At 43.3% G+C, this 144179-nt stretch overlaps 1 long non-coding RNA gene across 1 annotated transcript; it reads left to right on the top strand.

Annotated features, from left to right (window-relative positions):
• Positions 1–64226: 64226 nt before the first annotated feature.
• LOC109284028 (uncharacterized) lies at positions 64227–110547 on the top strand. Its single transcript, XR_002091338.2, has 3 exons — positions 64227–64411; positions 82529–82625; positions 108348–110547. It is a non-coding gene; the product is annotated as an uncharacterized LOC109284028 (long non-coding RNA).
• Positions 110548–144179: the final 33632 nt, after the last annotated feature.

The raw sequence follows: 144179 nt of genomic DNA, 5'->3' as shown, positions 1-144179 counted from the left end.
AGATACTTGTATAATCAACACACCTGGTTTTAGTACATAGAGGATGTGTCTACATGCTCATTAATGTGAAGTGGTTACGTCACATTTAATTTAGTACTTGTACAATCAAGTACTAAATAAATGTGCAGTAACCAGAGTTACTGCATAGTAGCACCAGAGAACACCTTTTAAGTGACACTACTGCACAGTAGCCTAATAATACTGTTCAGTAGCCTATTAGAACTGTTTGTGCTGTGACATACTACTGCTTAGTATTATTAGACTACTGCACTGTTAGTGTCTCATGTAGACATGTCTAGAAAGTAACAAGGATGCAGAAAAAGTAAAGGAGTATCAGTGCAGAAAGATGGACAATAAACAGAAAGGACTAAGATGGATGAGATCAATAAGCAATATGATCAGTGAATGGACTGTGCATAATCCAAATCGAGAACTGGGTATTTCAGTAAGAAATAACTGAAATATTTGTTTATCATTGACAGAAGTCCAGGCAACAGGAACTAGAACTACTGGTGCAAGACATAAAAAAGGAAATTAAAGGGATAAAAGAAACAGGGAAGAATAGCAATCACAACTGGAACACAAGAATCAGAAGGAAAAGATAGAAAGAAAGGTAAAGGTGATGAAGAAACATGATATGTTATGGATTTAATAGCTGATTTTTTCCCCATCAAATAGCCACTGAACCAAGAAGTAGTTTTGCTATTTTAGACTGAATTTGATAAGTAAGGAAGACATCGTAGATCAGATAGCTGCAGAAAAAAATCTATGATCAAGAAAGCAGTTTAATATAAGTTGAAGGATAAACAGAAGAACATCTGTAACCTAAGGTACTCAATTTCAAAAGCAAATCATTGATAAACTAAGGGAATGACTTGGTGAAGACTGCAGGGCTAAGGAGCTGAGGGACTGGAATATGGAGGAGCCCTGGAATTTCTGGAAGTCCTGGATGGCAATGTTATCAGGAATCTATGTCTGAAGCATGGGTTAAAAAACATGAATGAAATACCTAACTGGAAATGTCACCTTAAGAAAAATATTAAGAATAAACAGAGGGCATACAAGAAATAATAAAAAGGACTAGCTTGGAAAGAAAGCTGTCTTACAGTTTGACCCTACAGACATTTTTAAAATGGTGCATCTACACATGCAGTTCGCATGTGGCAATAAACTACAGTGCAGTTCACACCAGAGTCAGCTGCTCCTGGGTGCAGTGTATATGTGTATGCCCAGGACTGTTGCTGTTTGGGCCAGAGTGGAGCAGCTCTGGGCAGGCAGGAGGGCCAAGGCAGGCAGCCCCAGGCTCTGGGTGGTGGCATTGGGTGGTGGAGGGTCTGGCTAGGGGCACAAGAGTGCTATAATGCAAGGCCAGCTGGCAGGTAGCCCTCACACTATAGGATCATGCCTCAGCCAGCCTCAGTCACCATCTACACATATGTGCTAAATGACTCTGCCATAGAAGAGTCTATCCTAGAGCAGAGTTAATTAATTTACTGTGCCCTAATACAGACACACATGTATGCTTTACTGCAGAGCTAATTAGTCAGCTCCACAGTAAAGTGCATGTGTAGATGCACCCAACAAGTAGCAGTTAAATAAATTAGGAGACAGACATCCATGATCCTTACTCAGAAGGGGTTTGAACCTGCATCTCCTGCTTTCTAGCAACGGGCTTTAACCACCTGGCTCCTCCCACTTTGGAGAGCAGTGACCAACTCATTAAGACACAATAAAACTTGCTTGCCTCCTGGAAATTAATTATCAAACGCTGCTTAGTAGATAGATCAAGATAATTGAATACTACATTTTATAAGTTTAAATAACCGGCAGGGGGTCATCATTCTCTATATATAAAGGGCTAGTCCATCTGTCTGTGTGTCTGTCTGCTGCCTATAACACTCTTGAAGCACTCTGATTGGTTGTCTCAGCATCCAGTCACAATGCTTACTGAAACAACCAATCAGAGTGAGCACTGCTTGAGCTGACAGCCCCGGGAGAAGCTGTAGGGACTGGGGGTAATGATTGGGGAACTGGAAGAATTATCGGGGGGGAGGGGATGAACAGGAGCTTTCCTTCCAGCTCTCGGTTCAGTCCCCCAGGTTCTGATTCAATTCCCCAGCTCCTAGTTCGATCTCCCAGCTCCCCAATAATTCCCCTGAGTTCCCAATCATTCCTCCGAGCCCCCATGGCTTTTTCCAGGGCTGCCAGCTCAAGCTGCAACTCATCCAGCTACTCCCCCAATGTCCTCTTGCCCAGGCAAAGCAGGCAGTGCTGGCAGCCCCAGGAGAAGCTGTGGAGGCTAGGATGAATGATCTGGGATCTGGGGGAGTGAACTGGGAGCTGTGGGGAATGATCAGGGGCTGGGGGAATGAACAGGGGCTTCCCCCAGGCTCCCAGTTCAATTTCTCAGCTCCTGGTTTGATCCCCCAGCTCTCAATCATTCCCCCCCAGCTCCCGTGGCTTCTCCTGGGACTGCCAGCACTGCCTGCCTCGCCTGAGGTGAGGGGAAGCCAGGGGAGCAGCCAGACAAGCCGTGGCTTCTCCTGGGGCTGCTGGCTGTTCCCCAGAGCTGTCTGCCTGTATAGTCTATGGCCAAATAAGATTCAGTGCTTAATATCTTTGGATTTGAATTAGGCTCAATTGAATCGGGACAGTGATTTGAATCACCAGTTTGAATCACTGTCCCTCCAAATCACCGAATACGAATCCAAAGCAAATACTTTCCACTTCGCACAGGCCTACCAATTATACTCATTCATGCATGGCTAAATGTGCTTAGCCTTTGAAGGTGAACAAGGCGACAATAAATCAAGACGCTCTTCTTCAGTGTATATGCACAATCCCTGTATTCTCATATCTACAAGCAAATTATCTTTACAAATGAGGAGGGAACATGTAGAGGTAATTTGCAAAGTAAAAATGGCAGGGAACTATTCATGCAGTTCCTACAGCAAAGGGTGAGTTTTATCCAAGAATGTTCCCAGCCTACTTGGCTCCCATTTTTGCCTGAGTACAGCAGCACAGTGATAGAACAGATCCTGGGGGACAATTTCCTTTACAGAAGATCAGGTAAGATCAGTGTAGGCAACTGAGAAAGCCAGGGGAGGGAGATATGAGTGTGTGTTGTGTTGTAAGAATTTGCAAGTGTCCTGTGGACAAATGTGTGTGAGCTGAGATTCAGTTGCAACAATTGAGGAGGGATTTGAGGATTATTGATTTGTAGAGAGAGATGAGTGCGCCATGAGAAGGAACAGTGGGAAGGGGAACCAAAGAACATCAGGAGAGATAAAGGCAAGTGAAAAAGTGTAGAGAAGGCAGTACATAGGAAAAACAAGATGGATCAGAAAGCTACAGCAAGCCAGATAGAAACTGGAGAACAGGAAAAAGAAAAGAAAAGAAAGTATGTTGAACTAAAGAAGTAACGTTACTTGCAAAATGAAGAGAGATTGAAAGAAGAATGCTGTTGGGAAAGTAATGTGACCAGTCATAAAATTATAGCTATTTTTATTCTTTTGTACATGGATAAATTAAAAGATTTGAAATTCCAGGAAACCCTCACTATTCGCGCGTTCAGCATTCATGGTTTCAAATATTCGCAAATGCCAAACCCGCTTCTTAAATACACTTAAAGGAGCTCCTTGGAAGCTCTGTGCTTTCCACCGCTGGGCTCCTGCCACCACCACTGGGCTCTTGCCACTGTTGCTGTCACCAGAGCAGCTATGCTTCCTGCACCCCACAGCCAGCAGCCTCACTGAGTTCATGAATGCAGACGGCGGTCATGAACGCCATGCCTTATTCATGGATTTCACCATTCGTGGGGGATATGAGAACATATCCCCCACAAATGACGAGGGTTGCCTGTACACTGTTGTCCCTTTCTTGGGAAGAACACCTCCTTCAGCTTAATGGAAGCAATATCTATTTAACATTTTCATAAGTATATATTGATTAATCTGACACAGGTGTTAGTGGCCTGATCCATATTTTTGTTGGAAGGGGATTCTTCTTTTGCTTTTATTTCTCACAGGTAAGAGGGGGTGGGTGAAGTTTCAGCCATACCAGAATTCCCCATAGTGTGGATGAAGAGAGGAGAAAAATGGATATTCAGAAGCTTTAGACTCCTCCCGTTTCATGGGACTGCTACAAGTAATGTAATTTTTATAGCAACCTCAGGGATACTTATGATTATGTACATGTGTAATGATTCCCCAGTCAGCCAATCTACAAGTTACATCTTGTCATGACTTTTTCTTACCCCCAGTATTTTTCTAGCATGCCCCATATACTGGAGATCCAACAAAGATTTATGCTGGTGCTTAGCACATTTTGAGTAGTTTTTTTTGGCTTCAGTGGGATTATCTAGAGCACATAAAGTAAAGCATGTGGACATTTTTTGTAGGATTGACCTGTACCTTAACTCAAAGAAATTTTGTATTTTATTGGGAGAAAAGATAGTTTTGTGGTTAAACCACAGAATATGGATTTAGGAGTTTAGAATTCTGGTTTTGACTCCGACACTGGCCTTCCATGTGATTTTGGGCAAATCTATTAATCCTTGAACATTGTTTTCTTTTGTTCTAAAATGGGCCTTATAATAACTTCTTCCTGTGTGAATTTTGAGCCATGAGTTGTCTGCAAAGCTGTTTCTGATGTATAGCTGACAACTGCTACTGAAATTAAAATAATTATTTTAGATATACTCTATGCTATGTTGTGTATATTTTAAAGAATCTGTGTCTTTTGCTCAGACAGGTATGGCTTACTATTGTGGCTCACTATATTGTTTAAACTGATAATGTTGAAACATGATCTTAAAGCTAGATCCAGTGGTTCACTAGGTCTATGAAGGCCAAAGTTTAATAGAGAGAGATGTTTAGCTTATAAGTTTTCAGGATTCATTATATTTGTAGATAATGTTAATTTAATTAGCTTTAGAACAGTCATACATAATGCGACCACCCAGTGTAAAAGTATCTTGGGGGAAACTGGTACCATGAAGTTACTGCAAAGGCATTTTTCTTTTGTTCTTTCTTTTCACTTGGGCAGAGTTTAAACAGAGACAAAAATGTCAAAAAGGCTTTAAAGGAATGCAGACATGAAAGGTATCACTCAACTTCTGGTGCAATTACATTTTGGAAATTGTTCTCCTACCATTGATGTCTGTTTAAAGATTTTGATTCTAAGGCTATGAATAGGTGACTCTGACACATACTGTGTGGAAGTACACTGACAGAGGTGGCTTCCATATACCAGTTGCACAAATTCCACTGTTATGTTCTTTGCTATTAGTACAGGTAACTAGGATCCAGTCTTTATATAAGTTTCCATATATTACCATAATAGCAGCTTTATGCCCAGTAGTTACTTGCTTTGTTTTTCATTCCCATTTTATAACAGCATGCCTAAACCCCATCAATATTCAAGTTAGCGCTTTAAAATGAAACTATAAATTTCAATTTGGAGAAAATAAGCCCTTATTCGGGCTCATAAGTTTTAAATAACACATTACCATTGGCTACATTAAGTTTGCATTTCTAATGTTATTTTATGCATTTGACAATAGATGTTCCACTCTGCTCAGGAGTGGAGAGCAAATGCATGTGAAATGTAAGTCTGCTTAAAATGTAGGAATTTATTAGAGCTGTCAGTCAGCACTGACATGAAAGTTAAATTATTTCTGAAGATATTTGAGTTGATTTTTGCACTTTTCATTGTCTTCATCGTCTGAAGTTTGAGTATAAATAACTCTCTAAAAGGTTTTCTTCTCAAAATAAGTAAATAAATAAATAGATCAGAAAATAGAGGACGATACATATGTCTGTTATGAAAATAGATAAAAATTGTGCTGGAGATAAGTTTGATTATTTCATTCTGGTCCACTTCATAAACTGCCTTAAAGATTTTTGGTGAGGGGTGAGGAGTTTTTTGTGGGGAGGAGGGGAACGGGGGGACTGCCAGATCCCATTTAAATGAGTATCTCCATTCTTTGCTCTCTTATATGCAGGGGAAAGTATGTACTGATGGGTAGAGCAGTAGGTTCTGCCACTGTCTGAATATTCACTGGCCTTTAAATTAATATAAAAACCTTTTGTGACACAATCTTATCAGCCAAAGAATGAGCAATGCAGGAGGCAGTCTTCTCCCAATCTACCGTAAAAGCAAGAGCACCCATTAGTGTCTATGGCATGAGTGATTCTCTTTCCTGCCCTCCTAGTTTCCTCAATTGTGCTTGGGCATGCTGTGGCCTCACCAATGCCAAATAGAGAGGGAGAAGCACCTCCTTGGATCTATTGGTAACACATCATTTGATGCATGCCAGAGTTCCATTTGCCCTTCTGGCAACCTCATCTGTTGGCTCATGTTCAGCTTGCAGTCAACCGTGACCCCCAGGTCTCATTCAGATGCTGTGCCAACCAGTGGACTACCACCCATCATATAGTTATGGTGAGGTTTCCTCCTATCCAGATGAAGAATCCTGCACTTCTCCCTCTTAAACTTCATCCGATTCCATTTTGCCCATGTAGCAAACCTGTCAAGGTCATCCTGGATCTTTACCCTATCCTCTGATATGCCCGTGTTTCCCCACAGCTTGGTATTATCTGCAAACTTAATCATTGAGGTTTCCATCCCCTCATACAAGTCATTAATAAATATGTTAAAGAACATTGGTCCAAGCACTGATCCCACTGGAGATGGTCCTCTAGGATGAGGCCATCACATCAATTACAGCTCCCTGGGATAGGCCTCTAAGCCAGTTGTTCACCCACCTCACTGTAGGCTGGTCCAGTCCTGTACCCTCAAGTTGGGGTGAGAGAATCACATGGGAAACAGAATCAAAGGCTTTACTGAAATCTGAGTAAGTGACATCAACCACACGTCCCTCATCCAGATGGTTAGTTACCTGGTTGTAGAAGAACACCGGGTTTGTCAGGCATGATCTACCCTCAACAAAACCATGCTGGTTGCTTCTTAATACCCCTTCAGTTCCCAGCTTGTGACTGATCACCTCCTTAACAATTTTTTTAAAAGTTTTACCCAGGACCAAAGTCAGACTGACTAGTTTGTAGTTTGCTGGGTCATCCCTCTTTCCTTTCTTAAAAATAGGTACCATGTTGGCCCTTTTCCAGTAGTCCAGGACCACTACTGAGTTCCATGACTCTATGAACAACTTTGCCAGTGGTGCTGCTATAATCTCAGCCAGTTTTTTCTTGACTCTCAGATGCAGAGTCTGATATAAGTTAAGTCTGATACTACAAATAAGTTAAGTCTGACATTAGATTCAAACAGGTTTATCTTAAACCAATTTCAGCCATTTTGAAACTGGTTTATGTGCACTGAATTTCTGTTCTGTTACAGGTTTAAACCAGTTTCTGATTACTTAAACTGGTAAATGTGTAACTTCTGTCCCTAGACAATGTGAACATGATGGTCCCATGCTACTGTGCAAGAGAAGCACAGAGTGTGTGGGCTATGGAATTGATTCAGCACACTAAGTACCTTTCCTTACTCTTTCTGAATCAAGGCTCTCATAAGAAAATCTCCTCCCTGCCCTCAAAATTTTCCTTGAGTCATCTTGGTTAATAGAGAAATAATTGAAATGTATCCAAACTATGACCAGTTATACTGGATCAATGTTGAGTTGGTTAACATACCATCAGACATAGTTAATTGCCTTATTCTGAAATAAAAAATATAAAAATAGGTGTTCACTGTTAAGGAAAATGGATTTCTTGGGCTTTTGGTATTTGGTAATACAAAGGCCACTGGTGTATCAGTTTGAATATAGCCCTTTTCAGCAGAACTTTTTCTAGTGGTTGCTATTTGGTCTATCTGATCCAAGGTAATAGCTCTATTCCAGTTCTCACTGGATAGAAATCAACATAGCCTAACTGCTATTTGGTCTGACAGTCCTGATGTCACTGACTGACGGGCTGCAAAGGTCTGAAGTGGCATGCAACATGTTCTCTGAAAAATCCAAATGAAGAATGTTGCTAAGCAAGGAATGAAATTCACACTGTTATTATCCATTCTGTACCTATTTGGTGGATAAATGTATGAATCCAACTGGCAGGACTGTCTGTCCAGCACTTTCCCTCATGCTAGAGAAAAGGGGGGTGGTATTTGTGGGAGAAATACCTGTGGAGGAATATTACATTCATATCATAAAGCAATCTTACAAGCAGCAGTGTTATTTTGACTTTATTATGTTTTCCGTTTCAACTTTGCCATGCCTCACTACTTTATTAGCAATGTAAAGATATGAATACAGAAGTTCCCATTTTATCATGACAATATTCAGTTTTGAAACTAATCTAAAATAAAACCCAGGGTATGCAGAGAAAACTCAATTATGAAACAAAAGGCATCCAGTATGAAATTAAGGTAGTACATTACATGTTTTATGTTCTGGTATTGTAGATTGTTACAGAGTTTTCTGCTGATAAACCTCAAAAAGCTCACATAGCCAAGAGCAGCTCTAATGGACTGAAGCTAAAATTACTCACTTTCATCTGCTGAAACAAATTGGTTTAATATACAGTCGTTTGTTGTCAACTACATTAAAAAGCATTGCTGCCAAACAAAATTATATACTGTGTTTTTTTGCTGTTTGGCTGGTGTTTTGGGAAGAGGCGGAAAGAAAGTAGGTGGAGTTCTTTCCTACTCTTGTTGATATCAGCCTAGATAGCAATAAGATGCAACACAGACAATATGTATGGAAATGTGTTTGAGTTACACAGGCTTAAAGCTGTTTTTTCTTCCATTTTTTAATGTTTGACCATGTGTAGCTAAAAAGTTCTAACCTGTTGGGCATTGCAAGATAGTATGCAAATAAGCCAACTATTGACAAAGGACTACAGTAATTCACTTTTTTGTTAATCAGGGTGTGATTATCATTCCATTCTTTTGAACTCCATCCAGCTTGCTATTCTGTCTCAACTTCAAGCAGGTGTTTTGTTGTTGCCAGGCCATGAACACAGCCTTGTGCCTGAGTCTTTCAAGTGTGCTGGCTGTGCAGATGAATTTTGCCTGCAAACTTTCCTCAGGCAATGAACTGACTAGTGCAACATGCTCACAGCAATGCTAATCTAGCTCAGGGACATGCACTGTACATGAAAGACTATTTTTACCATAATTTTTAATTGATATATTTTGCCCACTGCAGGTTTCCTCTCAGGTTTTTTTTCTGGGGTTTGTTTTTTTTTTGGAGGCAGCAGCAAATGGATGGGAGTGAAATGAAAATGCAGTAGCTGGAAAACACAGAGTAGAAACAAGAGTGAAGTTTAATAATATATAAGAGGATGGATGCTCAGTAAAGAATTCACCTTTGATTTAAAAGATTAGATAAATTGGAAAAGTAACACTCAGTAAATTGAAAAGGGGCAATATTATGCATTAACATAGTGCCAAGCATGACAAATAACTTATTTATTTATGCTTTCAGAAAGATTCAATATTTCATTATATACAATAGCTTTAAATGTCTTTTGGAAAAGGGTCAAGATAAAAAAAAATAACTCTGTAATCCTAGTGAGAAATATTTGTACAGTAATATTATTTGGTGATATTCAGCATAAATACTGTTCAATTTATGAGTCTTGCCTACTCATACTAAGCATATATCGCAAGTGTAGCTTGTCATAATGGGTATATTTTTAGATATTATTCTCACTTCTGGTTTTAAATTTGCTGGTTACCATGGACTGTTGTTAACCTTTATTTATGAACTTTGGATTTTTTTTTTATGTAGTCACTATTAAACTTTATTAGAAACCATTTTCTAACACACAGATGTAGGAACCTATGAACTGAATGAAGCACTTATTTTAAATTTGTGATAATCCTGAATTGCTATAAATCAAATGTGAAAAAAATTGGCTAGGTAAAATTACTAGAAAATACTGAGCAACAGAGGTAACACTGTGCATTTGCTCCAGATTTTTTGTCCGTCCTGAAGATCTGTGAGAAGAACATCACTGAACAGGGATTTAACTTCTTTGGACTAGCTGTACTTCTTCACTCCATTGCCTCATGGGGGAAGACAACCCATCCTTTTGTTCCTTGTGTAAAGATCATCTTCCTCTGCATTATGGTAGATCAATGTCTTTTTTTTTTTTTTTTGCCTTCTCTCCCTCTGGCTAGGACAGGGATGTGAAGAAACCCCAGGATGATCCTCACCCTTCCTTAGGTTCACTCAGTACCAGCCTGGGAAGCAGGAAGAGGAACAACAAGATGAAACTGAGTCTCAATGCTAAAGGAAGCAGCAGCAATAGAAAAGGAATCCATACACACAGGCATGTGAATGCATATGTGTGCATGAACAATGGATTTTAATTGAATTCTGGTCTCTCAAAAAGATATACCGGAATTAGGTAAAATACAGAAAAGGGCAACAAAGGATGATCAGTGGTATGGAGCAGCTTCTGAAAAAAGCTACTTCTTTTCAGTTTCAAAAGGAGAAGGGTATGGGGTAATACATGTCTATAATATGTATAATACATGTCTACAAAATCACAAAGGTGTAGAAGAAATGAATAGGGAACAGTCATTGGTACAACCCAGATATGAGAAGTCAAGGTTCAGGAGCTGAGGGTCTACAATACCATAATTCCATGAGCTGAAGCTCAAGTTGAGGCCACACCAGCGGTTAGCACACAATAGAGTAGATGGGAGCAAGGTACTGGCATCCAAGGCAGGGGTGATGCAAAAACAAGGCTAAGGCAAGGCTGGAGCAAGACATGAAGCAGAACAGAAAGGTCTGAGGCAGAAGCAAGACAGAAACAAGGTAGGAAACTCCCAAATAACCAGGCTACCAAAACAAGGCCCCAGGACAAGTGGGAGGTTTTTATAGCCTTCCTATTCAGGGTTTGTACCTTCCATTGTTTCCCCTGGATAACATGCTTCCTCATGGGAGCCACGCTGACTGCTCCTTGGTGGTACTGAAGGGTACAACCCTTTGCCTAGACAACGTGGGTTTGAGCCCCAAGGGGTCCTGACAGGGACCTGTTATTCACCAAATCCCAGAATAAAACAACTAGGGGAAGGCCACTGAAATTAACAGCAGCTAGGTTTAAATAGCAAGAGGAAGTACTTTTTATACTGCATGTTGCTAAGCAGTGGTGCTCATTGCGAAAGGAGATTGTAGAGGCAGAATATATAACCAAGATCAAAAAGGGATTAGACAAATGTATGGAGGGCGGGCCCTTTGATAGCTATGAAGTAGAACAGTCAGAGATGTTTCCTCTAACATCCCTAAACTAATGACAGGTAATGCCAGGGAAAGTATGACCAAGAGTAGACCACTGTACATATGCTCTATTTATATACTCTCTGTCTAAGGTACCTACTACTTGCCACTATCTGAGACAAGATACTAGGTTAAATATTGGTTTGACCAGGTATAACACTTCTTACAAGTATTAAAAGAATACTGATAGGTCTGTGGGGGTAGCAGAATTAATATTAAGTGATATTTGGGAAGGAGAGTAGAACTTAATTGGGCGAAAGAAAGAAAAAGATTTTAAATTGCAGAGGTATAACTAGCAAGTTTGTGCCTTAGGTGGGGCAAAACCCTGCAGGGGGCACAGAAGTATGCCAAGCACTGGAGAGCAGGGGGGAAGAGGGGACTCAAAGTTCCTAGCTGCTACTGACACAGAGCGCCTGTTGCCTCTGCTGCTGCTACATCAGTGGTGTTGAGTCCCTGCACCCAGCTGCTCGTGCTGTAGCCATGGCATGGGGTTGCTGCTGCTGTAGCACCACAGTCTCCCTGGGGAGTTGCCATTCTGACCCCTGCTCTAGGTGGGAACCCAGGGCTAGTGCCCTTCTCACTCACCCATTCTTACGCTCTTGTGAAATGTGGTAGGTAGAGAGAAAAATCAATGGCACTTAAACAGCTTCTTAAAGTTAAGAAAGATGGATGGAGCATCTGTAACCTAATGATGAAGACATTCTCCTGTCAGAGCCGTTTGTTCATTTCACATTGGGCAGTCATAGAATCATAGAAAGTTAGGGTTGGATGAGACCTCAGGAGGTCATCTAGTCCAACCCCCTGCTGAAAGCAGGACCATGCCCAACTAGATCAAATATAGACACAACTAGATGTGTTGCCCAAATAGATCAAATATATACACAAGAGAAGGCTGAGGGGGGGATCTAGTGACCAGTTACAAACTAGTCAAAGGGGACCAGCAGGCATTGGGGGAGTCCCTGTTCCCCTGAGCACTACCAGGAGTGACTAGAAATAATGGTCACAAGCTGGCAGAGGGTAGATTCGGGCTAGACATCAGGAGGCGCTACTTCACTGTCAGGGCGACTAGGAGCTGGAACCAACTTCCAAGCGAAGTGGTGCTGGCTCCAACCCTGGGGGTCTTTAAGAGGAGGCTAGATGAACACCTTGCTGGGGTCGTTTGACCCCAGTACTTTTTCCTGCCATGGCAGGGGGTCAGACTTGATGATCTGCTCAGGTCCCTGCTGACCCTACCTACTATGAAACGATGAAACATTCTGTGTGATATCTAACCTAAACTTCCCTTGCTGCAATTTGAGACTGTTGTTCCTTATTCTGTCATCTGCTACCACTAAGAACAGTCTAGCTCCATCCTCTTTTGAACCCTGCTTCAGGTAGTTGAAGACTGCTATTACGTCATTTGTTTTCAACCAGGAACAAGTTTGGCATCAATGTCAGAAGGCAGGACGCTCTCCCCCAAATGTATTGCCCCCATTACTGGGCCACAGAGGCATGCTCCTCCCTCTTTCTCACTGCCCTTCTGGTTCCATGTCCTCTTAGCTTCCTGGTGCCCCAGCTTCAGCAATAGGGATGATAGGTCCCCCCACCTATATAGTTTAGTTGTTCCTACTGGGAGGTAAGAGATTTATTTGGGTTTGAGTATTCTCAGGCTGGAGCGGGATTAAAACCTAATTTTCAACTTCCCGTGTGATTGATGTAACCAATTATCAATTCTGTAAAGGGTGGGCACCACCACCACTGGCAGTATGACAGTCTTGATAGATTATAGGTAGGCTCAGGTGGGGGACAGTAAATAGGAGAGTATGCAGTTTAATGAGATGCATGCTGTCCTTCCTAACCTGTGGCCTGCTGGTTAGAGTACTTCACTAGGAAGCAAATGAGACAGCCAGGTTCAAATTCTCTCTGGGTAAGAAAAAAGTGGAACTGGGATCTTCTGCTGTCTGGGTAAATGCCCTAACATTAAGGCATTTGAGCTAACAGGTGGAAGGATTATTTTCCCCCATTGCACTTCCTGCAGGGGTGCATTCCTTGGTGATCCTCTTCTATTTCCACAGGTGGAAATAGAATTCAATCTGTGTGTAAATGCCCAAAATTGCTTTTGTGCAGAGTGGTGCAATGAGATGCATCTCATGCTATGTAGCTGTATTTGAAATAAGCACATGCCTGTTGTGCTTGATCTCATGGAACAGAAACTTCAGATTCAGACCATTTTCATTCACAGATGCATAGCAGCATGATGTAGATGCCTTATACTTAATACTTCATAATAAATATATACTGGCTGCATCTACACATGTGGGGACTGTGCAGTTGTTACTGCACAGTCATATAGTACTTGCATAAGCAAGTACTAAAAGATTGCACAGTAACTGGCACTACTGCTCACTACCATTGCCGCCACACGGTTTTTTCCCAATACTGCACCATAGCAATGAGCTATGGCACAGTAGCTCATTGCTACTGTGCCATAGTATCTTGTTTAGATGCGCCCACAATAGACTCCCAGCACCCTCTCCAAAACCATATTTGACCAGTCTCTAAGGGCACTGGGATGTGGTGCTGGGCACTTTAATAAGCAAACTGTGGTAATTAAAAGCACCCATGTATCATGTTTATCATCATTGCCACGCATCACTGTGCTGAAAAAATGGTTGTGGGGCTCATCTGATGTGTTTTATTTCAAAACACTCTGCGGCCATGTCAGCACAGAAATGTACAGTGATCCTGATACACGTGATGCACACCAATTTCCGTGCTTCAGGAAATCCAGCATGATGCATAGGATTTCCAGTGTGTTGGAGCAGGCTCCCCGCATTTGTATAGGATCCCAAAGAGTCAGAATTTAAAACCAGGTCTCCAGAGGGATTCCAGTCTATGCACAGAACTCTAAGGATCTATTTCTGTTGATCGCTAATAAATTCTTCAGTGTTACAACTGCAGTTTATTTTTGAGGCAAACACAATGTTTTTAGAGCTTTTGGTATAAAGATAAAACTATCCATTTGACAAGAGTTGTGCAAGTCATTACTAAAACTCTGGAGGATTTAAAAAAGAAAGATTCAATGAGGGATATTTTTCTACTGTGATGGTGTGATTCACTGTTTTGTAGGTCATTTTTCAACATTTTGCACAGAACAAAGTTAAATAAAACTCAGACTGTTGCATTTCACTTGAATTGCATTAATATTCATTATGTATTAGTGTCTGGGGTGTTGAGATACAGCATATCTATACAGTATATCTGTACTGTCATTAAGTGACTGAATTAAGAAAATTCACTTGGTGTATAGTAGTGTTCATGTACATTTCTTCCCAACTGAAACACACTTTTAAAAATAATTTGTCTTTAGGCCTTATTTAAAAACCTGAAATTCAGTTTGTAGGCTCTAATGGATGTTCTTTGGGGAATCCGTATGTTCAAATGATTTTAAAAAGTTAAAATATCCTTCATAAAATGAAAGTTAGCAAACAAGCATTAAGAGTATCAGAAAAATCACAACATAACTGACACAGTCAGGGAGCAACCAGTTTTCTACAGCACAAACAAATGAAAACATCAGTGCATTCAGGCTGGTAGGATGATACACACATCTGTGAAGATGCATTGAATTGTGAAGCATACACAGGCTTTACTCTCACCGTCTGTCATGGCCTTGTCCCAATAACTTATTATACTTCAGTGTAACAGCACATGTAGCTGGTCTCACAATGGCTTTGTTATCTGCTGTCCACTATGTCCTAACATATTGAATGAGCCAAATAACATCTACTTTAGATTACATAGTATTCTAATGGTTATGCAGAAGAGCCATGTGACTGCCTGAAAGAGACCATGGGTATGTTCAGTAAGCTCTGGCTTATAAAGTAGATTCAAAATGGATGTTAGGGCTGTGGTGTAGATGTTTAGACATTAGTATACAGCAAAGGTGTGTAAACTATTTTGATATTGGTAATATTTGCTAATACTGGTAGGAATCTGGGATATGTAAAACTTTATTCCATTAAGTTTAAAATCCTGAGAGTTCATTGTATTTCTGGCACTTACAAAAAAACATATCAGGTATAAATTTCTAGATTATTTTTAAGATACTAAATAAACACATCCTTCTACCATCAGCTTTTGTCAAGCTGTACAAGGAGGGTGTCCAGTTGTAAATCATTCCAGACTTCAACAAATACATTCAGGCCTTCCCAATAGGTAAATGTCATGTCCCACTTTGTGCAAGTGACTGTGGTTTAAACCCTCAGTTCATACAGATAGAATCATGCAATCATAGAAAAATATAGACTGGTTCAATATGAGGTTTCACTCAACTGACCTCTCAGTTCAATGAAGTGAAAGAAAAAAAGAGTTGTTATGTGGAAGCATTTCTCATATCGTGTCTTATCTATAGTCCGGGTCCAGATGAGCGTGGTTGTGCGGTATGTGGCACTGCCAGCTGGTCTATGGCACCACACACTGCACATTCAGGCATTCCCTGTGCTGCTGTCTTGTAGCCCATGGTTTTTTTTGACCCCAGGTGATCCCAGGGTCAAAAAAACCCACACAGAACAAAAGCAGAGCAGCACACATGGCTGCAGTGTGCGCTGCTCAAAACCAAAGCCTGGCCAGCCAGAGCCAAATTCTGGCTACTGGCCAGGCTCCCAGCTGCAGGAGCACCATGGCTGCAGCTTCTCTAACCCCCAAGGCACCAGGTAAGGCTTCAGGGGACAGCACAAGTACTGGCCCCAGCCTTCCATGCCCCACCTGCGGTAACCTGCTGCACACCAGAGGGCATGTGGCATGGGTGTTCCCCTGGGACAAGTAGCAGCAGCACAATGGTTCTTGTCCCCAGGAGGGAAACAAGCATCTGCACTCAGGTGGATGTGGCCATATAGGCTAAGTTTCTATTTGCACTATTTATGTGAAAGGTATATTTTACAAAATCTTGAAAAAAAGTTAAAAAAAACTAAACAAAAACAAAAAAAACCCCAGCTCTGTAAAAGATGCATGGAGAATAAATATAACATAAGATATACCCTCTTACATCCTCTAGCTATTGAGAGAGGGATTTGGCCCACCTCAGTTCCCATTTATGTTGATAACTGACATTTCTGAGTGTAAATTTAGACTAACACTGAAGATTTGAAAAATCCAACTCTAGGATCATGTAAAGTCTCCCTTTAGATTCCTGAGACAGAATCCAAGTTTGACTGGTATCCTATTTATTGTTTATTCAGCAACAACTTTGGACACCGCCTGGGGAAAGAATGAATATAAATGAGTGATTAAGTCCCATTCTGATAGGATTACGGAAATAGCAAACAGTTTTAGAGTTTTGTTAGGCATTTTTCATTTTAAAATTGTGATATTAGCAAATTATCCATTGTGTTCTCATGTTGAGTCCCTGGTTCAGCTATTTTAGATTCTAGGTCAATTAATAAGCAAGTGGGACAAAAGTATGACATTAAAAATGATCTGGCAACTTTAGCTCATAAAAGAATCAACTAATCTCTGGATGTTTAAAACTAATGTTGTCCACATGTTCAACAAAAAGCCCGTTTTTAAGTGCTGCTTTATTAATGGCCTTCCCTAAAAATGGCCCCTAGCTTCTCCTACAGCTGTTCCCTCCCTCTTACAGCAAATCACAGTCCACCAGGTGCCAAGGTGAGCTGGGGCACTAGTGAGGAAAAGGTTAAAGTGGGACATTATATTGGAGCAAATGAGGAGGGGGCATAGCTGGGAAGGGGGCTAGGGCAGGATGGGGACTTTTTGCCCAAGAACTAAAGAGTTTTGCAAGCTGAGGTAACTGCGTGTGACAGGGGGATGTCCCAAGGCTGAAGCACAAAGCCAGCCTGCCCACCTGTCTAGGGCAGTGTGTTCTGTATCTACAAGATGTCAAGTGAGAAACAGCTCCAACTGGATGATGCTCCTCCTCTGGCTGCTTGCAGCAAACTGCTGGCCCTACTACTCAGGGCCTGCTCTTATATCAGGCAGCAGGTCCCACTTCCCAATCACGCAGCCTCCTGCTGGCCATGTGACTCCTGATTAGGAGTGCAGCCACCTGCAGACTGCTCTGCTGCTTGTTCTAGCTTCTCTGCTGCTTGTCAAGTGGCAGGCACCAAAAATGCCCTGCTACACTGTGACAGTGCATTGAATGTGTTGGTAACTTTAATCCACAATGACCTGGAAATGATTGAAGTTGAAGCGTTTTTAACAGGCACGGGTTATACAGTACACAGCCCAACCAATAATGCAAATTAAAATAATGGTGGAATTTGTGTGTGTGGGCAGGTGTATTTTAGAATTGTGCTAGAAAAAGCATGTGTTAATCACAACACATTTCTCTTGCATGGACTGTGGACTAAATAAAATATTACTTCATTCCATTTATATTGGTCTTAATCCATGGGTTTAAACAGGGCTTACCCAGTAGGCTTCTGTTACATGTTTGGGATCCCTAAGCACTGCAGTAGTAGCAATAAAAAAAAAAAAAAAATCATCCTCACACACAGACTTTTAAGTTTATTACTACAATAAAATGGAAAAAAAAAAGCAGAGAGAGTTTTCTTTTTTTTATCTGCAGATTTAAACGTATCTATAGTAGATTTCCCATTCTCTCATAAACTATTCCCTACACCTAAATAGAAAATCTATTGAAAACCACTCTCAAATTAAGGGAATCACCCAGGTCAGTAGCCAAAAGTGGTCTTCTCTCAGGGTAATGCACGTTACATGAAGCCTTGTTAGCCCTGACTGAAGTTGTATATGTAGGCCCATATCTTCACTGCTAAAGTGAGCAGGCACAGGGAGAGATTTTATTTAAGTTGTACAAATGCATAGTAGAGGCTCACGGACCTCTAAAGGTTCAGTCTGCTTATCCCTGCATAACTGTAGGGTGCTTCCATTTTCTTCAATATGCAATATTTAGGAACCTTCAGAAACTGATTGTGTCTTACCCAGGAGGCATGAAGATCTCTATTAAATATGTCCCAGTAGCCAAACCATGTTCAACCTAGCTAAGTGCATACTTAGCCCTACTGAAGATGACCCATGATATAATAAAGAGGGAAACTGTCATGGGGTTAGAAGAACAAGCAAAAGGAAACCTCACTCTTAAGGAAACAGTTCCTCTGGGAGGTGGGAAGTAGCCTGGCAGGGAGTCCTGAGTTTTGGTCCCTGCTCCTAAGGCCATTTGTGCATTTTAGCCAATGCACCACTTGAACTGATGCAAATCTGGAGTAATGCCATTATACAGCATTACCTTGTGCAAGCCTCAGGGGAGTATGGATTAATAAAACCGTTGATCAATGCGTACAAAAATCACGCAGAAACCCTACTGACACCATGAGCTAAAGTAGGCCAGAATAAATACAAAACTAGGCATACCATTTATGGCTTGTAGAGAAGTTCTGGAAAAGTAAGTTTAGAGGTGCCTCCAAGGGCAACAGATAGAGAATGAATTGATAAAGCCAGGACAGAACACCAAAACAACATGACTTGCCAGACAGGTGCCCCTGTCTGATGAAAAGGGTGCACTAATTGGTGAGTACTAGGGTGTGTATGTTATAAACATGAAGTTTTGATTGGTGTATAAAAGGGGGCATGGGAACCCTTAATACTTTGTACAGGGTTCAGAGGCTATGATTATGCCTGTACCATGCCTGCAGATGACCTGGCTAGCACCAGCTGGTCATGGATGTTAGTGTCTAGGCTTGTCTGGAGACAATAAACCTGGCCAGGCTTTTTGTCACTAAAACTAAAGCCTGGGGTCTCTTTCTTGTAACAATGAGTTTATCTACCCTGACAACACTGGTGATTCCTTGGAAACCTACGTCATGCACTTCATTTCAGAAACAGAGGCCTAAAGGAGATTTGGCCTAAAGGAGATGCATCGGTATAAATGAAAGGGGGTTCTGGCATTTGGTAAACAGACCTGAGAAAGAATGCCCACTCCATCCTTCCATGTAAAATGGATTTGTGGTGAGAGGTGTCATGAGAGAAGTATGATTTCAGAAGAGGACTGACAGTGGGAAGAGTCAGCAGGTGTCCGATAAGGAGGTTTGGGTCAGTAACAGAGAGCTGGAGAATACTCACTATTGTACAAAGCTTTCATTTTTCTAAAGAGAGAGAGTCCGAGACCAGAGATTTGCTAATAAGAATCGACTAGGTTTTAGTTTCTCTCCAAACAGAGGCAGGCTTTCTGTCCTTTTAAGGATTTGGGGCCATGTCTGCCAACAAGCTTTTCCTGCAAGTATTTTAATGATGACTGCCACTAGAAAGCTTTCTATAAAATAATGGGCATCTAGTGCATACCTTCTTCATAGGAGTTTCCAGCAGGTAAAGCATGGTGTTAAGAAACCTGGTTTCTTCTCCCAAGATTTATTTTCCCCAATGACTATTTAGTGCAAAATGCAATAACTGTGTTGCAACTTCTATTATATGACTTTTTCAGACATGTATAGCTGGGCAGCATACAGCATGCAAACACCTTTTTTATATGTCTCAAAAAATTAGATAGGTGTTTGTTTTAAAATATTTGTTAATTATTATTATGGCCAATTGTATTCATTCTTACTAAACTAGCTGACACAAATTTACCTGGCAAAATTAAGAAATAACATCATATTAATATTCAATATCTATTAATAAGAATGATATTTTTTGTGGGAAAACAAGTATTAGCATATCAAGACTGAATACATCTTCTAGGCTCCCTGGTGTGCAATGCTTCTATTGCCAAGGATTACTCACACCATATACAATAAAAATTTCCTACAAAGCTGATTCTTTTATACTGCACATAAATATAGCAGTATGCAAAGTCCTTTTAAGAAATATTCACATACATTCTCTTTATTGAAGATAATACATCCCTTGCAGGCCAGGCAAAACTAGGAAGTTTTATTTTATCAGTAAATGTCTGAAAGCCAAATTTGGTATATGGTTTGACCTTTTTGATTGTATTTTGAGGTTGTTATTGTACTTTGCTGTCGGCTGTTTAATTAATCTTGCGAAGACTATAATATCATTGGGGCAGGAATAATTGCTGAAATATAAAAGGACCTGTTAAAACAGCCACATGGGAAACAGTGAAGTGGTGAAAGAGTGCATTTCTAAGATTTCCTTATTAACTGTTTAGTAAATAAATCATATGTTTTAATTGCTGTGTCAGAAGGATCCTTCACTGAGCCAAAGGTGACGGGAGCTGAATATGGGAACACCACAGGACAGCTGTTTGGTCTGGCAAAGGGCTCTGTGCACTTGTACTATATATCCAGAGCGACCTTTCAGATTCCATGTACATAGTAACAATTAAAAGTACACAATGACTTGACAATGTTCACTGTGACAGACTGCAGGTTGGCTGCTTCCCATAACAGCCTCCCAGGCAGAGAGGAACAAAGAGCCAGGGCCCATCTGTACGACACTCTGAATGCCTCATGTTCCAAAGAGCGCTCTTTGTTTCTCCGAACGCCCCAGGAAGCTCTTCAACAAACAAAACTCAGAGGTCCAGAGGAGCCCAGTCATGACATTAATATGATAATGAATTCCGGATTACACTGACAGACGTGACAAAGAAATAGATTCTTTTGATAATAAGTTATTGGGTTGATTAGACAGAATTTGTTTGACTCTCTCCTGATTGTTGTGGATATTTCAACAAAGTCAACAAACCCATACATGATTCCCATTCCTCTTATCCTCTTATCCTTCGCTTGTCACCCTTCAACAAATCTAACCTATATCAGAGGTTTAATTCCTCTTCAGTGATACTGAAAATTCCACTTTCTGGCTGGGAAGTTACAGTAAGCCAGAAATGCAGTAGCACTTACTGTACAGTGCGGAATAAAGGAAAACAGCTGGGAGTCCCAGAAAATTCCAAAGTAAAATAGCAGTAAATTCAGAGTTATGGCTTTTCTTTTCATTTAATATTCCTAACCAAAAAGTGACTCTGTAGTGTTTGCAAAATTTGCTTCTAGCCAGTCTGACCAACAGAGTAAAACACTTTTCTTTCAGGACAATTAGAGGAAATCAGCTTCTGATTAAAACTAAATGTACTATTGAATATTGCTAACGTGAGGCTAGATCACTTTGTCTTTCATATAGAATAATGGCATACAGGAAGTTCCACTGAAGTAAACTGTATAGTAAGTGCACAACTGCAAGCACTTCCAACTTCCTTGGATTTCATTTAGGTATATAGTAACTTAGGACTTTTGAACATCAGGCCATTTAGGTACATGTTCTTTTTATTATTATGAATTTCACTGTGAATATTTTGTCCATTTTCCCCAGTTCCTTTAAAGACACTAAAATAAAGTTTTTGGTAAGCCACAACATTTTGATTTTGCTGACAAAAAAAAAAAGATATGCACAGTGACCACAGCCCAGTACACAACTGAGGTCAGTTCCATGTCACACAAAGTACCAAAATAGGGTGGCACCAGCCATCTATAGTTAACAAGTATTATATAAACATAATGGAATGTGCCTTATGTTCTGAGTGATGGAAAAAAATTGGTCATTAGCCACCAGGGAATGCCTGATTCCCCCCACAGCTTTCCAGCTGGGATCCCAGTGTGTTTAAATAAAAACTTAGCACACTTAACAAGGAGTTTGATAGAGTGTTAACAATCTTCAGCTTCACGTTGAGCTGTTAACCAACAAAGTAGTCATTAACTGCTGGTAATGACTGCGTTTCTTGAGATTATTGCTTAATTATAAACTTGATAGAGTGGGTCCCGCCTTCTGATTTGGGGAAAACATTTTCCATTGCAGTGTTTTGAATACAATCCTCTTTTCTTAAGTACACCAATTCAGTTACAAACCACTGAATATGAATTCCTGAAGGAATACTACCTTTAAAAGCAGTTATTTGCACACTTCATGATTATATTTGAGCCATAACTAGTCTTGGATTCCCCTCAGACAGTTAACTAACAAAGTAGAACTGCTGGTAGCAAATGATTTCTAAGGGAATATTGCTTTCTTGTAAAATAAAATAGCAGCTCTGCAAAGGTAATTCTGCATTCTGATTGACTGAAAATAGTCCAGAATGTAGGGTATCACTTCATTGCAAAACTCCAATTGTAATATTGTAATATCACAATTCTAAACCAGAACCATTATGGAAGTGATATAAAAATACTATAAATGTTTATTTCCTTTTTTTTGGAAGAGACAAAATACTTTTTATGATGTACAAGAATTTCTCTCAGTAGCCAGGGCCTTCAAAGTTACCTACCGATTGACAGATACTGTCTTTTAAATATCATAATAAGTACTCCCTAATATTTCTACAAGCCATGGCTACATATACATAGTCATTAAAAAAGCATGCCTTGTGCTAATATTTGAACATGGGAAATCTCTCTCTGTATTTTATCCTTCCTCATGAACAAAAAGAGTCTGTAAATTGTCATAGTTCTATTGACTTCAAAGACCCAATAAATAAGAGGCCCATACATGGGTGTCTGGAGGGGGCAGGGGAAGGGTTGTTCTTATTTCTTCTAACACCCCTGCTTACATACATAATAGAAGTCACAGTCAGGTACAATCTACCCCTTAATGAATAAAATTTCCATGATATAAATCACTAAGTAGGTTGTTTGGGTACACTAAATTTCTCCCTTTGTCCATAAGAACTAATCCATGATGCACAAACCATTTTGTACTTAAAAGTCCATCTTCACTGGCACACTCTTAATATTTTAGACAGAGAAAAAAATTGAAAAAAACCCCAACCCTTTATTCTTCAAGACGATAACGATATGATAACTTTTGGGGGGTTCACTCATCTCCAACCAGGTGATCAAAAAGAATGTAAGGAATAAATCATCAGAACATTAACTAAACTGTCTAATGAGAAATAGATAAGCTACTAATTGATTTCCATTTTAAGTTTGTGGGGTTTTTTTATTTTTGGGTCGCTTTTTATATTAAGCAGGGAAAAATCTGAAAACCTTATTACATTCAGTGATGCCATTATAGCAAGCCATCTTTGGAAAGAGTTATGGGTAAAATATATTTATTTGTATATATATAAAACAATTACATACACAGACATATATATGGTTGTGTTTGTATATGTGTGTGCATGATTACCTAATTAATTTTATATACACACAAAGTACTTGCAATGTTAACATTAGCACCTGTGCAATGAAAAGGCATTTTAGTTTGCATGAATAATTAGCCAGGCAAAATTGCAGAACTTCTGTAAATAAATACCTATTAAAAGACTGTGGAAATAATGAATTTATTATATTCATTTCAAATTCTTGCTTGTAAATGAAAATAGAATCTAGTGGTAGGGAACCTTATTTTTCATCTGATGGAGGACAGACAAATATTTCTGCATTTATAAATCCTCTCCTCTCTCCATTCAGAAACTCAGACTGGAGACCATGATGGCTTGTTGGCTGAGTTCAGCAGAAAGCCTGCAGCTATTCCCTAAGCTCTCATTTGTAGACATCACTTTGGCAATGGAACAATGCAGCAGATTCTCATTCTAGGGATTACAATACTACATATAAAGAAAACATAAACAGATTTACATATATTCCATATACTTTTCCTCACTATGGAACACACTTTTTTTTATAATTCTGTTATATGAATGTGTGACGACATACTTAAAAAGATGGCTTAATTTGTGTCACAAAATTTTTCTTCAAAACATAAGAGTGTGCTGTTTTCATCATAGTAGATAAGCCCCCTGGCATTCTTGGTGAAACTATTTATTGAGGGCCAGATGAATAAATACCTTACCTAGCCAAGCAGGGGAGTAAACATATCTTTCCAACTCCAACCCACTGTGTGGCCAAAATGCATGCTGTAACTGGCAGCATTACTGGGGGCCTGACTGTGAAGATGAGTGCAATCCCTGCTCCTTGATACACCCACTCTACAAATGATAGAAAAGGGAAAATGTGGAACCTTGTCTCTGCCACACTGCTTTCTGACTGGTGGTAGAATTGTGCTTCAGAAGTATATCTTTAAAAAGCAATGCCTTCCAATGCTGCTCCTGGGATCATACAGCTTACATACCTCTTATTGAAGACTGTGCCTAGAAACACAATTTATCCCTTAGAAAAATATTGGTACATGAGAAAATTTCCAAGAGAAAGTATGATCGCAGGGCCTTTGAGTTCAATGGAAAGACTTCCATTGACTTAAGGGGATTTGGAGCAACCTCAGAACAAGAAAAGAACAAAGAACAGAAAGAAACAAAATGGCATAAAGTTGAGCTTTTTACTATTACACAGTTTGAAACAAGTAGCCGGATCCATAGCAAAAGTGTACATAGACATGAGATGGATTTTGGCCCTGACACTCCTACCTCCAGTTCTCAAAACTCACGCACCCTGAATGGCACTAGGGAGCTCAAGGGCTAATCTCTCTCTTGTATTTCATCAACTGTCCTTGAATTTTGATGACAGCTGAGAAGATCTTGACTCATAAAAGAAAACACTGCTGTAAGTATGTTCACGATGATCCTAATGCAATGTTCATTCTATTTAAATGGGAGTCTAGTTCAGTTAGTGTTTTGATGATTTTTTCCTTGTCAGTCTTTTTGATCATTTTGATTGGAAATGAATGAATCCCCCACCCCCACCCCAAAAGTTACCATAAACTTATTTCGAAAAATAAATTATTTTTCTTTCCATTTTTTCCCCTCTGATTTCAGTAGCCATTGTATCAGACTTCTTGTGAAAATACACAAAGGTTCTTATTTCCTATATATGTTTCTTCAGGAAAGATTTTTTTAAAAATCTAGGTCATGTTCTTGAATACACAAGAAGAATTAGATAACTAAAAAAATGTATTATTATACCAAGCAAATAATGGAGTTTTTCACATCTGATACTCTTTTTGGTTCAGAAATATCATGTAAGATGTATCTTCTATGATCACTTTGTACAGTTGATTTTTCTTTGCTCTGTGCCAGTACAAACAATTTATCATTCAGTGAGATTTGTTTTGTGACCCTAAGTTCCAAAAATAATTGGAAGTAATGGAGAGCTAATACAAAATAGCATTTTAAAATGACTTCTAGCATTACTTCTAGCAGCACATGCAATGCAAATTAAAAATATTGTGGTCATACTGATACTACTAATTATAGTAATGGTAAAGAGAAACAAATTAAAAGAATCAAATGTTTTCAAATGATAAAACATTTTAAAAATATCTGCCTGCTTTAATTGATTGTACTTGCATTTCATATACCCAAATTTAGTAGAATTAAAAAACCCTCCAATTTTATATTTTATACATACTCTAGATTTGTCTACTGAAAGACTAACTGAAATCCACCATGGAGTGCATAACACTGATTTTTTTTTTTTTTTGGGGGGGGGGGGTTAAGAACAACTCTTAGGCTTACCATATTATCACATTAACAATAAATGCTGTGTTTTCCTAGGACATTCTAGGAGTAGGTTAAGGAGGATAGAAAGGAAAGGAATAGCATTGTTTATCACCTGTGCATTTAGATCTTTGTGAAAGGGACTCCTACAGTTGCTCCTTCTCCCTGCACTGTAATGATGTTGTACAGTGCCTTGTGGCTCTAGCACAATGTGTTATGCATCAGTGTTTAAGAGCATATTGTGCACCGTTATTGCTCTCTCTCTAGAGGACTACAAACTGCATTAGTTTGAATTACCAAATCAAAACTTTATGTGCAGCAGTTCCCCCACAAGGGCTTTAGCATTTTTATGTCATAATCCCTCTATTATCCCCCTCCTCACATGCTTTATAACCATTAAGTTATTGAAAAATTCTCAACAGATGTCATCTTAAGATGAATGTTGCTGTGCCGATTGGTATCAAGGCTGGAATCTGGATATTGCTCAACTTTACTAAAAATGTCAGGGAGAGAATAGTCAGCTGTTAAAATACAAGATATGCCAGCAATGGTTGTTTTCATGTCAACTGCAACATGACTTGTAGTGTTCGCAATTTTAGCTTTTAGAAGCTGCAGTTTTTATTTGATAGGTTGGCAGTAATGGCTTGAGATATGTAGCAGAAGAAAGAAGAGGAATTCAAGGCTTTCCCCATTCCTTTTATGATAAAATACAGATTAGTGATTTAATCTGATTTAAGCCTCAAGTCTTACCTTTTTAGCATATCTTGTTCACATTAAGAATCTTGCAAATATACAGTAACTTTTCACATAGTTTCTGTAGACATTAAAAGTGTCTGACAGTAATGTTTTCTCTTGGTATCCATGGCACTGAAATGATGGACAGAATAATAATAATAATTTATCTATAAACATTTCCTTTGCCACATTGAGGCACTCTCAGGTCTTTGCAGCATCTAAACAGACCAATGCCCACTTTTCCCATAATTAAAAATTGCCTTAAAATTCAAACCAATATATATAAAAATACTTTCCTTTGTAGGAGACAAATGTGAGATATTTAAACAATGAGTGCTGTGATGTATACTTATAACAATATGGTTCAATAACAAAGCCAGGGCCTACACTATTAAGTTGTTCTAAAAAAAAACAATGCCAGTTAATAATAAATCTGAAGCAGCGAGTGTAAGGAATTGAGGACAGGCATAATGTACTCAGCCTTGATCAGACTAGCAAGGCATGAGGCTGTTTCATCCTGAAGTGATGTGAAACCTCTGTTCTGAGTCTTTCTAAGAGAAAGTTACAATAATCATGTCTCACAATCACACAAACATATATTATTGTCACGGGGTGAACTAGCAAACTGAATGATTGGAAAAGGCATTTTTCTATCATATTTTACACCTGAAGAAACTTGGTCATAAGTGATGCTAGGATTACTAACATGGTGATCTTTTGCTAAAACAATTCCTTAAACCCGTGAGCAGACAAAAGACAAACAAGCCTCCTGAAATCAAAAACCTCTCTTCAGCAACAAAGTCTCTTTTTCCTCAGCTATGGATGATGGCCTCCATGCATCAAAATCCAAAATCTCACTGAAACATGTCTTTAGGGATGAGGCCTCAGTCTGATCCTCCATGGCTTTGAACGTCATGTAGTCACATGTATCAACATGCAGAAGAGATGAAAACACTGCCATCACTCTCTCAAGCTGGTAGCATTCTGCCTCGAGTTGACAAAAATGTAAACAATTGTGTAAGTTATAAATCAATAGGAAATCAGCTCTAGAATTTATAGAGTCCATAGCCAAGTTGTTCAAGGGCAATGAGCACCTCCTTTTATACCTGTGCCTAGTGCTCAACACCATAAAGGCCCGTGGCCAGAAACTGAGCTATTGTACCCATGATACATGTCACAAATTAATTGCTGTGATCAATATATGGAACTACTAGTCAGGGCAGTCCTACTAGTCAGACTGCACATGGCCAGACAAGTTCAGTTGAAGTTTTTCACAAGGTCTATGACTGGGACAATTAATGTATTTTTGATTCAGGTACCTCTCTTCTAGGTACCTGTCTAAAAACCCTGTATCAAAGAATCTCAGACCTCAGGCAGCTTCCCCTTTATCTGCTTCCCATTCTGCCCCCCAGAGACTTTTTAATCTCAGAGGTAACTATTAGGCCACAGTTGCCTCTGGGCCTAAGAAACAACCAGGGAATGGCAAGAGCCAAGGAGCTGAGTGCCCCATCCCAGAGCTAATAATAGCTGTCATGGTCAACAGGATGATCAGTGCCCTGGTTGGGAGGGCATAAAGCGACTTCTCCAAATCACACTTTTAGGGAAGACAATGCAGGTCTATCTCATCACTGCACAAATGGGGTTTTAGTTAAAGAATATGCTGTAAAGGCCAGGTTTAAGAAAAAAAGAGTCAAGTTTTAGACTAGCTCAGCAACCAGCCATTCCCATTGCTTTCAAACTTAGATACTGGTTACTGAGAACTACTGGCCATCTGGTGGGAAATATCTGGAGAATTTGTACAGAGGAATTCTTTAAATAAAGGATATAAGAATTATGGAATAGAAACAAACTACTTAACCCCAAAAGTTTCTCCTCAGCTTTCAGCTTCTTTTTGTAATGCTTTCCTTTACATTTACTCCTCCCTGAAAATTGTTCCTGCTTTTCTCTGTTAGAAAAATACTCTACTTCCTCTCATTAATCCATGTATGCCATTTTTATTCTGTAGTCTTATATTGAAACCTTTTCCATGTAAACATTTCCTGCCCTTTAACATATGATACTTCTACTTGAATGTTACCCACAGTTTATAAATTGAGTTTGTTCATATGTTCATTTGTATCTAATGACTGGACGCTTTTCAGCTCAAAGCTTTAATATTTCATAGCAGTGTTAGTATCTCATCTGGAAAAAAAATACATTTCTTTGTTTTGCAAATCAAGGTCCTTACACATTTTCCCACTTCATGGTTTTCCCCCAAACTCACTATAAGTTTATAGAACTGGTATGGGTCTATTCCCCACCTGATTTAGTATTGCAAATAAATCCATTATCAGCAAGAGTAATTCATATTATTTTATCTGATGAAAACCCAAGCTGGTCACAAACAAGTGAAACGGTCATAACATTTATCTAAGTGTCCCAAAAACATGGCAGACTTTTTCATGTAATGTATCTAATCTCTTTGTATCATTTAGAGAAGGCCTTTGACTCCCTAACTATTTTTCTTCAGCTTGTGTGTCCTTGAACACTTCTATCCTTATCCACTAATTAAGAGCCACAGCTACTCTTTCTATATCCCTGCAACTTCTATTAGGTATCTTGCCAACTTTCCTACATCTCTGGCTTAACTTGTTCTACCACCTGGAGGTCAAATATTCTAAAAAAAAATGGTTGGGGGGGTGGGGGTGCTTCCTAACTTTTGTGCTTCCATTATTTACCATGATAGGAAGTTTCCAGTCAGTTCAGATGTTCTTTCTATTAAATTTAATTAATGGTTTCAAATATTACCTCCCCTATATGTTAAGCTAACTGCTTTATAACAGTACATTACAATATATTGTGGGGTATATTAATATTTTTACTATTTCTCAGCCCTTAGAGTGATGACGTGTTATAATCTGCACAATAATTTATGTTTGTAAATTTACACTAATAATATTGCATTAGCCATACAAGGTGATTTTCCTGAGGCAACAGAAAAAACTCCTTGAAAACAATCTGCACACCCTAGAATACTATTTATGAACTTGGTGTTTGAAACCAAGACAGCCATTTCCTTGCTCCACCTTAACACCTCTCAGGCCAATAAAATGCTAATTGTAGAGAGTTTTGTGGAACTGAAATAATGCATGAAAAACACCCTGTGTACCTTAGAGTCATTCTAGACTGAACTCTCAGTTACCATCAGCACCTCAACATTACTGGCAAAAAGACAGCAATGAAGGTAAATGCTAGAGAGAAGCTCACTGCAACATTCTGGGGAAGCATTGCTCCTACCCTCCATAGATTGACCCAGGTCCTGCTATTCTCTACAGCTGAATGCTGAACTCCCATTTGGTGCCAAAGCCCTCATACCCATCACGCCAACACACAGGTGAACACTGCTATGAGAGTAGTTAGTGATGCTGTAAAATCCATGCCGCTTCCATGAGTGCTGGTGTTATCGAATATCCCTCCCTCCACGGTGAGAAGGGATTCAGCCATACTTCAAGATTATGAAAAGGTCATGGCTGACCCTGAACTCCTAATGTATGAAGATATCACTAACCCACCAAGATGTAGGCTTAAGTCAAGGAAACCTTTCTGGTTACATGTGCTCCAACTTTCAAGCAGCCTGGGCTCTGAAAGCTGCTGGCATGAAATCTGGTCTGCAGCAACAGTATGCAACAAAAATTTGGTCATAGATCTGACCATCGAGCTTCCAGGTTTCTGCCTGCAACATAAATATTGGACTGCACTGGACCACATTCGTACAGCACATGGAAGGTGTGTCTATTAATTGAATAAACAGGGCATCAGGGACTCACTAAACTTTGTGTATGCAATGAAGTGCAGTCAGTGTTTCACACTGCAAACTCCTGCCCTGAACTTGCATATCATGGAGGGACTGAAGCTATCTACTGATTCAGCTTGGATGTCATCAACAGCTATCAAACCTCAACATGCAACTTTAATCTGCACCTTCTCTGCTGTTGCTTGCTTTAGCCATATGAAAGAAGGAGGAGAAGAGGAGTTGTAAGGTAGTCTAAAGAAAAAACAAGTCAGACAGGTTTTAATTATGGAGCTAAAAGGTTTAAAGGATGCTCTTTGCTTTCTCAGTTGGAGTAAAGAGAATCAGTAGCTCTTGCAAACTTCAATTAGATCATCTTTAATTTTGCCTGCATGCAGTTCTCAGTTAGTGTTCTATTTTTGGAAACTACATGGAATGAATATTGTGTATCACTGTGTTTATGAAGGTAAATTACAATTGCAAAATTAATAAGTAGTGGACTCTGATTGGCTTAGGAGCTCATATTCAACAAATGGACTCAAAGGGCTGTGGTTCAAAAGATTAAAATCACTGACTCTTGTCCAGGAGACTGCTTTACTCTGGATTTCCTGAGGACTCCTTTTTATCTATGGTTTGGGAAGGAGCACCTGATAATATGAGAGCAGTTTAAATTTTAGATTCCTAAAACCTGCAAATGGATAAATATTTGGTGGTGGTGCTGGTGGGCTCAAACCAATCACTTATTTGTCTTAAATGGAATCTGTAAATATCATCTGGACCTGTCCATTCCTACTGCTAATTAGACCTGACATTAGACCTTATGTATCTATAAAATGATAAATGGCAGACATGAATAAGTCAAAAGCTCATTATTTTATACTCTAATTTCTATTAGAACAATGGAATTTATCATTCATATTAGTTTCCAGTAATATCCAGTGGGATCTACCCATTAGCCCCAGAGATGCAGTTCTTCTCCCAAGCAGCTTTTCCATCTTCTTCCTCAGCTGTAATAACAGAAGCTGAATAATGTTTAACAAATCTGCCATTTCCTTGTGCTCTGTCTCCAATCCTCCATCATTGTTTTTAAATGGGACAATTTCAACTTTGAACTTTTGTCTCCATTGCAGATATTGTTGAAGAGCCCTTAATTGAAATATTTCATGCAGCTTGACATTCAATATTATTTTTTTGCCCCTCTAATTATCCTTTTTAACTTTCTTTTGCTTATTTGTATAAAGCCTCCTCAATCTGTCTCTTTACAAGATTGTTTATATATATTTTTAACAGTCTTCCACTTATTTGCTCATTCTGCTCTTTACATACTGCATAACTACACTGACCTCTGTAACCCACCTCTCTGTTTAGATTTAGCCGAAATGAATTTCAGTCTCAGACTCAGCAACCATTTCTCAAATATTTCCCTGTGTTCAGAAGTAAATTATCTCTGCTTTTTGGATTCCCCACACACTCTCCATTTGGAAATGTCACACAGTGGGTCAGATTCTATTCTATCTATTGGGAGTCTAAGTAGACTTAAATACTGAAGTATGATTCTATTCCACCCTGCTCAAGTCCTGAAAATCCATTAATGTATCTACTTTTGTAACACACTAAAATCTGACCTTCAAGATTAAGTGAGAAGTAAAGATTTCCTAGGGTTACATCTTTTATTGGCTCAACTATAATAAAGTTAGACAAACTTTTGAATGCAAGACATTCTTCCATCCTGTTGAAGAATATCTTGCATTTAAAATCTATTCTAATTTTAACCTAACTACATAGTTGGGCCTATAAAAGACATCATCCTAAGAAATCCTTGTCTTTTGTATAATTTCTGGACCATCACAGCTACAATATCACTCTTACATTACCTTGTCTCAAAAACCAGCAAGGAGGAATAGAACCCGTTGACCTTTTCTAATGAAGCATGTTTTCATGGACTCAGAAATGGTGAAACAGAATCACACATAGACTCCTAAGTCTACTTACACTGGGCCCCATTACATTCCAGTCTGTCATGCCAGAGCCCGACCTGGATCCCTCCTAGTCAGGTGGCCTAACCTCCATGGTCATGCATCAAGCTCTCTAGACCCCTTTCCCTCTCGGCAGTGGACCCCTCAGGGACCTTTTGCCTCGTAGGCCCTGGCCTTACCTCTTGGCCAGTCAAAACTCCAGGCCTCTGGCCATCCCTTGTGGTAGGCATCCTTGCCCTTTGACTGTTCTGGTCCTGGCCCCAGCTTTGACTAGTTGAGGGTTTCCTGGCTAGGTTCTTGAGCAGCTAGCCCTCTCCCTCTAATATGGGTCCACCTTCCTGGGCCCCTCCAAACACAGCTCACTCAATTTCTAAGGCTGCCCCATGCACAGTCCTTCAGGCCCGCGCATGCAGACCCTACTCTATGCAGCCTCCTACTCACATGCTCCCTCACGGGGGCCACTACACCACCCCCTTACTGGGACTATTAGGCCTTATACCCCTTGGGCCCAAGGCCTCTGATGACAAGCCTAGACCCCTCACCTGTCTCCTCTACAAGGTAACCCACCAGCTTTTGGAGGCTGAGGCTATACAGTGCCCCATTCTCACCTTTCACTAGAGAGGCACTGGTGTGGCATTTTCTGGAGACCACCCTGCCACAGGCAGCCCTACCATACCATCCAACCCTGGCAGGGTGTAGTTTTAGGTCATTTCCCAGGACCAGGAACTTCCTCCATCCCCATATTTCCTATCCTTGACCTCTACATTTTCTGAGAGAAGCAGATTTCTGGCTGGGTGATGTTAATTCAGTGACATCCCTACAGCAACTGCCAGCTCAGTTTTGAGGGCCTGGGTTTATAGTGAGGCTGCCCAGCCCCATCCTTCAATCCAGGAGCCCTCTTGCAGTCATGTGACCACCTGGTTAAGCCACACCACACCTGCTGGTTGCTCCACAGCATGCTTAAGCCTCTTAAAGTGGCAGGCACCAAAGGTGCCCTGCCACAATGCCTAATAGGTGAAATGGGACCTGGCCCTCTGCCAGCATTTTAAATGACAGAATGAACATGTCACCCAAGAAAAAAATGAAATATGCAGAATTTAGTTAGAATAGGCTTTGACTAATTAAACCTGTAAGCTTTGTTCCAGTACTTTTGAAATCTCCACTTTTCCTTTAAGTTTCAGATCCACAATGACCCCCAAACAAAAATCAGGTGCAAGTTATGTCAACCCTTTTCAGCAAATTAGCAAAAACTACCAGAACTTTCCCTCTTTGTAAATAGTTTGCCCTTCTTCCCCAGACCTCTCTTCCTTGCAGTAGGGTATACCTTCTCCTTCCTTCCAACAATTTGGCCTGCCTCAGTGTTTAGGCAGTGGCACATGAGAACACTGAACTGGAATGGATCATAGTTCATTGAATCCTGATCCCTCCCACTACAGTCAACTGTGTGGTAGAAATGAAGGCCTAATCCTATTTCACTCTGCCTGCCTAAGTGGCAGGTACATAGCTGCAAAACTGTAGTTTTGGGCAAATACAGGCAGAAAAAGGGCACATGCAGAAAGAAAACAAATGCAGAAGGAGAAGTGTCTTCAAGGAGTGGACTGCTCAGCTGCCTACTTTCTGTTCAGTAGCTTTGGAGCAGGAGCCTTTCTACGTTGTGTGAAGCCACAGGTCAGCAAACAACAGATTCCTTTAATATGTAACCAGGGTTCATCCTCTGAGAAGTCCTAGCCTCTGCTCTGAGTAAGGGAAGGATCCTGTGCAAAATTATTGTCATTAGACAATTAAAGATTGATTCATAAAATATATGCACGAGTGGGCATTATTACAGAGGTAGCATTAATTCTGGCATTTCCTAAGTTCTGAATGCTTGGCTTTGCACCAATGTTCTTTGGGTAGATGTGATATCTAGACCGACTAAATAGTTGGAAAAAAAAGTTCTTTTCAAACTTTTGGGCACAAACACCCTGCATTGGGAGACCCTGCTGTTGTTCTGAGTTCTTCAAGGTAGAAAAGAAGCTAAAAGTGTGACAAGAAGTCTGTGAAACTGTAAATAGGTAGAAGTTTGGAAGACAATGGGTAGAGATAGGAGGGAAGGGGTGAAGGAATGAGAATGGTAGACTTCACGCAGGTATGTGATGCCTATGAACTTCACTACATAAATCTACTGCATACAAAAAATCATGGACTTAATATAGATGTTGGATTACAACCTGCCTATTCCAATGGCTCTTTCAAAAGTATGATCTTTCTTTCTGGAGGAGTGTCCTTGTAGGGTGAAAGCCTTTTTGAGATTTGTGAGGTGATGACTGTTGGTATTTTCCTCAGCACAAATGTGGTGGTATTGGAGAGCATGGCTGTAAATTAAGGGTGATTGCTGGTTCTGTGTAGATATGTATGCTGGTTCATGGGTTTCTTATATATGGTGGTCTGTATTTTACAATTTTGGATATTGAGCATGGTGTTCAAAAAGGAAATATTGGTGTTGGAGTGTTCAAGAGGTAGTCTGATGGAGTGGTGATGATTGTTGATTTTGTGATGGAAATCAATCAGAGATTGCAGGTTTTCAGTTCAAATGATGACGGCATCTATATATCTCAGGAATAGCATGGGTTTGATGGTGCAGTTCTTGAGGAATTCTTCTTCTAGGTGGGCCATAAAAAGGTTGTCATTTTGTGGGGCCATTTTAGTGCCCATAGCTGTGCCAATGGTCTGGAGGAATTTTGGCTGTTGAGACTGAAGTTATTGTGTATGAGTATAAAGTATATAAATTCAGTAATAGATTGAGGTCTGTACTCTGAGTTGTAATCTTGCTCTTGTAGATATGTGAGGCAGGCTCGGATGCCACCCGGATGTGGGATGTTGGTGTATAAGCTGTTGACATCCATGGTAGCTAGGAGGGTATTGCTGGGAAGGTGGTTTATGTTTTTGAGTTTTTGCAGAAAGTCTGTTGTGTCTCGGATAAAACTCGGTGTCGCAGGGCACCTTAGTGCCTGCTCCTAAGAGAGGAGAAACTGCCAGGGAGAGAGCCCTGGCAGAACCAAGTGAGCACAGCTGTGGGTTGCCGGAGCAACCAAGCGGAGCCAGCTGCCTGTAGGGGGCAGGGCCTGGCCCTTATAAAGCTCAGGGCTGAGGCCAGGCTGGCAGTTCTCTGCCAGCAGCCGGAGAGGCAGGAGTTCCCTTGGCTGAGATATGGGAAGGAGCCCAAGTCGCAAGTACAGCTCATGATAGCCCTGGAGGCTTGAGCTAGGATGATGGGTTATGGCCATGCGGCTTGCATTTGTGTTACAGCCTAGGGGCTTGTGGTTTTGCTTTGTGTTTGTGTTATTACACCCGGAGGCTTGGGCGAGGCTGTAGGGGTTGGAGGAGGCCTCAATTACTCGCACGCCAGTGCGTGAGCAACTGGCGGCGAGGAGCGCGGCCAGTGGGTCGTGGGCGCAACCCGTAGGTTGCAGACAGGGACCTAGACCCCGGATTGCGTGTGGGGGAACATAGACCCCGAAGGCGCAGCTCGCACGCCACTGCGTGAGCAGCTGGTGGCGAGGAGCGCGGCCAGTGGGTCGCGGGCGCAACCCGTAGGTTGCGGACGGGGACCAAGACCCCGGATTGCGTGTGGGGGGAACATAGCCCCCCGGCCCCAGGAAAGGGGCGGTATTACTGAGTAACCCAGTGTGGGCACGGCGAGCCCCAGAGAAGGGGGAAGCGCCATACTGAGCAGCCCTAGAGAGCGGGGCCATACTGAATAGCCCAGTGTGGGCGTGGCGAGCCCCCAGAGAGGGGGAACGCCATTGTGTTTTATTGAGTAGCCCAGTGTGGGCGCGGCGAGCCCCCCAGAGAGGGGGAACGCCCTTGTGTATTATTGAGTAGCCTAGTGTGGGCGCACGGGCATAGTGAGCCCGGCCGCAGGCTAGTGCGGCAATCCCCCTCAGACCAAGGCAGGGCGCTGTGGTTGCCCCTGAGAAGATAGGGAGTAGCAGCGCGGGGAGCCAGAGTCAGGGAGGGTATCCGTGCGGTTGGCCCATAGGACCGGAGGCCCGCTAGAGAGTCCCGAAGCGGAACCACACCGGCAGGGGAGGCCCAGAGTGGGCCAGACGAGAGTCCCAGCAAGAGGCTGGGCATGAGAGAGGGAGCCCAGGGTGGGCCACAGTAGAGAGAGAGACCGGACAACGTCCTTTACATCTGCGAGGCTTGGGGCGTGGTATTAGGGGCTGGTAGGAGCCACGCATAGCCCATAAGGCTAGGGCGCTTGGGTAGCGCCCATTGTACGGGGAGACCCACGAGGGGTCCAGGAGCTGACAGGCCTGAGGAAACACAAGGCAGCCTCCCTACTACATATTCGATCAAGACGTGGCGGGCGAGAATGGAGGGTGCCCTCGGGCCGGAGTAGCGCGGTGAGACGGCCTAAAGGAGATCACGGCCCACCATGAGGACCCCGCCGTGACACTCGGTCTTTGGGTGACAAGAAGTTTTAGATGGATTTGACGAAACCTGATATTTCTTCCATTAGGGTTCCATGGTTGGAAAAGATAGGTCTGCTAGGAGTCTCTTGTTTGTGGATTTTAGGGAGCATGTAAAATGTCCCTGGATTGGATAGTGGGTGGATCAGAGTCTTAAGTTTTTCTTGCATTTCAGATAGAAATGGTGTGATGGTGGTTTTGAGTTTTGAGATAAGAGGGAGTTGGATCTTCCTTTAGTTTTTCATAATGGGTAGTCTTAGAGAGTTGTCTATTGGCTTCCTTTATGTAGTCTTCATGGTTAAGGATAACTATAGCTCCTCCTTTATCTGCTAGTTTTATTATTATTGAATGGTTGGATCTTAGAGATTCTGTGGCCCTTCTTTCTGAGAGGGAAAGGTTGTTATAGTGGTGTTTGTTATTGAGTATTTCATTGTTGATTCTTTCTCTGAAGTAGTCAATATAGCAGTTGAGGTTTTAATTTCAACCACTGTTAGGTGTCCAATCTAAGGTTTGCACCATGTTCTTTTAATGAAGTTTGTCATGCTTTCATAAGTTAAAAAAAAACCAAAACAAATCAGATAAGCTTAAGTTCCATCATATGGCCTCACACTTAAAACCTTCATGAAATATCAGCAGTATTAGAACTGTTATATCTACCACATAGATCACCAGAACTTTAGTGAATAGCGTAACTAATAGCAGTAGTATGTTGTCGTGCAGCACAAATGGGAATAAGACATTTTGCCTTTGGCTTCACTATCTGCTAACAGCACAGCAATGGTGAGACTCAGGGATCATGGGTTCAATTTCAGGTTCTGAAAGAAAGCATGCTCCAGTGGGGACAGACTCTTCTTCCCACTTCTTGCGTGTTTGACTCCTTCTATCTTATCCCTGCCAATGTGTCCCAGTCCTATTTTCTCACTGTCATTGGCTCCTTATCCATACTCCTTAGCTAGCCAGTCCCAGGCTCCACTCCCCATTTCAGTTCACGTAGCTCCCAATTCCCAGATTCATTGTCCAGTCAGTTGCAGCCTACCTAAGTCCACTGGTTATGAGTCCATTTCCTTGCTTACCCTACTGTCATTTCTCCCATCAACTACAAGCCCTATCATCCAAAGGTCCAAAACTTTTCTATTCTATATTTGAATGAGTCAGCTTCTTCTTCAGTCCTCCACTATACCTGGGACTATCTGGGAAGGAAGGGGAGAGTGGTGGTAAGGAAAGTAGGTCAGGGAGGAAAGGAGAGGGCATTGAGGATAGGGACAGACATTATACATAAACCAGTTTAAGTGATCAGAAACTGGTTTAAACCGGTAACAGAACATTATTTTAGTGCACATAAACCAGTTTCAAAATGGCTGAAACTGGTTTAAGATAAACCTGGTTGAATGTAGTATCAGACTTAACTGATTTGGGTCAAACTGGTTTATGCAATGTCTAAGTTAAAACAGAGTCCCCCAGTATCCCAGATGCTTTGCAGCCCTAGGCTGGGCTGGGCTGTCTGCTCCAGAGAACAAGGCTGGCCTTGCCCCTCTATTCCCTAGCCAGGGCTATGGAAGAGACTGGATGAACAGGAGGGACTGCCTGGCTCCCCTTGCCCCTCCCCGCCTTGCTGCTCACTACTCAAGCAGGGATCCCTCACTCCCATCTCCCACAGCACAAACCTTAGCCCCATGGACATTAGGCATGTGGTATGCTAGCTAATACTGAGAGGTGTGTGTGTGTATGTGTATCTCCAGTTTCACTAGGACAGGCAGACAGAACACAGCCAGACAGAACAGTGTCTGCTTAGGGCTTTTTGGAGCTAATCAACAAGTCAGCTGGTAATGTCCCTCCCTTCCTTCCTTGGGAAAAGCTGTTTAAGGAGTGCTTGAATTAATGAGAGAGGCTTTTGTTTTGTTGATAAACACTGTTTTCAGCCTCCTGTTGGCTTCCTTGCCTCTCAGGTTTGCAGACAGTAATGAAGAAGGAGGGAGAGGGAGATTGAAAAGCTCAATATCATCAACTGATGCATGCACTGCACCCCCCCCCCCTCCTTTGCCTCAGAGTGCTGGCCTGGGGCTGGGGGCTGGCAGCACTCCTGCCCCTTGAGCAGTGAGCAGGGGAAAGTCTGGGATAGTGCAGGCAGGGTGGGGGTTTACATCCCTCCCTAATCAGAGCACCCTGCTGGGGCCTGGCCACACCCCTGCCCTCAGCTCTATGGAATGGAAGGGAGGGCTGCTCTAGTGCCCCCCAGCATGAGCCACTGAAGGTATGTGCTGGCATTTCTTCAGTCCAGAGGGAATGTCTGTGCCATTGCACACTGGTTCCATTTAGGCAGGTTAGACTAAGCTGCAAAGATTGAATCAATTCAGGCTCAGGATTTTCAAATGTCTGTCCCTAGCCTGAGAGGGCACTGAGAACATTCTCTTATTTTTTTTCTGTCCTGCTTGAACCTGACACAGTTCACAGTAGTTCAAAGCTACAATTTCAGGGAAACTGCTGATCAGCTCTATGCTGCTTAATGCTCTTTGTGGACAGAATCGTTGGAGAATCTGGCTGCTAAAATATGAAAAGTCTTTACTGGCAACATGCAGAAGGCAGTGTTTCAGTTGCAGTAGTTTTGATGCATTTTCACAGGAATGGAAAAAAGGCACAATTTTCCTACAAAGACCACCCCAACCCAATTTCAAGTGACTACTTAAAGCTAGAATTTTACAGTGGAAAGGTTTGCACAGCTTTCAGCTTTATTAATAAGTTTCTTTAGCATCATTCTTGGAAATAGCCAAATAATTTTGGCTGAAAAAACACCCCTCAGTGAGTTATTGCACACAGAATTTTTTTGCCCAAACTGTTGAATTTTTGGAAGTCACAAGTAAATGAAAATAACGCCTCATAATTGGAAGTGTCAAGCAACCTTCATAACATGGGATGCTGCTCACCTCTACCCAAGGTTTGTATTTAGTTTGTTTTCTGGGATTATGCATGCAATCACTTCTGAACTTGTGAACTGTTCAACAAACTTTTTAGAGATCAATCTTGCACTCAAGTGTCATACTACCCTCCTTATTTTTTGCATAACTGTTATCCCAGTCAATAACTGTGTCATTAAAATCCCCCATTATCATAGTGCCTGGCCTGGTTACAGGCCTCTCTTTCATGTGTAAAATCATTTTCTAATCTACTTTCTCTAGCTGCCCTCGAGGTTTACATCAACTCCTCGGTATCATCTGACTTCTTTTATAGTCCTTAACCTCTCTCCAAACTGTCTCTGCTGTGTCAGCCAAAATATTTATATCATTTGTCTTTCCAGTCTCAATAACATCCTTCCCCATTACTTCCATGCTAGCTATCTGTTTTATCCATCTTTTCAGTGAATTCGGCTGCAGTATTTTGATTTTCTTTTTTTTTTTTTTGTTACTCATTAAAATGATATTATAGTTCTGTGCAAAAGCCTGTGTGATTTCTCTACGTAGAACCAATTTTACCTCTAAATCTGTGTTTTGTTTTTTTTAACTAAATGAGAGATTTTCATTAAGTACCTGCTTTCTGCAGAAAACTTAGGATGGCTTTGTTGAAAAAGCAAACCCCAAAAACTGAAAAATTGAAAATGTCTATATGGCTATCCCAGCTTGCCTTATTGGAGTGTAAGTTCTGTTGTCTGAAGTCCCTGTTCTACTGGCTGGGCAGCCCAACTGGACTTCATCTTCCGTGAAGCACCACCTCCAGCAGGCTGTTGTACCTGGGGACATAATAGACCCAAATGACAACTCCTATTCAGAATCATAAGAGCATTTCTAGAACAGAAATACTGAATTTTTCATTTTTCTCCTTCTGAAAAACTAAAATTTTCCAAAGAAAGTGAAACCATGTTTTGATCAGCTCTAAGGCCACATTCAGACAAGTGGAGATGTTTGGTTCCTTGGAGACAACTAGCAGCGGCACAGCTTGTGCCGCTGCTAGTTGTCACCAGGGAATCCTGTGCCACGCACTCTCAGGTGCACAGTAGGTTACCCAGGTCGGGTAAGAGAGGCTGGAGCCAGCAACTGTACTGGTCCCTTCAGCCTTACCTGGGGTTCTGGGGACCAGGGAAACTGTAGCCACATTGCTCCTGCAGCTGGGAGCCCGGATGGCAATGGGAGCATGGCTCCAGCTGCCCAGGCTTCAGTTTTGGGTGGTGCATGCTGATGCCATGTGCGCTACTCTGCTTTTTTTCATGTGGGACCTGAAATCTTCATGGCTAGTGGTAATTTTGGCTCTAGATTTCTGAGGGGTGTTTTGGAAAAGGAAAGCCTCTGTCTTAAAGCATTCTGCATCAGACAGCAAAGATGGCCAGAGGCAGGGAAAAGGGGGTGGATTGTGCAAACTTTCTACCTGTGCTCAGCAAAGCTCTGAAAATCACTGTATCCAGATGGCATGGAATATCAGCACTGTTGAAACCTTTTTACCTACCACACAGATCACCAGCACTTTAGTTAATAATGTAACTAATGGCAGTAGTATGCAATGCCTTCCGTATCTTTCCCTGTGGTAGTGCACCTCTGTATCATCTTCAGTATGGGGTACTGACCGCATGCCAAAAATCATTACCTGTTTTCAATCAAGCATTTAAAAAACTCTAGAAAACAGGTACTAAGGGAGATCAGGGCCCTGCCACCAGCTCATTCTGCAGATTCCCCACCTGTACATTCCAGTGGCCCAGAATCCAGGCAAGGTTTTCTACCCAGATTTGAGAACAGGAATCCATTTACACAGTTTTGGCACATGACCTGTAAGCAAAAATCCTCCTTTCTGAGAGAGGCTGTACTAGTAAAATAGTCTTAAATGTTAAAATATACTTATGTGAGGAGGATGTTATTAATATAATCTGGGGAACATGCTTCATTTTACTGTAATATAAACACAGTTTTGATGTTCATTTTCAAAGAAAGCATTTGTGTATAATATACTTAATGCACATTATACTTTGCAGCTTTACAGGTTCCATAGTCAGTTTGATGGAAACAGGTTATTTTCATTTGTATTATTTAGATTGTAAAAAATATCTTTATCCTTATTATTCTTACCTGTTGAAAACATCTTTGTTTTTTTATGTTGCATGAGTATTTTGGGGAGTCATCTGAGAGAACTTATTTGGAAATTATGAAATATTTCTTGTTTTCATGTAAGTTGACCACTAAGGTAGTACACAAATGTTTGTGCAATTGGGTCTAAAATTTATATGGTTTAGTAACATGAAAAAAACACTTGTTATAAGGTAGATTAAAAAGAACATTCTGACTACAGCCTTATCAGTACTACTTTTAGACACATTTAATTTTCTTTTGCAGTGATTGTTGTCACAACAACTATTGTTTCCAGTAAGCCTCATATCACCCAGCAGCAATAATGCAGTTTTAATCTTGTACTGATGTGTCTTCTGTAGCTGAATTAATAAGGAAACTAACTAAAAGATAATTTGGGATATCTCTGAAATATGTGCTAATACAAAGACTGATCAGTTCCATTACATGTTGTTCCTAGTAATATTATGCTAATAACAGTAAATAATAATCTTTTATTTATGCCCTTCTTCCTCTTCTTTATATAAAAAAAACCCAAATATTGGTGAATTTGCATGAAACAATACTAAGAACCAAATTCCTTCCTGGTACAGATCAGCACAACTCGACTGAAGTGAATGGTATTTCTCCTGTTTCTACCAGCTGATTATTAGGGGTGTGCAAAGCTTCGGTCCCTGATTCAATTTGGCGGAGATTCAGCCCGATTTGGTGGCCAAATCTCTGAATCCGAATCGAATCCCCTTTAATCTCACTGAATTAAATCGGAACCCTCCAAATTGATTTGGAGAGATTCAGAAAGATTTGGAGATTCAGACATAGACACAACCTTAAATGTTTTTTTTTTTCTACATACCTCTAGGTAGCAGGGGCTCATGAGTGCTGCAATGCTGGGCTGCATGGAGTGTCCCACAGAAACATGGTGGGCTCCCCAGTGCACTCAGCAGCAGACCTGGAAGTGGACCAGAAGTACTTCCACTCCACTTCCATGTTCACCGCTGAGCATGTGAAGCCCCCGCCCCCCCACCCCCACACTCCTGTGGGTCGCTCCATGTGCCCCAGCATCGCAGTGATCATGAGTCGTGCCTGGTACCTCAAGGCCTTGTTAGCTGGTATCACCTTGGTAGCTGGGGCCTTGTTAGCTGGTATCACCCTTATCTTGTGTTATAGAACAGTATGGTACATACTCCCAGTTTCTCAGACTGTGTGTATATCATTGGCCTTGTTGTGTTAGACAGCCTGTCTACTTCAAAGGCTGTCTGAAACTCTGTATGTGAAACCCAGGCTTTTTAGAAATCACTTAACCCCTGCTGTCCATCCTGAACCATTCTAATGCATATACATATATCTATAAACGAATTCCCAAAAACAAACCTTTAAATACCATTCTTATTCTTAAGCCAACATACATGACCAGCCATTCGTCTGTATGATATACAATTATACTATTATCTTATTAAACATTATGCATCTGAAATATTGTATAACTTTATAGAGCAGCTCATTTTATTTACTGCATACTAAACTCTTCTCCTATTCATAGTCCAAAGCAGTGGGCTTTTCTCTGAGGAGGACTAGGTGATACAGAACTACTCAGTGACCCGCAATTAGCAAAGCTACAATGACATTCACAGGCCATTCCTCCCCTGTCCAATCAGAACAGCCAATAACGGTCAGATATATCAGACCTATTTTCTACTTTACACCAAATTTCTCATATGTAGGATTGGAGCTCTGGTCCATTGCATGCTGTAGCTTGTCCAGAAATCCTGCGTGACCATCTGAATACTGCCTCTTTCCTCCTCCCTCCCTCAGAACATGTCACTCCACAGGTTTTTTCCCTAAAAAACAAGTGATCTTCTTGATCTTCTACATACAATGTATTGAGACAGATAGACAGACATATAACTAGGGAGAGAATATAGATATAGATATTCTCTCTACTCACACACAAGTATACAAACATAGTGTTAGAACCTGACAGCCTTACTCACCTTGGATAGAATATGACTTATGGCATTCTTTCATCTGTGAGAGACAGTGGAAAGAGAAGAGAATATGACTACACATAGAGTAAGATACTACTCAACATGAGAAAGGATGGCAGAATGTAACCATTAGTTTGTAGAGTTTAAAATGTTTATAGCAGTGGTCTTTAAGTACTGCAATGAAAAAGGTCTTTGTAAAGTTAGAGATCTTTCCTTTCCTTCCTGAATTAGTTGTTTTGCTGCTATAGACGCTGTCCCAGGGACAACGGGACTAGAGGGATTCCCTGGCCCAAGGCCAGGGGAAACACTTAGGTATGCTCCGCAGGAGAGGGGAGCAGCGGCGGCGTGCAGGCCGGGGAACCACCTGCGCGGCTCGTTAGCCGTGCTTTCATACGGCTGAGGCGGAGCGACGTCAGCGAGAGGCGCCGCTCAGGAGAAATAAAAGGCAGCCCCGAGGAGAGAGGAGGCGTGCAGCAGGAGGACGCTGAGCCTGGGAGGAAGCCCGGGAGTGGAACCAGGCCCCTGCAAGGGGCTTTGGCCGTGGGCCGAACAGGCTGCATCCGCGCCGGGAGCAACAGAGGCGGGGAGAGCCACGCCGCCGGAGAAGAGCGGCGAAACTGACGAGGGAGCCGACAGAAGCCCCGAGGAGGAGCCCAGAGAGAGGGCCAGCTGGAACCACCGGTGAGGTAACTGGGGATGAGCTGGCAGAGGCTCTGGGGAGCCGGTGGGAGACCCCGGTGAAGGAACCGGATTGGAGCTGGCGGGAACCCCGGTGAGGGAACCGGAATAGAGCTGGCGGGAACCCCGGTGAGGGAACCGGGGAAGACCAGGCAAAGACCCCGGTGGGGTGTCGGGGAAGAGAGCCGCAAGGGGCGGAGAGGGCCCTCGACGCCCAGTCCTCGCTTGGGGACGAGGGACAGAAGGTCCATGACCAAAGGTGGTGTTGGCCGGGGTGTAGGGGAGGTCGGAGTCCCGTGTGAGCCCGCCCAGGGGTGCTTAGGCGCTGGAGGCCACGAGGGGGACCCCCCTGCTGCAGGCCCAACTGCGACCGCGGTCGGCGAGTTCCAGGGACTCCCCAGCGAGAGCAGGGCAGGCCCGGTTAGCCACCCGTGCCAGAGTTGCCCGGGAGCACCTCCTGGAGCAGAGGCAGGCACAACGTGGTGGCAGCGGTGGGATAATGGAGAACCCCGACCTGGCGACTTACGCCGACATGCAGGCCCCGGCTATAGGCCCCGTTGATATGCTCGGGCAGAACCTGCAACTGCTGACCCAGATTCTGGGCTCCCAGCAACAGATGTTGGACCAGCAACAAGAATGGCACCAGCACAGCCTGGCATCCTTTAAGATGCCCAAGATGACCAAAGAGGATGACCCGGAGGTGTATATTGAGGCCTTTGAACGGCATGCCCTCGTGGTAGGGTTGGATAAGAGATACTGGGCCAGCCAGCTGGGGGCCTTAGTAGTGGGCAAGGCCCAAGCCGTGTATCGGGCCCTGTCGAGCGAGGATGCCCTGGACTACGAGTCCGTGAAGGAAGCCATCTTATATCACTTAGAGATCAACCCCGAGCACTACCGGTGACGATTCCGAGCTAAGAAGGGCCACGAAATAAGACAGCCGAGAGTGTTATTACAACAGTTGCGTGACTTGCTGGATAAGTGGGTGAGCCCAGCGGGGTATGACCGGGAGGCACTAGCCGACCAGATCGTCCTGGAGCAGTTCCAGAATGACTTAGAGGAGCGGACGCAATGATGGGTCCGGCAGCACATCCCACGGAATTGTGAGGAAGCTCTGAGGTTGGCCGAAGCTTTCTCTGCCTTGGAGGCGTACTACCCCAGGGAGAGAAGGAGCCAGGGACCCTCGGTGGTGGCCCCATGAGAACCGGAACGCAGACGTCCACCCGACCGAGGGACTCCCAGGGATATGGTGTGCTTCCTGTGTGGGCAGAAAGGCCATTTTTCCAGAGAATGCCCCCGGCAGGCCACGGAACGGTGGGCCCCAGATAACCGAACAAGAGCCCCAGCAGAGTGGTGGCGAGGTCAAAACCTCGACAAGCCTATGGACTGCAGTTATGTGGTCGGCGGAGGGAACGCGGCTTGGAAGTGCCCGGTTGTCACGGCATGGGGGGAAGGCCGCCCCGTGCAAGCTACCTTGGATTCCGGATGTGCTCAATCCCTCATCAGGGAGGATTTGATGCCACCGCACAGCCGGAGGACAGCGGCCCCTGTAAGAATTGCCTGCCTCCATGGGGATGCGAAGCACACCGAGCACCAATGGGTCCGCCTACAGGTAATGGAACATCCGGGAGAACTCCTGGTGGGCGTGGTGCCCCGGTTAGCCTGTGAAATGCTCCTGGGGTGCGACTGGGCACCGATATATGACGTCCTGGACAGGGTAAGGGATGCAGAAGAGGCCTGGAAAAGGATCCAGAACCAAGAGGGCTGGTTGGGCGAGCTGGAAGAAGATGAGGGGCCAACTGATGAGGCGAATATGTTGGACCTCGACAACCTCACAAGTAGTCTCCTGTTCCGTGACGCCCAGGAAAAGGACCTGGAAATTGGGGCGCTTCGAGAACAGGCCCAAGGTACCCAGAGGGCCCCTACGTCGGCACTGGAAGGACGAGCCCACTTCGAGGTAAGGGATCGACTCCTGTACCGCCTACAGAGGGACAGGGGGGAGGAGGTCGAGGGTCCGCAGCTAGTGGTGCCTGCCCAATTCCGCCAGGCTATTTGGCAGTTGGCGCATGCGAGCCCTGTAGGGGGGCATCTGGGCCGAGACAAAACCCTCGGGAAGGTGAGCAGATGGTTTTTTTGGCCCGGGATGAGAGAGGAAGTAGCCCGCCGGTGTGCGGCCTGCCCCATTTGTCAAAAGACAAGAACCGAACGCCCTCCTCGGGCCCCCCTCCAGTCCATGCATATTATTACCACCCCATTCGCAAGAATCGCATTAGACATCGTGGGCCCTGTGCCCCGCAGTAGCTTGGGTCACCGATATATTCTAGTTATTGTGGATTATGCCACCCGATACCCGGAGGCAATCCCCCTGCGAACAGTGACGGCACCGCGTATCGCGGAGGAGCTAATAAATTGGATAACCCGAGTGGGGATCCCACAAGAAATCCTGACAGACCAGGGGAAGAATTTCATGTCGGGGGTTTTAAGATCGGTATGCTGGACCCTTCAGATAAAGCAGGTCCGCACCTCGGTCTACCATCCCCAGACCAACGGGCTGGTAGAACGCCTTAACGGAATCATAAAGCGGGCATTGCGCCGGTGCATACAGGGGGATCCCCAGAAATGGAACCTCCTCCTCCCCCTAATACTATTTACTCTCAAGGACATCCCCCAAGAATCCACAAAGTTTTCACCGTTTGAGCTGGTATTGGGGCATTGCCCGCGAAGCCTATTACAGGTCTTAAGAGAAGAATGGGAGCAAGGAGAAGGACCCTCCCAGGAGCCGAGGACATACCAGTAGACGTTCCAACAGAGAATCAGATTGGCCCAGGACCTGGCCCACGAGAACCTCAGGGAAGCCCAAGCCCACCAAAAGGGGCAGTATGATTGCCGGGCCAAGGAGCGAGAATTCGAACCAGGGCAGAGGGTCCTGGTATTGCTCCCTACATCCACCAGTAAGCTCCTAACGCAGCGGCAAGGGCCGTTCGAGATCCTCCACCGGGTGGGGCCCGTAGATTATGAGGTTCACAGACCCGGACACCTCCGGGAGAAGCAGATCTACCACGTGAACCTCCTGTGGGAATGGCAGGATCCCGAGGGATGGGCAGCCTTTTCCAAGGCTGAGGACGAACAACTAGGCCCCCAAGGGCCACAGAGAGGGATGGAGCCTGCTCCAGAAAATACCCCAGTCAAGCTGGGGGAGGAATTAACTCTGGCACAGCAGCAAGAGGCCCGAACCCTGATAGATGAATTCAGAGGGGTCTTTCGTGACGAGCCCGGCTGGGTTCGGAATGCATGCCACACCATAAAAACACCCCCTGGGGCAATAGTGAGGGAGAGATGGCGACCCATTCCCCACCATCTCCTGGAAACAATCCGCAAAGAGGTTGAGTCCATGTTGCAGCTAGGAGTTATCCGGCCTTCCAGAAGTCCCTGGAGAAGCCCCTTGGTACCTGTGTGTAAGCCGGATGGATCATTAAGACTGTGCGTGGACTACCGGCGCTTGAATGCCATGGCGGTCTTTGATGCATTCCCCATGCCCCACGTGGCAGAGCTGGTAGAAAGGATAGGGGACGCATGGTATATATGGACCCTTGACATGGCCAAGGGATATTGGCAGATTCCGGTAGCCAAGAGAGACCGGCAGAAAACGGCATTCGGCACCCTGTGGGGGCTGTACGAATTTGTTAGGATGCCTTTCAGATTTCACGGCACCGCCGCAACATTCCAACGTTTGATGGACCAAATCCTGGCGCCCCACACTGAATATGCGGCTGCGTATATAGATGACATCATCATATACACCCGGACGTGGGAACAACACATGGGAGCCCTTCGGGCCGTCCTCACAGAGTTGAGGCATGTTGGCCTACCTGCAAATCCTCGGAAGTGCGCTTCTGCGCAGAAAGAAACAAAATATTTGGGATTCTTGGTCGGCAGGGGCACAATTAAACCTTTGGCCGACAAAGTAGAAATTATCTGAAACTTTACGGCCCCACAAGATTGTTGCCAGTTACGGTCTTTCCTGGGACTAACCAACTATTATAGGCAGTTCGTACCCCATTTCGCAGAATTAGCAGCACCCCTGTCGGGGGCCCTCAAAGGGCGGAAAACGGGAGTAGTCAGGTGGTCGGAGGAGATGATACAAAGTTTTGAAAAGTTGAAGAGGGCATTATGCGAAGACGTCATAATTCATACCCCTGACTTCCAAAAACCCTTTATCTTGCAGACAGACGCCTCGGAGACGGTGGTGGGCGCAGTCCTCACCCAAGAAGGGGGGGGGGCGAAAGACCTGTGGCATATGCGAGCCGCAAGCTACTATCGGCAGAAAAAAGGTATGCCACTATTGAGCGCGAGTGCCTGACAATTCGGTGAGCGGTGGATTACTTCAGGTACTACCTGATGGGCCGAGAATTCACACTAGTGACGGACCACGCCCCACTGAAGTGGCTAAGTACGGCCAAGTCCGATAATGCGCAGATCACCCGGTGGGCGTTAGCGCTCCAACCATATAAGTTCCGCGTCACATACCGACCCAGGAAAACCAACACCGTGACGGACTTCTTGTCTAGGTGTGGAAATGAAGACCAGGCCGGGGACCAAAAGGATCCAGGGAAAGGGTGGACCGACCCTACAGGTACGACCCGCAGGGGAAACAAAGCAGCGCCCCAAGGCATCTTAAGTGGGGCGTTATGTCCCAGGGACAACGGGACTAGAGGGAGTCCCCAGCCCAGGGCCAGGGGAAACACTTACGTATGCTCCGCAGGAGAGGGGAGCAGTGGCGGCGTGCAGGCCGGGGAACCACCTGCGCGGCTCGTTAGCCACGCTTTCATATGGCTGAGGCGGAGCGATGTCAGCGAGAGGCACCGCTCAGGAGAAATAAAAGGCGGCCCCGAGGAGAGAGGCGGTGTGTGGCGGGAGGACGCGGAGCCTGGGAGGAAGCCCGGGAGTGGAACCGGGCCCCCGCAAGGGGCTTTGGCCGTGGGCCGAACAGGCTGCATCCACACCGGGAGCAACAGAGGCGGGGAGAGCCGTGCCGCTGGAGAAGAGCGGTGAAACTGACGAGGGAGCCGGCAGAAGCCCCGAGGAGGAGCCCAGAGAGAGGGCCAGCTGGAACCACCGGTGAGGTAACTGGGGACGAGCTGGCAGAGGCTCCAGGGAGCCAGCGGGAGACCCCGGTGAAGGAACCGGATTGGAGCCGGCGGAAGCTCCGGTGAAGGAACCGGGGAAGACCAGGCAGAGACCCCGGCAGGGTGTCGGGGAAGAGAGCCGCAAGGGGCGGAGAGGGCCCTCGACGCCCAGTCCTCGCTTGGGGGACGAGGGATGGAAGGTCCACGACCAAAGGTGGCGTTGGCCGGGGTGTAGGGGAGGTCGGAGTCCCGTGTGAGCCCGCCCAGGGGCGCTTCGGCGCTGGAGGCCGCAGCAAGGGGGACCCCCCCGCTGCTGGCCCAACCATGACAGCAGTCGGCAAGTTCCAGGGACTCCCCAGGAAGAGCAGGGCAGGCCCGGTTAGCCACCCACACCAGAGTTGCCTGGGAGCACCTCCTGGAGCAGAGGCGGGCACAACGCCAAGGCATCACACAGAAAACATTCATTTAATGCAAGTTCCCATGTACATATTTTATATACATTTAATCACAAAATGTGATTAAACGTGTGTAGTATTCTAATGTGTGTAGCATTTTTTGCATAAAACATACTGAAAACACAGTTTCTGGCTTTTTCATATTAACAAATTCCCCAAACCATTATACAAAAGTTTTCCAATTTTTGTAACTCAGTCGCATGCAAAAAGCCCACAAGTTAGGTGGTATGTGGCCAAAAAAATAATATTTGTCCTTTCACTTTATTACTATTTTCCTAAAAGTTTCAGGAGGATGAAACATGCTACTTTGCCTTAGTTTCTCTACTTCCTCATATTCTGTATCCCTAATGGTACCATGTCATACTATACTATGCTGGACAATATACACAGTAAAGATCTGAATAGTGTTGAAATATAGCAAAAACTTAAAATAAGCTTGTCTTTTGTCGTCTTAGCTAAACATGCTGTACGAAGAGAACAGCTAAGCTAACCAGAAATAATGCAAGTATAGTATTTATAGAATCTCTTTTTCTTTCACTTCCTGGATTCTGGGGCTGCCTCATTGTTCTGTCTCCTTCTGACTGCCAACTTTAGACTAAATCTTGGCAGAAAATAGAAACTTGATGCAAAAAAGCATTTTTATCTTAGCGCTGTCATTGTGCTGTGGAGCTTACATTGCTTCACAATGTGATATGTAGCATTACTTAATCCTCTGACAAAATAGAACTAAATGAGACAAAATGATGGAACACACTGTTAGCAGAACTACAACACACAATCATATCCATGTCGCCCAGTAAGTCTCTTTTGTAGGTTCATAACCAAGTCCACTAAGAAGTAAAAAAACGCCACCATTTGCATTCAGCCTTGGATGCTTTGGGTTATGAGCAGCACATGTTCAGACATGTCAGAATATACAGTACTTGGAAGATTTCCTACTACACACTTGAATGTCTCCTTATGTGAAAGGGCAAACAAGAATGTCCAGTTTACATTCTTTATGTCATCCACTTTTTACATATCTGCACCAAGTTTCATTCATCTCCTTTCTTGGTTCTGATGTAAAGATCTTATAAATCACTGGTAAGAGCTCTTAACCAAGCAGCCTTGATCTTTTCAGTCTCTCCTCAGATGGAATTCTTCTACAGTTATTTAAGACTCTTCTCCATTTTTTTGCCATATATGAAAACATAGCAGTTAAAAAGAACATTTTTTTTTTCAAATAGAATTTCTATTTTTACACTTTTATACATTCAGTGAATTGCAGTGAGAACTTGTTGCCTGCAATAAAAATCAGAGTTAAGCAAAATGAATGATGGTGGGCTACAAGAGGATGACAGGAACTCCAGATTATACCTCACCACATTATACTAACTTTCTTCTTTCTATTTAGAAGGTTGTCCACAGAGCCCAGATGTTAAATGCAAATGATACTCTTTCAATAACAACATGTGGTTACTTGCTGTGCTTCACATTTACAGGCATATTTTGTGTCAGTGACTTTAGAGCTTTCTCTGAGTCTCTCATATGGGTTGGTTACAGATGGATTGCTAGACTTCCTTCTTTCTATAAAATATATCATATTTTATTTACCTTTGATTCTTCTCTTGTTTGATCCATTTGTGAATAAGGTTCTTGGCTAATCCCAAGTGAGCTCTATAAATATTACCTTTAATGTTAAAAAGAAATTTTATTCCCATAGCCCCATTTTATGCTTAGAAATGTGCCCAGGCTTTTAAAGCTGCCTATTTCCAAGCAAAAAACCAACATGCACATCAATGAATTATTTTTATAAATCAGGGGGAAAAACTCCACCTGTTCTAGAGGAAACTGTAAGGGTTTTTCCATTGACTTCAATGGTTTTTGGATGAAGTCCTAAAATAGCATGGTTTATTCATAGAGGTGTATGAAACTTCATCCCATAATGAGAAAATAGTTGAATTTTAACTCTTCATAGGTTCATACTAATAGGAAATGCATTTGTGTTTATTGGTCATCAGTTTTATTTTCTAGCTTAAAAATGACAAAAAAAAACCCTAAACAAAGAAAAAAGCCAACTTTCGCCATTGTGCTTATTGTGCTTCTTTATAAAAATTAGGTTTCACTAGAAAGTAGTATGATCCAGGGAGTGTACTAAACAAAGTGGGGAGACATATGCTGTTCTCATTTTTATTGAAATAGAATTTATAGTCTCTACCTAGTTTGGGGATCTGTTATGGTAGGGAGACTATCCGGGGAAGTGCGGGAGGTGGGTTATGGCTATAAAGGAGCATTTCTTTCCCTACTAAAAGTTAAGGCATAATCAAAGCCCCTGCATTAAAAGAAGACACAAGACTCCTGGAGCTATGTGGATCACAAAGGTTCCCATCTGGGGCAAAAGCTAAATGAAGGATTTGAGCCCAAAACAATACAGAAAAAAACAAAACAAAACACAACAAAAGTGTGTGCCAGGTGATTCTGCTAACCAGTGGCAATATGTAAGGGGTGTAGAGGGGTGTACATGCACCCTCTGAGAGCACCGGTGCACCCCCTGACAGCCAGCATTCCTCACTTAGGTGATGAGCAGAGGAGGCAGGCGAGAGTGATGGTTTCCCCCCCCCCCGAGAGCTCCAGCTGGGAAGTGGGGATGTGAGAAGAAGCAATCCCCACGGTCCCCCTGCGGCCAATCACACCACCTGGGGGGGGGTGGACTTCCCTCATGGCTGATAGCACTGACCCAGAAGTGCCAGCAGTATGCCCAGAAGTGTGCACTTCCGGGTTGGTGTGATTAGCTGCAGGGGAACCCCCCCTCCGGTTGGCATGATTGGCTGCATTGGGACTGCCCCCCCCCCCAGTCACAGACTGGCCGCTGGGGGGGAAGTGCCCCTCCTGACTAAATAGGCACCAGTCACCCATGGCGGTAACCTGAGCCAGTTCATGATGATCCCCAAAGAGATCATACAGAAGCAGGGGTGCCTGGAAAGCAATGTGCATCTAGTGTTTCTTCTTTTGCCCTCACAAAGGAATTCCCTATTTCCTTCATAAGTTATTTCTGCCTAGTCCAGAATGAGGCCCTTACATATCTTTTATTCAGACTGTATATATTCATCCTTTTCACGTTTCCTAATATTATCTCCTTAGAGCCCCTCATCAATTTTTTTCCTTTTTTCTAAATTCTTGCAGGGTGTTAATATCTTCTTGTCAATGACATGGCTGGAAATGAAGGATATATTCCAAGAGAGGCTGTGTGAGAACAGTATAGGGAGGGTGATTTATTCCCTTTCTGCCCTAAGAAATGATATCCACCTACTGGTGGTAGGTCTAGATACAACCCCAAGTAGCTTGTGATCCAAATATGGCCTAGAACTATGGACAGACATTACATATAAACTGGTTCAAGTGATCAGAAACTGGTTTAAACCTGTAACAGAACAGATGTTCAGTGCACATAAACCAGTTTGAAAATGGCTGAAACCGGTTTGAGATAAACCTGGTTGAATGGAGTATCAAACTTAACTGATTTGGGTCAAACTCGTTTATGCAATGTCTGTCCCAGATCCTTTGCTGGTTTAAGCTAAACCAGACACCCAAGGTCATCCTGGGGGGGGGGGGGGGGCAAATCTGCTGCCAGATTCTTCACATCTGGGGCATGTAGGTGTGGGGCCCCGCACAGGCTGATTCACCCCAGGCCCTGCACCCTGCTTGGGTCATCTTTGCAGACACTCCCAGAATCCTGGCATGCTCTCTGGGCTGGGCAGAGCTCTCTGCTCCACAGCAGAGCTGGGTCCTTCTCTCTGCTCCCTAGCTGGAGCTCTGGTAGAGACTTGCAGGCACAGCAAAGTCTGCTGGCTTCCCTGTGTCCCCTCTCCCCCACTCACTGCTTAAGCAGAGATCCCTTCCTCCTCTCTCTCACAGCACAGACATGTAGCCAGCATGTGGTATGCTAGCTAATGCTGTGTAAGACAGATAGGACAGTGTCCACTTAGGGCTTTTTGGAGGTAAAAAACAACTCAGATGGTCATGTCCCTGCATTCCTTCCTTTGGAAAAAGCTATTTAAAAATAGCTTGTAATGAGCGAGACTTTGTTTTCTGATGGGGTGTTAAATGCTGATCACAGTGTCCTGCTGGGGCCTGGCCATGCCCCCCTCAGATCAGCTCTGTGGAAGAGGAGGGAGGGCTGCTTTAGCATTCCCCAGCTTCTAACCTGAACCACTGTAGGCATGTGCCTGCACTTCTGGGATGTCTGTCTGGTTACAAAACTGATTTAGCCTAGCCAGGTTAGACTAACATGCAAAGATTGACTCAATTCAGGCTCAGGCTTTTTGAATGTCTTTCTTTAGTTCAGGAGGGCTGAGCAAGTCTGACATGCTCCAATGTATGTATTAATTTGCACTTTCCAACCTAAGTCTCATTTTGTTTCTAAGTTCCTTTGTATTATTTTTCTCACCTCATGATTTACTACTTTCTGGAAATTAAATAGTTCAAATTAGACTGCTTATTATTGTGCTTAACGCCACCCTCCCCTCAAATATTAGTCTTTTTCATCTTTGGTATAAAGATTGTATCTTGTTGAATCTCTTCCTATGCAGCATCTATGAAATCAAAGAAATTACAGTCATAGTGTCACTTCCCCTTTTAACTGTAAAATCATTTAGCACTGCTTCTATGTAATAAGACATTTTCTCTGTTTCAGATATTGTTCTTGTGTGCCTGGTAATTCTGGTGCATTCTTTTTCAAGTTTGCAAATTTTACAAGATACTGTATTTACCTTATAATGGCTAACCTTTCATTTTCTTGTCCTGGCCTGTGGTACAAAGCTCATTTTCCTTGTCTAACTCATGCAACATGTCCTAGGTGTGCAAGAACAGTCATAAGTCAATCTAGAAAGGAATTCTTGAACATGATATCCTTTGTTCCCTGAGCTGCCATGGAAGTTTTTTTTCCTGAATAGTATAAATCTTGCATCCTTCCACAAGCTGTACTAGAAATGTGTTTTATGTCCTGTACCCAGTGAAAGTACTAAGACTTTTGAGGGTTTTTTTTTTTTTTTTAATAAGTAGCTCCTAGACTATTCTTTAACAATTGAAGCCCATGGAACTCCACCAGCAAAGAATGTGGTATGTGGTTTTAGAGTGCAGTAATACAAAACATATATGTTTTATCATTCCTAAGAACACAATACATCTTTGCTTATTTCTTTATGATTTTCATAACAGAAATCAAGAATGCAAAGTCATGCCCTATGAACAATTGGTCATGTAAGTAGGCATTACATGAGTAATCGTCTTAAAGTCAATGGGACTATACAAGTCAGTAGGAACCTGCATATTTTCTTTTCTGTTAAGAATAACTGAATAGCAAAATAACTGTTCAACCTATTATATCTCTGGACAGATAGCAGATAATTAAGGCAAATATGAATTCCAGTGTGTTTCTGAATTGTATGTCCATGCTTTGTGCTTTACATCAAGCAGAATGTGCCAATGCAAACCTAAACCACAACAAACTAAAAATCATTTTTCTGACCTTCAAATCTGACTTTCAATCCATATCTGCCATTTAAATAGGAAAATAGCAACCTGGTAAAACTAAGATAAAGCATACACCTTAGCTGATTCCTAGAATAGAAAGAAGAAAACTATGGTGTTTGCCACAGGCATATGAAATAGATAAAAGGAAGATAAAAGCTTTAAAAAAAGGTGGACAATAATGGATATAAGGGAATGGAGAAAAAGAAGAAAGCTTTTTTTTTTTCCTCTCAAAGTAAAAGGGAAAAAAAGTTTTTCAAAAGAAGAAAACAGTTTTCCCTGAGAAGCAGGAATCTGGTATGCTGCTTCAATCTTAATAAAGCATTTAGGCAGAGGGAGCTCTCTGACACTTGAAGGGAGTAGAAACTGAAATGTTTTACCTCTGACATGAAATCCTACAGTAGTGAGTTTTTATATTTAATGGGATGCAGGGTCATTTCCCGTGGGCTATTTAGTGGACCTTTGTAGCTTCAAAATGTGATTCTTCCCTCAGAAGTGCCTAAAGCTGATTATTAACCATGATTCATAAATTCTTCAGAAGACTATCAAGTTAGGTTTATAAATTCAGGCTGTGATAGAATGCACCCTCCTTCTGTCTGTCTGTAAATACCAAGAAAGACGGCTAGCTTACAGGGAAATAACCTTTTTAGCTTAATTTTGTTTTCTCATTGTCCTTTTTTAACAATAAAACAACTGTTTATATGAATTCTTAGTGTTTGCAAAAGGAAGAAAAGGTAGAGAGGGTAAAAAATAAAAAGAAAATGACAGGTCTTACAATGCTTCCTGAGATTCTCAATTGCATAATTCAAAGACATAAGGACACACAGAGAATGAGCTTTCAAAAGTACTTGTGGATTCTAGGGAAAGGAACTAGAAACATAAATGTGAGGGTAGTGATAGTGATGGAGCAGCACTTATTTCATGGAACCTGTTCTTAAAATCTGACAATAACCCAAACATTTGATGATGCTGAACTGATCTCAGCTTTGGAAAAGAATGCAGATACTGTAGATATATATTGAAAGAAACTACAATACTATAGGAACTCTCAAACATTGTAGTGAGAGTTCCTATAGTAGTTGCTTTTTTTTCCTTCAGAGTAGAAATGAAACTCTGAAATCCCACTGAAGAAAATAAAAGAAGACCAGAACGAAAGCATTGACATCTACATATATTATCCTATTTTTACATTTCAAGAAGTAGTCATTATGATGTAGGAATTTGTTCTACTTATTTTACTACGGATCTTGAGATGTTACAAGCTGCAACTATTAATCTGAAACTGTACAAGAGAAGAATGCATACAGTTCATAACCTATGGCACTGTTTTTCTCCAGTCTGCTAAACATTTTGTTTACGTGTGGCTTCATGTAACTCTTGTTGTTAATGTTTAAAGTATTGGGCTTATTCAAAGTTTTGGCTCCTCTGTTTAATGAACATTATCACTTGCCTGAGTTTAGCATTATGGGTCTGAGAATGATCCCATGACCTCAAGTGCAACGTTCCAGTTTATTTCAGCAAGGGGAAAGGAGAGGGGGCATCCAGTCCTACGTTGCTAGCCAGTTTCGCAGTCCTGCAATGTTGACTGTGACTATCAATAAACCTTCTCTTTTTGGATAAAATGTTCTGTTTGGTCACAGTAGACTTAAAATGATGTTGTAGACATGATGGTCCAGGAATTATGTGAGAGGCAAGGATATTTTGGGGCAATATCTTTTATTAGACCAACTGTACAGTTTGGATAAAATTAGACAAACTTGTGAATGAAAAGCTTACTTGATCATGACATTTCAGGCAGCTAAATGAATGGCGTGTTACCATTTAGCTGCTTACTTCTGAATTCCTATTGAATGATTAATTATTTAGATTGATTTGTGGATCTAAATTATCTGCTCCATCAGCCCTTAACTACTAAGAAAGGCAGGAAGGAAAGAAAGAAGGAAAGAAAACAAACACGATAGGTACATAACATGCATACATAGAACCTGAAGGGCCTGCATCATTTACTGTTGTTTTTATTGAGTTCAAGATGAAACAATGAAATGTCCCCAAGCTATTTTATATGTTCTGCCTGAGTTTCAAATGTTATACGGAGACACGAAGAAAAATTCTATTACGCTTACTAAGCATGTTAGTAGATTTAGGCACCTAAATGCAATTTCAATCCACCCTCCTTGAGTCCTTGAAAAACTACTAATGTAGAAAATGGGTTGGTCCTCTTCTTCCTTACTGCTTTTTGTGATTCATTCTTAAGAGTCAGATGATGATGTGTTACACAAGTCAATGTGGCATAGATTTTCAGGAACCTGAACAGGGTAGAAAAGAATAACACTTAGATTTCTAAATCCATTTTTATGTCCAAAAGGCAGAATAGAATCTGGGTCCGTGGTGTCCCATTTTTTATGACATTTTGTATTTGATATTCTCTTTCTTTTCCTAGTAGAAATGGTGCCAATTCGACTCAGAAAAGATCACATCTAGAAATGGAAGTAGCTTTTGTTGATAATACTTCCTACTAAGCTTGCTTTTTGTCATTAGTGTTTGCTACTGCACTTATTAGCTGTTGAACAGCAAGTTCATTTAAAGTGCATCACCTCTGTTTTGCTGCTCTGCACTACATCCGAGTCTTTTCTCCCCATCCATCAGCGCAGCAGGATATTTAGGTTTTCAGTGGCTGCTTGGCCAAAATTTAGTGGCATTATCAAAGCTGAGGGTTCCAGGTTTTTCTTTTTAAATGCAACATTAGTAAACATTCAGCAGAACTATTCTGGCACTGTTTCTGAAGTTAGATATAATGCCCGAATCTCTGTCATTAAACCCTATTTACTTTAATTTGTAAGCTGACATCAAGCCATGTTCTGCTCTCAGTTACAGTAGTGTCATCTATTTGGCCCAAGTGAAGTAACCCTAATATTTCCAGTGCAATTGGATACAGGAACAGGCTAAGGAAACTGCTTTTAACATGACTATCTGGTTAAACCCAGAACATCTCTTTGAAAACTTAGAGGAGGGAGCATAACACATACAGTTGCATCATAGACATTTGTTTAAACTGCAGCATGGCAAGATAGGCAAGAAGGTAGACTTCTTAAAAGGAAGCATTTAATGTTTCATCATGTATTAGGAAAACCTTTTAAAATATATTATTTTCTCAGAGTTAACTATTTTTGGGCTGCTACTTTTTCACAACCCTAGGGCAGCATTCCTTCTAGAAGCCAGTTTTACCCTTCTTTGAAACATTCAATCTGTATGGGTCCTTAGAAACCAAGAGCATATCTAGAGGGGAGGGGGGAGGTGGCAAAGGTGCAGCCCTGGGCACTTTATATGGGGTGCCAGTATTCCCCCTCCCCCTGGGAGTCTTTCCCATGACAAGTGCAGCTCCGGGCTGCCTGATTATAGGAGCTGGGCAGGTGCAGACTCCACAGCAAGAAGCTGGTGCCCAATGTTTCTGGTGGGGGGGATAAAAAGGTGCTCCCCCTGAGGACGCTTCGCCATGGAAGGCACAGCCCTGCACCAGGGGTTAGAAAAAGAACGGGGCTCTAAAGGGTCCCTGGGGAACCCATGCTGCTGCCTGTTTTTCAGCAGCAGCAGGCTGAGCCCAAACTGCAACAAAAGCAGCCTCAGGAGTAGCATTTGCCATCCAAGGAGAACCCTGTCAGGTAAGATGCCATTTCTACTCCTCCCCACCCCCAGCTCTCCAGAGGTCAACATAATCCCCTCCCTCTGCCATCCAAAGTACTGACAGATTGCTCTAAATTTTCAGGGGTGCATCAGTGAAATACCAGTAGTACATCTAATGGCTAACAGTAAGAACAGCAATCAGATGCAAAATGTGATTATCAGAGTTCATTTTCTTCATTTACCTTCACCCCATAAAAGTGGTTATAAGACACCACTGAAAAAAGCACCTGGGAATAAAAGTTTGTTTGTTTTTTCTCTGGGTGTACAGTGGCAGGCAAAGGAAGTGCATTTTTAAATAATAAAGATAGCTCAGATAACTGTCTCTATGGGCTTATTCATGATGGGCCTAATTCTTTAATATTTTCTCACATTAAAGGGTTTATGTCTGGTCCCATGACTTCCATGGGATTAATCAGGTAAGGGAGATAAGAGGAATATTACTGCGAGCTCCAGAAGTTCAAAAATCACAAACACCCCCAAGATGATAAAAATGGCTTAACAGTCCTGAGGTTTTTAATATGAATGATTTTCAGTGTGTGCATTTATTTGCATTTTTATTTCAAACACTTGGGACCAAAAACAGTTAATGCAAAAGGTGTATTCCTCCTCACTGCTGCGTTGTTACTCAATTTTAAGGGTCAGATAATGATGTATTAAAAAAGTAGGTGGTTTAATGGATTTTCATGGACCTTAGCGGTGTAGAACAGAATTGGACTTAGGCACCAAAGCCACTCAGACAGCCAATGGGTGGAAGGCAATTGAGCCTTTAAGAAGCATCTAGGTGCATATAAGTGAAATAGAATTCAGTCTTTGGTATAAGGTACCCCCTGCAATCTTCCCCTCTTCTTTTCCTTGCTTACAAATGAACTTGAAATGTATTTTGTGGGACTTGTAAGGTACAGCAGGAGTGCTCTTGCTCCTATGTAGGGTCAAGGCAGTGAGACACTTACATTACAAGTATGACAAAACATTTAGTTGGAGAACCCTGAAAACCAAAGATATCCTTAGAAAATCAATAAACTAATTCATTGGTTAATCTATGGGGCTAGATCTGACCCATGGAGCCATCAAATCTGGTCTGCAGACATGGTTCTTTGGCAGCATTCAGCATCAGGGGGGGAGGGGGGGACATGCTTCAGCAATGTGTAGTAGTGGAGGCAGCTTCTGTGCCACACTAGGGAGAAGCAGTAGTAATGAATACTTCCCCCATTTCGCAGCAGGAAGAAGTGGCAGTGGAAGCAGTGACTAAGTCCTAGGCCTACGTCCCTCTGACCTGAGCTGGGTCAGTCTGGTCCACAGCCTGAAAAGGTGGCTGAACAGTGCTGTGTAGCAATAACTGAGCATCTAAGTTCTATGGCATTTTTTCATTCTAAGTTTGGATGGTGTAAGGTACATTATGAAGAATATGTCCTTTTAACTGTCATAATTTTGTGAAAAAGACAAACGCACATATATACATACACACACACACACAGTATATACAGAATATACATATAAATGCATACATGCGCGCACACACATATATATAGATATCCACATATATACACATATATGTATTTGTGTGTGTGTGTGTGTGTCTACACACACACACACACACACACGGAAAAGGTGTCTTTTAAAGGTCTTTGGGACTGATCTTGTCAGTCTCTTGTCTGAGTTTCTTGGCTCTCATTGATTTCAGCATACAGCAGGCCTGTGCGCCATATATGCACTTATTCCAAAGAATAGTCTTGCTGCAGAAAAAAAAAGTCTCATCTGAATGCTCATAAACAAATAAATAAATAGAAAGGACTGAAAATACTGGTACATTTGCTTGGCTTGTTCTTTGAAATATTTGTTGATGCTTTTTTTCATTTCACTTGCAAACTCCAAAAAGGAAACAAAGATAAGTCAGCTTGCATTTCTTCTAAGTCAGATTGTCCTGCATTTGCTTCAGTTGTGGTTTATCAAATATGATTAATGATAAACACGTAATAAATATGAAAGGTTTGTCTTGAAATATTTTGTTCAAAACTCATAAATATATTAGTAATTTTGAATGTATTTTTCAATGTCATCCATTTTTGCATGAATTAATATTAATGATAATATATGCATGACAATGTATAACATTGATTGTAGAATCCTTAACAAAAAAAAATACTAAATGTTCAAAATTATCAAAGTACTATTGTGGAAGAAATCATAAATCTTTAAATTAAGGTTAGTTTGTTGCAAATGATTTGTATTTCCTTTAATTTAGATCAGTGATTTTCAACTATTTTTTCATTTGAGGGCCCCTAAAAAGCTTTGAATGGAGGTGCAGACATCTTTGGGAATTCTAAATGGAGGTGTGGACCCCTTTGAATTGTAAGTGTTGGTATTCACATACTTTTCATTGATCATAGTCATCTTTCGTGGACCCTTTAGACACAAGTCTGTGGACGCCCAGGGGTCTGTGGACCACAGGTTGAAAACCACTGATTTAGATGGTTGTTGCTTCTTATACATTGCTATTCATCCATACAATACATCCCAATATGACCCAAATACTGTAAACACCTGTGTATTGTGTTTAACTTAAAGCATCTGAATATTTGTCTTCACTTGACATCTGGAATCAAGTTTGGATTTTATGGTACCAAAATCTTGTTAGTTCAGCTCTCTTTCATAAACGTATCAGATTTATTTTTACTACAGTTTAGGTTTTTTGGGGGTGGCTCTTACTCTTGATGCTGCTTTTTTTTTAACCACAGAAAACAGAGTTTTAAGCTTCATTAGATCTGGGAGAGTGAGGGTGAGGTGAGGGGTGCAGAATTCTTCTGTTTTGGATCTGAGAAGGTGGCATTTTTCTTTTTTTCTCTCTTTGGGTCTGAGTGGAAGCCAAGGGCAAAAGGCAGGTTTGAACTCAAGAGTCTGTATCTGAAACTTAACTAAATATCTGAGAGGTTTGGCTTCCTGGTCTCATTTTTGGTCCATCTCTATTTAATTTTTTTTTTCCAATGGAGTGGATTTGTGATTCAATCTCTCCATCTTCATGCAATGTATGACTTTATTTGTAGTCCACAAGTCATCTGAATGATGAGGTGAGAATGTATTTAGATATTAAAATAAATTCTAAGCCTCAGTGATTTTTTCTGCATCTACTGAAAATCAAGTAACAGCTACAGAGACTGACCCACATATAGAATTTATACATACTAACCATAAATATTATGTGTTAGTTTTGCAAATGTGATCACTAAGTATTTATTTCTTCTTTTCAGCATTCCTGAGACATGCATTTTGTATTTCATAAATTGCAAATTAAAAATTAAAAGGTGAACTCCTGAAATAGTATTTAAAATATGTTATACTATATTATTTTTATAGGAAGTAGAGATAAGATTTTTGTTTTTATAGAATTCACCTTCCTGGGGTTTCTATTGTCTAGCTGCTATTTAGGCACTTCAAGCCTCATAATTTAATAAGTGGAGCTACAGAAAGTCAAGTGTGTGTTGATCCTTATATTAATAAACTATGACCCACAGCTAAAATTCTAAAGGGATGGAGTGCTATCTCTTTTGTCCCATCCCCCCTTATAATACTGAATGTAAATTGACCCACTGTACATTTTCAGATCAAGCTTAGAGCTCAATTTAGATTTGAGCACATTCAAACTTCTTAAAACCCAAGTTTCATTCAAATGTGAGTTTTTTTCACTGCACACACAGCTCTAATCAAAAGTGGAGCTGTATAGAAAGGTTTAAATTTAATCCAAATCTCAGTGAATTTCATGAATCTGCCTACTCAAGCTTTACATGAGTGGGCTCATAAATGTTATTTCTACTTTTATGCATGATAGATTGCAGGCTGCTGCTGCTGCTTCTTCTGGGCTTCACAGCAAATACCACAAACCAGAGTTTGCCTTTACCTTCATGCGTTTTTCATAGATCCAGCTAAAAGTAAAACTGTACTGATTGATAATGGTTAATGAATGTGTAAACTGTTAGTAAATGTTTTCCACAGGTTACTAGCTTGTGTCACAGGCAGTTGAACTGGATAACTGATTATCCATAAAGATCACATTAGTACATTAAAGAACAATTTGTCAAATATGCAGGTGACAGAAGAAAGCTGAAAAAGGAGAGACATTAAATATTTGTTATGTTGCATGCTTAAGGGATCTCTATGTATGATAATAGACAAGATTTTGGATACTTTACTCCACATATAAATGATCTCAGGTTCTTCACCCACTCCCCACCCCCCCTCTTCCTCCCAGGGAGAAATAATATAAAATGTTTCCAGTATTTCTCTAAAGGAACATCATACACAAAGAATCAACTTGCATTCTTTTCCCTTCTGACAGCCACATTTTTGCACGGTCTCAAACAGTTTTGGAATCAACACCAAATGGATGCTCATAGATCACTTTAGAAAAAAGTGACAGATTTGGCTGGAACTTTATTTAAACACATTGTTGCAAGCTAATGCCTGTAGTTAACTTGTATTTTACAAAATGAATTTCTGGAATGACAAGATCTTTATTCTTTCCTGCTGTTGTTGTTATTTAGTGACTCCATTTTTCTCACCACTGCAAGCTAAACCTGGGATGTTTTCCTGGTCAAATGTATGACTCAAATGAGATAAAGTTACTCATCTCACATGTCATAGACTTCTAGAACCAGGTAAGAGCGAACAGTTGGTAGGATGACACACCTTGTTTTCTGAGGAATTTTCTAAGGGACAAGATAAAGTCAAAATGTAAGATGTATTTCACATTGAGATGGACTTTATTATTTTGAAACAATTTATCAAAGCTGATTTTTTTAAATGGTCACCTTTAGGTTTCAGATTCAAGCATGCCAGTTAAGTAAGGCAGCTCAAACTTTTCAGAGAGAGGTTTTTTTTCTGACTTCATGAAGTGTCAAGAAGACTTCACTGTATCACAACCACTGAATTCTCAGTTTCAAGGATTTCTCCACAACTCTAACAGGCAGAAGCATGATCAGATAGTCAGCTGGTCAAGTAACAGTGAATATCAGCTAATGAATGTGTAAACAGTTAGTAAATGTTTTCCAATGGGTTACTAGCTTCAATCTGAGCCATAATATTCTAATGAAATCTTAGGTTCCAAAGTCTAATATTCTGTGGCAAATTCCTGTCTGCCCCACATGATAGAATCACAGAAACACAATCACAGAGCTCTCAGACCAATGAATCCTCTCTTGTCCTGGGCTGATATATGAGATTTAGTTGGCTTGAAAATTGGCAGGATGTCCTACCTCTTTTTCATGGGGCAGGCGGGAGAAGAAGGGACCTGTTGACAATGCAGGGACATGGTATGCTGAGCTCAGGGCTGGGGAACAGACCCAGGAAGTAGCCTGAACATCTAGAGCAGAATCCCGTTATATTTTGCATGTTCAAATGACAGTTACCCAGTCACGTAAGTACCATTGTTCATAGATTCATAGATGTTAGGGTCGGAAGGGACCTCAATAGATCATCGAGTCCGACCCCCAAGTACCCCATTGTTGGTACTTTACACAATTTGGGATCTTATTCCATATACAGCATAGACACATGAGTAAGCCCTGAGTTAAATTGCAGGCCCAGCTCATGGTGCAGCAGCTCCTTTAATCTTGGAGTTCCCCCTCTGTGCCCCCACTACCACTGATTCATGGAGGGGCCCCACCTCTCACTGCTCGCTGCCACAAGTTAGGAATTATCTAGTCAGCTGTCTAGTTCTACTTTTGAAGCTGGCCCCCAAGGCAGCCAAGAGAGGATGATGTGTGGTGCCAGGAGAGAAGGGCATAAATCAAAGGGTGTGTGGCTCATTCAGATAAATGAAGCCCTAACTAGGAAGGGGCCCATTATTCTCAATGGGAAAGAAACTTCCCTGCTGCGCTCTACCCAATGAACATTAAATGCAAGGTCTAGTGTGCCAACTGCAGGAGCATGACTGGAAAGGACACTGGATAATGTCTGAGCACTCTGCAGGGAAATCTGAGAGATGCAGGCTTAAAACCCTCTGGGTAAGAGCTGTTTAAAATCTCTACCTCCTGCTTCCTTGGCAAGTGCTCTAACAAATGGGCTGTTAAGCCAAAGTATAGGAGGGTTCATGTCTTCCTCCCCATCCAACATCTTTTACTGAACTAACGTTTGGGGACTTAACATTCAGGTACCTGGAGCCAATTATGTGCCTGGCTACACTGAAGCCCACTTCGAGTGCTCAGTAGTTGTACATATGCCTGTGCATTTACACTGCACTGCAGGATCACAAATGGTGCATAAATGCGAAAGATGGGAAAGCATATCTTGTATTCAAAAGTGTGTCTACCTTTATCCCAACTATATATGTAGGCAAATAAAGGATATTACTGTTAGAAATATTTGTCTTTTGAAAGATGGAAAAGGATATTACCTTAAAATAATTCACAAATTAAATATAAATGGTTTCCTATCCTCTATTTATGTAAGAAAACAGTGTCTTTTAGCTTTAAGAGTGTTGACTGTTCCATCACTGCTTCATTTTCTAAAATGCTGTGGGAGGCAGAATAGTGTCCTATGAATAACTTCATGTTTTAGTCACAATGTATGTGTCCTCTGCTTCTCTGGGGAGCTAAATGCAGTGAGGATGATCTCATGGAGGCTGGTCTCCTCTGCAAAAATGTTTACTACCAATTCTTCTTTCCTTGTCCCTATTAGGAGTATTTTAGGCCAGAAGAGCTTCTGTTTGTTGTCCCTCTGAGCCCTACTGACTTACAAGAAAGTGCACGTGCTCTGAATTTTTATGTAGCTTAACGAAGGTTGAGTGGCTGAGGCATCAAACCTGGGAGCCAACTTAGAGGGGGCACAAGAATGGCAGCCATCACTGCATCTGATTCAGCCACTATCACTGCTGGCTTTATCACAGCATCACCTACATCACAGCCAACAGCTAACCTACATCTGTATAGTATCAATACCTTTTACAGAAACCTAACTATCAGGGTCTGTGCCCTGGGCAGTGGCAAAACTCTTCCTTCCCAATGCTGTACTATAATGATTTGCACAAGATTGTTCCCTGTCATAGAATCATAGAAAATTAGGGTTGGAAGGGACCTCAGGAGATCATCTAGTCCAACCCTCTGCTCAAAGCAGGACCATCCCCAACTAGATCATCCCAGGCAAGGCTGGGTCTTAAAACCCCCCAAGGATGGAGAGTCCACAACCTCTTAGGGTATCCTGTACCAGTGTTTTATTACCCTCCTACTGAAAAAGTTTTTCATAATACCTAAGCTAAACTTCCCTTGCTGCAACTTGAGATCATTGTTCCTTGGTCTGTCATCTGCCATCACTGAGAACAGTCTAGCTCTATCCTCTTTTGAACCCCCCTTCAGGTAGCTAAAGGCTTCTATTAAATCCTCTCTGTCTTCTCTTCTCAAGACTAAATAAACCTAGTTCCCTCAGCCTCCCCTCATAAGTCACATGCCCCAGCCCCCAAACCATTTTTGTTACCGTCCACTGGATTCTCTCCAATTTCTTTCGGATGTCTAGATGCATCTCAGTAATCCCTCTATGACATCTCGGATCCAGGCTCCAGGAAGGAGCAGACTTCCTGAGGCAACAGGTTAGATTGGCAGATGGATTCCTCCACCTGGTACAGAAGGGAATCTCCAACCACCACTACCCATTGCTTCCTCTTGGTGGTGATTGTCTCAATCCTTCCCACTTTTGGGAGGCCTGGCCTGTCTTCCTCCACCAATGTGAGATGCTCCTTGCCCTCAGCTGCTAGGGCTCCATATCTATTCTCCAGATGAATTCTGAAGGTGGAGATGAAGATTTCTGCTTGCTGCCAGAAGTCACAAGCTTCCGGCTTCCAGCTTCCTGGGAGTCCATGTCCTCTCCCTCTAGCGCTGCTTCTGGCAGTTCTTCCTCCACAGTCCTGGAGGTCTTCTCCAGCACTGAATCGATGAACTCCTCATGGCAGAGGATACTTCAGAGCCTCACTATCTCCTGCTGTAGCTCTCTTGCCTGTTCCCTGAAAGATATCACTAGGAGGCACTGCTCACACCACAGGCACTCCCTCACTTGGCCATCACTAGAAGGGACCTGCAACTCACATTCCCCAAAACACCAAACCTGGACCTGAGTGGAAGCCAAAATGGTGAGTGGTCCTGCCTGGAGAGAAACTTCACATGTGCAAGCAGAGGCACTGGTAGTGGCTCTGGCATTGTGACATCTTCCAGCTATTTCCTTGGCTCTCTTAATCTGCCTCTTCTCTTTACTGCCCTTCTTCCAAGCACACATTGGCCCCAAAGGGTTCCTTTTTCCCTGCTTCCTCATGCTAAGCTGAAAGGCTGTCCCCTCAAAGGGGGTGAGGAGCAAACTGCCTGCAAACTGTTTTCACTGTTTGCTGCCTCCGTTTGATGGCTCCCTGGCTTGGAGAGTCTCCTTGTATACTCTGCTGGGCCTGGACTGGTTCTGTTCCCTTGTTAGGGCTTCTGTCAGGCACAGGCAGCAATCACTCAGCTAGCAACACTTCCAGCTTCTCAGAGCACATGCCCCAAACATACATACAGCCCACCAAACAGCACTTTGTATGGGCTGCTTGGATACTTGGAATTGTGCTACTCAGAAGGGAGACACTTACTTGAACTTTTCACCATGTCACAGTCAGCATCTCATGTAGACGTGGCCACTGAGGAGAAAGAACTAGTTGTGCTAATAGATAGTGCTGACACAAAACAATTGTGTATAAACTGAACACCCATAAATTTTAGCTGGAAATTGGAAGAATGTTCCTAATTATCAGAGGAGTGAGTTTCTGGAGTACGTTTCCAGTAGGAGTTGTGGGGCAAAATATATTTCTGAAAGAAGTTGTAAGACATGATTGCCTGAACTAATACAGAACTCCATGAACCAGGAAGTCTTCCTAGTCCTATGTCCAGCATACCTATATTCCTATGTTTTACAATATAACCAAAGGAACAAGAGAAGATTTAAGCCCAGGGACTTCACAAGGAGCTGGCAGTACCCAAAATCCATGAAAAAAATCCATCCATTTCAGTTCCTAAATATATAACTATTAACCTTAGGCTCTAAAGGCTATGATTTTGGAAAATGAGCAGTGATATGGGATGCTTCTGAGTTTCAGATTCTGATTGTCACAGCATGAGTGCTCTGTAGGTTCTAGAAATTTGGTCACTATAAGGTGTCTCAGGTTGAGCATGCAAAAAAACAAGGCATTTCATATTATTTCGTTTGCAATGCCATTTAAACTGTTCTTTGAATTTAAATAATAGTTTTTTCCATTACTTGTATTATTTGGGTAACTGTGCTGAAACATAGGTAAAAAGTCTTGAGACATGGCTGTTTCATACATATCAGTATAACTTCCCAAGACAAATGATAACACCATATAAAATCCAGATATTTTAAAACTATATTTTAATTTTCATGTAATTATTCAGGAATAACAGCACTGCATCTGCCAGGGTCAAGGGTCTGAAAACATATCAAATCTTTCTGATATCTGTCACGTTATATGAAAAAAGCAGCTTGGGTGTCAAATTATATTTTAATATTTGTGCTATTTACCTCATTATCTGTGATTTTCTGCACTCTTTTATACACTTATGGACATTTGGATAAATTACAACACAATATCAAGATGCTACATCTTTGCTTTATCTAGTCAGTTGTGTTGACTCCTAAAACAGCAATGTGTTCTGTTTTAATTTTTTCCTATTTATTATCCATTCTCAGAAGCAGGTGAAGTATAAATATGAGGGATGAAATAAAAGAAAGGTATTTAAATATGCTAGAGACTAGTTGAAACCTAATTTGTTTGATAGTGGGGTTGTCTATACAAGATGCTTTACTGCACAGTAGCCTAGTTTACTGATCAGTAAGTGCATGTATCTACAGGTGCATGTGTTTACTGCACTGTAAAAACTCTTAATCACACTTCATTTGCTACCTGCAAATGCAGGTAGCAAATTTAAGCAGGTTTAGTTATTACACAGTAATAAATGTGTAGATGTGACCTGGGAGCAAGTTTGCTCCTGGGTCAACCCAATCACTAGGGGGCCTCCCTCAGGCTAGCCCCAGGGCTCTGGGATGGGAGCCTCTCCTGCTCCAGGGCTGGGCTGCCTCTATGGCAGCTCCTGCCTCAGGCTTTAAAAGCCTGCAGATGTTTTGAGCCCTGGAGTACACATTCAGGGAGACTGAGGGCACTCCAGACCCTATGTCCCTCTGGGCAGGCGAAAGCTTACCTGTGCTAGTAGGCCTGTACCCCAGTATCTCTGACTACCTCTGTACTGCTGTGCAGCTGGCAGTGCCACCCTATCAAGGGCCTCAGGGTGCTGCAGGGTGCAGCAGTCTGCTCCAGCTTCCAGCCAGGCCTGTCAGCCCCCAGGGCCAGCTGAAGGCAGCTTCTGGCTGGTAGGGCCAGCCCTACCTGCCAGCAGCTTACTCCCAGCAGCCTGCCCAGCCTGCTGTGGGGCATTACCTCTGCTGCACAGATGCCTGTCCCCTGCCATGCCCCTGCACTGGGCACAGCAGGCAGCTGCCCAGGCCCAGCAGCTCAGGAACAGCTGAATGGGGACCCAGATTGCCAGTGCGGAACCCTTGATGGCTTCCTCCCCATCTGCAGATGTGCCCATGGCTCTGTCCACTACCTGGGTCCCCAACTGGATAAAGGAGGAGACTGGCAACCTTGCGGCACTGTGGGGTGAGGCAGAAATGTAGTGTCAGTTTGAGCATAGCAGCCACTTCAACATGGACATCTATGAGGCCCTGTCAGACCAGATGCAGGAGTGCAGGCATGATCGGTTGGCGCAATTGTGCCATATAAAGGTCCAGGCCTTGTAGGTACAGTAGATCTCTGTGTCTGACCACAGCTGTTGGTCCGGCAGTGCCCACAAGTCCATGCCCTTTATTTAGCAGCAGATGGCCATCCTTGCACCCCAGGACCCAGACCACAACTATGCTGTATACAGTAGCATGCCCGAGTCCTCACCTTGGCCTGGCACCCTCAGTGACATGCCAATAAGGGAGGGCCCCTTGGCCATCCAGCAGCCCATCCTGCCCAGCTTCCCAGGTGCAGTTTCCACCAGCAGCTCAGACAGCCCTAGTCAGCACCTGCCTCACCAACTCTGCAGTCCTAAGGCCAGCCATGAGGCATGGCTGGCCATCACACTGCTGGCTGCCAGCAGCACCAGCTTCTTCCTGGTGGGGGCTCCAGCCAGGTGCCTACACAATGTGTCCTTCAGTCTGAGGACACTGGCTGGAGCTGCATGCTGTCACTGACAAGCAGGAACATGTGGAGCCACCACCCATGCCAGCCCTGGCCATGCAGTAAGGCCTGCATTAGAGGGGGGAGGGCCTTCTGGCCCTTGGCCCTGCCCCCACTTGCCACCCACCCTGTCCACACTCTGATCGCTATGGGTTTTCCCCCACAGCATGCAGAGAAGCAGGACACAGGGCAGAACTTTACTGATCAGCCCATGCCCCTGCAGTTAGGCGGGCACAGGCTTCTTGCACACCGAAGAATGAATCTATGCCAGTGGCAATGTCTTCCTCAGGGGGGCAGCGATGTGTAGCACAGCCACGGGTAGCCCTCCAGGTGGTAGCAGATCTTGTGGGGCAGCCTTGGCTTGCCCCCCCATGTCATCATAGTTCAAGGTCCTGTACCAGGTGCACACATGTACCTGAGGCACCATGAAGACAAACGGCATCAGGGCATAGTAGATTGGGCTGCACAAACAGCTCATCATGCACCACCAGGGCACATGCAGCAGGGCATGCTTGGGGTGCAGCAGCAGTGCAGTGGGGGACTGGCCCCAGGGCACCTCCCCAGAGAGGTTCCCTGCAGAGCGTAGGGGTGCAGGCAACTCATCTCAGTCTTCTGGGAACCCTGCACTTCCCAAGGCCAGGCACCATGACCTGGGAAACAGTGCAGCAGAGTGGTTGGTCTGCAGGAGAAGAGGGGTGTGGTGGGATCTGGGGCTGTGCCAGGAGGTGCTGCCAGGATCCTGGCCTGTCCTGGCCTGGGAATGGGGCAGGGGAGGCAGGCAGCAGGTAGCCATCACCCAGCAGCCCACCAGCCCCAGGGGATCATGCAGGGATCACCTGGGTCCAGGTCTGCCCGGCCAACTTACCATGATTCCTGGGCATGTGTGCATGGATGACCACCAATCTGATCATCTTACATGTGTATGTAGTGAGCATAGTGCTGGGAATGGGTGTGTGGGTGGGGTGGGGTGGGGTGGGGGGTGGTAGTGCAGGTGGGCTGGAGCAGGGACTGCTGGAGGAGGTGATTGGCTACAGTCTCCTGCACCCACTGCACTGGCCCCTGCTGGCTGGTATGCAGCTCCCCTCGTGCCTTGGTGGGGTGGCAGGGGCGGGGCCAGGCCTGGTGCTGTTGCTGCCATTGGTGCTCCCATTGCAGGCATCCTCTACCTGCGATGCCTCCTCCATCCAAGCCTCATGGAACAGTTTCCCCCAGGCCTCGCAGCACACAGGCTGCAATGATGACCTGGGGGAGGTTCTCCTCAGTGAACTCAAGGCAGGCAGTGAGGGTGTACCAGTGACCCCTAAGGCAGCCGAAGGTGCACTCCATGAGGGTGTGGGTCTAGCCCAGGTACTGGTTGAAATGGGCCTGGCAGGGGTCCATGTGTCCAGTGTAGGGCTACATCAGCCAAAGCAGGAGTAGGTAGGCAGGGTCCCCAGTGAGCAGGGGCAGGACCACAGCAGCGACCAGCTCTAGGTCTAGCACCCCTGTCATGAAGTGGGCACTCTCCACCAGGGCCCGCAGGCCAGATTTTCAAAATATGCAGGCATTGTGGGCCCTGCATGCCCAGCTGGCACTTATGTGTATGAATGTGCTTCAGTGGTCCACAACAGCCTGCAGGACCATGGAGTGAAATCCCCTGCAGCCATACTAGGGCCAGTCTCTGTGGGGCAGGCAGGTGATGGGGATGGGGGTCCTCCCCAAGGCCCTGGCACACTGGGGGAAACCCAGGCCGTAGAACCTCACCACCACCATCGTGGGGTAATGGATGCAGAGCATGTCCTGGAGGGCCCCACACACCTCCAGGATGGCCTTCCTGGCAGTGGCCTTGCCCACACCAAAGAGGTGGCTGACATACTGCAGGCTGGCAGATGTGGCCAGTTTCGGCAGGGTGAGGGCCAGCTGGGTGTTTGTGGGGAGAGCCTGGTGCAGCTAGTGTGCTTCTGCTCCAGGTGGGGCCAGAGATGCTGGAGAAGGCCCCCGAAGGTGGTCCAGTTCAGCTGGAACACATCCGTCTACTGCTCATCATCCCAGGTGTGCTGGATGATGTTCAGCCAACAGCCCTGGCTGGAATGGTGAGCCCAGAGGTGGCGGGGCTGGGGGCCCAGCAGGGCAATGGTGGCCCTAGTGATGACATCCAAAAGCCTCTCACTGGAGTCCCTGCTGGCAGCAGCTGTGTGGTTATGGCAGTGGCCCTGGGATGGCACGAGGCAGGCAGGCAGGTGGTCGCTTGGCATGGGGGAGCTAGGCGGGGTGAGATGGCCATAGGCCAGTGGCCATCAGGAGCCCAGGGCACTGATTGTTACTGCCAGGGGCAGGAGCTGGAGCAGCCATAGTGCAGGGAGGCAGAGTGGGCAAGAAGACAGCTGCTGTGTGCTGCCTCTGCGCTGGGCACACTGATCCTGGGCAGGGAAGTGGCTAGCCAGGGAGAAGAGAGCAGGGCTGGTTTTTAAAGATGGCTGCTGGCAGCTGCAACGGGAGCCTGGAGAAACCCTGGTGACAGCAGGGGCCCATTGCTGGGCTGCAGGAAGTTTGGTACTAAGAGCAGCAAATCTTCTCCCTAGTCCCTGCATGTGTAGACTCCTGCCTGGGAGCACTTAATTGTAGTTTACACTATAGTAAACTGCGCCTGAATCAAATGCATGTGTAGACATGCCTAGTGAGTTGGAAAAAAGTGGGTCTCTTCTACTGCCTTGTATTTTTGCTGCTTCCACCTGTTTTAAAGTGTTTAAATAGACTACTCAGGTTGCTAAGGACTTTTCTAAAGGCTTTCCCGGGAGTATGAATTTCTTCTCACAGTTTGGTTTCTACCTGACAATTCATAGGAGAGTTTCTCTCTGTGATGGAAAGCACTCTCTAAATATGCCCAGCATTTCCTTCTGATGGAAAAGAGCTGCTGGTTGGTAATTTCTCAGGGTTTTTTTTGGTGCTGATATTATCTTTTTCTTAAATGAGTGCAGTTCTTAGTAGACACCTGCTTTCAAAGGCCTGTAGTTTCCTATTCACCACTCTTAAATCTTCATCTCTTACAACTGTATGTTAGTTTTGAGATTATGTGTGCATGGTAAAGTTTCAGTTTTGTTCTGGTGCTGTGTAGCTTTGATTTCAATATGTAGTTTAGTGAATATTGCTGATACTTTTTCTATCCTTGATGTCATTTTCTTCTTGAGGTCTCCACTGACTAGTATTGTGCTGACCAGATATGCAGACTGTTTTTCCATCTCCATGCTTTTACCTTCTGTGACAGACTATGGGTTTTACTGTGATATTCTTTTGTTGACTATGTTCGTTTTGGTATAATATTTTGTGACTCAGTTTACCTCATCAGCCTGTGTACAGAGAATGAAGGATTAATTTCCAGGGCTAGCAATATGCAGGAGGAAACAAGATGTACAACCATCAACCAATTCTTGAATGGCTTTATTGACATATCAACAAAGGTGAGATGCCTGACATCCAGGTGGTGTACAGAAGAATGATTTTATCCCTGTTTGGCCTGTTTTCTTCCTAGCTTGTTTGTCTTTGTAGTTTTTCAGAAGTGCTATTCAGTAGGGGAATATCATGAGCAAAGTATAGATCTTCTAGGCATTCACCATCTATCCATGTTTGCCAATGTTTGCACTGCCTGTATGTTTCTTTATCCAGCCTATAGCAGCACTGAACAGCAGCAGAGAGAGAATACAGCTTTGTTTCACATCTGTTGTCTTCTGGTGTACCTATGAAATACTTTGCATCTCTGCACATGGCGCTCAAGATGTTGACAGTTTTAGCTGAGATTCCATAGGATGCTTCACAATGTGGGTCTATGCAGCTTGTCAAGTGTCTTTGAAATTCCATGAAGTTGTGAAGAAGAAAGCCTGTCATTCCAAGAACTATTTTATAGCAATCTTTAGTATGAATATGTTGCCTAGCCAGGATCTCTTGGGCCTGGGTCCAGTATGTATTCCTCTTAGCCTCATGGCCACTGTTTCTTTCATGTGGCATAGTATCTCTCTGCAGAAGTCTAAGTGTAATGGATGGGAGGATAAGATAATAGTTAGTTCCCCCAAAATATTAGTTAAAGGCAATACTTTCGTATTTGTTTGATCTGAATCAGGCTTTTAGTTTATATTTGGATATACTAGCAGGGAAAACATTGTTCTTGAATTTATAAAAATCTCATAGGTAAAGATTGTAGTTGGCCTTAATGCAGTTGCAAGTGCAAAGCAGAGCTAGATCTCTTTGAATGCTAACAGGCATGCAGGCTACCACTCTAACACATGGCACTTTACATAAGTGCCATGCGCTGGAGCGGTCCCCCTGGCCCAACAGGTATTTGCCTGCTGGGCTGGGGTGGGGGGAGTGGATTGAACTCCACTTTGGAGCTGATTGAGCAGAGAAGTCTGCCTATAGATTCTCTCCCCTAGCCCTGTCCCCCCACCTCCGGTACCAAAATTCTATCAAATCACATTACATATTCGTCCCCGCAATTTTATGTTTTGGACTGGACATGTTTTATGCACAAGTATATTTTATACACCAAAACCACAATAATTATCCAATTCCTAGATTGCTAAAGAAAACAACACTTTGGCAATTTCTATTTTAACCTATTATTGAAATGGGTATATTGCTAAAAAGGCAAACACAATTTTCACTAAACCTTAGCTGATATATGTCATTTCTCTCCTATTTTTATGAAAATTCTGTGATAACCATAATCAATGACCATTTGGATACAGCTTGCACACAAAAGGCTTAATTTGGCCACTGGTTCAAAAATTCAGCCAGGCACCTGATTCAGCACCCCCCTTCCCCTCCCCCTGCAAAACAGAAGCACATGTTCAATTTCAAGTATAAGAGTAGCCCTATTGACTTTGAGTGTGGGGTTTTAATACCACTTAGAAATTATTTGGAATGAGACTAGTTAGTTATATCAAGTCAAATTTGTTCCAAGTTAAAGACTAGCAGGGCACATCTATACAAGATGCTAAATGTGCAATAGATAAATTCTATTGCATATTAGCACATCATGGCAAAAGCTGTGCTATTGCACTAATGTGCAGTAGAATTAGTCTACCGTGCATTAGTGGCACTAAAAAGGCATGCACTGGTGCTACTGCGCAGTAGCACCAGTTACTGCACATTCAGTTAGTACCTGTTATTACAGGAGTCCAGGAGAACTGGCTGTATTTTAAAAAAATCTTACTGAGGGCACAGGAACAAACCATCCCGATGTGCAGGAAGAACAGCAAATGTGGCAAGGTACCAGGTTGGCTTAGCAGAGAACTCTTCAGTGAGCTTAAGCACAAAAAAGAAGCTTATAAGAAGTGGAAGCACAGACAAACAACTAGGGAAGAGTATAACAATATTGTCTGGGCATGCAGGGATGAAGTCAGGAAGGCCAACTAACTAGAGTTACAGCTAGCAAGGGACAAGGGGTAACAAGAAGGGTTTCTACAAGTATGTTAGCAACAAGAAAGTCAGGGAAAGTGTGGGTCCCTTACTGAACGGGGAGGCAACCAAGTGACAGCTGATGAGGAAAAGGCTGAAGAACTCAACACCTTTTTTCCCTTAGTCTTCACAGGCAAGGGCAGCTCCCAGACTACTGCACCAGGCAGCATAGTTCGGGAAGGAGGTGAGCAGCCCACAGTGGTGAAAACAGATTAGGGACTATTTAGAAAAGCTGGACATGTAGAAGTCCATGGGGCAGTATGCAGGGCACCCAAGGGTGCTGACAGGGGCAATGTGTAGGGGATGCATGCGGATGCACGTGCACCCCCTGAACATGGTGGTGCACCCCTACAAAAAGGTGCTGCTGATCCCTGCTGGCCACCGCCATCACTGTTGGCGACGTCTGTGGGTGGCCGCCGGCCCCTGGTCGGCACTCGCCACCCTTCCCCTCCCCTGCTGATGACACTGCCGGTGGCATTTGCGGGAGCTCCCACTTACTGCTGCTGCATTCCCACTGCCGCACTCCTGCTGCCACCATACCCCCCCAGCTGCTGGGGGCACATGTCGTTCATGGGTGCTGAGTTGGCTGATGTGATTACAGAGCCACTGGCCATTATCTTTGTAAGATTGCTCGTGGCAATTGGGGGAGGTCTTGGATGATTGGAAAAGGCAAATATAGTGCCCATCTTCAAGAAAGGGAAGAAGGAGGATCCAGAGAACTACAGACCAGTCAGCCTCACCTCAGGCCCTGGAAAAATTGTGGACCAGGTCCTCAAATAATCCATTTCTAAGCACATAGAGGAGAAGGTGGTGAAGCACTGGAACAGGTTACCCAGAGAGGTGGTGGAATCGCCATCCTTAGAGGTTTTTAAGGCCTGTCTTGACAAAGCTGTGGCTGGAATGATGTAGTTTGGGATGGTCCTGCTTTGAGCAAGGGGTTAGACTAAATGACCTCTTAAGGTCCATTCCAGCACTAATTTTCTATGATTCTATGATTACAGGGACCAAACTTAAGGTTCAGGTCCTACAGTATATTAATAAACTTGTAGACATGCCCACAGGTTTGCAAATGCTTACTATGATCACCTTTGCAAAGTATATGTTAAACCTTCTTAGAAATTCCTATAACATTCTGACCCTACAATAAAACTGGAAGCTGATACAGGTATCACTGAAATCAATAAAAAAACCTGACTGACTTCATTAATATCAGGTCCTGGTTCTTGCTTTGTCCATGGGGTTTAACTCAAAAAGAGGTGCTAGTCAGTTTGGCTTTAGACAGTATTTATATTACAGAAAATGTACTCCTATAATCCCAGTCTGCCTCATGCATGTGCCACATGCTGTATTGATGTGAATCCAACAATAATAAAGCACTCGAAATGTGAAAGGAAGAAACTATTATGCATAAGTCATTGTAAGTACAAAGCCAATTTTGCATTGTAGGATGGAGTCCAGAAATATACTAAAAGTGAGGAAAGAGATTTCTTTCTCTAAAAACAAACCTGAATCTTAATTTAAGCAAAGTTTTGCTGAAGTGATTTTCTTTTCTTTATTTTTCCTGCATAGTTTAACCTTCACCCATGTGCTGCAGAACCTCTTTATAGTAACAATGCTGTTGACAGGCTGCTTTCTTATTTGCCAAAAGGATGAAGATCATTGGTTTCTAATTTTAAACAAACAAAAAAGTTTTTAATCTCCTGAATTACCTTGATTATTTTGTGAAAGAATTCTCTATAATTTCAGCATTTTTCCTAAGGTCCAATTTTTGGAAAACTTGGTAATCATCAGCAATCAGGGATGCCAACTGAAAAAAAAAAATACCCAGAACAATTCTTAACTGATGATCTGCATAGTTTTTATGGACAACATTTTTTACTAACATATTTTGTTACATGTAATACATTTTTACTGACATATTTTGTTACTTAATGTAATCTAAATTAGTGCACAACCACACACACACAGAATCCAGGGAGGGCCTGCCCCTCCACCCCCTTTCACAGAGGGGATGTACTGCAGGAGGTCCCTGAGGAGGCTGGTGCAAAAGGAATGCAGGAATTTTGCAGGATGGCTCTGTGCACTCCCAGTACTCACGGTCTCTGACTCATTCCTTGCCCCCTGAACTACCCTGGAACTGCCATGATATGTGCAGATCAGAGGAAAAAGTCACATCCTTCCAGGGTACAGGGAGCAGCTGCTTGCTGCAAGGGAAGCCAATGCCCAAGCCCAGCTAAAGTCAGAGCCTAGAGGTGGATGACCAGCTTGGTGCCCAATGGGGTACCCATACAATGGGAGGAGGGATGGTGGGGATCAGGGCTTGTTGCCTTGGGGGCATCCCCAGTCCCCTTCACCCCCAACTGTAGCTCTGACATTTGTCTATTCTCAGACCATTGTTGCCTCCCAAGCCATGCTAGTGGGCTTTTTGTGTTTGGCTCCCAAGGTGACCTGCTCCTTTCCCCAGCCAGTTCTGCACTACTCACACCACCCCAGGAGATGCACGCAAGTTGTGCACTCTAGAGACTGGACAGGACGGAGGGGAGAACTTGGGCATAGGATGTGGACACTCCAAGCTCTGCCTCCTGTGTTTGAACTTGCTCCCTGCCAGCCAGTCCTGCTCTTGCCTACCCCCTCCATCCTGAAAGCAAACAAGGAGGCATCCATCCTCCCACACATACAATACCTAAGTGTTTCCACATTCCAAAGATCCCAGTGGGCAGCAGTGCAGGGAGCAGGGCTTCCAAGCATCTTTACATATTATGGACATCAAAATATTTTTACGGACAAAGGTTTTTTTAACCACTTATTTTATGAATTGTCTGTAAATCTTTGGATGGTTCACAACCCTGTCAGCAATGGCCATTTGGCTACAGATTACATATAAAGGACTAAAAATATCAGCTAAGTACATAAGCACATGGCCATTTTCAAGCATCAGAGTTGCCCTATTGACTTCAAAGTTCTGATTACATGCTCAATGTTCTGTACATGCTCACTATTTTTCTGGGCTGTGTTTAGTCCCATTCATAAAATGCAAGTTAGTAGAATACAGTGACTCAAAAAAGATATTAAAAACCATCACATTTGTCATGGACTAGCTGAAGAAGTTATGGGACTGGTATGTCCACATATTGCCGTTCCAATTGGGGTGAACAAGTGGCTGAATACACCACTCCTCTTCCACTACAAGTGGCAAGATGGAAAACGTACGTCCTAGCATGCCTTGCTCTGGGAAAGTGTCTGTGGTTCCCCTGACTGCCAATGTAAAGTGAAGTGTTTATGGGATGTTCAAACTGTAGAAGAAAATATTTTTTGTGGGAGGATTTTTTGTGTCATTCACTGTGCAGCTCAGGCCGTGACTGCTCACTTGTATTTCCACTGCATTTCTGCTGCCACCATTGACCATGACCATCACCATCAGTTGCTATGGATCTGGATATGGTAGTCATCTTGCAGACATTATTGGTTCAGTGTCATGAACTTGTGGGTAGGACTGAGCACAAATGATGATGTTGGCAGACTGATGGCCACCATGACTACTTCCATTTATGTCAAGAACAAAGGAGCAGTACTTGCAGGGAAGAACTCATACACATGCTTGCTGCCAAACAATGGGTGGTCCATGGCTATGTCCAACTCCTAATCCATGGCAGCAGTTGAAGCCCTGAAGATGTTTTGGCTGCACGTCAGCATATTATGGCCAGGCAGATGTGAGAGTATCTCCAAACTGCAGAGCAACATTTCTGGGCCAGGAAGACAAGCAGTGACTGGTGGGGGTGGAACATCATGGTCACATGGGATGACAAGCAGTGGTGTAAAAACTTCTGCATGTCCAGGGGGACCTTTGTGAAGATCAGTGCTGAGCTCACCCTACACACACAGCAATTTGTGCAGAGACAACAGTGAGATGGGAGCTCATATCTGTGCAGAAGTCACTGCCATCCCTGTATGAAAACTCATGACCTCAGACAGCCTCCAGTCCATGGCAAACCATTCTGGTTCTGTCAAGTCAAGAGCTGGAAAAGCAGTGCAGGAGATATCATTGCAGGAGGATTACCACATGGTAATCCAACAGATGATTGTCTCATGGATCATACATGTTGCCGACCCAAAAGAAATTGAGGTCCCCCAACTGCTTTGGGGCTGTTGAAAGCATAAACATCACTACCCTTTCTCCTGCACTCCATGGCCATGAATCCATCAACCAGAAGAGCTACTTTTCACTTTTGCTTTAGGCAGTTGTGTACCACTGTGACCTTTTCCCATGTAAAATGTTGGCAGCTCAGGCAAGGTGCACAATGCCAGAATATTTAGGAGCTACCTCCTCCCTGAACTGGTGGAGCAGAGAGAGTTTGTTCCTGCCATGACTGACATCCAGCTTAAAGGAGTGACTGTACTGCCACTACTAATCAGAAACACTTCCTACCCACTGCACCCCTGGCTGATTAAAATATTCACCGCATGCCTGGATGCCCAGAATAAACTGTTAACTACCAGCTCAGCAATTGCAGAGTGGCTTTGGAGTGTTCTTTCAGACATCTCAAGGCTTCCTGGAGATGCCTGAGGATATGAGTGGATGCCAGTGAATGCAATGTGCCCATTTGTGGTCTTGTCATGCATGCTCTACAACATCTGCAAGGCCAAGGGGGAGCCCCTGCCTGAATGTCTGCCAGTCAAGGCAGAGCAGTCCCCAGCTCCTATAGACACAATACCTACAAATTCTTAAATGGAGGCCAGGTATCTGGCACTGCATTTGCGAGACATGCTCACTGAGCACTTTGCCATACACCAGGCTGTGAGTTGGAATGGTGAATCATAGAATGATGCTGGGTACCCAATTAAACAATGTCATGCTAAACTCGTGCTCTCATGTGGTTGTCTCCAGTGCAGGCAGAGAGCATGGGGTAGAGTATATGGAGGTGTCATGTTAGGGTGGGGAAAAGTTCAGCCAGGTGTTGGGCCATGCTCCCAGTGATGTGGAAGGGGGAAGAGGGAAGGGAGACAGTGAAAGCATGGGCTGTGCAAGGCTGTGGGTTTCTCCAGAGACAGATGGAAAGAAATAAACATTAAAGGAGAAACAACTTAGGCTGGCTGAGCAGTGCTTCTCTGCTCACCTTGCTTTTTAAATCAGTGCCAGGCTGCTGAAACCAGCTCCTGGGAGGGAGGCATGGAGAAAGGGAGGGAGAAAGGCATAGCTGGTGTTGGAGCAGCAAGCAGTACATTGAGCATCCATATATTTTGGTGCTTTTTATGCCCCTGAACATTCCTGCTCTGTGTACATGGTGAACACAGTGTATAAGCAGAATTGTGTTCAACAGCACAAGAAAAATGTGAAAAAGGGGAAGTCAATGGAAGAAGTAAACACTCAATGTTAAAAAAGCAATATCTAGAAAAACATACACAGGTGAAAACCATCACTCCCCGGTGAAAGCAAGCATGCCACAGATTTGGTGCAGCCGTAACATGTGAACACAGCTTGTCCCCAGATGGTGGCAGTTAGGGGTGTGCAAAGCAGGCCCTATTCAATTCTGATTCAGATTCGGCCCAAATCAGGGACAGTGATTCGATTAATTGATTTGGATCACTGTCCCTGATTCGATTCAACCGAATCCAAATCTGAAGATTCGATGCTGATTCAGAGAATCAGCAATTCAGACATAGACACAGCTTTAAAAGTTTTTTTTTACATACCTTGAGCTACCAGCGCGGCTTGTGAATGCTGTGCATGGAGCATGGAGATTCTGGTCCACTTCCAGGTCCGCCGGGGAGTGTGCCCCCCCACCCCATGCCTCCCCTGGCTCAGTGATTGGCCACAGGGGGACCCCAGGTGCCCCCATCCAGACCCAGGATGTACCAGTCACCGAGTCAGGGGGACATGGGGGGCCCCCCGTGTGCTCCCCGGTGGACCCGGAACCAGAAGTGGTTCTGTTCCACTTTTGGGCCTGCTGCCAAGAGTGCTGGGGAGCACCCCCTGCGCTTCTGTGGGATTCTCCATGCACCCCAGCATCACAGTGTTCAAGAGCTGCCTGCTACCTAGAGGTATGTAGAAAAAACATTTAAAGCTGTGTCTATCCCTGAATCTTTCCAAATATCTCCAAATTGATTTGGAGGGTTCCAGTTAGAGTTGGAGAGATTAAAGGGCCCTCTGATTTGATTCAGATTTGGAGATTTACCCACTGAGTTGGGCTGAATCTCCACCGAATTGAATCCGGGACCGAAGCTTTGCACAGCCCTAGCGGCAGTCACCACTGGATGATTATTCAGCCTACAAGTTATACCTACCTGACATCTGGGGTGGCTTGCTCCCTGTCCTGGTATGGAGGACCCCTGTGTGTTAGTGTATCTTAGTGGCAGCATGTACCCTTAGGGGCAACTGGACAGTCCCACTTGTGCACTAAATTGTGGACTGATGCTTTCTGTCTGCATATTTAAGGCAGACATAAGATGATCCATGGACTCCTGCTTGATCTTCATGGACTTCCTGAGTATCTCATTTGTATGCTTAGTGATGGCCACATACTGCTGCTCAATCTCTGCATGCTTGCAAACCACATAGGAGTACATTATAACTCCTTGAGCCTGTGCCTGATGATGGCCAGGTACTTGTGATACATTTACTCTTCTTCCCTTCATTGCCTGGTCTCTGCAACCCAGGAGTGGGTTGCTTCCACCAAGAAAGTCAGCATGCCCACCTTTGTGTATGATCTTCCTCTGCTTGGAAGTTTTCTGGGCACTGGTCTCTGACCATATCCTTGGGCCATTATCTGGTCCCAAAGTGCCATCCCCGCCATTTGCAGCTGTCAAGCTTGAAAATGGAGGAGGATGAACTGGAGTTTCTTGCTTTCCTTGCAGTTGCTTTGCCAGCATGAAGAACTCCTCAACAAAGTTGCAGCTTGCACGACCATCCAGCTGGTGGGCAGGCTCATTCTCCCTGTTGAATCTCAACATGGTAAGTTCATTCTCTCCTTCACTCCCTACAGACCCAGAGAAGTAGAGGGCATGCTTGGGCAGTCACAGACAAACAGATATTGGGTAGAGCAAAGGGCCCTAACTCTCATGGGGGTTGTGAAACACAGTGGGCTACTTGAGGCATGTGGGGCCATGCTCCGCTGGGTATGTCCCACTACTTCTAGTGCCCCGTGTCTATAACCGCAGAATGCTGGCACCCTAGCCAACATGATCCTCATCCATCTGACCCAAATGCAGAGGCAGGACCTGTGCATTGTCATGTGAGGCAGTCCAGTGGTCTTTACTTGCCTCTTACTGCAAGAGATGGTGGTCCCTGATGACTTTGACTGAGGGAGGCGGTGAGCATGCTATGATGACTCACCACTGTGTTTGGCTTTGTCCCTGGAATGTCCTTACTACCCACTACATCCACCTTGTATGAGCCAGCTGGGATATTATAAGCGTTCTATGTCTAGTTTAACTGTCAGCCAATAAATTGCAAAGGTTGCAAAGAGGCAGTCACTGCACTGCTCAAAATGTACAGCTTGAGAATGCAAAGGGAGCTAGCATCCTACTTCACTGCCCACTCCTGCCTTGAGGGGACAAGTCAACTGATGCCTCGAAGAACCCACAACCATAGAAGCTGTATGTGGTTTGCTGAGGGGTCACGGTGGGGGTCCCAGATACCTTTTAGGGGTGGTGGTGGGGCTGCTGTTACATCTTCCCATCTGCATAAACTGAGTTTTCTAGGATGTGGGACCAGAGGCAACTCAGACTGACTTTCAAGCTAGCATCAGCCTTTAGAAGACAGTACAATGAATGTTATGACTACTTAGAAGGGAACCTGAACTGCCATGGTGGCCCATACTGACTTACCAGGTGGCAGACCTGATGATTTGGAAGTCACTCGTTTTCTCCTTTCCTTGTTGACTTGCTTGCAATACTTTGCTTGTAATAAAGTGCCTATATCTGTCCCTAATGGACTGTTTGTATGGGATTGAGGGCCATCACTATGATTTTTTCCAGGCAGGAGCCAAAGGAGAAAGATGAAATAGGCAAAAGGGGTGCATTGTAGTAGTAGTGCATTGTCTTGAGCAGCAGGGAGGATCATTCTGACTGTGCTGTTGGTGGGGGGGAGTGGGGTGGATGGGGCATTAAGTGGGCAATTACCAAGATGGTGATGAACCCCACTACTTCTTCCTTGGTTCAGTTGCTGCTGGCTTGTTCATGGCACTGCACTCAGATGAGGAACCATGATCAAGGAAAGATAGATGGGTGTATGAGGGTATGGAGGTCCAAAATTGCTGTGACGGGTGGTGGATGTCTGATGACCTCCCTGACAGCCAAATTGTTAAGTGGATGGAAATCTTGGATGGTTGGTGGTGTTTAAGGTTGGTTCCATAGCTGCAGACTCTGATGCTGATCTCAGGTAAGTAGTGAGCAAGAAATGAGTGGCAAGTCACTGTGCAGATCAATTAATAGATGGGGGGAGCCACCTAGGACCTGATACTTCTTGGCAGTAGAGTTCTGAGATCAGGACCAGAGTCTGCACACATAGTTCAAGAGTGGCCAGGATTGGGGTCAAAGCAGTAAACTGTGGGGTGCCTGGAGAACTAACTGGTCTGCTTATCCTGTGATTATATTGCAAGACTTGCAGATATCCTTCATTGTGAACCTTTTTGGTGCTTTCCCTGCAACAAGGACATATGAAAACTTGTGCTTTAACCCAAGATAAAATATGTTTTGCCATGGCTAAGGAAATGTCTATTAATAGCCAAAAAGACATTTTTTTTCTCTCCTGTCTAAATATGGTACTCCTTCTAAGGATGCTCTTGGAATCCCAGTGTTTTACCTGTTAAATAGAAAATTATAAATTAGGGTTTCTAATGTATGAGAACCATTATGATCCAATGGTAGGAGAAGAAAGCTGAAAAAAGGACCCCTGGGCACTATTATTAGCTCTCATTCTGACTTACTGTGCTATCTTGTTCAAGTCACCTGGTATGATTGTACCTTATTTTTCTCAAGTATAAAAGGGTCAGGGTTGGTTAGAGTTGGCAATGAAATGTTTCTTTTCTATCATACAAGGCTTTTTCAAATTGTAGATGAAAAACAGTACGATCCACTATGGAATAGCTCAGTAGTTAGGGCACATAACTTTAGTGAGAGGCCCGTTTAAAAATCCTGCTATTCCTGAATTAGTTTAATAGATTCATATATGTTTAGGGATGAAAGGAACCTCACAAGATCATTGGGTCCAGCTCTGCTGCACTTGGGCAGGGAAGACTGTTGGGGTCAAGTAATCCCAGCATGGTGCACGTCAAGATGTTTTTTAAAGATCTCTAGGGTAGGTGACTGCACCACCTCTTGGGGCAGAGGGGTGGTGTCTGTTCCAGACCCTTGACACTCAAGTCATAAAGAAGTTTTTCTTTATGTCCAGTCTGAAGTAATCTTCAATCAGTTTGTGTCCATTGTTTCTTATCTTCCCCTGGGATACCTTGGTGAACAAATGCTCCCCCAGACCCTGATGTATGCTCCTTATATACTTATAGGCTGCCACCAAGTCTCCTGCTCTCCAGACCTCTAATCATGCACGTGGTCCTCCTTTGAACTCTCTCGAGCTTCTCCACATCCTTCCTGAAGTGTGGTGCCCAGAACTGGATGCAGTACTCCAGCTGTGGTCTCACCAAGGCTGAGTAGAGTTGGAGGATGGCATCCTTACTCTCTTGAGCTGTATCAGTAGATGCATGCCATGGTTTTATTCACTCTGCCAGCTATGACATTGCATTGGTGACTCATGTTCATTTTGTTGTCTATCATGACTCTCAGGTTTCTTTCAGTTGTGGTGCTGGCAAGTGTAGCTCTGCCAAGCCTATAAGTGTGTTGTGGATCATTCCTCCCCAGATGGAGAACTTTATATTTCTTCTTGTTAAATATCATGAGGTTATGATCCACCCATCTCGCAAGCCTGTCCAGGTCAGCCTGTATCCTCAACCTGTCCTCAAGTATGACTGCACTCCCACATAATTTGGTGTCATCCATGAATTTTGCCAGTAGCCTTTTAACACCTGAATCCAAATAATTGATAAAAATATTGAAGAGAAGTGGTCTGAGTGTTGAAAAGCACTGGTCAAGTTTTACTAACTTGAACCCCACTCTTCTCTACCACAAGTGCAGGCTACAACCACCAGATTTATTTATTTATTTATTTATTTATTTATTTATTTGCGATTCTGAGGTAGGAGACTTGCACAACCTCTTGTCTTGGAGCTATTTCACTTGGGAACAATAATTAAATATTCAAGACTGGATCTCTCAGGCATATTTTTAAAAACCTTTGTAGCAGCAGAACACTGGCCACTATTGTCCCCCTGCTTACTTGTACCAGGTTAGGGTGTTATGCCTTGTGGTGTGGCAGAGTTAACTGTGTAGTTTTACTAATAGGTTAGACAATGGATTTGTACAGGATGGTTTAGAAAGAGTTGACCCTGACTCTGGTTGTGGGGCAGGGGGGAGGGAAGGATGGACTAAATGACCTTTGACGGTCTCTTCCAGCCCTACTTTTCTATGATTCTATGATTCAGTGAACCTGAGAGAAACATGAGGCAGACTGACTCTACAGTCCAGTGGCTGAGTACTGAGCTGGAATGTGGGAGACCTAGAGAACCTGTGAAAAATTAATCATACATCATACATTAATCTACCCCAATAAGCATTTTATGAAAACTGGTATATTCTTGGAAGAATGGTAGTTCCCACAAATCAACGTTAATTAAAGCAAAAATGTTTTCTGGAAAGTTTTCAGTTAGCTCTATGATGTTATCAAGCTCATAAAAAGGGTACTATGAGGCTTCAGTTCCTTCTGACAGAGCATCCAGAGACATTTTGATGGAAGGCTCTCTATGGCTAGGTACAGACATTCAAAAAGCCTGAGGTGGAATCCATTTAAGTTAGGCAGTTTTCTGTAAGTGGTGTAGTTTAAATGAGTAAGCATAAAGTCTTATTATAAAATAATTATTCATAAAATAAATTACACAATCAGTTCTCAGCCCAACTGGGAAAAAGAGAATAGTAGCAAGGCAACATTATGATCAAGGAAGTTATTTCTTTGGTCATAGGAAAACATGTTAGCCTTCAAAAAAAGGGAAACAAAACTGCTTGTTTGAATGAAGTATGTTAAAAGAATGTATTAAATTAGGTCAGAGGAGTCCTCTCTGCTGCCCACCGGAAATTATTATTCTGTGTCAGGCACATGCAATAGACTGACAAATAAAGACATGTTAGAAAACCAAATGTTACTAAATAAAAACAGAAAATAAGAAGCTATGGAGTTTTCTATTAGGGAAGTCTTTTGTTTCCCCTTTAGCTATGGATGCTATAGAAATTTATTATTGATGTGAGGCACATTCCTTTTAAAGCTTTGATGCTCAGATACCACAACAAGGTTCACAATATAAGAAACTGAATACAACAGAAAAAAAGTTTAAAAGCACCTGCTACCAGCCAATTAAAAATGAGCTGTTTCTACCCCATTGCAGATATAGGAAATGATTTTCTATTGCCTTATATTGATATGGTATTTACATGGGTGTGGAGTGAACATACAGTAGGTGTACAACACTCAGGAGTTATTTCTCAGTGTTTTTGCATCAGCCTTGCATGGGGTTCTTGGAAATGGAAAATCAAATGCTTTCTATCAAATAGTCGGTGTGCAGAAATGCTGGTGCAGTCTAACCAAGATTCTCTGTATGAAGATACATTTACTCGAGAGAATTTTTATAGGTGGCATAAGGAAAGTGATTTTTAAAGTTTTCAAAGCATTACAGTTGCAAGCAAAGGAAGAGTGCTAGCAGCTCAGCATGCCACACGACTATTTCTGTAATGCACAATGAAGCATTCTCCATGCAGCGTAAGAAATGTGCATTGACGGGAATACAGGTGATTATCTCCAGCCGGTTCTGCAATGGGGAATTGTATAAAGCATCAACAACTAAAGCATCTTGCAATTCTTGCAAAACTAAGACCCAGTCCTGCAAACCGCACCTGTGTGAGTAATGGCACCAAAGTTAATGGGACAATCATCTGAATAGCAATTGAAGGACTGAGCTCTTGAATTGGTTCCCTTGGAATATTCTAAGGCCGTGGAAAGCTTCAGTTGCCTGTTATTTCCTTCTGCTTCTAGTTAGCTCTTATAGTTGTGCTGTTTTGATGTGAGGTCAGGCAGGTTAAATACCGTTTGATTAAAATCAGAACACCCAACAACTACTGTTTCACAGTTTGACTTTGCTGGCCTCTTCATCTGGGAATTCAGGAAGACACCTTTAGCTTCAAAACAGCAGCTTTTTTCATAGGGCTTAAAGAGAAACAAAGGGAGGAGGGAAAGCCACATTGTATATGTTTTTCTGGCTATAGGCCTGCCACTGTTTATCAAGCCAAGGCAAATCCAATTAGCCTGTGGCCTGCCTCCCAACCTTATTAACCTGCTCAGCTGTGAGAAACTCAACAGCCCCTGCCAATATCTCATTTCTCCAGCAGCTGATAAGATCAGTTCAAGATATTCAATGGGGTTTCCTTTCACTTCAGCTTCATCATAGTCACTGGCATCTTAACCATAGTAGCCGGATCTTATTTTCCTCTCATTTACTACATGAAATAGGATGGCAACTCCAAGGCCTATATAGCTTGTTGGAACAAACACTGATCAGGCCTTCACACTGTTTGACAGGATGGGCTGATTTTCCTTATCATGGCTTGCCCACAAAGGCCTAGGCCAGGCCTGGATTATTAGCATTCCTTGGTGAGATGCGTCAGGCCTATTTCTGTCACACAGACAGATTGAGCCTTTCACTCAGGCTCGCGAGTGAGTGACACATGGCCTGACTAGGAGGACAACATTGTTATTTGAGTTAAGAAATCAATTTGTATCAAATGTACACTGTAATTTATTTGTTGGCTTTGAAGGGAACCTGGCTGAGATAAATGGGAATGGGCTTCTTTTTTTCCCCCTATGCTGAGCTGATAAAGTTCTTGTGAAGCTCCAGATAGCTCCAGTCAGAGCCAAAGTGACAAACATGTTTAAAGTTGCACAGTGATCTTTAAATCTCAAAAAGAACACCTTGTCGGACATGATAGAACATTTTTACCTTTTCCCTCTATCTGTCAGAAAGCTGCTGTGACACATTGCTTTAGTATTTTTGCTGACATTTTCTTTATCAAGCACATCTGTTTGTGGTCGAAAGATGCTTATTCCTATTTTCTTCAATCTACAGCAGACTAGGGAACTGCCAAAATAAAGTAAGAAAATGAGACATTCTTTCCAGGAATAATACTTGCTTTTTTTTTGGTTTTTAATTGTAGCATCCTTGATCACTTTCTGGGGGAAAAAAAATACTATTCTTTTAAAAAGTAGGAGGAAAAAGTATGGTAAATATTTATCATGGGAGTTTGTATATTTTAAGAACTTCTGATGGTTTGAGGTGGGGGGGTGTTTATATATTAAAAAAAAAATAGTAGACTACAGACAGTTTAGACTTCCCGACTTTCTACTCTATTATGGCTATAGAAATTATCCTAAGCATTGGCTCGCTGCATGACTGTCTTTATCCTCAAAATAATATAAATAATCAAAAAATACATTTACAGTTTTGAGTCTGGTTAAGTCTAAATAATGAAAAAATGCCAATGATCCATAGCCAAAGACAGAGTAGCTTGCTGACATTTCAGTGCAATAATCCTGTGGTTTATCTGTTTTTTCCCTTTGCAAAAGTGATATAAATGTATTAGAGCATATTAGATAACTGCATAATATACAGTATCTTTCCTCAGCTTGTATTGCAAACTTAAACTTCTGACTTGCATATATAGGTACTCTTTTATATGTGGGATGATGTACATACATGCAAACAAACAAACGTTAGAGGGAGATACAAACTATCTGCTGAGTTCTGACTTACTACTGTACACCCCAGCATGGGGCATCCCTATTCTCACAAGGTGTTTAAATTTAAGGCAGTTGAAAGCATATAACCACAATTAAATATCTACCCCAGCCTTGCAAAAATCCAATCAAAAGTGACAATGCATACATTTTTGAGCTCAGTTAGTATTATAGATTTATTAGTGACCTGATTTTAATCACATTGCCTTGGGGGTGCCGGGGGGAGGGGGGGTGTCTTAAACTGTGTATCAGTAATCAGCATCCCCCATGTGGCTGCCCACTAATGGTTAGGATAATGCATAGTTCTGTTCCCTCTTTAACTTGCTTTTTTGGGTTGGTCTGTACCTTTGGGGAGTAGGCAGGCACTCCCCTATATCCACTGTGAGGTTGTCTGACTTTGCAGACAAACATGCTTTCTGCCCTGCCTTTACACAGGGGCTGCTTCTTGTATCTCTCTCCTTTTGCACAATTTTAGTGTTGCTGTTGTCCACTCTAATGCCTTTTTTTAAACCTCAACACCTGGGATTTCATGACTATGTGAGAATGTTGATTTTCATTTAAGAGAGAGGTTTTTAGCCCTTTTGGTGCAGAGAAAAGCATGAAAGGTGACCCAAGTAAATAAGAACAACTTAAAACCACATGAAAAACAAGAACACTCTCTCTCTCTCTCTCTCTCTATATACATGTATATATATTTTTTTTTAAATCATCACTATTATGAGGCAAACTGAGGCGCTCTGGGTTAGAATGGAAGGAGGTAGTGGGGAAAGGGACTTGATAGTGAATGTCTATTACAGACCGCCTCACCATGGGGACGAGCTGGACCTGGAATTTTCAGGTCAGCTCAGGGAGGCTGTAAGGACAAAGGATGTGGTTGTCATGGGTGACCTAAACTACCCAGACATCTGCTGGGAGGAGCAGTCAGCCAGGTCTGAACACTCACATAGGTTTTTAGCCTGCATACAGAACCTCCACCTAACTCAGGAGGTACACAATCCGATCAGAGGAAATGCCTTACTGGACTTGGTCCTTGCCACAGGTAATGACCTGGTGAGGGATCTGCGGGTGCTCAACTACCTAGGCATTAGTGACCATCATCTGCTGGAATTTACTATCCAGCGCAGGGTGGTGAAAGCAAGTGGTAAGGCAAAATTCCTTGACTTCAGAAGGGCCAACTTCAATGAGCTAAAATTAGTAAGAGAGACATTGGGGACTCGGAGCCTCAATGAGATGGGAGTCCAGGATGGGTGGTTGTTCCTCAAGGAGATGATCATCCAAGCTCAGAGGGAGTCAGTCCCAATGGAAACCAAAAGGAGCAAGAGTGCTAAAAAACCCCCTTGGCTCAACAAAGGCAACCAGGAGGGCCTGAGGGCAAAAAAGGTGGCATACAATCAGTGGAAGCAAGGGGCTATCACCAAGGAGGATTACACCTCTGTTGTTTGTGATTGCAGGGAAGCAGTTAGGAAGGCCAAAGCAGAAATGGAACTAGGGCTGGCAAACAGAATTGAGGATAACAAAAACTCCTTTTTCAAATACATAGGGAGTAAGAAGAAGGCACCAGGTAATGCATGGCCCCTACAGGACAGGCTTGGCAATCTGGTGATTGCAGCAAAGGAAAAAGCTGATCTCTTCAACAAGTTCTTTGTCTCCATATTTCTGAGCAGGGACTGTAACTCCCTCACTAGGATTACGGACAGGCTTAGGGGACATGATGCCATGCCTACGGTCAGGGACAATCTAGTTAGGGAACTTCTGGAGGTGCTGGATATGTTTCAATCAGCAGGTCTGGATGCTCTGCATCCAAGGGTATTGAGGGAATTGGCAGAGGTAGTAGCAGGGCCCCGGCACGGTTGTATGAGCTGGCCAGGTCCCAGAGGACTGGAAAAGGGACAACGTGGTCCCCATTTACAAGAAGGGGAGAAAGGAAGACCCAGGTAACTATAGGCCAGTTTGTCTCACCTTGGTCCTTGGGAAGACCTTTGACAAAATTATCAAGTAGTACATCTGCGGGGGTCCAGCATGGGAGGTAATGCTCAGGGGCAACCAACACAGGTTCTCTGTGGGCAGATCCTGCCTGACTAACCTTGTTTCCTTTTATGACCAGGTCACAAAGTCCTTGGATGCGGGTGTTGAGGTGGATGTCGTCTACCTGGACTTCAAGAAGGCCTTTGACACTATTTCTTACCCCATGCTCATAAAAAAAATTAGGTGACTGTGGCATTGATGCCTACACAGTCAGATGGGTGGCAAATTGGCTCAATGGTCGTACACAGAGAGTGGTGGTGCATGGGTCATTTTAGACCTGGAGGGATGTGAGCAGTGGAGTTCCCCAGGGCTCAACATCTTTATCAGTGACTTGAAGGTAGGTAGGAATGCACAAGTGGAAGGTGCTGCGTCTAGGGAGAAGGAACCTGCAACATACCTATAGGCTGGGGAACACCCTTCTCAACAACACAGAGGCTGAAAGGGATCTTGGATTCATTGTTGACTCCAGGATGGACATGAGCCCCCAGTGAGAAGAAGCAGTCAGTAAGGCTAACCACACCTTGTTGTTCATCTACAGATGCATCATAAGCAGGTCCAGGGAAGTGATCCTTGCCCTCTATGCGGTACTGGTCAGGCCACAGTTGGAGTACTGCATCCAGTTCTGGGCACTGCATTTAAGACAGATGTGGCTAACCTTGAGAGGGTCCAGAGAAGGGCCACTCACATGGTCAGGGGGCAGCAGGCCAGGCTCTACAAAGATAGATTAAAAGGCCTGAATTTATTCAGGCTCCACAAGAGAAGACTGAGAGGGGATCTGGTAGCCGTCTATAAACTCACCAGGGGGGACCAGTGGAAAATAGGTGAGGCTCTGTTCCCCCGAGTACCGTCTAGGATAACAAGGAGTAATGGCCACAAATTGATTGAGAGTAGGTTCAGGCTTAATATCAGGAGGCATTACTTTACAGTTAGGGCTGCCAGGCTCTGGAATGGGCTCCCAAGGGAGGTGGTACTCTCCCATACCTTGGGGGTCTTCAAGAGGAGGTTGGATAGATATCTGGCTGTGGTATCATGATCCCAGCACTTGTTCCTGCCCAGGGCAGGGGGTCGGACTTGATGATCTGTTCAGGTCCCTTCTGACCCTAGAAGCTATGAAACTATACCCAATCTCACAATTTTGGGATCTGACTTGTTATTTTTGAGTTCCTGATTTGGCAAATGCTGCAGTCTAGCCCTAACTAGTTAGGGTAACATAACAGCCTTGTATTACTGAAGCTGTTCCTACTGACTGTGAACTGAATCCCCAAAATATATACACTTTCAAATAGGAATGGTTGATTTTGAATGGCATACTCCAGCCATCACTATTAATGCTTCTGTAAATCAATCATTGCCTAACAATTGAATTTAGTTCAGTGTCAGAGAAATTGTTTGGTGTACTTCACTAATTTAAAAGTAGAAGCTTGTGCTGGAGTAATTTGGCCCTCAGAGCTGACGATGGAGGATATAGACATTCTCCTGCAGGGATGAAAGAACACCCAAGGCAGGATTCTATTTCACTTAGAAGACACAAAAGTCTAACTTGCAACCAGTGCTGAGTTACCCAACTATTGTATAAGAGTGATTCTATTACCCACTCTGCCCCCATTACAGGAACAGGGTGACTGACATCTTTGGAAGGCATATATAGGCACTTAGTGCAGTTCTTTTCTACCCTTTTCCAGTTCATGAAAAATTGTTAACACAAAAGTGGGTGACTCCTCTTTGCTACTTTTCTTGTGACCCAGCCTTATGGGTCAGATGGCAGTGTGTTGAAAAGGAGACACAATAAAGAATTTTCAGGGACCCAAGCAGGATGGAATAGGTGTCTAGGTCTATTTGGATGCATAATAGATGGAATAAAATCTGGCCAAGAGTTTTCTAATTCCCAGTTTTCTCAGTGATTACTCATATTGTGTTTGTGTATTTCACAATCTTTTCGCTGAATCTTGGTTTCCCCCAATGCAGGAGCTAATTGGCATTCACCCACAAGTTTATTAGAGCCTAAGAGGAGACCAGAACCTTGCTTTTCATAATAAAAAGAGCCAAAGCACATCCTTTTTTTTTGTCTCACAGCTTTTCAAAATGAGCATCTCAAATTAGGTGCTTGTGTAACCCACTTTGACAAAACTGAGACTAGGAGCCAGGGAGAGGAATCTGGCTCTGTACCAGTCTCTGGCAGCCAAGCCACCTGCAGTACTCCGTGATGCTGCTCTTACTACGTACTATATTAAGAGATTTTGCTAGTAGCACCGCTTAGTAGTTAAGGTTTCCCAACACTTCCAATTAGAATATTTCCCTTGTTAGCTACTTAAAATTTTGCCAAAATTAAACTCTTTGGACTGAAATGATGGATGCTGGTTTTCTGCCATCATCAAGCAGTTGCAACTTCAGTAGGAGTGCACCAAGATTGCCTGCTCTCACCATACCTTTTCAACCTCTTCCTCAAGCAAATCCTGTCAGATGCCTTAGAGAATTTCACAGGAAAAATATCAGTTAGAGGACAGAAAATCAACAACCTGCACTTTCCTGATGACATTGATCTTACAGCAGGGACATCAGAAGAGCTTCAAGAACTTACAGAAATGCTAGACAAAACTGCGAAATGCTACAAAATGGAAATAGGCACTGAAAAGCAAAATGATAACTGGACTGCAATGCATCATCCCCACAGGTTGATTGAGCATCCGAGGCCTGCATAGGGAAGGTGGCTGTCTCATATAATAGCTACTTCTGGTTGGGGTTGGGTTTGGGATTGGCTTGAGAGCACAAAGACTCTCTCTCCTGTGCTCTAAGTGGTGTCCATACATAATGGAAGTGGAAAGTTCCTAACTTAGTGCAACAGGAACCAAAGCTAGGAAGGCACAAGAGTGAATGGAGTAGATTAAAACAAGGAGTGTTTCAAAATTAGCACCAGAGTGGAGGTAAAGGTGTGACTGAGAGGTGCGGGGAATGCAATGCAAACAAGATGGGGAGGAGTATAAAACAGACCATGGGAAAAGTAACTGGAACGTCTAGTCAGGGACGGAAAAGGGCTGATCCTGACTAGACAAAAAGACTGAGACTAGGAACCAAGGAGGGCAATCCAGAATTGTAAAATGGATTGGTTTAAAAGCTGTAGTGGATGAGATTGATTTGGCTAAGAGGCTAGGCCTAGGGAGAAGCCTGGGTCAGAATGTGCAGGGAACTTGGTAGCAGTGTGCAGGGAACACAGAGGTAAGTTGCAGAAATGGGGCCTGGGGAGACAAAGACTGACTTGGCAAAGTGGCTGAGACAAGGAGTTGGTTGAAATAGCTGAGAGAGTGGCACACAGAAGTCACAGCTGAAGCTTTCCATCTTTTCAGCCACAGAACAAAGGACCTTTTAAGAGGTGGCTTCAAAGATGCTCCAGCTGTGGCTTCTTGCAGTCCACAGAGCTGAGCAGCTAAACCAGAGGTGCTCAACCAGGTGTCATCCAGCTTGACGGGCTCCTTATGGGTTTGGAAATTTGATGGCAGGAGAGCAGGGGCATTGCTCCTCCACTGCCAAATTTTCAGACCCATGGAGAGCCCCAGGCATTGCACACTGAATCTGGCATCCCATCCCAGCATGCAAGGCTTTGTGGGCATGGTGCTAACCCTGGAGCTCAATTCCAGTGTGGGTGGCTGGGCAGGGGCAGTGCCAGGCCTCTGGCACTCAATCCCAGTGTGAGGGGGTAGGAAGGACATTGCTGTCCCCCACCCTTCCGAACCCAACCCTGGCACACAGGGGGCAGAAGGAGGCAGTACCAGCTCCCCCTTGCCCCCGGGACCCAACCCCAATGTGTGGGGGATGGAAGGGGTTAGTACCAGCCCCCCAGGACCCAACCCAAGCACTTGGGGCAGGAAAGTGGCACTGCTGGGCCCCACAGCTGATCAGGCCTGAAGATGGCCCAATCCAGCTCACAAACTGGCTCTGCACCACCCATTTGACCTGTGGGGCCAAAGGTTAAGCACTACTGAGCTAAACAGCTGTTCAGCAGAGAAGTTAAACAACTGCTCAGCGTAAAGGGGACAAAAGCAGAGGAAGTTGCATCATTGTCCTTCCCACACTGATGGTCAGGAGGTAACCTCCAAGTCCCTTTTATAATTATGCTTGGCTAGTGTTAAACTGGTTACTCTGGGGTTGCCTGAGAGAACTGCATTGGGCTGCTGGCACATGACATATTGACTGTAGGGTAATTTTACTTCACTGTTGGGTAAAGGTTCAGAAGATGCACTACCGCCCATCTTCTAGTTATCATGTCATATATCTCTACCTACAATGAGGCTACAAATCTTGTTCACATTAACACTAAATTAATTTATGTTAAACTGTGCAAGAGATTTGTTCATGATGCTACCCATCGATCAGTGTAGAGGTGTGCGCTATAACATAACTCTAAAACAGTTTTTAAATACCACTTTGAAAAGATTCAAGGGCATTTTATTATATCAGTTTGACAGTACTAGATTAAGCAAGGTATAAGTTCTCATATCTAACTAAGTGACCTTAAAGCAATTTGCTTCAAACCCTCTGTAAAACAGCCTCAGCTCTGATGTTAGGAAACATTAAAAATATTTCTAATTTCTGTTAAAAACAACAATGGCAAACTAATGCTCATTAGTAACAGGATAAATTGCAAATGACAGATTTCAATATAATAATAAATGCAAGGAAGTAAAAAAGAAAAAGCAGCAGCAAGTGAAAAAGGAATATAACTTTGAAACTGTGTACTGATTAAGATTCTATAGTAGTTTCCTGTATTTGTAACCAAAAAAAAGTCAATTAAAGAGTTTACATTTCATCATGCACACTAAAGAGCTCTTGACAGACATTGTTATAATATGAAATGGTTCAGTCTCCAGTAGAGTTTAATTTAGAGAACAACAAAGAAGAGAGAAAGGAGAAATAAAACAATTGAAATGTGAGCAGACTGGCTTAAACTCAGGGGAGGCTTTTCAGAGAACTGTTTGGTAGAAGCAAAGCAAGCTGAGCTGGTATCCTGGGAATAATATTTTTCCTGAAATTGTTTCAGGTTGAAGTGTTTATAGGAGCCAGTCTATAGGTTGTGTAAGTCATTGACTGGCATACTCGAGAGCTATAGCTTCTCATCAAAAACTAATCAAGCTGATTTTGCAAGAATAACCAGAGTTGGTAGTGAAACCCATTCACAAAGGATTGGTGATTCCTTGCATCATTAGTGGTTTGATGTTAACAGATATCTATAAATGCCACCAATATTGACTTTAAATAAACCCTTCTAAAAATACCTTTATATTACTCCACCTGTATCTATAAAGAGAAAAATCCTTATATCCTGCATCCCATGTGTTCATTCAAGTTTAGAATTTAATAGGCTTGAAAGGTGGATTCATATTTAAATGGATAACAAAAATAACAGCAGCTTTATTAGGTTAAATATATACAAGGCCGATATAAATCCTCATATTTCAGAACATAGCCACCCACATTCCAGCAGTATAGGAGAAATCTTCTCTTATGTTCATTTCATTTCATAATTGCCTATTATACGGCGTTTACACTTTTCTCTAAAGATGCATCCCTTTCTATTGTCACCAAGAGGACAATGGACTAGATGGATCACAAATCTGAACTAGTGTTGTAATTCCTGTCTTTCTATGCTCTCAACTAGTCTTTCTCCAGACCTTTTTGGATAAACAGGACACTATTAAGTCTCCAAATTCCTTGTGAACCACCATTCACCCTTCTTCTCAAACTTGTAACTGAAAACACTGTGCACCAGATTATATTCCACCTGGGGTTTATCATTTAAGTAGATTCAGGCACCTAAGTATGATTCTATTCCACCCTGCTCAAGTCTCTAAAAATCCATCAAAACATATATTTGTATAATGCACTGTCACTTGACCCATAAGACTGAGGCATAAAGAACAGCAAGAAGGAAGAGGACTTACCCATTTTTTGCATTAACAGTTTTTTAGGGACTGGAGCAGGCTGAAATAGAATCACATTTAACCACTGATGTACCTATTAGATTGCACAATCTGCAGACTATTAACCATGGCCTCATGATCACCAGTGGTCTGCAGACCACAGGTTTGGAAAAATGGATAGACCTTTCTAGTGTCATTCAAATATTTAAAATTTTTCAATTGAATTATTGAAATGTATCCTATACTATGACTACTCATAAATAGCTGGAACAGTAGATACCTGCCTGCCTCTGGAATTGTATTAGCACTCACTTAGAACCAAATAATTCCATAACTTGCTTCCAGATATAATTCACAATGATAATTTTGATGTGTGGGTCTCTTTTTGGCCCCAGGTACATGTCAGGCTTAACAGTCATCTCCCCACCTCTCCCCATGTACCATGACATCAATAAGACCCTCAGAATAACAAACTCTATATTTAAATTCCTGATGCCTATAGCACAGTGGTCTCAGTGGAAGGATATCATCCTTGGAATTTGCTTCCTAAAGTGCTCAAGTGTACAAGGCCTGTTTGTTCTCTTGTGACATTTTCATGGACTAGATATAGGGTGCCTTTTTGTGTGTATTGACTTTCATGGCAAGTCTTTTATTTTAAAAGGGAAGTTGAATAAACCATGTCTTTTTCCTTCCAATGTTGTTTCTGTACTATTTTTCTAACTGAATATATCTAACAAGAAAAAGAGACCCACAATATATATGTTATAGTTACCTTTCTTTGTTCATTTCTCTATCCTTCTCTGTTCCATAGCAGTCCCTTTCTTCTTGTTCTAACTACATCCTGCTTAATTGCTTCTAAACTCTGCTCCCTAAGTGCATTTACGTCAATAAATTAAGTGACTGTGGCATTGATGCCTGCACAGTTGGATAGGTAAAAAATTGGCTGATGGGGCACACCCAGAGAGTAGTGGTGGATGGGTTGTACTCAACCTGGCGAGATGTGAGCAGTGGGGTACCCCACGGCTCAGTCCTCGGGCCCGCACTGTTTAACATCTTCATCATCAACTTGGACGAGGGGGTGGAAAGCATGCTGTCTAAGCTTGCTGATGACACTAAGATGTGGGGCGAGATGGACACACTTGAAGGGAGAGAGAGGCTGCAACTAGATTTAGACAGACTACAAACATGATCCGCCAATGCCAGACCACAGCCAGCAAGGCCAGCCATACCTTGTCATGCATCCAAAGGTGCATCTCAAGCCAGTCCAGAGAGGTGATACTCCCCCTCTATGTGACTTTTGTCAGGCCACAGTTGGAGTACTGCATCCAGTATTGGGCGCCACACTTCAAAAGGGATGTGGCCAGCCTGGAGAGGGTTCAGAGGAGGTCCTCCTGCTTGGTGAGAGGGCAGCAGGACAGGCCCTACGAGGAGAAACTGAAATACCTGAATCTGTTCAGTCTCAGCAAGAGGAGGCTGAGGGGGGACCTGGTGGCTGACTACAACCTCATCAAGGAGGATCAACAGCAAATAGGCAAAGCGCTTTTCTTCCCAGCACCACCTGGGGTGTTGAGGAACAATGGTCATAAGCTGATGGAAAATAGGTTTAGGTTGAAGATCAGAAGGCAATATTTTACAGTTAGGGTGGCCAAAACCTGGAACCAACTTCCCAGGGAGGTGGTCCTTGCCCCTACCTTAGGCAAATTCAAGAGGAGGTTGGACGATCACCTGTCTAGGGTCTTGTGAACCCAGCATTCATTCCTGCCTGTGGCAGGGGGTCAGGCTATATGATCTGTTCAGGTCCCTCCTGACCCTAGCTACTATGAAACTATAAGACATTTACTAAGGAGTTGCCTAATTAGCTCCACAGTAAAGGTTTCAATGTCTACACATGCAGGGCTATTAGGACAGAGTAAACTAATTAACTGCACAGTAGGTTAGTACTTTTAAATACAAGTACTATCCTATTGTGGAGTTTTTTTACTCCACAGCAGCACATGCATAGACGCTGACCAAGCTGGCAAGAGCATGAGGGCGCTTCAGTGTGTATGCTGCCTGCTGACTAGCCCTACACTACAGCACCCTTGTGCCTCAGCCAGCCACTCTGCAGCACGTTGAGCTGGGTCAGAGCAGCCCCAGGCTGGCAGGCTGAGCCCCAGGGAACCCTGCCAGCCAGGGCTGCCTGGACCTGGCTCAATGTGCTTTGGTCCTGGGCACACATTCAAGCAATGCACTCCGGAGCAATAAACTGCAGAGTGATATGCACTAGAGTTTATTGCTCAGCATTAATTCCACATGTAGATGTGCCCCCTGACACCATATTTCTTCTCCCTGTAGAAAACACTGCTATTAAAATGATATTTTAATTCATCAACTTGTCTAGGTTATGCTCCTTTTAAAATCCATTAATTTGTTTCTAAGTGTTATAAAATATAAATCATTTGGCTAGAGGGTATAACTCCCTCCATGGTGACTTACTGGACCTATTACAAGATGCTCAGGTGGTATAAAGTGGTCAAGCCATACCAGTAAATCAAGTTTCTCATCATGTCATCCACTACCTACTGCTCTAACACAGCCAGATGCCTCCTTTGTCTTTTACTTAGGGTGACCATATGGGACTGTAGCAATGTATCACTCTGCTAGCTCAAGGAGCCGAGGGGCAGTCTGCAGGCTTGCAGGGGCTACAGGCCAGCTGTGGGCAATAAAGCCTAATTTCAGGCAACCTAGGAGGACTGGGCCAGCTGAGAAAGATAATTAGTGGGCCACAGGAAGCTAAAAGGCTGTCAGGGAAGGGAACTAGGAGAGAGACTTCTGGGGAGATGGGAGCCGGAGAGCTGAGTTAGGCTCTTGGGGAAAAGGAAAAGTCTAGGAACCAAGAGACTTGAGAGTGGGTTCCTTGAGGGCTGAGAGCTAAGAGAAGAGAGCTGGTGGGTCAGCTCACAGTGGAGCCCAAGGAATATGCCTTGAGTACCTTTCTCCTGGGAGTTGGCCAAAGACTGAGAAGAGGGCCAAGAGACATAGGGAGACTGGGTGTGTTAAGAGGCTGTGTATATTGCTGAAGTGAATGGATATGAGGCAGGAATGTGGGCTGACGGCTGCAGACCTGAACACAGGCACAGCTGGTGGTCTGGGAAAAGGCTGCATGTTGTTTGGTTAGTTACACTGCTAATTGCTTATACTCATGTCCTGCCAAGATGGAGTTTGCCCCAGAGGAATGAAGACAGTGAAAACAAACACTGAAAAACTATGCGAGTGAACTAGTTAATCCCTGACTTGCTACAGGGATAATGTGAAATCCGGGACACTGCTCCAAGCAGTCTCTAAATTGAGGAAGTTGCTGCAGGCAGACCAGGGGATGGGGCAGAGTGGTGCAGCTCTGGTACTGTTATTCAGGCAGCTAAAGGACTTAATGGCCTGTTAATGACCCATTGTTCTTTACTTCACAAGTGTTAACAGTCATCTCACCTTTTTAATGGTCATTCCACTCACCAAGTCAATCTATTTTAGGGCAATTTTGCTGATAGGGCTTCCAATTTCACAGCTTGTGCTTCTCTGCTTCCCTACCCCAAACCTAGATATTTATTATCTTGTATCTCTAACCTTCATAGTTTGCATATATGAATCCTTCACTGTCTTCACAATGAATGCATGCGTAAACTAAATAATCCCTCAGCTGTACTTCTGTAAATTGGTACCTCTGTGTTGGCGTTTGTTTGTTTGTTTGTTTGAATTATGCTACCCTCCCCAAAAGTGTCTCAGGGAGGTCTGCAGTAAAAAGTACAAATATTAAAATTAAATAATATGTAAAAGAACAAACTCCTTTGGCAATGACTGCCTCTCCAATAAACCTGCCAGGTAAAAGGCTGCCCAAATTAAAAGTTCATACAACACTTCCAGAATGTATTGAGACTCTGTTTCTGACAGATGACAGGGGCAGACAGTTCCAGAGCTGAGAAATGACTACCAAGAATGACCTCTCATACATTTTTGCCAAACTTGATGCCTATATGATATTTGCAGAAGATTTCTCTCAGCTAACCTTAGGGATCACAATGGAACATAAGAAAGAGAGCAGTCCCTTTGGTATGTAGGGCTCAGATCATTTAGGGCCTTATAGTTCAAAGCCAGCATATTGAATTGCTCCTGGAAAGCTACTGGAAGCCATGGAACACTTTGGAGCAGTGGACTCGCCTCTATCAGAAGAGAGTGGCAATTGAGTTCTGCACCAGCTGCAGATTCTGGATAGTCCTCAAGGACAGCCTCATATAGAATGTATTCCAGTAGTCTAGTCTTCAGAATGGAGACTAGACTACTATCATCATATAAAAATATGGATGAGGATAGCCAAATATGAATCACAGAATCATTGGAAAGTAGGGCTGGAAGGGACCTCATGAGATCATCTTGCCCCCTGCTCAAGGCAGGATCATCTCTGGCTAAACCATTCCAGCTAAGTATCTGTCTAATCTGCTTTTGAAAACCACCCTCATAGTCAGAAGTTTTTCCTTATCTCCAACCTAAATTTCCCCTCCTGCTGCTTGAGGCCATTACTCCTAGTCCTGTTCCCTAGAGCCCTGGGAAAAATCCATCTTCATTCCTTCTGTAATTGCCCATCAGGTATTTGAAAACTGTTATAAAATCTCCCTTCAGTCTTATCTTCTCCAAACTAAATGAACCTAGTTTTTAGCCTTTCCTAATAATTTTTGTCTTTTAGGCCTCAAATAAATTCCATTGCTCTCCACTGGTCTTCTTCCAATTTGTTCACATCCTTCTTTCAGTGTGGGGCCTAAAACTAAACACAGTATTCCAGGTGAGGCCTCATCAGTGTTGAATAAAGTGGAAGAATCACTTTCCTTAATTTGCAAGTGGCACTCCTGTTGATACAACCCAGTATGTTGTTGTGCTCTTGTTGCCAAAAAAAGCCAATGTTGGCTCAAATGCAGTTTATAGTCCACTGTAACCTCCAGATCCTCCTCTGCAGTACTGTAGCTTAGCCAGTCATTCCCCAGTCTATATTTATGCATGCAATTGTTTTGTCCTAAGTGCAGGACTTTGCACGTGTCCTTGTTGACTCTCACCTGCTTGGTTGTAGACCATTTCTCCAGCCTATTCATGCCATTCTGGATCCTAGTCTTACTCTTCAGAATATCTGCAACACAACACAACTTGGTGTGTTCCTCAAATTTGCTGTGTGTACTCAATTCCATCACCCAAATCTTTAATGAAGATATTAAACAATACTGGACCCAGAACAGATATCTGGGGATCCCTATTTAATGCCTCCTCCCAACTAGACATTGAGCCATTGATTTTTACTTGTTGAACACAATGATTCAATCAGTTAAGTATCTACCTTATAGTACTTTTATTTAGTCTGTATTTCCTTAGCTTGTTAAAGAAAGTGTCATGGGAGACTATGTAAAAAGCCTTGCTAAAGTCCAGGTATATCACATCCACTGTTCTTCCCACCATCCACAGAGGCTGTTACCTTATTCTAGAAGGAAATCAGGTTAGCCAGGCAGGACTTGCTCTTGATGGATCCATGCTAGCTGTTTCTGAATACCTTGTTCTAATTTATGTGCTTCACAACAGATTCCTTGAGGACCTGATTCATGATCTATCCCAGTACTGAGGTCAGGCTCTATGGGCATTTATCTACATACTGTTTTTCCAGAAACATGCTGGAGATCCGCCACTTCAGATATGAGCTGAGGCGAACTGCACTGCACCATGTGCAGTTGTATAAGCAGTGAAATGCATGTCAGCACACAGAAAATGGCAACGGTGCACTTTTGAACTCAAGTTCCTTCAAGGTGTTTTAGTTCAAAAGCACGCCACTGTCATTTTCTCATCTCATTTTGCTGCTTATTCAATTACATGTGTTGCAGTACCAGGCGCTTTTCAAAGCACCCAGCGCTGTGATGTGTGCTTGTGTAAAAATGCCCTTTAGTTCCCTGGATCCTCCTCCTCCCCTTTCTTAAAGATGTGTACTGTATTTGCCATTTTCCAATCTTCCAGGACTTCATCTGACCTCTGAGTTCTCAAAGAGGATAGCCAATGGCTCTGAAAGAACCTCAACCAATTCCTTCAGTACCCTAGGGTGCATCCCATCTGGCCCTGCCAACTTGAAAGCATCTAGCTTTTATAAGTAATCTCTAACCTGTTCTTCCCCTACTCTAGGCTTTTTGTTTTCTTTCCTATCTTTTTTGCCAACTCCACACATCACATGAAAGCTACTTCTTTTTGTGAAAACTGAAGAAAAAAAGGCATTAAATACTTCAGCTTTCCCTAAAAGACAGGGTTGCAGCTCCCCAAATGGAGTCCATAAAAGGTGCTTCTAGCTACTGCTGCTACCTGAAAGTCCAGGTACAGCAAAGGATCTATAAGCATGCCTAGACACTTGAGTGACAAAGGAGGCTGAATCCCATCAATGGGATTCCATCAGTGTCCCAGGTGATCTCGAGTAATGAAGTCCTTCAATTACCATCACTTCTGTCTGATCAGGTTTTAGCCTCAATTGATACACTTTCATCTAGTTCCCAACTGTAACCAATGCTTGGTAAGAACTGGGACTATAAAGTTTAGGATGAATGAAAAAAAATAATAGAGCCAGGTGTCATTAGCATACTGATGGCTCCTCACTGCAAAATCTCACCCAGTGACCTCAGATACAACTGAAAAAGAGAAAAGACAAGATGGAACCTTGAGGGACCCCACAAGAAAGGCCCTGAAGGGACAGTAAGCACTCAGTCATCACCACCCTTTGAATCCTCATTGCTAGGAAAGGGCAGAACCAGTTAAGAATACCCACCAGGGTATATAAAAGTGTTATCAACATTCCATGGTCAAATACATCAAAGGCCACTAAAAGAGATTAAAAGATCAGCAGGGCACAATTTTCCCTGTTAATCTCCAGGCAAAGATCATTGACCAAGGCCACAAGTGCAGTCTCTGCACTATAGCCAAGATGAAACCTGGACTAATTGCGGTCCAGGAATCTGATAGAGTCCAGATGTGCCTGGACCTTTTGGGCAACCACCTATTCAGTGACCTTTCCCCAAAGGAGATTATCACACACTCTTCATTTCACATCTGAAATGTAGATTGTTGGTTTTCTATAGCAGAAGGGCATGTTCTTCTGCCATCAGTGAAGCACAGAGCTTAGCTATGGGTATTAAAACAAATGATAACTATAAGAAGTGCGAACATTTAGAGTCCCAGTTTTCCTCACCTGGTGGAATTTTTAGCCTGGTGAAATGGGCTGTGGAGAAGATGGAGCAACATGTCACTAAGACTACAAAGAATTGTCAAAGGGTAAAAATTAACCTCTATGTGTGCCAGCAGATTGGTAGGAAAGCAACTTATGACAGATTTGGTGCATCAGTTGCAAAGAAGATAGAAAGCCATATAAATTGGGGTTCACTACTTTGCTTGTTGCCCAAAGATCAGGAGTTGGTTTTGCCATAGAATATTGGAACATGACAGTTGTTTTGTTTTTTTTCCTGGTGTTTGGTGCTTGCACAATAATCAGCAATCAATAGTTGATTGATCAGAAACCTTTTCAGGCTTACAAAGATACTGTAGCTTTATAATAGATTTTTATAATGTACCACAGTAATTTGTTTTGCAATACTGCCACACTGGCAAAGAAACATACTACTATTAACGTCTACCAGCAGGATTTTCATATGCAAGCACGGGATTCATTCTAGATGTGTTGTCACTTTCATAACCCTTCCATGTACTACGAACATTTGATTATGAATTATACTCCAACCAATATCATCTTGATTTTACACTGATCTTTCATTTCAAGGAACTTTCCCTACAATCTTTACCTTTGCCCCATTCACTCATATGCTCTGAGGCATATTGTCAATCATTAGATGGAAAAAAAACCCACCAGTCATTTTAAAGCTACAGTATTTGTCACTGACTCAAAAGATAGAGATCTGACGACTTACCAGGGGCTTTGCTTATAAACACACACCTATACCAGTCTCAGGGCTTGGTATTTTTTTTTATTCTTACACTTAAACAGAAAGACATTTTCTCCTCGAAAATGCTGACAGCGTATCTTGGTATCTCAAGGCAGAGAGGTTGCTTTCCCCCAGGCGGTGTGCTGGCAACTTTCACATGGACACATATGACTGAGCTGCCTATAGGCACCCTTGCTTTTATTGTTTCCATAATTCAATACATTTAAAAACAGCCATGCTAACAAACATTAGAAAGCGGAATGGGAAGTGAAACTTTATGGACTGAACTTCAGAAATCAACTACAACTTAGAAAGAAAGGGGCTTAGAGCAGAGATACAAGACGGATATCTACAGGGCTGTTATGCAAGAAGAAGGTCTCACCAGAAGATGAAAGATTGCTGCATGCAATCAAGGGGAAAACTTATTGTTAAAATAATGGAGCAGAGATAAGTCTGACTAATGCAGGTTTTTAACATACCATTTATAAGTTAATCCTTCATGTGTGTCATGCTGTGTCAAACAAGATCTCAGGGGCTATGCTGTGTATTTCCTTTTGCTGAACCCTGTTAATTCATTCTACAACACACATGCACACACATGAATGTACATGCACATCTGTAAAAAAACCAGCAGCACTTTAATGTGTTTTCTGGAAATAAAAAAAAATAGCTGCACGGGAAAATGGCACTCTCAATAAAGTAGAAACATTGATAAAAGAGTACATGTCTATTGTATCTTATGTTTAAATCAGAATATAATGCAGAACAATTCCTGAGGCCATTCAGGATAACAGAAAACTTCTCATTCACTCAGGCAGACTAGGATTTACTCTTACGATGCTAGTTGTATTTTTGTGTTCTAAAAGAAAAGATGCATTTCATAAAGTGTAATTGGTTTGGTCTGAATTGTTAACTACATTTCTCTCATTAACTTTGTTTTTTTTTGGAAAACAAAATTAGGTGTTGTTAACTTAAATTTAAGCACTGCAGATCCCTAAGAGTAGGTCCGACATGCCATCATTTCAGTGTACAAAGGGTAAAACAAAGTCTGCATCAATGCTGTTTGCTGTAGCTCCTAAAACCCAAGCCCACTCCAGGCTGTATAGAAAAAAAAATGGATATCAGGAAAGGCCCAAGGTTAAGTTAGGCCAAGGAGCATTTAATCCCTTGTCAGCACTGAGCAAAATGTGACATCCAAGCAGTTCTACAATGTTACTCAAGTGGTTGAAGAACCACTATTGTGAACTGTGGAGAAGCATGTAAACCAGATATATGTAATTAAGTAATTTATGCTGACCAATTACATCCCTTTAAATCCCTAAACTGGACAGAGAACATGAACATACCCAGAACCTGGGAAGATCTGTGAAGTTTTACTTCTGCAAGCAAATCTGTTCAAAAGCCCTGCTGGGTGCACAAACTATTTGTATATATCAGCTGCATTTGAGCAAATGCTGTTTTGTTCCCAATCATGCTTTTATAGGCACAACAGGTGCCTGCTTACTGTACAGGTGCAAAGTTTGTGCCCAGCTCTGAAAATTTGGCTCTTAATTTTGTTTTCTACAAGTGATGCTGTTCTCTTCTTTCATTGTTTGACTGTGTAGAACTTGACACTAGAAGCTGACAGCTTCTAAGAGAATTTTTCACATTTCTAGAGAAGCTGAAAAATCAGCTGCATTGTGGAATATATTTTCCCAGAATTTGTGTTATTCATACTTCTCATTAAATACTCAAGAAAAGGTTTATGAAAAGGACTATGTTGTACATAGGAACTGGCTTAAAAAGAAAATTCATTCTTAGTTACTGCATTGTGTGGATTAATAGGAAAGCAAAACAAGATTAAATAATCAAAACACTCTTGGCACATGTATTAATGACAACTGTTAATTAAATTTAATTACTTGTAATAGTATTTCCTTGTTATAGTATATTAGTAAAGATTCTATAGCATACTTTTTATTAAAGCGACAAAAAGAATCTTCACTAGTGTATTCTACTACTAAATCCTAAATGAAACCATCTATTTCAATGAAAGAAAATTACCAAATTTCCAGATTAACAATGAAAATTAGCTACTTTACCCTTCTTGTTACACAGTATAATGATTGGATTATTTGGAAAATATCATGAATCTTAGATAACTATGAATTTTCACTATGACTAGGCCAAAAATACTTTGTTATGCTGGTGGAATTGTTTTGGGAGGAAGTACTCAAATGAAATCCTGTATGTAGGAAATCGTTATTTCCAGTGATAGATATATCAACATGATATGGTTGCGATTTTATGGGTTATTTCTTTATTAGCTTGGAAAGAAATTAGCATTATAGGGAATTAATGTGATTTAGTATCTCAGTTTTAAAACCATCCAAGGGCAATAATACTACATGGGTAAATAACTTCGGTTTTGCTGTATCTCAAGAATAGAAGTTAAAAACAGGTCAGATATGAAAATGTCCCAACTGCAGCACTGGTCCATGAACTTAAGATGCTTACTTGTATTCACAAGCACACTAGCTTATTCCATTGAGAAGTTTCAGTTGTTAAATGAACTAAAAATACAGTATTTACACATTGATACTCCTATTCACTAACATAAAATGTATAGATATTATTTTTGCATTATTTTTCCCTTTTAGGGGGTTGGTTAGTCTGCTTGTAAATTGGTGCAGGTTTTATCTCCTGAAATATATCCCATACATACCACTAATATACTATAGTATAACATCAGCAAAGAAAGAAATAATATTCTGTCTAATTGTTTTGATCAAATATGACATAGACTTTGTACTCGCAGTAGACACATATTTCTGTAAGTTATAGTTTTCACAGTACTTGCTTTCATTTTTTTGTAATCCTGTCTGTTTCAGACCCTAAAGAATGCAGCACAACCGTTTCAGTTTCCAGCCTGTCAAGACTTTGCACAAATGATTTGTCAAGAAAAAGTCTAATTATGTCTGGCTTAAGGCTTCCATGTTAAACAGAAACAATTGTGGTGACTGAGAAAGAACCGCCTCCTGGCACTTAAGCAAAATCTGAAAGCAGCATGATTGTCTTGCCTTGTTTCTTTCCGTCAACACCCTGCGGTCAGGAAAAGAAACTTCAAACTACTTCACTTCCATTTCTATCAATTTTGGGAGACTGGCAGCACCTTGGCATTTACCTTGTACTGTATATGAGTCATACTGCTAGGGCAACAAGACAGCCTGTTGAATGCAAAGTTTGAAGTCAAGCAGACTCCCAGCCAAAACCTGTTACTGCAGCTATCAAGCAGATTAAGCTAAAATTATTTTGATGAGCACATCAAAGATCAAAGTGAGTTTGGAAATTTGGAGGAAAACAGCAGGTGGCCACTGTGTTATAAAATTATTAGAAAAAATCTGTTTTGCTACTGCTGTTTCTCAACCATTGTAAAATATCTGGAGTCATCATTTTGTTTATCTTTTTGTGGGAGTTGCATATGTCTGTTAGTAGTAGAAATGCTTGAACAAACTATCCTACAGTTTTGAAAAGCAAGGGCCAAATGTGACTCCCATTTGAAATCAATGTAAAGACTTTCACTGAGAGACAGGCTGGACACGGGAATAAACAGATATTTGTTAAAAATAACTGTTAATGAAAAGTGAGGAAGGGAGCATATGTAAAGCTTACAACTAAACATAAGCATAAGACTCATTAGAAATTAAGGTCTACATTATTAAAAAGTTCAAATGATTTAGAATCTCTGCTTCTGCATGCCCAGTTTGAGATAACTCAGAGTCTCTGTCTTGTTTCCAGAAAGTGGGCACATATACCATCTAGACAATAAGCACTTTTTAGGGTTCAGGGTCTGAAAACCGATGCCACTACAATTACTTTAGTGTTCCTTCCTTCCTCTATGAAGCTGGCAACCTGCTACTACTCCTAACTAGCTTATTGGGGATAGGACCTTGGGGAAGTGGCCAAACCTACACCTCATCCAGCCCTTCAGAGTGTAAAAAACAGTGGATAGAACTCCTGCTTCAGCTTCTGCCTAACCAAAAAGGTACATCAATCCATGGTCAGTAAGACTTTGCTCGTGAAATTTCTCAGCTATTTAAATATCTGTTTGTGAGCATGCCCAGAACCATGTAAGTCACTGAATCATAGAAAGTTTCAAGTTGGAAGGGATCTCAGGTCATCTAGTCCAACCCCTGCTCAAAACAGGACCGTCCCCAACTAGATCATCCCAGTCAAGGCTTTGTCTAGCTTGGTCTTAAAAACCTCCAAGGATGAGGATCCCACAACCTCTCTGGGTAGCCTGTTCCAGTGCTTTACTACCCTCCTGGTGAGAGAATTTTTTTCCAAATATTGAACTTAAACTTTCTTTGCTGCAACTTGAGAACACTGATCCTTGTTCTGTCAGCTGCCACCACTGAGAAGAGTTTAGCTCCATCCTCTTTGGAAGCACCTTTTGGGTAGCTGAAGGCCACTATTAAATCCCCTCCTCAGTCTCCTTTTCTGCAGATTAAATAAGACCAGTCCCCCCCTCAGCCTCTCCTCAGAAGTCATGTGCCACAGGCCCCTAGCCATTTCCATTGCCCTCCACTAGACTGTCTCCAATTTGTCCACAGCCTTTCTGTAGTGGGGGGCCAAAAACTGGAATACTAATATTGCAGCCCAGTATACTGTTAGCCTTCTTGGCAACAAGGGCACACTGATGGATCGTTGTAACAGGGAATCCTAGCCCTATCACCAGAAGACAGGTCAGCCCCTTTAAGGCCAGAACTTTCTGGGCACAGAGTGCCAGTAAGGAGGGGGTTAAATGCTGAGCCTGGCCAGCTACTCAGCTGACTGGAAGAGGCAGGCCAGGACTATAAAATCCCTGGGCAGAGCACCAGTAGGAGCCAGCAGTTAAAGGGGAAGGAGTGCATCCCAGAGCATCATGAAGAGGCTTGGTGAAAAGTTCAAAGGCTGGAGGAGGGGAACTATGAAAGACCCCAGATGGATGGCAGCAATCTCAGAAGAAAGACTGTAGCTGATGGTGGGGAGCTGAAGCATGAACCCTGTGTAAATGTAAGCTGGCATGCTGCCTTCTTTAATTACACTTTTGGGTGGCAGTTATTGCCCATGGATAAGACTGTTCATACTTTTATTTATTTATTTATTTATTTTAATAACTCAGGTGGCTTGGGTGAGGCTATCAAGGGAAGGAAGAGGCCTCATTTGCAGGCCCACTACAGAGTGGGGACCCTGGCACCAGCGAGGGTATGGTTTTAGGGGGCTCAGACCCCAGTGCCAGCAAGGGTGTGGCTTTTTGGGGTACATAGGCCCTGGCACCAGTGTGGTGCACTGACCCTGGTGCCAGAAGATGTGATCTTAAAAGGCTGGGGTGGTCTGGTGTTACCTGAGGTGCAATTTTACTTTATTTTTCTTGGACTAAGGTGATGTGAGTTCGACGCCCTTCCCTGGCTTTGAAGTTGTGACCCCCTAGCTGTGGGGCTGGACCTCTAGTCCAGGGAGGCTGGGCTCCAGATTGGAGCAGAAAAGGAGGACCACGAGCCCCAAGACACCAAAAAAAGACTAGAGCCTTAAAGTCAAACCCTGTTTGGTGGGTTTACATGGAGAGGCCTAGGTAGAGAGAGACTGGGGTCAAGGCCCATGGAGGTGAAAGGCCCCACATACGAAATACAATAGGCAATCTCCCGCTTTCAAGAATATCCACATAATAATTCTCATCAAGATGTGGCAGGAGAGTAGAGAGCGGGACATAAGAACCTTAAAGAAGACTCCAAGGGTGTCCCACATAAGGGACAGATTAACAGGGAAGATGGTGCTGGGGAGGGCAACCTGTTACAATCATTCAATTTATTCTCCACTGTAACCCCCAGGTCCTTTTCTGCAGAGCTGCTGCCCAGCCAGTTAGTCCCCAACCTGTACTGCTGCATGGGATTGTTCTGTCCTTGTTGAACCTCATGATTCCTTTTGGTCTAATCCTTCAACTTGTCCAGGTTACTCTGAATCCTAGCCCTCCCCTCCCCTCCCCTCCACCCATTATATTTACTCCTTCCTCCACCAGCTTGGGGTTATCTGCAAACTAGCCTAAGGTGTACTCCATCCCATCTTCAGGTTTTTGATGAAGACATTGAACAAAACTAGCCCCAGGACTGACCCCTGGGGCACTCCACTTGATACCAGCTGCCAATTAAACATTGAGCCATTGATTACTACCCTTTGAGCCTGACCAATACAGCAAGTTTTTCTATCCACCTTACAGTCCATTTATCCAACTTATACTTCCTTAGCTTGCTTGTGAGACTGTTGTGGGATACTGTATCAAAAGCCTTGCTAAAGTCAAGGTATATCACATCCACTGGTCTCTCTGGATCCACAGAGCCAGTCATCTCATGATAGGAGACAATTGGATTAGTTAGGCATAATTTGCCCTTGGTGAATCCATGCTGACTGTTCCTAAGCACCTTTTTCTTCAAGTGCTTAGAAATGGATTCCTTGAGGAATTTTTGTCAGTTTTGATATAACTGAGTAGCTTGGCACCTGGATCCTAACTGATTTATTTCATGATCCATAAGTGTGGTATTCCCCCATCTTGTCTTTAGGGCAGTGATTTTTTTTTTTTGATTTTTTTTTTTCAACCTACATGCTGCAGTACCCTGGGATCCTGCAAGATATTTTTTAAGGGTGCAATATTAGCATGGTTAGGTATAAAAAAACGCCTACACAACTCACAAACCAAAACAAGAGATTTCAAATAGGCCCATAGCGTCAAAAATATTATGACCTGGTGTGGTCTTTCCAAGTTTTTGCAACAAAAGAATTGCTTTACATTTTCTGTACTCAAAAAATGAGTGAAAGCTAAGAGTTGGCATTTTCCAAGGGGTGTTTTGAGTCTAACAAGGGGTGCCATTAGTCTAAAAGAGTTGCTTTCAGTTTAACACGGTTAAATCTCTGGGGCCTTATATGGTAGCCTGTCTCGGAGCACACCTCCTTTCACACTGGATCACCCCCTTCAAAAAATGGTGGTGGAGGAGGCAGTCACCTTTTTATCCTATAGTTCAGTGTTTACAGCACTTCCACAGGATGCTGAAAAGAATTTTAATTCTTGCCTCAACCTGAGAGGATTTAAATTTACATTTACTAGCTCCTGGGTGAGTGTTCTAAGTACCCCAAGTTATGGGAACAAGGGTTTCAGTCCTCCTTGCTGAAAGTGTTCTACATTGTGTGATTTTAATATAGTATTCACTGGATGCATCTACACATCACACTACATTTCCATAGCAATGCGCTATGGCAATGTAGCATTGGCAGGTGTTTACACATTACCAGAAGCTACTTGGCCCTAGTGACCCACACTCTCCTCTTTTATAGCACATCACTATGGTGAAGTAGCTGCTAAAAATAACTGTGAACTGCATGTATGGTGCAGTACAGGTTATTACTGCATTGTGATTCAGTACTTCCAAAAGGAAGTAGGGGAGACCCAGGAGAAGAGGGCATGGCTCCAGAGGGAGTAGAGCCAGCTGCCTGAAGGCAGAGAGGCTTGGAGGAGCCTCAGTAAGCTGGGGACACCAGCAGTGAGCCTGTGGTGAAGAAAATGGCAGGGCCAGGAACTTTGCTGGGGAACAAATCAGCAGTGGGACAGGCAGATGTGCCCACTATAAGGGGGATAGACTGGTGAGACCCAGGCTGGGTCAAGACTGTGCCCAGGTAAAAGTGCCTGATGATAGGGCCTTCAGCCCAGGGAGAGGTCAATACAACCAGGATTTTATTTTTGTTTAAATCTAAGGGGCATTGTACCACAAAGAAAGAAAGAAAAGGAATAACACAGCCATCACAGAAGCTCCTGAGTTGCAGCAAGAAACCTCCACTTGTTAGCTGCCAGATCTCCTGGTGCAGGAGCAGGAGAGTTATTGTAGTTCCTTTTTATTGAGGCTCCGAAGGGAGTGCTGTCAAGGTCCAGGTGACTTGTATTTTAGAGAGACAAGCAAGATAATATCAAGAGCCCACACGACAAGGTCAAATACGAGTCTGCCCACACAGATCCAGAGCGTGATGAACTCAGTGACATCTGGGTGGTACAAGGCTGGGGCATAGGGGAGATTAGCACTCCAGAAGATGGGCTAAGTCTGGCGCACCAGAGTTGAGTTACCAGAGAATTCAAATCCTCCCAATTTAAAAGATTCTACAACATCAACTCATGGCAGGAAAGAAATGGGTAGTTCCTTGACATAGCAAACTATTAGGCTTGAATACACATGGCACAGCCAAGCCAGTCTCTGGGCTCCAAGGTCCTACTACATGCTGTACCAACAGAGGGCTCAAGATCTACTCCCCCCTCAGACTACCTTAACATTTGTCCTTCCAGGTGACTACAAAAACCAACATATATTTAGATTGAGTCCCTCAGGCAGAGGGGACATTGAATTAAAGTCTCCCATAGCCTGGATGAGCTGACACCCTTTCTAACCAGTGAAATATCAGGTAAAAGGAATCTGGGTAAACCAAGGCAAAACTTGTGTAAGTCTAAAAATAGCTCCCTCTGAATGATCGAACTATCAAAACCAATACCTGGACCAATGACCCAGCAATTGGAACCACCCTCAGCATTCAAGACACAAAAGATGAGGCAACCCACCATTGTGCCAAGGCTGCACGTGCTCAGTATGAACACTTGGAACCCTCTGGAATAGGACTGATATTGCCTGGACAGGCCCTCCCCATAGGAGATCACAGGTAGTCTGCCTCATAAAAAGGGGTAGTGAAGACTGACTCCTTGGGAACACCATTTTCCATCTGGACCAGACCAGCTCCACGTCATGCTGCCTATCCACCTCAGCGGCCCTGCGGGCAACCCCCTCTGGACAACACCAAGGTGAAGGAGACCCCGACTGGCCATCAAGGATCAACCTTCAGCCTGGCATAGGTAGATATCACCCACACACTTCCTCCTTCAACTCTCTCTCTCCTCTCTCCCCCCAGAGTTCAGTCCCTGCACCAAGCCTCTTTAAACCCTACTGCCATTTTGTGTGTGTGCGCAAAGGAACCAATAAGATAGTGTCACCATCTTCCCTGCTCAATAAAACCACTGTCACTTGCAACCCCAAGTTGGATCGTATTTTACTGAACTCCAGTCTTTTCCTTATTTTAAATTCCAGTCTCTCTCTCGGCTCCGGCCCTGCCCCACCTTCATTTCCCAATCTCCTCTCACTTCCATCTCCTCTCTTCTGCCACCTTTTAGCCTCCTGGCCCCACTCCCACCATTCACTGCTATGATACGTAAAGCTAACTGCACTCTATAATGCATTAGCAGATGCATCACAAACAAGCCTAAGGAGGCAATACTTCCTCTCTATGTAGCATTGGTAAGGCCGCAGCTGGAGTACTGCATCAACTTCTGGGTGCTGCACTTCAAGAAGGATGTGGATAACCTTGAGAGGGGCCAGAGGAGGGCCACTCATATGGTTGGGGGCCTACGAGGAGAGATTGAGGGACCTGGATCTCTCCAGCCTCAGCAAGAAAAGGCTGAGAGGTGATCTTGTGACCAACTACCAATTCACTGGGGGGGAGCAGCAAGGAAAAGAGAAACTCTGTTTACCAAAGCGTCCCTTGGGGTAGCTAGAAACAACAGCCACAAACTGACAGAGCAGATTTAGATTGGACATCATGGAAGAACTTCTTCATGGTAAAGGTTACCAGAATCTGAAATGGGATTCCAAGGGAGGTGGTACTCTACCCTACCTTGGAGGTCTTTAAGAGGAGGCTAGACATGCACTTGGCTGGCTTCGTCTGCCCCAGTGCTCTTTCCTGCCCAGGGCAGGGGGTCAGACTCAATGATCTACTGAGGTCCCTTCTGACCTTAAAAATCTATAAGGGAAACATACTGACCTTGAGGTGTTTTGAGCCTTTGGACGTAGCAGGAGGCTGTGCTCATTGCCACAGCTGGGACAAAACAATTGAAGAAAAGCTCTGAGAGAACTGAAAAAGTTCTCAAAAGAGAACCGAAAAGAACTGAAAGGCCAAACGGCCCCATAATTCCCACCTCTGAGTATCGTAATAAAAATTTCCCTTGCCTTGGCCAGTAACCACAAAGGGATGCTGGATAGATATATTGCTCTAGCATGAAACAGTAAAAGGAACAGCAGAATTGGGCAATTCACTGGTCATTGTAGGAAAAAGAACAGGACCCTTCACTTACATATGGGTCTAAAACAGGGTTGTCCAACTATCTGTAGTTAAATTGTTACTAACAGAGCCTATCAGCATGGCTGCAAAAGCCACTGCATTGTCACGGCTCTGGAATCTAGGTGATGAACACTGCCATCACTTGCTCCTCACTCCTTTGCTCACTGACAAATTCAGGGACTTTGGTTGCCATTGATGATAAAATGAGCAACAGGGAGAAAGGGCAGGCAAGTGGCAACAACATTCACCTTCTAGGTTCAGGAACTATACCAATGAAGTAGCTCTTACAGATATGTCACTGGACTGCTGCCATGCTGCTGGAGGTGGGTCATCTAGACCACAAGAAGCCCTGCCAGATCCAGCCTGTGGGGGCCAGATGAGTTTGGCATCCCTGCTCTATAGAATTAAAGGAATATGAAGACAAGGAACATCTTACACTCTTACCAGTGACAGGGTTGATTGGTTTCCTACAATGGCCAGCGTGGAGGATGTGAGTGAATCTGAATGCTTTTCTCTGCTTAGTGTCAGCAAGGTTCTGGCAGATGTTCTTAAAGAAACAAGGGCACATGTTTGTGCAAATTCAGCACTCTTTGTTGGAGACATGGTAGACAAGTTAATGAAAGTGCAATGGAGCAAGAACCAAAGCTGCATTTTGTATCTATCAGTCTAATAAAACAACTCTGGCTTTTCTTATACAAAATGATTGCAAAGGCTACAGCTCAAAATAAGACCCTGAAGAAAGTGACTAAAGCCATTAGCACAGGATAGTTAGGACAGCACGTTCCCAGAACCTACTGATACAAATTCAACAGGAAGGTCTTAGTACAAGATGAATTCTGTTTAAAGGCACCAAGATGGCAATCCCCAAAGTGCTATATGAAAGTTATATAAAAGGATACATGAAGGTTATTTAGAGACTGAAAAAAAAAATGAGATATGTGCTAGAACGGTTTATAGTAGCCTCACATGAACAACAGCATTACTGCTTGTGATAGGCTCATGCCCAACGCAGTCACCAACAAGGCCATGAGCCTCCCCTGCCCCCTTGGACCATGTTGTACCTGGGCCTATTTGCCCATCATGACTTGTTGTTCATGCAGGGAATAACTGAACTTACCCAGAGATGCTGATCAATGGTCCCCTGAGGGTCCAGGTGTGACTTTATTGGCATGTCTTCTGTGGGGCTTCTTCTCCCCTATACCCCACCTCTTTCCACTTGGATGTTACAATCAACTCTGGCTTTGTCCTGGCATGATGACAGGGCCTTTCCTTCTGCATGGGTATCTGGTGAGAATGGATACCACAAAGATCCTGCTGCTGCTTTCTCTTTCCCCAAAATCGCAACTAAATCAGTAACCTAACTTAAATAGCTTGGACTGGGCAGCCAGGCAGGGAAGTGAATGCTCTGCACCAAGCAGTTCCCTTCTTGGGCATGGACTGTTTCAGTGATTAGTCCACCTTTCAGTCACCCACCTTCAGGCTCCCTATACCTCCTGGTGGGCAACCCTTCTAGTACAGGTTTCTCCCTTTCTGGCACTGAGCCAAGTATGGCACTGCCTCATGGTGCCCACCGCCATGCTTACACAAGGCTTATGGTTCTGCAAGCCTCCTGTTGGCATGCTCCAAGCCCGCTGGCATACTGATTAGATATGCAGTGTCAGTGGGTCTCCAAGGCAGGGTTCCTTCTTGGTTGGCCCCTGCAGGTCTCACTGGGCTGCCCTCTCCCAGTCCTACCTGATGTGGGTGCTTTTGCGTGGCCCTCTGGGCATGTGGTGGGATTTTGTCATGCCCATGCTGAGTTTCTCACCAGCCATTGCAGGAGAGTTGGAATCTGGCTGGGTCCATGGTGCTCCAGCAGTGAATAAAGCATCTGGTGCTTTCCTGGGTGTTTTGGCTCTGGGGAAAGCAATCAGCCTTTGGTTGGTGGTGAGGCAAGCATCTAGGTTTTCCTTGGATGCCTTGGTGGTGGGACAGGCATGGGGTACTTCCCAAAGCATTCTGGCCTTGGGGGAAAGAGCCAAGTCCCTTCCAGCAGTGGAGAGAGTATCCAAGTCTGCTTCTGGTGCTCTGGTGTGCTCTTCCCATGCCTCTGTCTCTGGGCCCACTTTTAGCCCATTGTCTCTGGGCCCTGGGACAATCAGCAGAACTCCCTTATTTGGTGTGGCACTGGCAAACTTGGTTGTAGCCTGGCCACCAGGGCTGCAGTGATGAGTGACTCAGGCAGGGAGAGGCCTGTCACATTGTTTATGCCAAAATACAGGTCAAATCAAAGCAAAAACTTATTATAATGGCACAGGAAGATTTGGCCTTTAAGAGCAAAGAATAAATATGTTGGTTTATGGTGGCAAAAAAAAAAAATGTTTTTTTTTCACTCTAGACTATTATTCTTTCTTCTTTGAGAGAGGTTCACTAGAAAATCTTACAGCTAAACAGGTGGTTGGGCATGTCAAATCTATTTTTGCTAGACATGATATTGTAGTGTGCAAAAATGAACTACAGTTTAGCAGGCATGAATTTAAGCAGTTTGCAGTAAAGTTTGATTTTAGATCTACAACCCCCAGTTTCTGTGATTTGTAACTGAATGGGTCAGTGGAAAATAGTTAAAATTAGTAAAGTACTTACTGAAAAGGCTCTGGAATCAGAAATTTAACAGCATAAATTTTCAGGACATCACAAATAAGGCACTGGCTGTCACCTGCTTACAATATATTTAACAGTAAACTGAGAACATATAATGCTTGGAATGTGAGAAATTGTTGCCAAAGGAATAGGTGTTTCCAGAAGTATAATATATAAGGCTTCAGAAAAAAATGAATATAATTGGAGGTCTCAGGAGGTGCTATGCCTTATGAAAATGATGCGGTACTCATGTATGATGGGAATCAATAATCATTAACAGCACAGGCATTCCAGGAAGGTTTTCACTCCAGATGGACATATATGGAGGATCAATAGACACTCTCCAGCTTCTAGAAGAAAGGGAGGTAAGGGGCACTGATGGGTTGGACAAATGAGTATCAGGAAATGGTACTGTTAGAACAAATAGAGTTCTGGCTCCCTAGGAACAGGTAGACAAAGTAAACAATAGTATTAATTACAGCCATAGTTTTGGGTTCAAAGGAATTTTTAAGTTGATTTTTTGCATCAAAATCTAACCTCAGGTAGTAAGATGACCCTGTTCCACAGTGCATAAATATTGTGGAATCAGAAAAAATATATGCCTTAAACTTTGATTATTTTAGTTATAAGATGACATAACCGCTTTGTGTAGAATCGCTGGCTCGGTACAGTAGAACAGATAAGGGCAAATGTTTGTTCTTTGTAACTCTTCTGCAAATGCTTCGCTCACCGCGGCCTTGAAGGTAGAAAAAAAAAAAAAGTATGTACAAAGTAGATTTCCAGGTGCAAGAAGGAGGTTTGTGAACTAACCCTATCTCCCCCATAATTCCCATCCTGATAACAGCAAAGAAATAATGAAGTAATATTATAGCCGCTTTTCATGCTAATTTCACTATATGATCACGTGAGTTGTAAGCGACTGTTAAAAAGTATATAAGCCTCCTGATTTTGCTCTTGGGGGGGGACCCCTTCCAAGTGCTTGGGAAATCCATGTCACTTTGGAACTCCCCCTACAGCTGTAGTTTCTTTTGAATAAAAGCTTCTGCTGACCTGACCCAAAAGTACTCTGTGTGTGTTTCCACGACAATTCCTGGTGCCGTGACTCGGATCCAGAACACAGGCTGAGGAAGGAGGACCGCAGGCTACCCCCCCCCCCCGAACCCTGAGGCGCCAAACTTGAGAGGTAAGAGACCTAATTCAAAATCTCTATTGGGGTTTCGGAGGAGGACTGCCTGTAGGCTCCCAACTTGGCCGTGGTAACTGGATCTGAACCTTGTTAAAACAGGTCAGTCTGAACCTTACTGCCGGCTAAAATTTTCTGTCTGGTAAAGGATCCCATTTTGTGTCTGGTAACGTACGTTTTAGGGAGAAACTGTTTGAGGCACCTTCATCCAACAGCACATCGGGCTTGTAGTTAATTAACTAAGGCGGTGTGAGGTAGGAGGTCTGGCTGACTGAATAAATGTGCATGTGTGTGTGTATTTAGAAATATGAGCCACTGACCAGGACTGAGACTACGGTTGGGCTCAGCCGCCCCAATTCTGCCTGACAGGGCAGTTTTGAAAGCAAGGGGGCCCAACTGGAACCTCGTGACCCAGTGGACAGGGCTTATTGAATGAATGTGTGTGTGTATTTAGAAATATGAGCCACTGACCAGGACTGAGACTACGGTTGGGTTCAGCCGCCCCAATTCTGCCTGACAGGGCAGTTTTGAAAGCAAGGGGACCCAACTGGAACCTCGTGACCCAGTGGACAGGGCGTCTGAGTGATTTTGTCTTTTCCAAACCCCTCGTCCCAGTAGCTTCTGCCGAAAGCAGGAGTGAAAGGATCCCTCTAGTGTTTCCCTCCCCATTTCCATTTTATGAGCCGGTGTCGGGTCAGAAGCCTTTTGTCTGGGCAGTGAAAAACTGCGGGGCAAGGCACTGAGCGGCCCGGACATCCTAAATAAGCCTCTCCTACATCTCCCTGTGCGACTGAAAATGGGAACAAGTCAGTCTAAACAGGTTCCTGTCCCCCCTAAGGGGACTCCGGCGTACTTTATGTACACATACTATTCTCCCGAGACTTGCAAGTACCTGGATAAGTGGAACTGGTATACTAGGGATGATCCTGTGAAACATTTTCCACAGGAAGGAACATTTGATCAGGATAAAATAGTGCACTTGAGAGGGGCGTTAGAGTCCCGTGGATCCAAAACACCACAAAACCAGTGGGATGCGTTCTTTTATTGGTATGATGAAATGTCCAAAAGGCGGACAGAATCTCAAACTAGGAGCCTAAAAGACTCAAGAAAAATTAAAACAGCAGTTAAAAGCTGTTCGGGAGAAATTGGCTGCTCCCCCAAATTACACGCTGGCCACCGCTCCGATGTATCCAGCATTGCCCGGGGCGCCCCCACCACCGGAGCCAGCAGAGGATATCCTTGACCTTTGTTCGAACCCTGCTCTCCTGGGACTCCCACATCAGCAACAACCGGTTCAACATCAGGCTGCAGCCCAGACTAGTGACCCATTAGCTGAAGCTCCTTCAGTAAATCCATCCACGGAGCTTAATAGTCCGGACTCATCCACCATATCTGCCACTCAATCATCACCAGTGTGGCAATTTACTCCTGGGTCACAACCCACCACAGGTGTATTTAGAAGAATGGGAATAGGCATGGAAAGATCTCCTATCAATCTGAGATCCCGAACTGCACAAGTTTACCCCCTAAGACAAATGCCAGGCATTGGCACCGATGGACAAAATATAGTAACTGTGCATGCACCCTGGACTCCAGGTGATCTCTACAATTTAACTCAAAAGTTCCCAAAAATCAGGGAAGACCCAGAAAAATTTCAGGAAGAATTGCAGACTGTTATAAATTGTTATAATCCAACATGGGCTGACATTAATCAGCTCATGCGATCCATTTTGCCCAAGGAGACTATGCTACGTCTGTATGCTGCCTGTACTTAGCCAGATCAAAACCCAGGGATTGGCCAAGACTTTATTGACAAGAGAAATGCTTTGGTTCAGGCAGTTCTCACAATTTGCCCAAAAAAGGCAGACTGAACCAAAATAAATACCTGTAAACAAAACAAAAATGAACACCCCAGTGACTATTTAGAACGCCTCAAACAGGCATTTGAACGATACTCAGGAATGGATAACCCAGTCGGAAATGCTAAACAAGCAATAGTGGCAGCATTCGTCCAGGGACTTAACCCTAAAATTGCTGAGAAAATTCAAACAGTAATTATTGGCTGGGAAACTAAAGATTTGACTGAAGTCCTTGCTGCGGCTAACCATTTTCATAACAAATTGGAACGGTCTAAAGACAGTGCCGAGTTTAAGTTAATGGCCTTACAGATTTCTCAGTTGCAGGGTCCAGGTAGAGGAAGGGGATGAGGACGGGGAAGGGGAGGCCCGGGTAGATTCAGGGGAAGAGATAGATCCTTGAGCCCACAAAACCCAGGCTATGGGAACCAATGTCATTATTGCAAGCAAGAAGGACATTGGAAATCAGAATGCCCCAACCGCCCCGGCCAAGGACCCAGACCCCAGCCCCCACCTCCACTTCCTGTCAATTTTCCCAGTGTTGAATAGGACAGCCTGAGGGACAGTGACATCATTGCTCCTTTGCTTGCTACTGACCAATCTGGTCCGTTTGTTGAATGCCTTATTTCTGGTAAACCTGTCTCCTGTCTTGTCGACACCGGAGCGTCCTGCTCCACGCTAAAGGCTGCTGAGTTTCCTTTTCTACCTTATTCTCCTGAAACTGTAAATGCTGTCGGTATAGGCGGACAACCTATCCCACATCCCGTCTCTGAACCTGTCTCCATCTCTATTGGCCCTTTGTCTGAAAATCATGCCTTTCTTCTTAGCCCCTGTGCACCTGTCAACCTTCTTGGTAAAGGATTTGCTGTGTAAACTGGGATGCGTGATTTATTGTAGCCCAGATGGTGTTTACCTTGAGGTACCGGAACATAGGGAAACCGAGCTTGTGGCTTTGCTAACCCAGGAGTACTCTGATTCTGACACTTCCTTCTTGCAAGAGGAACTGTTGGCACGAGTACCTCCACAGCTGTGGTCCACCCATGCGAATGAAGTGGGGCACATGCTGAGTGCTGAACCAGTGCGTATCATCCTGAACCCTGCCAAGCCACTTCCTCGTGTCCCACAGTACCCCATCTCAAAGGAAGCTGAGGAAGGGATCAAGCCTGTCGTTTCCTCACTCCTTGAGCAAGGGATTATTGTCCCAATACGCTCCCCTTGCAACACACCTATCCTACCTGTCAAAAAACCTGGTAAAGATACGTATCGCTTTGTGCAAGATCTTCGAGCTGTAAATGCCGCTGTGTTACCCGCTTTCCCCGTGGTCCCTAACCCTGCCACTATTCTTTCCTGTATCCCTTCAGATGCTACATATTTCACAGTAGTGGATCTTTGTTCTGCTTTTTTCTCTATCCCCGTTCATAAGGATAGCCAGTATCTGTTTGCATTTACTTATCAGGGATTTCAATATACCTGGACAAGACTCCCTCAGGGATATACAGAGTCCCCAACCCTATTTTCCCAGATCCTAAAAAAAGATTTGGATCCTATCACGTTCAAAGGGGGGTCCACCCTTGTTCAGTACGTTGGTGATCTATTGTTAGCCTCACCCACTTTAGAGGCCTGTGAGCAAGATACTTTGACACTCCTCACAGCTTTAGCTCAGAAAGGCCACAAGGCCTCAAAATCTAAATTGCAGCTCTGCAAGTCTAAGGTACATTATTTAGGGCATGATATCTCAGCAGGAGAATGACACCTTTCCCCTAGTAGAGTTGAAGCTATCCTCAACATTCCCAAACCTATGACTAGAAAACAGATGAGGGGATTCTTAGGTGCAACGGGTTATTGTAGACAGTGGATCCTGGGTTATGCTGCTTTCGCAAAACCCTTGCAAGCATTCACTCATGATACCACCCCGGAACCCCTCCCTTGGACTTCTGAAGCCGAACAAGCATTTGTGGTCCTTAAGCAAGCCCTCACTCTTGCTCCCGCTCTTGGACTTCCTAATTATAAGAAACCCTTTACCTTGTTTTGTCATGAACGGGAAGGAATCGCTTTAGGAGTACTCACTCAGCTGCATGGTGAAAAGCATCGCCCAACTGCATATTACAGCTCTGCCCTTGATCCCGTAGCTGCGGGACTTCCTCCTTGCCTCCGTTCAGTTGCAGCTGCTGCCTTGTTGGTTGAAAAGGCAGATTCTCTAGTTTTGGGACACTCTTTAACCGTTGCAGTTCCACATGCTGTGATGGCCCTTCTGCTCAAGGGCAAAACTCAGCACGTTTCCAATTCCCGTCTTACTAAATATGAGAAACTTCTACTGTCAGCTGCAAATGTAACCTTAAATCGCTGTTCAATTCTAAATCCTGCGTCACTTCTGCCTATTGCCTCTGATGGTGAGCCTCATGATTGCCTGTCTATCACAACTCAATTGTTAACCCCTCGAACTGACCTCAAGGACATTCCTATCCCGAACTCTGACCTTGTTTTGTTTGTTGATGGTTCCTGTCTTAGAAATGATGCAGGCAAATTAGTTGCGGGATATGCAGTATGCACTCAGTATGCTGTTTTGGAAGCCTATTCTTTACCCCAAGCTCGTTCTGCTCAAGTTGCTGAACTCATTGCTTTAACACGTGCTTGCATTCTTGCAAAAAATCAAACCACAACCATTTATACTGACTCTAAGTATGCTTTTGGTGTTGTTCATGATTTTGGACAAATCTGGAAACAAAGAGGGTTCCTCACTTCATCAGGGACCCAAATCAGTCATGGTTGTTATGTAAAAGCGCTCTTAGAAGCTGTTCAATTGCCTCTTGCTATTGCTATTGTTAAATGTAAAGCTCATGAGAAACCCTTTGATGATGTCACACGAGGAAATGATCTGGCAGACCGTTCTGCCAGAAATGCGGCCCTTTCTGGCCCACAGGCTCCTAACTCTGTTTTTGTTTGTTTTTCAGCAGACCAGTCTCCTTTGGCTAGCCTTTCAAGTCTGGCCCTTCTTCAAAATCAGGCCCCAAAAAAGGAAATAAATGACTGGCTGCGTGCAGGATGTTCACTGCACCCCGACTCTCTCTGGCGCTCCCCGGACGGCCGCCTGGTGGCGCCTAGAGAGCTTTTGCCACATCTTGCTCGTTTAACCCACTCTGTGGCCCATACGAGCAAAGGAGGAATGATTGCTACAGTACAAAGAAATTGGTTTGCCCCAAATTTTCCTTCCATGGCACAACAGTACTGTAGCTCCTGTCCCATCTGCTTAGCTCACAACATTGGGCAACGGGTAAAAACGACACCCGCAGCCCATCCCCCTCCATGGGACCGTTTGTAAATCTGCAAATTGATTTTGTGCAGCTACCTAAGTGCTGTTCTTATGAATACATTCTTGTTATTATTGATGTGTTCTCTGGATGGGTGGAAGCCTACCCATGCGTACGTGCTGATTCCATCACTGTAGCAAAGAAATTGCTCAAAGAATTCATGCCTAGATTTAGATTACCCCTCACAATAGATAGTGACCATGGCACCCATTTCACAGGACAGATAGTAAAAAACATCTGCCAAGCACTCAACATACAGCAACACCTACACTGTAGTTATCATCCACAGTCAAGTGGTGCTGTAGAACGTAAAAACTCTGATTTAAAAACGCGCATTTCGAGGATTTGTGCTGAAACAGGCCTCAAATGGCCTGATGCACTGCCCATTGCTCTTATGCACATTAGAAACACTGTTAACAGAAAACATGGCCTAACCCCTTATGAAATACTCATGGCACGACCCATGAGGATGCCAGCTACACCACCTGTTGCCCCTCACCAAACAGACCTACAATTAACTGATGAAACTGTACTAAATTATTGCAAGGCATTAATGAAGTATGCCAGGTCTGTTCATTCACAGGTCCAAGAAGCCTTACCTCAACCACCGGATGTTCCCTGTCACAACCTCGAACCAGGGGATTGGATCTACGTAAAGGTCTATCAACGGAAAAACGCACTTCAACCCAGATGGAAAGGACCTTTCCAGGTACTTCTAACCACTAATTCTGCTGTTCGTTGCCAAGGTCACCAAACGTGGACTCACGCCTCGCACTGCAAGAAGGTATCACCTCCATTGGACCCCGAAGCAGCTGTATTCCAACCAAGGTTGGGATCTTTCCCTGAGGCCAAGGACAAAGACCCTCAGGACCTCACTCAGGCAAGTGAGGAGCATCAGGGTGCAAGTGCTAGTAACCTCTCCCCTGCACCCAACACCTCAGCCCAGCCGGATTCATCAGTTGAAGAACGAAGATATCATCTTCGGCCTCGAAGAAAGTGAATGCTCCCATTCGGAAGATCACCACCTCGATCAAGACCAAGAGCCGACATTATCAGTCCTTTAGGTAACTTGAGCCCAGAGGACGAAGAAAGACTGTGGCTGCCATCCTGGGTTTGGCTGGTAGTGTTCTTTTTCTTACTGGTGCTGGTTATGTTTGTTGTTAAGATTCTTTGTCCCTCCTGTATCTAAAAATGGCACCGATATCCTTATATATCACACTTGGGTATCTCAGTATCACCCAAGGGGGGTGGGAGAAAAATTTGTATTTGCAGATCTCCCATGCGGTGGCTCAAGCTGGAAATAAAAGTGACTGCTGGATATGCTCTCACAGCCCAGCACACCTACACCAAGGAATCCCAATGATCGGAGTACCAATATCCCTCCAGCAATGGGGAACAATAAACGGCGGCTTCGTTAGACACTACTCGTTAGCTGCCCATCGGTCCGCTCCTAAAGAATGGAGGGCCGCCCCTGCTAACTGGATAATCTCCCCAAGAGTAGAGGCGCCTTTCTGTTACAGATCCAACAACACCGGAGCTTATAATAAAGCCACACCTGTAGGACACTACCCTCATTGCCTAACTACTCTAGATTATAGCCCTAGTAGCACCACTGGAATCCTGTTGGGTAACGTACCCTCTCTCAATTGTACAGGATTCATGGTCTACAACTTTTCTAAGGAACCTCATGTTGCTCTCATTGCAAACAGATCGGAATTTTACATTCACTCCAATTTTACTTCTTGTAATATATCTCGGTCCAGCAGGATAGCAGCCGAACGTGGACCGTCCTATACGATGCATATCAATCGAAAGTGCCGGATAGGGCACAACAACTGTCGAGATTTGAGTACCCTTTCTGCCCCAGGCCTTTACTGGCTCTGCGGAAACAGGGCTCATAAAATCTTGCCCTGGAATTGGGTGGGGGCATGCACTCTTGGACGTGTTATCCCTGGTTTCGAAATGCATAGTGCAATATATCTGGAACAAGTAAAAAATTTCAACCATCACATGAAAAGGGCGGTTAACCCCTTAGCTACCAGAAACACAGGGTTCCATCGATTTGTGAGAACCTTCATACCGTGGCTTGGAGTAAGAGAATTGGAACTAGCCATAATTAACATTTCAGCCACAATGGAAGCTATGGGAAATGCCACTGCGGATGCAATTCAGGCTCTGCAAAAAGAGATCTCCCAGATCTCACAAGTAACTATACAACACCGCATAGCCCTAGATTACCTATTGGTATCCCAGGGAGGAGTATGTGCCTTAGTAAACTCCACCTGTTGTGTCTATGTCAATCAGGACATGCGAATCGAAACTGACATTCGCAAAATCCGAAATCAGTTAAGGGTCCTACATCAAGTGGCCTCAGAAAATACTGACTGGGGTCTAGAAGAAATGTGGTCTTGGCTAACCTCCTGGCTCCCAGATTTCGGGGCCCTTGGCAAGAAAATCCTGTATGGAATATTGTTTGTCTTGATAGTTCTGATAATGTTCTATGTCTTAATGCAACTGATGCTCTGCTGCGTGAAAGCCAGCAGGGGAAGCTTTAGCAAGGCAAGAAAACCCACAGCAGAGTCTAGAATAATGGTGTTACAAAAGTGTGAGCAGATTGAAAGAAAACATGAAAGGCTGCATGATGAAATAGAGGGGCTCATGAGAATGGAAATTTAAGGCTAAAGTGAGACTAAATAGTCTCAAAGGGGGGGGGGGCTGTGGAATCAGAAAAAATATATGCCTTAAACTTTGATTATTTTAGTTATAAGATGACATAACCGCTTTGTGTAGAATTGCTGGCTCGGTACAGTAGAACAGATAAGGGCAAGTGTTTGTTCTTTGTAACTCTTCTGCAAATGCTTCGCTCACCGCGGCCTTGAAGGTAGGAAAAAAAAAAAAAAAAGTATGTACAAAGTAGATTTCCAGGTGCAAGAAGGAGGTTTGTGAACTAACCCTATCTCCCCCATAATTCCCATCCTGATAACAGCAAAGAAATAATGAAGTAATATTATAGCCGCTTTTCATGCTAATTTCACTATATGATCACGTGAGTTGTAAGCGACTGTTAAAAAGTATATAAGCCTCCTGATTTTGCTCTTGGGGGGGGACCCCTTCCAAGTGCTTGGGAAATCCATGTCACTTTGGAACTCCCCCTACAGCTGTAGTTTCTTTTGAATAAAAGCTTCTGCTGACCTGACCCAAAAGTACTCTGTGTGTGTTTCCACAACAATATATAGCTTCATTCCGAGATGTTTCTAAAAAAAAAAAGTAATTGTGGTTATTTGAGGAAAATATAGTCATATCCATACAGACTAAATTGAGTTCTGTTACACTAGGTTCATTCAAAGTCACTCCAACAGGCTTGGTCTGGATTTACATAAATGTAACTAGTATCAGAATACAGACAGATATATTTATATTTCACAAACATGGACATAGAAATCAGATTTTTTTGTCTGAATAATTGACAATTGTGCTTTCTTTTTCTTTTATGTCAGATAAAGAGTCAACCTGAAGAACTGAGGTCTTGGGTTAGGGAAAAAAAAAGCTTTTTTATTTCAATTAAATTCACAGACACTTCTTCTCTGAATGCCTAATTCAATCTATAGTGGGCTTTAATACTGCTAATTTCATATCAGGTTTGATTTACAATATAAACCTCAGATTCCTGCTTTTCCATGTTATCTGAAATCTGTATTTGACCCTTTATCCAAAAAATGAAATGAAGTTTAAACCTGCAATTTTTCAGTTTTCAGATCTTTTCCATACTTCTTAAGGGGACTACTATAATATTTGTGTCTTCTGTCTCTTGTATTGACAACTTATTTACTAAGCAGGTGATTAAGGAAAGAGAATGTTTCTGGAATCTTTGGGTGTTTTTACATGTGCTCCAGGAGGTTGGGGGTGGGGGACAGCATTGATTGGAGTACGTCAAACGAGCTTGAGTTAAATCGCTCTGTAGCAGGGGCTGGGACACAGCTCCTGGTAGACCCTCCATGGGAGGAAATTCACCTGGCAGGGCCTGGGTAACCTGCGCTTCCCTGGTGTGTCACAGAAGAGGATCAGGGGAAAACTCACCCAGTGGGGTCTGAGCAAGCTGTGCTTCCCTGTCATGATGGACAAGAGACCCAGGGGGAAACTGGAGTGATGTGTCAGATCCAGGGCCGGGGAAACGCATGCCCCTGGGAGGAGGCCTGGGCTGTTTAAAGGGAGAGGCCAAGAGAAGCATGACATTCGGTGTCTCCAGGAACAAAGGTGGTGCAGCAGGACTGGGAAAAAGACTAGCAGCAATGGAGACCCAGCCAGCCGAACCCTCGTGGGACACCAGGATCCAGTGATCACAAGTGAAAGATCAACCCAACACATCCAGTGAGATAAGTGATGCTGGATGGTGAGGTGGTGGTGGGTAGTCTCACAAGCTGGAGGGCAGGGGACACACAAAGGGAATTCATCAAGAGAAGGGCAGCTAAGCCCATCTGGGAAGAGGCTGAGAACAGACCACAGAGCTGGGGTTAGCCTCGAAGGACAGTGAGATAGTCCATCCAGGCAAATTCCTCCTTTGTTTGGGCTGAGTAAATAGCCACCAGGCTCAGACCAGCTGCAGGGAGCCTAGCTAAACTTTCTAACCCTGGGGCCCAGAGTTTTTCTTTATAGCATTCAAGAGTTGATAGCATAGGCAAGGTGGGAGAAAGCCTATTCTTTTTGTTTGTTTGTTTTTATTTAGTATTCCCAGGTGAGGGAGAGACAGCTGGGGAAAGGAAGATCCCCTGTGCATTTGAGTTACAGCTAACTGGGTCCTAATCCATACACCAGGACCCTACAAAGCCATTTAGTTAAGAGCCTTAGGGACAGGCAGGGAGATATTTCATCACACAAGACCCGCCAATCCAGGGAGAACCCTGAACAGAGACTCATGATAGTCAGAGGCCACAACAAAGGAAGTGTAAGAAAGGGGAGAAGGAAGGCGATCACAGATTAGACTGGGACATCTCAACCTGAAGAAAGAGATCTATCCAGAGGAGACTGACATCAACTGGTTGTGGAGCAAGTAACCGAACCGACTCAGGGAGGAACTGAGGTCATAGATTCATAGATGCTAGGGTCAGAAGGGACCTCAACAGATCATCGAGTCTGACCCCCTGCACAGGCAGGAAAGAGTGCTGGGTTCAGATGACCCCAGCTAGATGCCTATCTAACCTCCTCTTGAAGACCCCCAGGGTAGGGGAGAGCACCACCTCCCTTGGGAGCCCATTCCAGACCTTGGCCACTCTAACTGTGAAGAAGTTCTTCCTAATGTCTAGTCTAAATCTGCTCTCTGCTAGCTTGTGGCCATTATTTCTTGTAACCCCCGGGGGTGCCTTGGTGAATAAAACCTCACCAATTCCCTTCTGTGACCCCGTGATGAACTTATAGGCAGCCACAAGGTCGCCTCTCAACCTTCTGTTGCGGAGGCTGAAGAGGTCCAGGTGCCCCAGTCTCTCCTCATAGTGCTTGACCTGCAAGCCCTTAACCGTACGAGTGGCCCTTCTCTGGACCCTCTCCAGGTTATCCACATCCCTCTTGAAGTGCGGGTCCCAAAATTGCATGCAGTATTCCAACTGCGGTCTGACCAGTGCCCGATAGAGGGGAAGTATCACCTCCTTGGATCTGTTCATTATGCATCTGCTGATGCACGATAAAGTGCCATTAGCTTTTCTAATGGCTTCATCACACTGCCGACTCATGTTCATCTTGGAGTCCACTAGGACTCCAAGATCGCTTTCCGCTTCCGTGCCACCAAGCAGGTCACTTCCTAGGCAGTAGGTGTGCTGGACATTTTTCCTCCTTAGGTGCAGCACTTTGCATTTCTCCTTGTTGAATTGCATTCTGTTGTTTTCTGCTCATTTGTCCAACCTGTCCAGGTCTGCTTGTAGTTGTTCCCTGCCCTCCGGTGTGTCTACTTCTCCACACATTTTTGTGTTATCTACAAACTTGGACAGAGTACACTTCACTCCCTCGTCCAAGTCGCTGATGAAGACATTGAAGAGTATCAGTCCTAGGACCGAGCCCTGTGGGACTCTGCTGCCCACACCCTTCCAGGTCGAAACCGACCCATCCACTATGACTCTCTGGGTGCGACCCTCTAGCCAATTTGCCACCCACCAGACTGTGTAGTCATCCGTCACAGCCTCTTAACTTGTTCACCAGTATGGGGTGGGATACCGTATCGAAGGCCTTCCTGAAGTCTAAGTATATGACGTCAATCCCTACTCCTGTGTCCAGGTGTTTTGTAACCTGGTCATAAAAAGAGACTAGATTAGTCAGGCATGATCTACCTGCTATGAACCCGTGCTGGTTTCCCCTCAGCATAATTTTTCCTGCCGAGCTCTCGCAAATACGAGCCTTGATGATTTTTTCAAAGACTTTGCCAAGGATGGAGGTGAGACTGACTGGCCTATAGTTGCCTGGGCCCTCCTTCCTCCCCTTCTTGAAAATGGGGACCACACTGGCCCTTTTCCAGTCCTCCGGGACCTGGCCCATGCACCACGAGTGTTCAAATATTCCCACCAGTGGCTGCGCAATGATGTCAGCCAGTGCCTTCAGTACCCTCGGATGGAGCTCATCCAGGCCTGCTGACTTAAACGCATCCAGTTCCTCCAAGTGACTCTGCACCATCTCAGGGTCTATGCACAGTAGTCTGGTGCCCTGCTGCTGCCTCTCTACAACCCCAGTGAGAGACTTGTCTTGCCCCTCTCTTAGGAACACTGAGGCAAAGAACTCATTGAGGAGTTCAGCCTTGTCCCCCCTGTCCATCACCAATTGCTTCTGCCCATTTAGTAGGGGTCCTATTCCACCCTGGGCCTTCCTTTTACTCCCTATATATCTAAAGAACAATTTCTTGTTATCCTTAAATTGGGATGCCATCCTCAGCTCCATGGTAGCTTTGGCCTGTCTAACTGCCTCCCTACAAGCGCGAGCAGAGGAGGTATACTCCTCTTTGGTAACCTCCCTTTGGTCCAGTGACTCCCACTCACTGTCAACAGACTAGTACAACTCGTCACCTGAGAGGAAAGGGGCATGGTGGTGAAGCCCTGCAGAAGACCAGCCTCTCGTTAGGCAGACCAATTCTTGAGATACCACCATCCTCCCAAAGATTATCATAACATCAAGACATTTCAGGTGAGAGGGAGGAAGGACGAGGTAGAGGTCCCAGTGATCACAGCTTGACAAAGGGAGGCAAGGAGACCCACATGCCCACACGCACCCACCATCATTTTGAAGTTCAGGGACACTGATACATGAGCATGGAGGCTGGCTGGAGTGTGCTAATTTGTATGCTCCAGTAGCTTTGATTAATCAAGTCTGCTCTGACATGCTGTAATTCCAGTGTGTCAGAGCAGCCTCCCCACACGTCCACAGGCACTATTCTGGTCACCTAATTCTAAATCACAAGGGCATGTCTATTGTCACCCTATAGTGACACAGTGATGAGCTATGTCGCTGTACAGCATGCTATGGCAATATATTGATCACATGAGTCTACACGTGATTGGAAGCTATGTTGCCAAGCAGTATGCTCTCCTAGTATAGCGCACCACCATGGTGATGTAGCACCAAAATCTAACCATGCGCTGTGTGCACAGTGCAGTAACTATCCATACTGCACTGTGCTTTAGTACTTCCATATAGAAGTACTAAAGCACAGAGCCATAGCAACATTGACATACGACGCCCAGGGAAACATAAGCCATATTTAGAAAGAACATGTGGTTGCTTTCTCATGCTACTGGTTGCTCTGACACTTTGATCAATGTAAATACCTAGGTGAAATAACTAATAGTGCAAAGTAACAAATACTGCTCAAATAAACAGAACGTTCTGTTTCCAAAATCCCAGAAAAAGAGAATTTCTTCCCTCACCCCCAACTGCCCTGCAAATACTCCTGTTTCTCAAGCTTTGTTGGACTCCTTGTAGTAGTTATCTTTGTAATCATATAAAACACATCATGATGCCCTATGATAAGATGAAGGGCCTTGAGTACCTAGAAGCTTGTTAGAAAACCTAGAAAGAATGAAAGGCAAATGTCACAGGGCAAAAAGCTTGATAATCACTCTATGGAAAGAAAGGCAAAGAACTACAAACCCATCTAGTCAAATGGTGCTGAAGAGCATGGGAATTTGTATAGTGCATAAAATAAAGACAGTGTTTATTATGAACTAGGGCTTGGCTAATACGAAGAGGAAGCAGGAAATGGTGTCATATTTATTTGTACTTGTTTTATTTCTATAAAAGTTAATCCTAGCCTATGTCAAATTCCATGCCATTTTTAGGTTGTTTCTCACTGCTATATATTTCTTGGGAAGTCTAAACTTCCAGTTTCCATGGGCTTCAAGAAAAGTCTTTGACACAAGATGGTAAATTCACAATACATTACATAGGAATTTAGTCATGATAACAGATTTAAAAATTCAGGAAACTCTGAGACCATGGCTTTTAGGTGATGCTGACTGTGCAGTAGCTCGTTACTACTACACAGTGGCATCACGTCATGCTCTGTGTCATGCAACGCTACTGCAGAGTAGTAACAAGCTATTGCATAGTCAGCATCTTGTGTAAATGTAGCAATTCTGTTGTATATGAATGTGTTCTTGTGTGCGATTACAAATATCAAGCTGTAGTGAAATAGTGTAAAGATCACTTTCATTTCTATATGCCTGAAGGAATAAAACAAGTTATATTTCTGATCCTAGTCAGTATCAAAAATGACAACAACAACAAAAAAACCCCTGTCCTAGCAATATGCTTTGTTAAGCAGTCAATTTAAGTAAGGCAATAAATGGTCTCAGATGATTAACAGGCAATTATTCATTGACAAATTATGCTAAAGCCATAAGGAATACTGGGGAGAGCAACAACACCTAAGAGAAAGAAGCCAGGGAAGGTTGACACCTTAAAGACTAATTTGCTCAGAACAGCCTAAGCTTTGTAGTCAATGGAAAAGATAAACAAAACAGTTAATTCACTGAGTGACATAAGAGTTATAAAAGAGTCTCATTAATGGAATAAGAATCCAGAGTTCGTTTGGACTATACTTAACACAATACAGCCTCTGGATGATTTCTTGTTCTGCAATTTTATGTTCAAGTTGTTGGGGGGTGGGGGGTTAAATTGTGTTGCTTAAGAACAGCTACTTTGAGCTGAGTGATTGAATAGTATTGCCATCACCATGGAGGGATTTTCTGGCTACCTTGACTGTGTCCTATTCCCATATGCCACTGGAGCTGCCAGCTATTTGGACACCATAGATTTCCTAAAGAAACTAGGCTCCACTGATAAACTTCCAGGAAATATCATATTGGCTAACATGGTTGTCACATCTCTACACACCACCATACACCATGATGATGGACTACATGCCATAAGGAACATTATCACTAACAGTGACGCTACTTCTGTTTCCATTGTACTCTCTCACTCTATCTTCACAAACAAGGGACATTTTTATACATGCTCCATGGGTTGGCGGGGGGGGGGGGGGGGGAAGGGATGCTTTAATTACAGCAGCTCAGAGAGCTGCTCTAATTAAAGCACCACAGCATCTTATGTATCAGTACGCCCGCATTTCAAAATGGTAGCAGGAGCACTTTAACTAAACCTTGTCAAATGAGCTTTAGTTCAAAATGGCAGCAGGGGCACTTTAAGTGTGGGGATGCTGACACATGAGACATGGAGGCTGGCTTGAGCATACTAATTAGCACACTCCAGGACACTCAATTAATTGACCCTGCTCCGATACAGTGTAATTACAGGCATCCAAGCATTTTAGATTCAGAGACTCCCTATATCTACAAATGAATGGCACTGCTACGGGCACATGCATCTCCCCCCCCACTTTTTCGGTATGCCAATATCTTTATGGCAAACCTTAAGTCCACTTCCTCCACAGCTACCCTCTCACCCCCCCTAGTATATCTAAGGTACATGGATGACATCATCATATGAACGCGCAGGGAAGAACCTATAGAGACATTTCATGACAACTTTAACAACTTCTACCTTTCCATCAAGCTGACTCAGCAATTTCATTGCTTGCACACCACAATGAAACTGCAACAGCCGCATCACCACCACTTTTTATCAGAAACCAACCAACCACCACAGCCAGCTCCAAACAGGCACCTTCTATCCTAAACACACCACTAAATCCATTATCTACAGCCAAGCTCTATTTTATAGCTGCATCTGCTTTGATCCCACTGACCACATTCACACCTTAGGGATCTGCAGCAGGGATTCCTACACTTACAATACACTCCAGAAGCTGCAGTCAATAAAATCAACAAAGCCAGACTCAGACCCTGCTCTGACCTGCTACAATACCAACCCTGTGAAAAAGACAATAAAATTCCTCTTCTTGTCACCTAAAGTCCCCTCAGCTAGAACACTTGGACACATCATTAGTGACCTCCAGCCACTCTTGGAAAATGACCATCTTAAGGTAGCCTTGGGCAACAGCAGAGGGAGGTAGCCAGGTGTTTAAGGCACAGAGGCAGCGGGGACTTCTAGTTGCCACCACAGTACTCATTGCAAGCTTGCAACTGCTAGTGACAGTGGCTTTTTCACCCCTGCTCTTTCCCAACTTGGCATCTGGCACAATTGTCTTATTCTTCCTGCCTTAGGTATGCCACTAGCCTTGGGAGCAAGCCTGTTCTGTTTTACAGGCCACCCTCCAACCTCAACTTGACTTTCCAGCAACAGACTACGTAACTCCTATCGTCACCCAGCCACCAGGCCTTGCCTCAGACCCAGATGCTATCTGCGGCCCCTCATTAACGCAGACTACATCATCACTGCATTGAATAATACCGATTGTAAAATCTGGGGTTCGTTCACCTGCTCTTCTACCTACATAATTTACACCATCACCCGCTTACAGTGCCCCTCTGCTGTCTATGTTGGAAAGACAGGGTAATCCCTGTGTGTGGATGGATACCAATTTGACAGCAATTCCAGAAACATACAAAAGCCTGTGGCAGAACTTGTTAACTTCCCTTCACATTCTACCACTGGTCTCAGAGTAGAGGTTCTTAAGATTATGACTTTCTGAACAAGTTAGTGACCATGCCCTGCTTTCTGGCTGACTTCAGATTAACATGGCTAACTACCTTTCACATGTAAGAGCTGGAATAGAATCTGGAACTCAATAGTCACCTTTTTATCTTCAGTAGTTAAGGCTAAAGAAGCCTGGACACCAATAATCTGCCTCCCTGTATATATGAATTATGACATAGTCCTTAACTATGTGATCACAACTTCTATTTTCCGACAATGTGCTCCCTAATTCCATTTTATATTACAAGTTAGAGTTCATTTCATTATGCCTGGAAACTCTGCCTTTTTGTTCAGAGATTTTAAGAAGACCTTATGAGCTGTATACGGGCATCTCTTCAGTGAAGCATTTAAGTATTAAATCATTAAAAGTCCTAAATCATTAAACTGCTATCATGCTCAGAGTTAGGCATGTGCCTAAGTGTGATGCTAGAATCAGGGCCAGAGACCTCATGCAGGCCATCTGCAAAGGATCAATTTCATGTAAAAGAGTGACCATTCTTATCTAAATGATGAATGGACTGGGGATCTCACAGGAAGCCCATCTATCATCTTTAGACTGCCAAGGAGAAGTGTTTCAAGTAACTTCAGATTCATTTTAGATAAGCATCCACGCTTTCAAACACTTTTGAGTTTTGCCTATAACTATTTAAGAGTGTTTTCTGTCATCATTCTTAATTTGTAACTGCATTCTTTCAGGGTCTGGATGCACGAGTACTTGGAGCCTTTTCATAAGGGGAACATTTCAAAAGGGCAGCAGCTGGGACATTCTAATTTTTATGTAAGAATGATGATTCAGATGCAGCAAAATTGCTCCAACTTTAACACTCCTTCACTGGGGGTTAAAGCTGGAGCAGGTTTGCTGCATTTGACTCATTCTCAATTTGTTCACACCTACCAATTAGAAAGTACCAGCTGCTGTCCCTTTAACATGTTCTCTTTTTGAATGAGTTCCAAACTTTTGCACAGCCTTAGAAACTTTATATAGCTGTTGCAAATAATGGAGGTACCTTTTGCAAATAAGTTAAATAAAAAAAGGCTAATCTTCCCTAATTTTCATATTGTAAATTAGGCAATCATATGCAAACATGTATGTTTGGGGGGTTTTCTTTATTTTTTCCCCTTAATTAAAGGGAAATCCCAATAAATTGATTCTGAAAGGATTTGGAAGTTCAGGTGTTCCGTCAGGCCTCTTTGATATTCAGATGGGGCTAGAATCTTGTAAGATTATGACATTTAAAATATTTCCAACATGTGTCTATTACAGCTAATGTAGAAAGATAGCCAAAAGGATTCATATGTGGATTTTTTCAGTTTTTACACTCCTAGTATTGGATTTCTTTTTAAACCAAACATTAAATATTTCTTCAAAAAAATCAAATATAGACTCCTTCATATTACAGTTCAGGTCATTTTTCTGTGCCATATTTTTCATGTTTTTCTGTGTTTTAGGTTCTGGTAGAGTGATGTAACTAGAAAACACGCATGAAGAAGAATGGCCTCCATTTGAAAGCTTGTCTAAAATTATCCCAGGCATGCAGTTGATCCAGTAAAGGATATCTCCCATAAAAGTCATTGCCTTCTGTGTTATATTTTATTTATAGTTGTGTATTGATTGGGCAAGAGCTAGGTAATTAAACATTTCAATCGTCTGATTTATTGTAGAAGATGTGAAATCCATTGAAGAAGTTGTTAGCATTTGGCCATGTATTGAACTGATTTCTTAGCCAGCAATTTGACTTTCTCTTTTTCTAGTGAAAATACAAATGAAACCTGGATGAACTGGGATGCCTTAGGCTGATATGAAAGCCTTCTTTTCTCACTACCCCAACATGTTCTGGGGGAACTTCCATGAGTCCCTAGCTCTAACTAGATTTATTTCCTTGGCTCCTTACATCATGGTAAATTTGGAACACCCTTAGAAAACTGTCTGGAGTGTGTTCTAATAAACCCACAAGTCACTGGCATTGACAGGCATGGTACACTACTAGAGAAGGACAGCTTTCAGATGAACTTGAAGCTGCATAGAAACCTTTAGACTTGCATGCCCCTGCACAGGCATACAAAGTGCACCCTCATGTATGTGTAGGTGCATGAGCTGAGATGTGTGGGGAGAAGCAGGGGCCAAAAGCTGCCCTTTTTGTGTCTAAATTTCTGTGTAGGGACTGATATAATCTGGTCCCAAAGTTTCCTTGAGCAAAAGGACATCAGTTTAGTGACACTTGATGCAAAGTTCCCCACAAACAGAAAGACTGGGAAGTGAGTGGGAACAAACTCTTGATAGTCTCTGAACAAACCTATGGGCATTTATACACAGACCTTTTTTTTCCTGTGATGCGCCAGAGATCCACTGCTTCACAGCAGACTCAATTAATTGGCACTTGCATGTATAAAAATGCCCTATAGGACTAGGCAGTCATGGAATAGAGTCATTATAGCACCCTTTTCCAGCATGCTGTTATATGCTCCTTGCCTCCTGGAACTCTCACTGTGCCAGCATGCATTTTTAGATCAAGATCCTGCATTGTTTTACACATGAATGCACTTTGGGCACAATTCTATTTTCCTTTGGCCAGCTAAGTGGCAATTTTTACTCATCTAAAGTGATATTTCTGGCACTTACGCAAAAGTAGATATATAACCCTGTGTACACAGACAACTATATATGTATGTACCTGAGCACAAGTCCTAGCAATAAAATGGAGGAGAAGGAGCAGGAGGACACTTCTATGTTTTAACCATGATAGCTGAGTGACTAGGGCACTTACCTGGGAAGCTAGAGATGCAGGTTTGAAGTCCCTCTCACCCAGAGGGCATTTGGTTCTGTATCTCCCTAATTGCCTACAGCTTCACAGGCAAGTGCTTTAGCCACTTAACTACAGGGAGCATTGGGGCTTTCCTCCTCCTGACGCCAAAATCTGTTTGTTGTACATTTAGGCTGCCTCTGTTGCTAGGCATTAGGGCTAGAGACAGAAGTGACACATAAACCACTTTAAGTGATAAGAAACTGGGTTAAACCTATTACAGAACAGATGCTCAGTGCACGTAAACCAATTTCAAAATGGCTGAAACTGGTTTAAGATAAACCTAGTTGAATGTAGCATCAGACTTAACTGATTTGAGTCAAATCAGTTTATGAAACTTGCCTAAGATCCTTTTCTGCTTTAAGTTAAATCACAGTCCCCCAGCATCCCAGAATACTCTCCAGTCCTGGGCTGGGCTAGGCTGTCTGTTCCAGAGAGCAGTGCTGGCTGAAGGGGGGCAAGCTTGGCTAGCAACAGAGCCCAGTCTGCTGTGGGGAACAAGACTGCCTTCCCAGGCAAACCCTGGCTGGGGGCTGGGGCCGTGGAAGGGGGGTTAAACACCCCTTCCCCTGCTCAAACTTGCTGCTGGCTGTAACTATGAACTACAAATCCCAGAGGCATCTGGAAGCAGAAAGAGGAAGTGGGAGATAGATAGATATCTATGGGTAATTCTATCTATATCTATATACATACACACACACACACACACAATATTAAACATGCCATATAGGAAATTAGAAAACTCATTTTGAAGTTTTACCAATTACACACACACACACACACACACACACACACATACAATCTGTTATATAACAAAGTTAGGAACCAAAAGCATGAATCCCAAATAATTTACTATTAGCTTTATGAATCACTAAATTTCTGCCTTATTATCCAGTTAGATAAAAGTCTAAAAATAATCCTTTTTTAGAGTTTGAAAATAGAATCCGAATGATTGCTGGAGTCTTAAGTCAGTCATAGGTTTTCCTACTATTTTCCCATCCTTCCACTCATGAACTGGTTCCCCTGACCCCTGCGATATATGATGTGAACTAACCCTCTTAGCTGAAATAGATGCATTTGGGCAATTACGTATTGTTGTACAGGTATGCAATAATCTGTTCTATTTTATGAAGATCATATTTGCTGAGTACCCAGAGGGATTATTCCAATAAAGCTCTGTGTGATTTCATCAATCTGTCTGAACTAGCTCCAACTACCATAATGCTGTTGATCTTTTTGAGAGTATATTAAGCTTTTTCTAGAATGGTCAAGGTTAAGTTAGCCCTTATAATAGCTAGGCATTTTGGAAAGGATTTGTGCTAATCAAAAGAATAAAAAATATCACTCATTTTATGCTTGGTTATGTTTGTTGCATATTCTGAGTGAAATTCAGTCAGTGAAACCACAGAGGTCTATGTACAACTAAAATCCACCCTAATTTTATTCAACTTGATACAAGTGCTGATGATTAGAGACCTATTGAATTCATAGCAGAAGTGGACTGTGCAGCAGCTCCTTCAATCTTGCAGGTTCCCTCATGTGGTCCCCTGGTGATTGGCAGAAGAGCCCCACCACTTGTTTCTGATTGGCAGGGAGGTGAAAACCGTGGTTTTAAATAGGTGGTGTTTTTGCTGCCTAGTCCACTTCCACCATGAATTCAGCAGGTCCCTAACAATGATATTTGTGTCTCGGTAATAGTATAATCCCTTTTCCCCTAGTGAAACATGTCAGATTGAGACCTGGAGGCTGTTTATCTAGGAAAGAATACAGCCCCAGTGGTCCAACAGGGGCCAGAGGTGCATGTCCCTTCACACCGTTCCTTCTGCACAAATAAATTGTTCCAATTAGTCATGAAAGATTGTGACCTAGAAGCCAGATTTTCATCTGGTGCCACTTGTTCTCCAGTGACTTTAGAAGATCTAAGCCAATTTACATTAACTAATGATCTAGCTCATTGTTTCTCCCATCCATACAACAGTGTGATATTCACCTGGTTTATCCTTAGGTAATTAAAGTCATCCATTGTTTTTGCTCTAGTAGACTTTGCAAGCTCCCTGATCTCTTTAGTATTTTACATTTACTACCACAAAAATTATTCTTCCTGTTACATTCAGAAAAGCCTTTCTCCAGTTCATGCAAAGCAAATATTTAATAATTTTCTTAAATTTCAAATACCCCAACATTTTTGGTACTATTGTCATATTCTTGTAGCTGTGATGATCCAGGAAATATATGAGAAGCAGAATTTGTTTGGCAACACCTTCTAATGGATCAAATGAATACTTGAGAGAGGTTTTGTGCACAAAATGCCCTTCCTTAAGTGACCAGAGGAATATTATCACCAACTACATACTTAGTAACTTGAGGAAGGGCAATCTGTGGCTAAGAGCTTATCTAAAATCTCTTCCACCTTTGTGTAGTTGGTCCTAACATTTTTCCCTGTGCTATTAGTCCAGAAACAGAGAAGTCAGGAAGAACAAATTGTTCTCTTGCCTTTGCCTCAGTCCACTTGGACTTGTTCTCACTGGTTGTGTGCTATTATTGAGGACGGGCCTTTTTTGTTTTGGTTTCCATGAATTCAACTCTGTTCCTTCTGGGATATGCCTTTTTGGTTCTTAAAGGATCATCTGGGATGGTGTAGAGCATACCTACTACTGAATTCTCTTAACAAAATGTGGCTTGCACTCTCCATCCCTCCCCATACCCTGAGCATCTCTTCTACTTTGTGAATCATTGTATAAGGGAGGACCCATGGCTTTGCTTCCTCTTTTCCCGTTTGCATTCTTACAGGAGTAAAGGTGGAACATCCCTGAGCAACTGGAAGTCTTCGTGGTCCTTAGGTGGGCCACAAAAGAAAAATGGAGCTCCCTTTATTCCCTCTTCTTCCAGGACCACTGCAAACTTAATTCAGCATCAGGAAAAATCTAAACTTTTTGTTCATTCTGTCTATCAAGGAAATATATTGTGTCCTTTTTCTTTCTTAATATTAGAGTTGACATATAAGTTCTTTGGTATCAACATCTTATGACAAAAAAAAAAAAGAAAAGCAAAACTGATTCCTGCACCAGTCAAGCTTAGCTACAATCTTCCCACCTTCATTTCAACATCCCTGAAGACTCCTCCATACTTGAGATATAGATGTTGAAAGGAAGCTTCTCAGCACATTGCACATTATCCATGCAATCAGTGTTTTCACTTGACTTCATCACTTTTTATTTCTCTCTCCCAGACATTTCAGCTCACCAGTTTTCTATCAGTTAAAATCCTGCAAACAGGAAACAAGAAATATATATAGGAGTTTAATAGCAGTAAAGGGGAAATATTTATAAATTCATATTAATCATTTCTTATTTTGTTCGTAGCGTGCACACAGCATATTACAGAACATTAACAATAAAAAATAAGTGCTAAACCACATAAAAGAGAACAAGTCCGTAAAAATATTTCTACGCCATTACAAACATACCACCACACAGCATATCTCTTCTCTTTTACTTTGTTTGGGAAATTTTCAGACTTGTGAATGAAGTATGCAGGCAATGTTGTTAGTGACATTCTTTTAGGATGTTTTCCTATATAATAATATATATATTTGTCTAGCTGGTGTGCTGTCTCCATTATGTCTGTCATCCCTCATTGTTATCATAAAGAGGGGCTTCTTGAGTATGACTGATCTGTCCTTGAAGGAAGAAAAGGCAGTGACCATTTTGCTTCAATTTGCAGGATGGAGGGGATCTAAAGATTTTTCTCTCCTAACAATTGGGAAGCCTCTTACCTCATTTTCCACCTTTCATCCTCTCCTCCTGCTAACAGGGGGAGATATTTAGGTTTAACTTTAGCCAGCACTGGGAAGTGATCCATGTTTTACAGATCAGCCACATCTCTGGGAAGAATGCATTTCATTGACCTTGTCCTTTTTATAAATCCACACTACTGCTCAGACTACCTTTGGGACTTCCTGCAAGCTATGACCAGACTGTGTTTCTCACATGTACCCTATTTTCCTTTTAGTGTCTAGGAAACATTGTACACCCTATCTATTAAGTCAGCAAGCATAAGTTTGATTCTTCTGGGCCAAAGGTTATCTGCTGTTGTTAGTGGGCTATGTTTGTACCAATGCTAGCTAGTTGTTTGGGCTGGAGCAGGGGAAGACTTTCTTCACATATGGGGAAGAAAGCCTCAAGGCAGATGAAGAGGGAAAGCCAGGAGTAGGCAGCCATGGTTCTTTCTTGCTCACACAATATGCCTCTTACTAGTGAGCAGCATGACAGGTAAAAAGCTTTCTAGCACAAAGAGAATCCAGACCATCTCTCTGAGGAGGGAACTTTGTAAAAGTGGATTTAAGAGCTGCACCCTGTGGGCTGGGAAAAGAAAAACTGATATTCCTTTAAAAGATAATCACTTTATATTTCTGCCCATCTAGGTTCATTGTTAATTAACTATATTGGTAGGAATATGCATAATAATAACCTACTAGTGTCATAGATTGGAACACATCCACAAATCATAGACATTCTAATACTTCCTTTTACAAAATCCTAAAGAAAAATGTGGCATCTTTATATGTTTTTCTGCATATGAAAGAAACTTCAGGAGTTGCCTCCCTGCAGTAATTGTGTCTCAATGAAATAGTTACCTTTGAAAGTGACCATAATGGTGTTGGGTATTTTAGTTCAGGTAGGATATTTCATTATTAAATATGTTGTAAATCCTGAACAGGAATAGTAGAAATGGATAAGAACAGCACTACAGAAATTGCAGAATAAATAAGTCATTACATCAGTATTCTGCTTAACAATGTCATTTTGCCTTTTAGCATATCTGCTGAATGAGCCTGACTTTCAGGTTACATGATCTGGGCACACCTAATCCCTAACTATGAAAAGTAGAGGAGGGAAAAGCTCTGGATTAGGACCATCTTGCTAATGAGTTGCAGGAGATCTTCAACCCTGTGGCTGCTGTGTATGAGAAGCACATGACACCCAGAACTGTGACTTGCATAGGAATTGGTGAAAGAGACATCACGCCTAACTAGGCCCTAATTCAGGTCATTCCAAGGGTGTTGACTTTACCGTATTTCCCACTGCATACTCATTTTTTATTATATGTCTCCCTGGGCATGAACACCTGGCTGGCCTACTCCCCTCTTTGGCTATTTTGAAGGAAAAGCCTTTTTTTCCCAATTGTCCTATCATTTTCTTGAAATGTGAGCATGGGACCCAGTAAGGCCTCCCCCAGCCTGTTGTTACATAAGCTTCTGATCCTACAACTCATTCTGAGGCTGAGGTGCCCCCATGTGCACAGCACAAATCAATATCAATATTGATATTCCAAACCTCATAAAATAATACTGAGAAGTCAATATCATTTTATGAGGTTTGGAATTCCTCAGTAGTCTAGAACACTTGTGTAGCCCGGGTGGCACTTGTATTAGTACCCCCTCTTCAAATGAAGGGATGATAGCAGGTGCTGAAGCGCTGTGGGAAGTGAAACTGCCTGCTGTATGCACCTCCTCTCCCTGTAAAGCAAAGCCAGGACACAAGAATAAACTTCACTATGTACAAATTTAATAAGACATAAAAGTCATAATATTAACATATATAAGTTACAAGAACTATAGGCAGACTACTTACATATCTATGCAAACACTTTATATACAGGTGAGGAATCAAAAGGAGTCAACACA

Source organism: Alligator mississippiensis, chromosome 3 (assembly GCF_030867095.1).
Source record: "Alligator mississippiensis isolate rAllMis1 chromosome 3, rAllMis1, whole genome shotgun sequence".
In the NCBI taxonomy this organism is placed as follows: Eukaryota; Metazoa; Chordata; order Crocodylia; family Alligatoridae; genus Alligator; species Alligator mississippiensis.
Note: the sequence above shows the minus strand (reverse complement) of the source record. Positions and strands in the feature narration are given on the sequence as shown.